Raw genomic sequence first — 118,741 nt, forward strand, 5'->3', positions numbered from 1 at the left:
GAATTCGTGCGTCTACATAAACACCCGTCGACTTTTCCGAACCTTGTGACATTCTGGAAATCTAACCAGACTCGATTTCCAACTTCGCTCCATTCCTCTTTCTCATCTCCTTAGCGTCCGCGATTGAAGCTTCAAAGGAAATGACACTTTTTTCAAGAATCACAATAAAGATTTCGATCGGTGCCTTCCATACATAGTTCCGTCTAAACCCATCACGGTACTCCCGAAGCTTTTTCTTGACACCATCAAGGTCTCGAATTACCACTGTCGTTACATTCCTGCTCTTTTCGATGCTGTTGTTGACGAAATCAAGGTACTCAAGATGCTCCTCGAAGTCTCGAATTTGTTCTTTGTATGTTCGTAAGAAACGATTCAAAGACCCCTGAGAGCCAGCAAGCTGTTGAGTTGCCTTCTTTGTAGCGTCTTTGCATGAGCTCTCTGCTCGGCGAAGATGCTTTTGTATACTATGAAGATATTGTTGGGTCTCATTTGCTTCTTTCAAAAGTATGGTAATTTCCTCTCCTAACCTCTCCATATACTGAAGGAAAACCGTAGCGACTCTTGCTTGAGTCTTAACAGATGGTATCGTAGATAGGTTAGTTGATAGTATTCCAGATGGCGTTTTTTGTACAGCTTTGAGCTCTTTTTTGGCCTGGGTGGTAATCGCAATTGTAAAAGCAATAAGCTGACCTGTACCCGAGCTGATACTGTGTAGCAAGGGGCCGGCCAAAGATGCATCTTCCGAGGCTTCTCCAAACTCCTTTAGTAACACGGGTCCGTTAACAGTTAGTCTGTAGTTCTTCTGTGAAGGAAACAAAGATAGCCTACATCTCTGGAGAATTAGTCAATGATATAAGCGTTGTGAAATCTCGTAGCTTAAGTTCGGATGATAGCATAAGCTTATGGAGTTCCGGATTTTCCTGCATTGACTAATTGCATAGCTTCGAGTTTGTTCTGATATATATCGCGTATGGCCTCACCCATCTCTTCAGGCCTACCTTCCCATGAAGTTGGTGGTGTCGCGGGACAAAATGGTAAAAGCGTCGAGAATGCGGAACCACCAAAAGTACATAGTTGAGTGAGATCTCTCAAGGAAGAAGATATCAACAGAAATACTACAAGCACAGAAACAGGCCATTTCAGAGCAAGCAAGGAAGAGCTGAGAACTTCGAGAATCCAGAACAGAGACCAAGATGTCGGGGATGCTGATAAGCCAGAATATTGTTATAACTTTTCCTTCCATGTCTCATCCCCTTTCCTCTTAGTCTGCTCTGCTTTTTCTTTCCCCCGTTTGCGGCTCTTCTTTCCTGCGGTGGAATTCCGGTCAAGATAAGGCATCTTCGCGTCGAGTGATTTGTGTTATGCAAGCTGGACCTGAGCTAGTTGGGTTAAGAGTTAGAAGTTCCACACGAGTATTTTAGTGCGCTGGTGAAAGGGGGTAGGAGATAAAGATGTATCCTACCTCATTATTTGCGATGAGTTCTTTTGTTATAAGAACTAAATCCAGCTCTGGCTCTCCTGTTCAATTTTCTTTGTGTTATATAGCAGCACTGCGAATTCTTTTAAGGTCAAAGGGCTCAGGGAGTGTGAGGTTAGCTAACAGCCAGTAGGCCTGGCACAAAACTCTCATCCCAAGAACACAACAATATGGAATATTTGAATGCCTATTAACATATCAAAATGGTGGCCCCTTACCAGTATAACAAGGATAGAATCATACATTATACTCCGAGTTTGAATTTAAACAAAAGAATTTAGAGATAAGTGATTGGCTATCGAGAAAGACACGAGAACCTTATTATTTTTGAAATAAAAGAAAAAGTAACTGATTAGCTTCACAATGTGTAGGGCACCGGGAATAGTGCGTTATATGTATTGTAAAAGCATACGTATTATTATGAATTGATTGACAAAAAGGATTAGTCGCCTTGAAATGAAGATATGAGAAATAAGAGGGATACGGCTTCGAGAAACTGGACAAGCAAGAAAATCGTGACACTACGAATTTAGCTCGGCATTGGGAGAGGTCACTAACGCGGCGCTAGCAATATCTGGGGTTACAGCACTTTGACTATGATGAATCATTTTGCCTTTAAGTCCTGTCATTTTGACGATCGGAAGTGAGAAAACATGGTAAATTCATATCGTTGAAGATTGATAAAGTGTTTCTAGTCACAGCCAAAGCAACTGTATCCGTTTTATCTTGAGACGAACCGGATCACAAGGGTCGTCTCCACGGTTGAGGCATCTTCTATCCACATAAATCTTGACTATGAATCGAGTACACACGGTCGCTTCTGCACTCGACTCATAATTCTGATACCGCCAGTAAGAATCTATCAATAGTGTCTGTTACAGGATAAACTTCATTGCGCCCCTCTTCTGGTAAATGAAAGTTGCAACAACACCTGGGAGCTGTGTCACTGATCTTCCAAGAAGAAAAGCTATTTTCAAAACTCAAGTCGTTGTCATTGTTTTGTGAACTTAAAAAACGAAGATATGCGGCTAGTCCACCTCTGAGACGAAGATTGTCAGGCGCTAGTTTTTAAGCTAATTTCTTATGTTAGCGGCCAAGAAATAATTCACTCGAAAGATACGGAACTTACAATGTTGAGTAATGATGTTGTTCTAAGCTCCTTCCTCTCTAGGTGGCGGTACTGAAGGAGGATGGCAAGTGCAGTCACAGTCGCATCCGCAATCCGAACAACAGTCGCACTCCTGGCCTCCATTCTTAGGCAAAGGGTATTTTCTCAACGTGTTATTAGTAGAGCCTTGATCTCTTGCTGGTGTTTCTGCTTGTAGTGGTGCTGATTCGATGTGAATGTTAAAGCCTTGTGTGTTTCTTGGGCCAGTTGCAGCATAAACAGGACCGCAATAATTGCACTTTTGATGACTGCAGTCGGGACAACATACTCCCCAGGCTGCTTCCTCGACTTCACGGCTACAATTACAGCAAGTGAACCAGCCGTCGTTGGGAGGGTAAGCACCCATGTTGTTGAGGATCAAATCTGAGAGATTGACAAAAATCAGTTTCTGCTACATAGGCTCAAGTTATTTTGTTTTCAAGTGCCTGGGAGACAGCCTAGCTCTTGGCGACACTGCATGAACTTGACAGGGCAGGAGTCCATGGACCGCAGTTGTCAGGCGTCGGGCATCGAATCATCATATGCAGCATCATGCACATTGCAGGCATTGCATCTCTCCACAGGCAGTTTGCTATGGGCGAAGCAGAACCTTGAATAAGTTGCTTTCCCGTCAATCCCGAGCCTATATCAGACAGGTGGGATACAACCTGGTCTAGCTCAAGATCATTATTCTCAAACAAGTACTTCAACATACAGTCATGGGAGACGTTGTGTTGGGTGTTGTTGCCAGTGGCTTTGCAGTCGCAGCACTCTCTTTGCAGCTCATTGAAGTTGCGCAATCATTACATACATTCTGGGACTCATGTGGGAAAACAAACTCGAAGGTGGAACGCATCAAGAGCCATCTCTCATTGCTTCAAGTGATTTCTTGCAGCATTATCGAGGTTTGTGATAGAGAGCCTGATCTACAGTACGGGAGTGCCGTCATCGAGAGTTTGGAAATATGCAAGAAAGAAACAGAGAAGCTGTGTGATCTTGTTTCTGTCAAAAACAAAAGCACTCACCGTGCTTCCAAAAAGTGGTCAAGTTTGAAAATCACTTTGAAAGATAAAACTATAGACAAAATAGAGTCTCAACTAAGCGGCGACCTTACGCTGCTTATTCTCGCTCTTCAGCCTTTCTACCAGTAAGTAACTGCCTATAGTTAATCTTGCGGCTACTGATGTATTTGCAGTGGTTTGAGTAAGAAATCGTCTCGCACCACGAACAGTTCGGACGAGCCATCCTACGTCAAGCACAAAATCGAAATCAACGCGAAGCTCTCCGCGGTTGAAACATCCGAATTTGAGAGATTGTTCGCTCATCACAACATATCCCGCTCCCGTACCGATGTAGGGAGTGGAATTTTACAATGCTACAGTGAAGGTTATCGGATATTCAAGATTGACACCAACGCCACCTTTCTATGGGTACTTGGCGTCTTTGGATGTCCAACACCTCAATGGCTTCGTCGACTTTCCTGGAACCATATTGTCAGGTTTGTATACACAAATGCGAGTGATGACTTAGGGTTACTGAATACTCCTATGCGGAAAGTCTTCAAAACACGTCTTGAGGTGCTGATGCCCCTATTATCCTTTCAAGTTCAACTTTTAAGATGTCCGTTATCAATAACCTCATACCATCTGGTACATTGTCAATCTGAAATATTTACATTGTGCTTAGAGGGTAATCTGAAAGGCGTCCAATTACTGATCAACAAGTCAAGAATGTCGCCTTTTGTCGTCAATCAACATGGCGAGAATCTACTCCATGTAAGTGTAGTAACTTTAGACTCTATCACATTGCTAAACAACTCAGGCCGTTGCACGAAACGCTCACGACGCTTTGTGCCTATATTTGATTGACATAGGGGTCGACGGAGCTGCATATGACGCTCGACTTCTCACTCCACTCGACCACCTTGTTCGAAAACTCCCACCAAGCCTAGGACAGCCTAATCGTGTCGTCAACACTATTAGAGCTCTGGTTGAAAAGAGTCAATGCCAGCCTCTCCTACCTGTCACGAATAATGCCATCGCATATTACAGCGGACCAGAGGAAGGCTTTGCTTGGCTGTTCAACGCTGAATACGGGCAGGCAGATCTTGAGGCTCTAGACTCAGAAGAGTGGACACTGCTCGGTGATGCCGCTTTTGTTTTTGGTTGGTGGTCCCAGATTGTCACCGAAGTGTCACTTGGGTGGCAGAGCCTCTATCTCCTCAAACGCGGAGCAGATCCTCACTCTGAGAACTCACGACGGCGTATAACCCCATTGGACGCCTTCCTTAGAGGTAGCTCCGCGCATGGAATAAGTCATGCCCGTAAATGGCTTCAGATCGTTGCTCAAAGTGGAATGAGCGTTCGGGAGTATGCCTTGAAAGAACAGAGTCTACACGGACTGGAGCATTGTTTGATTGGAACATGGGACCATGATCTTTATCGATGGCTGCCAGTCAAACACAAGGTTCTGTACGCGTATGGTGAAGAGCCCGATGAAGTTGTTATTTGGGTTGAACCTTATGATGCATTAGGTTGGTTTGGCTGTGGGAAATGGGATCTTGTATTGCTCGCTGCCCCTTTCTGTGGTTCTGAGGCGACAATGTCTCGATGGCGGATCGAGAATACAGCTATAGAAGAGCTGGAATCAGGAGAGGCAATTGAAGGTGATGGGATCTTTGATCAAAGACAAAAGGTGCGCAAGGAGACTGGGTTGAAAATTACGAAGGTGGGAATGGTAGGTCTGCTCATCTTTTATCTTCTCTCCATTTATCTGTTGTATCTCTATATGTCGCGAGCGGCTTGACTGTTGGATTTTTGGGTTGGATCTCTTGAGTCTTCACGGCGGGTAGAGCTTCGTCCTCGAATTAATTACGGATTTGTATGCTAAATTTCCAGACAGTGGCACCCTGTTGGTGCGAGTCATTTTATGTGCAATCTGATGATCCAAATCACTCTGAAATAAAAATAAAATTTGAGCATTATTTACAAACCTAACCACAACTCGAAGCTGAGCCACTTGGGCTTTCAATCCAGCTCAAGGAATGAGTTCTTGAACATTTATAACGGGACATTTGCAAACTCATTAGCTTTTCAATAGCTTCCTCGTAGTATTTTACTTGTAAGTTAACAAACTCTTATGCATTTCGTCCAACATGTTTAGTACATAAGACAGTTTCAAACTCTATGCAACCCCTGTTAAGACTCCAAAGTGTATAAATCCACTTAATTACATTAAAGTTGACAGTAGCCGAGATGTTAGGATAAATTATCTCGTCACTCTGAGACACCAAGTCTTTACACAATTTGTTATAGTCAACTTTATAAGTTTTATTACCTCTTAGAAGTGTTAGGGATTTTAATGTAAAACGAGTTATAATCTAAAGACTAGATGTAGTAGCGGAGTAACTTAGTAGGTATAGGTAGATTTTCTTATACTTTTAACTTTCACTAGTTCTTATTCACTATCAGCTGTAGTTTCTCCTACTAACCTAAAAGTAAGAAAATAAAATGCCACGCGCGGGTTAGCCAAAAGTAGATACAGTCGAGTGTGACATTTGTTTCGATTGGATTAAGGAAATATCTTATTTCCCGTCTGTAATTTTGAGGAAATAAGACGATTCTGGACTATTGAATAGTATGAGGGTATAAAGGAATAAGAAAGTAACTTTATGGCCTAAGCCCTGGCCATTCTGTCCAAACCCATTTCGACCAGAGCATGCGTACATATCAACAGAAAAAATCGAGCTCAAACAGCAAACATTAGTGCAAGACGTAGGATATATACGCGATGAAAGTTTTCACTATCAGCATCTCAGACAACCTCAATCTCTCAATAACATAACCCTACCAAACCTACAACCTACACCTATCAACACACTAATACCACATACATCCCACCGTCCCAGAAAGTTCAACGCCAGACCAACCTCAACGCAATATATTCCTATCCATCCATCCCCCAAAACGCCCATCAGATAATTCATCCTAACCATGTTACCACGTTACCTAGTCAAAAACACAAATGACCCCTTATTTCTTCCTGCCTCTAGCATTTACTTCGCCCTTCTCCCCGATCCCAAGCGTAACCCTACACTCAGGACAGTACCACTTCGTCGTTCGAGACGGACTAGCCGTCAGACCTACACATTCGAGGTGGAACCATTCTTTCTCGCACTGAGGGATGTTAGCTTCTGTCTGTAATACTTTACTCTCATTTCATAGAATCCGACGCCAGTGTCTCATCACCTTAAAAGATCCGATAGATTTGAATAGAGCACAAACACATAGGGATGAGGATTGAAAAGATATACTCACGTCAGAATTCTCGCAACCAATCATAATCCCGAAGCTCACGCGATTACAAAGGCAATAACGTGGCTCATCAGGATCAATAACGTTTCCCTCGTCATCGATCTCATCGAATTCCTGGGCAGCGCTACTTTCGCGACCGTCTTTCTTTTCTTTCTTCGGGCCGGCTTTCTTGCGGGTTGCTGCACTTCGTTTGCCTACGCTGACAGCGGTAGACTCTTCCGAGCCTTTGGTCACTGGTCCGGGCGCTGGTCGTTTCTGACGTCTACTTGGAAGGCGAGGCTCGGGCGCTGGCGTGTTACGTGCTGTACTGGCTCGGCGGGGTCGATCGATACTTGCTGATGCAAGCTGGAAATCGCGCTCGATACTGGCAGCTTTACTCCGCGATGAGGTCGGACGTTTGGCTGGAAGTACATCGGCTACAACTGGTACAATAGCCGAAGCTGTTGCTGTTGTAGAGGTGACGTTAGGCGCGGGGGTGATAGGAGTATGTTGCGCGGATCCGCGTCTCGGACGTTCCGACGTAGCTGTAGGAACTTCAATCTTCTTGAGTTCCTTTTTGACCGGCTTCTTAGTATCCTTGACAGGTGGTAAGATTGGCGTAGAAGATTTCTTCGGAGACGATAGAGCTGGCGGTAGCGGGGTAGCTGGTGTCTCTGAAGGGGCGACTTCAGCGGCAACAGGCGCTGGAGCAAGGACTGGAAGAGGAGCTGGGACTGCAGTGACGACGGATGGAACTGATGGGTTCTCGCTAGCCACTGAGGGTGCTTCCGATAATGCTGGTGTTGACTGTTTAGCAGCAATAGGTTGAGGTACGGGTACAGGCGTTTCTGTCTTGGTGCGTTTCAACAGAGGACGCTGTGGTTTTGCGGCAATGTCAGTCGCAACAGGCTTATCGCCCTCAGCGACTTCCGGTTCGACAGGATCCGGTTCTCTCTTTCGTTTATGACTCCTCGCAGGCGTTTTACTTAGAGTCTTTACAGGCACCTTCTTCTCTTCTCCGGCTGGTGTTTTCTGAACAGCCCCAAAAATATTCTGCATTACCAATTTGGCATTACCAACTTTCCGTTGAGCTTCCTCGAGGTTATTATCGGCAGCCTCGATTTCTTTTTTCTGATTTTCTCTCTTCAACTTTTTTGCCTCGTTCAATTTCATACCACGGTTCATTACCGGCGGTTCCTCTTCGAGGCCCTTCGTCGCCGCCGCGGTACTCAACGCACCCTGCTCGTTCACGACCTGGCCGGTCAGTTGTGGAGGAGGTTCAATAGTTTCACCCTTTTCGTTCGCAGCCCCGACTGCAGCTTTATATGCCTCCAGGCCCCTTCCGCGAGCTTTTAATTCCCGATTTATCATGGTGTCGCTTGGAGACCATACAGCATTCTTTTTCATCTTCTTTCGCAATACACCAAGTTCATAATCACTCAAAGCTAACCAGGGATAGTGTTCGCTACCTGGTTTTGCGTCAGGAGGAGGTGATTTCAGTAATCGCAAGGCATTACTTGTAGAGATACCCGCTAACTGACTATGCACGTTTGTCCCAAATCCTGCTGGTCGTTGTTCTCGAGGCGGTTTTGGGACTCTCTCCTTCGTCTTATCTCGCGACTTATCTCGACTTTTCTCTCTCTTTGGTACGGTCAACTTTAACCTGCTACCTCCACCAGCAGTGCTACTGCGCGCAGGGGTTGCTCTTGCTGTATCGAAAATTTCATCAGAAGAGCCCTCGCTACCAGATCCGTACGATTCATAGTCCAATTCATATGGCGCAAGCACTTCTCCTGGGACCGTAATCCTCGGCGCTCGATGTTTGCGTACTCTATGTCCATCCGAATGCCCACCAACTCGCAGAGTAATCTTCGGTGCCCGGTTCGCGACTGGCGACTTGGGCTTCGGATTCGGAGACGTTTCTCTCGATGTGGGATAGGTTTCAGCGATGAGCTGCAATTTCGCATAAATAGTTTTAATACGGTTATAATGTCTTTCGACATTGTCGACCATGCGACAAGCTTCCGCATATGATGCCGTCCTCGCGCTAACAGCCTCTGCCAAATTCTGCGAAATATCTGCTCTCAACCTCGTGGGTTCTGGTCTCGCCTCCGCAGGCAAACTAGGAAGTCGTCCATATAGTTTCGTGAGATCATCAACCTCCAATGAAGCCTTTGACCATGTATAATCCAGATTTCCAATCAATGTAAGAGACCTCACCATGTCCGATGGCAGATACTCGGTAAAGTCCAAAAAATCCGTCACAGTTGCTTGAGCATCAGGGTCGGTTGGTAGATCTAGCTCCAGTCCATCTCCAAACCTCGTCATGCTCTGTATAGCCTCGGCCAGCTTCCCCTTATTGCGTCGCGAGCTGGGCGACGTGCTTTCCAGCGGGACGTCCATTGATTTGATGTCTGCGGGCGCCATACTGACGTTGGAACGGGGATGCGCCGCTGAATCTGCAGGTGGACGGAAGGATTCGCCGAGGGAGTGGGTGGTCGAGGTAGGTACTTTGATGCGACAACTCCAGATTCCACTATCGTCGAGCCATCTAAAGTGCGCAGAATGTCAGTTGCTGCTCATAGGAGTGCGATGTTCAATTCTATCCAAGCTTCGAAAGACGCGCGACGTTCGGTAACCATGAACGCGACCCTGGCTCAGTGCAGGTGCCTGTCAGGCTACAGTAGCGCAATGGAGCAACCACGTGAAAAGAGGGTCGCGATGCAGTTAATGCGGAGCGCCGACGAGAGTTATCAAGAAAGTCGACTTACCGTCGCGAAGCATCCATAATGAGGGCCATGGCGTTTTGGATGCAAATCGATGTCGTATGTGTAGAAAACTAGGTGTAAGTCGGATCTGGGTAACGGTTGATGTCGATGTTTATTTTGGTCTCATTTAACTCCCGCTTGTTTTGGGTCACCCGATTAGCATCTCACCATCCGTTGTGTTTCATAGGTAGGAACGGCCAATTATCAAGGTTGCTATTCCTTGACATAATAGGGCTGTATATGCAAGGTCCTAACTCTCGAATGCATTTGTAATAAGCAACCACCACTTTTATATCATTTAGAATTCGCTGAATTCACTAGCTACCTACCTACATTTCTTAATGACTCTTACCTATGTCAAATGCCGCATTCACAATACCAAGAACACCTTCCGTTTAAAATCCCGCCGCGCCTCTTACCCTATCAGACCATAACATACAACATATGTCGATGAAACAGAACAACCACCAACATTGTACAACTTTCAAGTCCTAAAGCGTACAAATCTCCTATACCGCACCAACAGCACCTAGAGAAGCTCCTGTAACCACCGCAGCCACAGCCCAAACACCAGCGTATGCAAGGGCACCAACAGCTTCCACGCCTTCAATTGTTACATATGTCTGCACAAAGGTATTTACCCCGCTAACCAAGGCCAAGGTAGCCGTCCTCTGAATCACGGTTCTAGTGCGTGGACTAAAACTCCAGACGTTGTACCAAAAGGTCTCTGTTAACGTAGCAGTTGCGGGGTTGAATACTGTGTCTCTCGCTTCTAACAACGAAGGTGCCGCAGCAGCTGCGGGAGTAAAAATGAATGACTTTGCCGCAACGCCCAATAATAGCGTGATTGGGAAAAGTGATACCAGTGTAGCTGAATGAGCTGCCTCGATACTGTAGATTTTGTTGAAATATGTGACAAAGTAAACCGGTAGGTATGTTGCGTACGCAGAAAATAGTGTCAAACTATAGATTGACGATGCGAGAAGTGTTGTAAGAATCTGGATCGAGGAATCCGTAACGATGTCCTTATTTGGCACAATAGTCGAGTCTGGCGCAGTGGAGGCTGCATGCGCTCGAGAAAGGGGCCGTAGGAGACGGAATGGAATATAAGTTGCCAGAGCATCGATCAAGAGCGACGTAACAACAGTGGCTGCGCGAATGTTGTAAAAGGTTCCAAGGAGGTAGAGCTGTGAGATGTATCATTAGCCAGTGTTCCAACAACTGGGTACTCTTCTGAGCGCGACAGCTCACACCCTTCCTCTCAACTCCCCACCTAAAGAACAAAGAAAAAGCAATAACTCACACTCGGTCCCTTCCCCAAAAGACTCAACGCAGCAAGATCATACCCATCAAACCCACCCCACCACCCCAACCCGAGCTCCCCAGCCTTCCACCCCGCAAGACCCAGCACCTCTCCCCAACCCTCCAACCTACGACTCACGCTCGCCAAATCGCCTTCAATAACCGGCGCCGCGAGCGAATACAGAAAGCTGCTCAAGCTAAGACTCAGAACCACGAGGAGCGGGAAGCGAAGGGGGGTGGGCAGTTTGGATTGGAGAGGCGCGATGTCCGAACGGCGCGCGATTGTGCGAGACATGTTGAAAGTTGCTGCGAGATGCGAAAGAGATGGGATCGATGTTTGGGAGGATTAAAAGAAAAGAAGCGTTGCGCGCGTGAAGGTTGGAAAAGATGTGGTGCGCAATTTGGGTATGCAGTCTTGTTTACCTTTAGGACTCTACGTCACCGCCCCCCAAAGTCGCGACCCTTGCCAGGAAAAAATGAGTCCCCGACTTTTTGATCTGCCTTAGCTTAAATTTTTTTGATCCTTTATTATTCGGTCTGCAATTAACACCCTCACTTGTTCGTCTGTGATTGTCCCATCTCTTCTGTAAACTCTGTATTCGTAACGCTGTATTACTACTACTAGAGTTATCCTCAATAAGGTTAAGTAAGATGTTCTGATCAGTTGAACATCACCAAATTGTACACCGCCAAAAGATGCTACAAGTATACACTCCTACACTCCTACACACCATCAAACATCATTCATACAATGCCACAAAGGTAAGTACACTTCACCTCTTCATCCCAGACTCATTTATCGATCATACGTTTCATACATTTCAGATGTCGCGCTATATATGACATGTTCCATTCCCATCAAGATATCCTTCAAAATCCAATTCCAAGAAAAGATAAAAAAAAGTTAAAAGTCGATAATAGATAGACCCCGTTCCCAGAACAAACAATGCTAATTGTGGCGCTTGCGTGCCTTGCTCAACGCTCGAGAACGACCATCACTTTAACCTCGTGGATCACCATGTTGCCAACATGCCTAGGTTTTCCACTCTTCGGTGCTGAAAGTCGGCTGCGGAGACAAATGCTCGCACGCTCTGTACATAATTTTCTGCAACAAAAGAAAAATCATCCTCAATCGTGGCATGTTTGAGGTAATTATTCCTCCATACGACCAAACACGCCGTCATCGTCTTCGTCACTGCGACCTCGAGAACGTCGGTCATATTCATCATCGTCTGCGACGCTTTCTTCGCTCTCTTCCATCTTAACGTCCTGACTGGAATGAACTCTGTGACGAGTATAGCTCTCGGGCTGGCGGGGATGGGAGTGGCTAGGAGCTAGCGTGGTCCCCGAAAACCCCTGGTTGAGATATTGTGCTGGAATATTAGGGACTGGAGGGGCATCTTCTGGAAGAGTTACAGGAATGACAGTCCTTGGTGTGCCAGTGCTTCCAAAACTACAAGACAACAGCTCCACGGCAGCTGCCAATCCATCATCCTCGGCATTTCGATTGAACCCCGACGATAACGGACGAGGCTCATGACTTGGTTGGCGATAATGACCAAAGCCTGATTGCGAGGTCATGCTGCTCGCATTAAGAGCATTCGCTGACGGGGCGGATTGATACGACCGCGAGAATCCATACCCACTGCTATATCTTTTATGGCTTCTTCCAGTGTACGACCCACTGCTGTAAGTATTGCCAATATCTGCATGTGGAGGAGGTGTTGTGTCAGCAGAGCTAGCCCGGTCGTTTGGTTCCGACCCGGATGCCGCAGGAGATGCAGAGTCATGATCGCTCTGGAAATCCTTAGCTGAATCTGGTGGTGTGGTACCATCTTGATTCATCGTCAAAAGAACCGATGCAGCTTCCAAAAGCTGCACCTGCTGATGCTTTGAAATGAGAAGTTTGGAAGTAAACGACCATTCAGGAGTATGTTCCCATCTGTGATAAAATGTTAACAATATCCTTATCACTGCCCTGCGACGAGAATCTGGGACTCAGGTCACCAAACAAAGTCTGGGCACGTAGGAAAGGAAGGTGGGCACAAACAAATGCTTGGTCAAGCAGCTGCTGTGCTTGTATCCCTTTCCACACTTGTCACACTTCAAGTCGCCGCCGCTGCTGGCCTTCTTGCCATCTTTTATCAAGTGTTGACCTTCACTAGCACGTCGCATACGCGCCTGATTAAATTCGGAATCCTCATCCTCCTCCATGTCTTCCATTTGATCGTCTTCAATGGCGCTCTCGCCGCGATCCGACTTTCCGCTTACGGTCATTCGAATTCTGTGGCCAGGCAGACTGGCTGGTGGTGACGGAAGACTGCCTAACGCTGCTGGCCGAGCAGAAGCGTTCTTTGACATGGTATTTCGACGTTGGGTTATTGGCATTCCCAAAGAATCTCCAGCCTCCCGCACGGCGGCTACCATTGCAGCGACATTGCTCACATTAGACGACACACTCTTCCGACGTGTCACCCGATGGTTTGGAATGAGGGATCCGGACACCGAATGGGAATGATTCCGCGCGTGCGATTTGGGAAGGGAACCTGCATTTGAGGAAATGGATAGACGATGCTGGCCCACTGGCCTCGAAGAATGTTGAATTTCCTGTAGAGATTGGAGTGATCAGCGTTGGAATCTATTAATATCTTAGCCGGATTGCAGATCGTGCGTACCTTTGAAGACGCCATTGTGGTATAATTTGATATTGGGGAACAAGACGGCCCTCAATCCTCGAAGCTGTAATAAGCTACAATATGAGGGCCGAGAGACTCGATAATCTTTGTTGTGGGTGAGAATTTAGTTAAGCTCGAGCTACCTGCATCAAAGGCGCACAAGTTGTAGCTTATTGTTGGAGGATGGGATAATCCCAGATTACCCGTGTTGGTTCGGAGAGCGAGATTGAGACGACGTTGCTGGTTGGTTGTAGAGAATTTCCTGCTGCGAATTGAGGAAATAAAAATGTAGAAAATGGTGAGAGCAAGCAAGGAATCGGCGAAACAGGTGCGATTGTTGTCGGGTTGGAAGTTGGAATGAATGTCTGGAGCAGGGTGCTGAGACGCGAGGTTCTGAGGAGCAGCGATTGTGGGTGAGGGGGAGGCCTGGTCTCAGCTTGCAGGGCACGCCAGGGCTCAGGAGCGAGGAGCGAGGAGCGATGAGCGGAAACGGCAGCGGCAGCGGATGAAAGTGGAGTGGCAGACTGCGCGAACAATGGGACAATCCAAATAGTAGATACCGTAGCGAAGCCTCTCGATATTCAACCATGCACTCCGCTGAGTGGTCAATGGAGAGAAAGAGCGTAGTAGTACGATGCGGGTGAGTTAGATTTTTATTTTGCGAAAGAGAGTGTCAGAGCAGTTGAGGAAGTGGTGTTTGTGTCGAGGGATTTTCTGGCGGTTCTAACAGATTATTGGCACGACACAGCCCAGGCCAGAGCAGGGCAGGGCAATTGCGTGGATGGAAGGGCACGAGGCGTGAGGGTGTGGGCGGCGTGTGGGCGTCGGCGTCGTTCTAGGAGGACACCGATCCACCGACGGACAGAAATAACAATATTGTGGCCAAATAACCAGGTCGCCGGAGTGCCAGTAGTGATAATGGATAATGGATAATGATCAGATAATAATCGCTCTTGCGTCGTCGACTGTTCGCTCGTTCTCTCCCATCCAGGTTTCCCTGATTTTGAGCCAGATAGTCTTTTACGGAGAAATATTTAGTGCTGGACTGGCTCGACTGGTACCTAGACTAGAGCAGCGAGGAGGACGCTCCGTAGACTTATCGATGCAGTCAGGCAATGCCAATGTCAATTGATAGACAGTGATAGACAGTATGGTGGGGTTGAGGACGTCCGACGAGCAGCGCACCTAATCGAACAAAGCCGAAAGGGATTCTTCGATACGTATGCCGTAAGAACTGTTAATTAGAAGTGTTTTCGAATGTATACACTGCTGGAATGACCGAACAGTGTTTCGGCACTGGTTTGGGTCTGGTGCAGGAGCAATATGCTTGTCCTCGTGAAGCGCACAATTTGAAGATAAGCACTGTAAATGTTGTTACACGTAAGATGGAGCACTGGAAAAATAAAAATTTAAATGCGACCGTGGACAAAGCAGAGAGAAGTGCCGTCAAAGAACCTTCGTGGGTCCAGTAGATGATTTGCCTTACCCATCTCAAAGAACATGATGTGATATGGATGACATGGACCCGCCAAAAAGTCTAAAAGTTTGACGCTCATGACCACCTCCCGGTGGGCAAAATAAGTCTCAGCCCACTAATATTTGGACTGAAGACTTCGAATACAGCTTAAAAGGTCTCATTTACTCAAAGTAATTTACGGAATATGTCATATTGTTCCAAGTTAATCCACTAAATTACGGTAACTCGTCAACTTGATCGAAGAAATATCGTGTTTGGACTGCTTGTCCACCGCGAACCACCTAACCGCCAACTGAGCCACAGACATCACCAACACGATATTCCTTGGGGCTGAAGACATGAACACAGTCATCTATTAGGCAGGAGCATCATCGCCCTTTCGTTTCGATCGTACAGTATTATTTTCGACCATGACCACGCGCGACAAACGCCATCCCTCTCACGCAAAATAATTATTTCCCCTTCCTTCCCGAAGAATTATAAATGGGGATGCCACACCCAAAGGGCAACCCTCACTAAACCGCATCAGGACCCCCTCGTGATATTTCGAGCAGCGATCGTTTGGTCCAGCCTTTCGCAGTTCGACCAATAACCGCGGATCACAGGACACCTGCCCTACGCCGTCTTTAGGCAGTGTTGGTTGAATATCATTGGGAACCTCATCGAACCCAGCCAAAGTCGGCGTTTGGTGCGGTCCAGATATGGAGGGTGGCAAGCATATTCAAGGATTGCATTGCCGCATGACGGAGAATTGGGAATGAGGGAGTGAAAATCGAGAGCTGAGCTGACGAATAGGACCAGGAAGCTTCATGATATCGTGTTGAGGTTATTGCCGATCGCGAGTGCTGATGATGAGTTTTCTTGATGTCTCAGAAATCAACACCATCACAGTTATTTTTCAAAGCATCGCCCAGCATACGCGGCAATCGGATCGACCAGAATATTCGCAATTCCTCATCTGACGCCAGTAAAACATATTGCGGCATGGCCTAGAGAACCAGGATCAAACTTCAGGTGACACGGTGACACACATATCAAAAAGAAATCAAGGGAAGCTCAACGATTAACAACATTCTTGGGGGGACACATCTGGCAGTATTTCCCGATTTTCCAGCTTCAAAACGGCATGTGGCACATCTTTAATCTTGGTTGCAGCGATGTGGGCACCAATTGCTGGACGTCGCTCACCCTTTCGGATGGGGAGTACAGCTGACATACATTTGGGAAGTCAGGTACTCTTCCGCAGATTGGAGGCGTAGCCAACAATTCTTGTACCTGAAAACAATGATTACCGCATCAACAACAAGCTGGCCCGACATACACATACTTTGCGGCATCGACGTCCATCAATGTTCTAGACTCTTTCAAGGCTTACCCAATTCATGGGGTTTTGAGGATCATCACTACTTGGTTTAGGAATCAGCATTGGTATCTTTTGATATCAGTAGGATGACTATTTCCATTCGTTATCCCAATCACCCAGACCGCGCGAGTTTCATGGATAAAAGGCTTCCCATACTTCAAACCTCCATCCATATTCGAATACTGTCCGAGGCGCGAGTCGAGCATTTACCCCTCTCAGCGCCTTCCACGGCGGCTGCAGCAGAGAGAGCGGGGTGGATTGAATGCCTCTCATTGATCGGAACACTCCCCTCGGCGTCAGCCATCATGTTGAAGCAGCGAGCATTTCTATCATTGGTGTTCAGTAGAGTTGCCAGTGGTTCCACAGACACTGCTTAAAACAGCGTGAGAGGATATTATCATCCTCAAATAACACGATTATTGCTTTCACTATCTGATATGACATGCAGAATCATGAGAAGAGGGAAAGAGCTGCAGCCACTCTTTTGTGGAATTTCGGGGAATAATGGCCTGCGAACGCTGATCACAAGAATCCTGGAGTTCTTTTCTCAGTTCTGTTCGTTCAGCTGCCCGTGCTGGCCTCTACTATGGATCTCTCCCAGGTTCTTTTATTTGCTCACGGAAGCTTTATGCGACACATCATCGATGATCCAAAAGTCGAGATGTCATTCAACATTTCGGTATCAATCTACATGGGAAACCTGTTTGACATTTCTGTGTCAAGAAATGTAAAAGTCCTTATCTCAACTTTTTCATTCAGGTACGCCATACGCTATCACAGGGGCTAGGCTGTCAACCAAGCCAGCCAGTCCGAGGGATCGGATCGAATTTGATCGAATACTTGCGGTTGCTAATGCAGGTGATGCGATCTGGTCCACACGGGTAAGGGTCTTTCCCTTCGATGGCTGAAACTCTCCCTCGACATTTTTTTCTTGGTTTGATTTTCTTATATTACATTAACTATGATCTGCCGGCTTCAGGACGTGCACGTTGATACAAACATTGAAATGGTTTTAACATAACTTATTCTAACACATGAGAGGAATCACTCGGGATTTTCGGCACAATCAACACCTTTGACATTAACTTTTTATCGACCGAGTACGGGTAACGTAAAAACAAAGTTGCCAGATCTTCGGATTGCTAGCGGTGGTGCTACTGCCTCATCGATCACTAATATGGCCAAGATTTGATAGAGCCAGTCTAACAACTTGGATGACACGCGTGGCGTGGCGTGGCTTTGTGGTCAGAAGAGCAATTATTTCTCCACTTCTTGACGCTACCTATCGTGAGAACAAACGATCCCGAAAGGTTGGCAAGGCTAGTATTATTCCGGCCTCGGTTTCCGATCACTGAATAATACAACGTATTACGTTGCTCAATTGTACAATTGGAAAAAGAAAGGTTCTAAGGGAAGTGATGGTACACTAGTATTTTCCCCTCAATCTATCTCCAGTTTTCGGGAGCGGGGTACTAATAATTTGTCAACATCAGGTACGTTTTCATACGAATTATTGTGCCTGGACGGTCGAGTGCCTAACGAGATCATGTTATGCTTACTTGCCAATTTTTCTAAACAATTCTAGAAAGATGCTCGGTCTTTTCCAACCGGGTACATGCACCTGCAGTTCCCTTATCTGCAAGGGGCCTTGTAAATGACGTTCTTTTTGGAGAACAAATTTTGGGGGAGAGCTTCTAGAAGGAGTTAAGTATTATAATGACTCAGGTGAGAATTACACCTGGATACAGGTCTTTGTACTATGGATTCAAGAACATCCATTACTTACAAGTGAAGTCTGGAGTAGAACGATGTCCAAATACATTTCCCCTAAAGTAGTAGAATACATTATGTTACATATCCCATCTCTATGAACCAAATAACCTGAGATTAACACCGTAGGTTTGATGCAATGTGATACTCTGCAAATTATTGTGAATTTTCGCCAATTAAATTTAGCAATATACGAACTCAACACCTTCTTAGGCCGCTGAACAACCAGGAGGTTCTGTCCACCACAAAACATCCTAAACTCAACACAAAATAGTAGAACCACAGCTAGCTTAACCTTATGTCCAAGGTCTTTCGGAATTCCTATCCGCTGCATTTTCACTTACACATCTGAATGTGTATATGAGCTCTACTTGTAGAATAATTATCCACTTCTATCCACTTCTCACTACTATATATGCGAGAATCCGCAAAACACTCCCCATTTCTCAAGTTCCCAATCCAAAGAGACCCTAATGACTCAGACAGTTTTTAGGCGCTCCCACCATACACGATAATGTTCAAACGCTCCATATTTATTGGGATAGGAAAGGAAAGTTACGAGGTGGAGCAATAAATGTTACCCCGCCGAGATCGGCAAGAACCCCGCCAGAGCTCATTCAAGCTGGATTTCACACTGACGGTTTTGCGGGACTGATGTCGGCGATGTGAATGTACAGTATGACATTCGAATAAGAGGTGAAAGGCTTGGTGAGACAATTGTTTGGAAATTGTGTGGAAAAAGAAAATCTCGTACGAACGGGAGTAGGGAAAAAGAAATTGTAGATGCGCCTGGTGATGGAATGGAAGCGACGTCACGTTTCGGACGTCCCGAACCAGGATCTCAGGAAAAAATTGTGAAGATTGTGATAGCCAGATAATTTCTCAGACGTTCATCTTTCGTATTAAAGAACAATTACCATCATACATACGTACTACAAGCATATCAATCATGACAGAGCCATATGCTAAAGTCGGTCGTGGTGGCGCGGGGAATTTCTATAGTCGTGAGGATGTGAAGGTACCATCCCCTTTTCCCCCAGAAGACGAGTGCTAACGATGTATTAGCAAACTGAGGAAGCACCGCCGAAAACAAATCTCCAACCTCAAGTCCCGACCACAGAGTACGCGCATACCGGCCGAGGAGGAGCGGGGAATTGGGTGCAGCCTGCTACGCTGCCCTTACCTGTCACCGACCCAAATCATACTACGAAGGCGCCCGTAGTCCCAGAACGGGGATCGAGTGCGAATGCTGGGAATGGAGGCGCTGCGGTGTATAGAGGTGGGAGAGGCGGAGCGGGGAATTATAGTTGGGGTGTTGATGAGGAGGTTACGGAGAGGAAGCGGAGGGAGGAAGAGGAGGTGAGGAGACGGGAGGAGGGGATTATAGAGGGGGTTAGGGGGGAGGTGGAGGGGACGTTGAGGGCGCCGCCAAGGGTTAAGGATGGTGGACGAGGGAGAGTATGAGGTGTGATAAGAGCGTTTGTGGTATAGGATGCGAAGATTTTGGGTGTGATAATGGGGGACGGTGTATTATATGTGGTTGTTGTAGTGATTTAGGAGTACGTGGAGTGTAGGTTGTGGTTTGATGGGTGTTTTTGGTTTAACCTTCGGGCTTGGGTTGACGTGTTTAGATATTGGGTAAATAATTCCTGTGTGTAGACATAACTTTTGGTAAATAGAGGTTTCCTCATTGTAAGAAAGGAAACAATTTAATGGAGTATTATTCCTGCTAGGTAGGTGTCAGTCAAATAGGAACATAGACAAGTCGGTTAAACTTCAACGTCCTTCCTTGAATTAATCATGAAACCGAAAATCTCTACATCTCTTGATTCTCTTCTTTAAATAGCTTTGTTTCTTGCCTGTCTTCCTTCCTCATATCATATCACACAATTATTTAACAAAAATAGTTCGAACCGAGATTTTAAGCCTAACGAGTGCGACTGTGAATTTTAGCGATCGATCTCGTACCAAAGTCATCATCGCTAAGTAGTCAACAGTGCAAAGGAACAGGTGAAGCAGGCCATTAGGAGACATTCGTCGTAACTTTAATCTACTGGTAATTTATCTAGTATAATCCTTCGATCACTAAGTATATACCAAGATTAGACCCTCTTGGAGAGCAAACAATCGGTGGTAGAACATTCTAAAGATTTATGGTAATTACAAGTAACTAAGAACGTATAGTTACAGATTATTTTCAGCAGACTATTAAAATGTTTTCTTTAGATGAAAGAAGACGGTGTGTATGAAATTTGTCATTCTGACTGCAATAACATCGTGTTTCGACTGCCACTTACCTGCCCACTACGAGATGTCGTTGTAATCACTTTGAAAAATTGGTTGTACATTCCTTGTGACTCCAGTGACTTTCATGATCTATAACCCGTATTCTTTACACGGGTCTACTTTCAGTGTAAGTGCTATTAAATAGTTGTTTGATGTTCGGCCTATATAATGTTCATCCGCTTAGTCTCGAGTTGCAAATTCAAGAATTAGCAACCTCTTGACTATATTCTTAATTTCCATTGTATTAAGTGTACATATACAACTTTTGGCCTAGACCTAACTAGACATAACAAATTTTTTTCCCTAAAAGTATTAGACGAAATACGCTGCAATTTATTAACACAATAGAACCGAATAAATCCACAACATTTGTGGAGTCATACTCGCTTGTGTAATCATTTGGTTGTTATCCTGTCATCTATTTCCATCTCTTTATCTTTTCGCGAATCTATTAGAATTGTGGTCTCGATTCGAACGGATGTTTAGAGAAACTTCAGCTACTGTATGCTGCATTGACAGGGTTATTGACGCCTCCATCACAACCTTGCTTTTTGTTCAGCCTCACGACCTTAGTGTATGAAATGAAGCACCCCATATGGTTTTCCTCTCTGTATTTCCCCGGCGAGGTACTCTTTCTAGATACCTGAGAGTCGTACTCTTAACATACCTGTGATCGTAGTCATGTCGGGTGCCGAAGCCATACTCGTTCTTGGCGTTATTTCTTCAGTTGTCGCAATTGTTGACGGGACGAAGCAAGTCTACGACGCGGCTTCGAATGCACAAGGTCTGCCGGAAGCCTTTCGTGAGGTTGCGGGACGTCTTCCGATTGTCAAAAATATCCTCGGCTCTGCAGAAAGGAATATTCGAGATGGACATGTGGATGAAGCTGCGTGCAAGTCAATGAAACCTTTGATCGATAGATGCAAAGTGAGTGCTGAGACACTAGATGGCATATTTCAGAAAGTTCTTCCGGCAGACGATGCCACAAGATGGGTTCGGTACGTCAGTGCTGCAAAGACACTGGGTAAAGGTGGAGGAGTGGAAACATTGATGAAAGGATTGTTGGACGATGTGCTGCTCATCGCGAGTAAGCATGGGATGGAAACTGCCAGGGCGGACCAAGTCGAACAGCTCAAGAAGGCTATCGAAGAACTATCGGCAATCAGTCATTCGATCCCTGACTCTGAGTTGGACGAAACCTCCATCACAAACAACAATTTTGGCAACGGGCCAATGACAAACAATAATGTATCAGGAAACCAAAAGTTTCAGGCAAACTTCGGATCTGGAGAACAGTTCCAAGCTGAATCTCAAGTTTTCCACATGAGTAAGACGAAGTAGATAGTCCGACATATCGATACGGCCGTTGATGTCTGGTAGACAATGAGCAAATAAAAGAGCCAAGGTACTATGCGCAAGTGCAACATTTTTCTCCGGCCTCTGCTGCTCCGAGTAAGTTCCTGAAGATGTTCCAATATGTCTTATTCCATTTTCAGATAAATCAAGTGCTTTGCTAAAATATTTACACTATCAGGGGAATCGTACTTACAAAGAAAAAGTGAGGAAGGTAGGTTTGCGCCCTTTTACGCATTTTGTTGTGTCTAACTGGTGCAGAAATACTGGCTCATCTTGCATTCGACGGCATGCACGAAAGATACGACGACATTGCTGAGGCTCATAAACAAACATTCGGCTGGATCTACAGGAAACCGGAACTGAAGTTTGTCGACTGGCTGAAGGCCGGAAAGGGTATTTATTGGATATCCGGCAAAGCTGGTTGTGGTAAATCAACTTTGATGAAGTTTCTCTTCGCAGATCCCAGGACCATTGAAAGTCTTCCCGAGGACATCGAAAATACTTTAATTTCTGGATTTTTCTTTCATGACCGCAGGGAAAATCCGCTTCTTAAGTCTCAGGAAGGACTTTTCCGAGCCATTATTTTCAGCATTTTGTACAAATACCGCCAATTGATACCTATCACACTGCCTAAACGATGGGAGACAGCGAGAGATAATATCTCAGCGGGTATGGGTACATTAGAGATGCGAAGATGGTCAATTGTGGAGCTGAAAGAAACTTTTAAGTCGATTATCTCTCAAACTCGGTTGCGCCTACATTTGTTTTTCATAATCGACGGGCTTGACGAATTCTCGGGTCGGGATCAGGATATCATCGATGTATTAAAAAGTCTACTCCCGGCGTCGAACGATTCCTTAGTCCGTGTTCAATTATGCGTGTCGAGCCGCCCGCACTTAGCGTTCGAGCAGTCGTACTTGCAGTCTTTACATATCAAAGTCCAGGATTTGACGGCAGACGACATAAAGATATATGTAGAAACAAAATTCAGCGACGTTCGGCAACTCAGAGAGCTTTTGAACGACGACCCATTCACCACAAAACTCCTTATCAAAGAAATACTGTCAAAAGCGGAAGGTGTAAGCAAATTCCTTTTCTGGTCAAGTCGAACGTCAATTCTGCTTCTCGCTTCACATCTCACGATTCTATAAAGATCAGCCGTGGCAGGTAGCTGATATCTTAATCTTTAGGTCTTCCTATGGGTAACTTTAGTCGTAACATCTCTTGTCGACAGTTTGAATAGCGGTGATGATTTGAAAACCCTCCAAGCTCGTCTATCATTCCTGCCTGCTGGTCTTGCGCCATTGTATAAGCATATGCTAGAGCAGATCGACCCATTTTACCATAGGCATGCAGGCCAGATGTTTCGCATTGTTCAAACCGCCGTCAAACCACTTTCTCCACTTGCAATGTCCTTCGCTGAGGACGACCCAAGGGAGGCATTGTCAAAAGGAAGCATTCTCTCTGGGACGGATATTGCGGAGCGGCATATAAAAGTCGCAAAGAGGCTTAAAGCCCGTACGGCTGGTCTCATTGAGGTTCGTCTAATAGAGCGCGATCCAAGTGAAAATCAGTTTCGCTCTCAAGATGATGCTTCCTTGAAATTGAAATACGAACAATTGGTGGAAACACCTTGGAAAACGTCTAGAGTTCAGTACCTACATTTGACAGTCAAGGAATTCCTTTGCTCGGATCGTGTGCCAGTTTGGTTAGCAAACCAGATGTTACTAACAGCTGCCGCTCACATTGACATTATTGTATGCTGTTTGCGTCAATTTTGTACCACCAGATCACTTCACCTCTCGAACTATAACCATACCAACACTAGCTTATTCCATAAGCTTGGAACCTATTTCTCGTCAATGCGTGAAGGGATTATCTTTGTAATGATGTTCCACGCACGTGAAGCCGAACGGCTCACTGGAACGTCGCAGCTCGCATATCTTGAAGTACTTGACAGTTTGATTACAGAAATTTGTGCTACTGAAATTGGAGAATGGAAGCATTGGCATTGGCATTGGACACTCCCGCGATACGGCGATTGGTCCGAGCCAACCGGGTGGCAGAGTGACTATATCGCATACCTGACAGCTGTTGGTATGACTCGGTCTGTCATCGACAAGTTCGAACGTGGCTATAACCCTGTGAAGAAGCGAGGGCGACCTCTGCTTCTCTACGCGACCTGTAATCTGGCTCCAGATTTTTATTATGATGATTTCGAAAGAGACGCATTCGATCCAATTATAGTAGAACACCTTTTAAAGAGGGGATGCGATCCAAATCAACTATTCACTTCCGAACATGTGGACGATGTCCGTGATGAGGGAACAAGGACGGCTTGGGAATCTGTGCTCCTCCAAGTCTACCTGCGTTTCTGCGGTGACTGGCCACACAGTAGAGGTGTTGATCATTACGTCTCTGATTTTGATCAACATCGAGAATTTATGCGAGAGCTCAAGCTTCGGTGGTTGAAGATAATCGAACTCTTCCTACGTTACGGGGCGAATGCAGCGCAGTCGGTCTACCACGAAGTTCGTAGAAGACATTCACGAACTGCTACCAAAAGATCGGGACTTTTCATATTCAACAAAGTGTTTGCTGATTTCGACGATCCTCTGGTAATATTAATACGCAAACAAATGATTGCTAAAGGCGCCACCGAATTTGAAAAAGACATGTTAGAATCCAAGAGCAAGTTACGCCATATACCCGTGTTTGGAAAAGCGCTAGCTGCCCGGCGAGACGAGAAGAGGAAATGACAGGAGAAAATACAGAGGCCTGCATGAAAATCTGTTTTATTACTGGTTGAGTGCGGTAACGTGATGTCTTTGAGTTGGCTACCGTGTTAATCGCGCGCTGTATTACAAATAACGCAAAACAACCTTTGGTTACAACGGTCAGTAAAGGTTGGAATAAGACTAATGAGGGAATATATTATCTGAGATTGGGGTGGTGGTTATTGTCATTGATGTATATCGAATGGGCGGGTTGGAAAATCATAAGCTTTTTCAATAAACCTGAATAGGTTCTACCTATTTATTCGAGTAAATTTGTGATTTTATGGACACATGTTAAGTATAACAAATACACACATTCCGTGCCTTGATTCCTTCCTAGGACGCCAAGACCGGAAGACCTTCGTTAAGCGAGGTTAAAAGGGGGGGACCTGCTCGCAGAAGACAAAATCTGTGGCACACCCTCCTAATATTGTAATAAAGTGAAGGAAAATCTAGTTCTGGTTTAAAAAGATTCGACATGTAGTCTACATACCTTATATTTGTCGATAATATAAGTAAACAAAATGATATTTTACTAGCTTAATTGACGAAATATTATATATTTCATTAACTTACAAGTACAAAACGCCGTTCATCTAATTACCAATCCACCTTATCTTACTGATCATAAACAAGATACATCTTCTCTTTAATAGTTAGGACTAACATTAAATACAAACCTTCTATTCGTTGTCGCAATAGACTATATCATTGACAATATCCCATGGACATGTTGAAGATTCTTCTAACTTAGACTTGTCAACTTCTAAACGGTGTCTAAATCTCAACAATCTGATTTCCCGAAAATCATAGCAAACTATGCAATACTTCATCAACTTAATTCAGGAAATATATGATATTCTGTCCAGCTAATCGAATAAATATATCGAATAATACTTATATTGCCCACCGCAGGTCGTTCTGTTCATTGCACGTACAGGCCCACCCAGATTATACCAGAAGCGTTCTGAAGCATGTCGTCTAAGGCGAGCAATGATTACAAGATTTTTATCTCGGAGACAATGAGCAGGATTAATTTCAAACAGTCTCCCATCCTGCCTGTCCTGGAGGCTGATCATCCGTCTTCTTCTTATGTTTAAGAGGCCATGAAAAACCAGCTCGTCTCCTTGCTTCCGTGGGAGCACCACCACCTGCCTCGGCGCTTGTTCCTGAACTCGACGTCGTTCCCTGGTCGGGGGCTTTTTGAGCTGGAGATTCGGCTGCGGATGGCGTGGCTGCAGTTTTGAGTGCCTGATTGTGTCGGTGTCGCGCCCATGTGAAGAGGCCAATGAGGAACCATTTGATAGATATATAATAGGCGAGTATTAGGGAAAATATCAGTGTGCCGACCGTGAATGGAACTATTTTGGCACGTAAGACAGAGATGCTTCTCAGTAAGAAAGAAGCATTTACGCATAACCACTAATACACCTCTGACTGTTCGACCTGCGAAGTCATTGATTTCCTTAGCATTCATGCTGAATATGGCAGCAATGAATGAGAGGGGCAGCTAGTACAAAATTTAGAGTCTGTTATATACGATGTTTTAGAAGAAACACGTACAAAAATGATAGTAACGATTGTAAACACAAGTATTATGTTTCCTTGTCGGGCAGACTCTTTGGCCTCCTGACGCGCTGAGTAGGCTTCAGAAACGCTGGCCTGTTTTTGCTTGAGATCCAACAAATCGCAAATCTTGAAGCATTAGTGTTCACGTCTTTAGGATAAGAAGAGATACCTGAACTCACGGCTTTGTATACCCTTGTTCCTTCCGTCTTCAGATCTTCGATATCCTGTTCTCTGCCTTTCAGTTTCTGGTGTAGTTTTGTATACTTTACAGCAGAGTTCTTTGCATCGTCTTGAAGATTGTCTTGTTCTTTCGGGATCTGGCTCCCTTTGGCTGTTCCAGAAGGATCCAGCGGCTCGGAAGGAAGCTGTTCAAGATTTTTGCTATCTGCTTTGTTTTCTGCCATGGCTTTTACTATCCTCAATTGCTGTTTGAAAATGGAAGAGATCATATTCAATTCGTCTAGAATATCCTTAGTTTCTTTCATGAGCTCAGTTTCCTTTGTGATATCGACCAAGTAATTCATCTCGTGCTCGATCAGAAGCTCAATCTTAGGGATAGTTCCTTTGCTCAAAGGTTCTGCTATATCTGGAAACTCCTCTCCTCGCGCTACCACAGGATCAGCTAACTTGGGAAACTTTGACCATTCCTCGGCAAGGGACGGATTAAGAGAAACAACCTCGACTGGAATGTTTGCGCCTTGGGTTGCCGGTTCAAGTTGCCTTCCCCACCTTTCACGGAGCGATGCACTAGACAGTTGACGAAGACGTCCCTGGAGTTTCTGCAGTCTTTCTGAGTGGGTGCATAATGCATTGTGAAGCGTTGTCTGCCTATTCGCCTAGATTCAATATGTATTAGATGGCATTTCAATAACACGGTAGAATTCATACTGCTTTTCCAATGACGATGGCAAAGACCTCAAGATAGTCAAGCATGTGGTCAATCTCATCGTGACGTGGATGGAAGAGCCCAGAACACTTGTCAATAATCAAATTGACAACATCATCCGCCGAACTCTTCTCCACATCAGGTTGCAAAAGAGCAGAAAATATTCTGTCATAAAATTGAGACCTATCATCTGTCGTGAACAAATCTTCATTTCGAACTTCAGTTGCAGCACCGGGAGAAGGTGTTTTTAGATTGAGGTACGAGGAAGGAGCCCATCCTTTGCCCCTGCCGTTGTCTATCATACACCAGCCTATAAGCATATTAGCATTCCGAACTCGACATTAGGAAGCAAATCGAGGATTGTGCTGCAAACCATTGGTGCCGTTTTTGACAAGCGTGAGAGTGTCATCTTTCCTAAATGAGATCTCGTTGTCGCCTTCACCCGTGAAGTCGTATAGAGCACGATCCACGAGCTGCCGGGGCTCTGTTACAGGTAAATTGGTAGTAGCATGGGAGGCATGACTTGGTGGCGCTGGGGGAGGTGAGGATGGTTGGTTTGGGCTTGTTGCTATGGCAGGTGGTACAGTCCCCCAACTTTGAGGAAATGCAGTGATAACAGTTCCTATTGGACGACGTGAGCAGATGCTCCGATTTTTTTGTGAATGAGACAGTACTTGGCTGTTTAGACTTTTCAGATCCATCAATTATCCAAAGCCAAAGTTGATCTACCATTAGGATACGAGGAGCTGTCATATGAAGGTATTCGTTAGTGTAGCGATACAAAACCTGATCCAAATCTCGGGTACGAATCTCTTCGTCTGCAAGCGTATAGTAGAATGACTGATCCAAGGTGCGGCGGACGTGTAATGGTGAGTCTTCATGGACATATGCTAAGAGAAGCTTGGAATCGATATCTATTTTCTCACTTAAATCTAGCAATTCCTTGTTTGCTTGTTCCGGGGTCCAAGAATTAGTAGCAGTCTCATCAGCCATAGCGCGTTTAAGCTTAAGCTTAGGCTTCGGATTGTTGTGGTCAGAAATCTGTTGGGGTTCCTTTCTGCACATCCAATCGAGGCATTTGTTTCTGAGGACATACCTATCGATGTATTCCCAATGGATATATGGCATCTTCCTCATATAGTTAGCGCAGATATTCCCAGGAGATTGACCCTACCCACAAAAAGTACCGAGTTAGGTTTTGAATCTGACTCTGTGTAGATGTCCCTCGCACTCGGGATGCTGGACTCTACTAAAAGAAATTGAGTCAAACGAATTGAATGAATGGCATTGAAGCTCACGTGTTGATATCCTAGAGTATAGTGGTTGCAGGAACCTCTCTTGCTTTGATGGCTGAGTGAAACTGCCATTATGTTGTCGTTGTGTCCAAACTTCAGGAGAAAGTAAAAACAATTGGCCGACTGCATCTTTGCCAACTGCATCTTTGCCAACTGCATTTTTGCCTTTACCGACTGCATCTTTGCCTTTACCGACTGCATCTTTGCCTTTACCGACTACATCTTTGCCTTTACCGACTACATCTTTGCCTTTACCGACTGCATCTTTGTTTGCTTTATCAGAGTTGTCATCCACCGCGGAATCTTTGAGGAGTTCCCCATATCGCGTTGTGACTAGTTTCTGGGGCGCGTTTAGTTATCTTCGGGTGAAAAGGCTTGAAGCATTACCATACCTCTACCCAGGACATATTATTTGCTGGTAAATGGATCCATACAAGATCTGGATTTGGATCTCCGGGAAGAGCCTTATACTCTGGCAAATTTTTCATATATCCAGCTGGGCCGGGGTCCGACAATAACTGTGTGATAGAAGGTTTTCCACGCACTATGTAGTATTCCTTTGGCTGCGAAAGCTCGTGTAGGTATACAATTGATGCTTGAATTTTGGACTCAAACTTCGCCGTCACGTCGTCTGGTCGCGAATATCGCAGAGTCTCAGCTCCTACTTGCTCTATGGGGTCGAAACGACCTTCAACACCCGTATTTGGGCTTCCGGTAGCCTCAGATAGAACTCCGCCAGCCGATGTTACAGCTATGAGTGGTCAATTAGTTGAAACTCATAAAGAGGGTACTCACCTGCTGCAGATTTAATTCCAGCACTGCCTGATGCCTCCGCCGGGGCCGAATCACGAGACTTCATGGCGAGGTTTTCAGAGTTCCAGATTGTTATTAGAGTAATAATGTACTAAAGTAACAACATTCATATAATACAACCACCAAGAACACTCAAGTGACAAGGACGAGAGTGGATGTGCAGAAGAAAAGAAATGGCGTTCCAAAGTAAAAGGACTTTGACTCTGATGTTAAGGTAACATTCGCTTCACGGCCACTCTCGTATCCTTCCCTAATACACATCTTGCCTTGATCGCTAGGTTGCCTGCATACAATAATTTATGGCAGCAAACAAGCAACCTTGCATAATGTATGGTCGTGATGTGCCGTCCAATATAAGTTGCCGAGGTTTTCAGCTGCGGCTGAACACAGGTTCAAGCGCAGATCGAAGTACAAGATTGAAAATCAGGCTGCAGAAGCAATTCCATAACATGAAAGAAAAAAGTGGCGGAATCTCCTCATATTGCATTAGGGTGAAGTAGGATTTAATTTGAATTGAAGAGAACAAAAAACATATAGTCGAGAAACGTTATATTTACCGGAAACGGTAGAGAAAGAAGCGGTATTGTGCCAGTTTAATTGACGAAATACACGATATTTCGTCAATGGTTTAGAGCAAACATCGTGTTTCGACAGCATCGTGTTTTGACAGCCACGGAGCTCTTCTATCGCCAGGACGGCAAATTACTTGAGAGTAAACTTCCTTTTTAACATACTTCCTATAAAGTACTGTAAAAGAACATGTCTCAGGGAGGATAATGATTGGTGTTACCTTAGCTGCTTCAGGGCAATGACGACAGTTTTTTGACACCAACAGTTTTTTGACACTAACCTTTGTAAGGGACAAGCTTCACAATCCCTCTATAGGTCTTAGACTTTACCGAGCAGTTAAATTAAAAGAAGTACTTTCATTCCACTTTAGAGTAGAAAGCGATGCTGAACGACCTATAGAATCTTGATCCTTATTTCAAACTTTCGCCTTATCAACGACTTCCTTCTTTCCAGTTTTATCCTCGAGCGCGAACATACCAGTATGCCATCCTGTTACAAAAATCATTAGCACTCTGCTCCGAACTTGGAACACAGCCGAGAGAGATCTCTTATCCAGCTCCATCCGTCAAACAGCAAACTAAACGAAACAAGAAACTCACCATAAGCTCTACTCAACCTCCTTCCGATCCTTCTCGCCCCGGTAAACTTCAACTTACTTCCCGGGTGCGGTTCGTGAAATTGAATACTCCGCTCAACATCTAGATTCCGTGGAGTAAACTGCCAGATGCTACCATATAACTTCTGTGGCATGAAACCTGTATTTGCCATGGCGTATAGGAAATCTTTCCAAGCGATCTCGCCTGGTTGGTCTGAGGCGTTCGGGATATGGAAGACGGTGTTAAAGACTTTCATTGTTCGCTTGTCAACTTTCAGCAGAGGCTTTTTGTCGAGTTGTAAACCAGGCACCGTTGGCTGCGGTCTAGTAATTTCTTTTGTGGCGACGCCTTTGTTTTTAGGTTTCGTTTTCGGATTGAGGGAAGTCGGGTCATAGTATTCTTGTTCTGCAATCTCTGGCGTCGTGTATGTGCCCAAACTCTTCTTCTCCTTCGGCTTCGGCGTAGGCTCAACCCACGGAGCAGTACGTTCCAATGGCTGGCCACGATGGCTAAGAACATGTTCTTTCATTGATCTTTCCAGGCTCTTTCCAGCTAACTTCTTCCACTTTGCTTCGAGTAACCTCCAAAACTCATCTAGATTCTTCTCCGCTTCAATCATCTTTTCCGTATTTTCTTTGGTGCGCTTTTTGTCTGAGAGATAGTCAAATCGCCCTCCTTGATACATACCATATTCGGCAATTCCGACTAGGAGGTCATTAATATGGGCCTGGAAATCCAGTAGGGTCTGTACATCCTTTTTTTGTGCCAGCAACATTTCCTTCTGAAGCTCCTATATGTTATTAGATGACAAGACTTTGAGACACAACCACTTAGTGAATAACTCACCTCAGTATCTCTATCAAAATTCTCCGCCCAAGGATGATATATTTCCAGCTCATGCCAGCAATGAGTCATAACACCCAAATCTGAGAAATTATCCTGCATATACGCCGACAAGTTTTCTTTCTCCTTCGGATCAGAGATTGTATGCTCGAATTCGTCAACAAGACTTGAAAGTCCCCAGAGCAAGCGCTGAGCTGGCTGCCACATCAACTACAAAAGAAACCACAATCTCGCTGGAGGTTTTGCTCCTGGTCTAGGATGAATAATCATTTTAGTCGTGTAAGGATCTTGTGGCTCGCGCGTAAATATGTGTCGCATAGGAGGTGATGACTGGATATGTTGCAATCGATGAAGTGGGTTTTCGGTGTTAACCTTCAGTCTGTCTTCAAGTTAGTGTTCCTGGGCTCTTGGAGATTGAGACGCGAAATCTTACATCTCCCGGAAATTGAGAATGGCAATAAGATAGTCCTTTGGCAATTTCTTGTCTGGTGAAATAACGTCCTTGTAATTTTCCTGCAGGATAGCCAACCTTGAAGCCTTGTTGTACATGACGTTCCATTCCATAAAGTCGGCATACATGGCATTGACTGCATTGCGAATGACCCGCACCCAAAACTCTACAGTCTGCGGCCCGGTTGGATGAGGATTGCCATTCGTGTCCGGTAGAGTATCATTTCGGTGTTCGCCCCAATCTTTGATCGTTTCAGCAAAATATCCCGGGTCTTCCCCTATTGCCCAAATGTGATCCTCTGCAGCGCTTCATTTGGCTTTCAGAACTGCTTTGATCCGATTGAAGTCCAATTTAGCCGGAAGTCGAAACGGTGCCTCTGTTGCAATAGATGCGAGTGTCGGCCAATTCTCTCCGTCGACGGATGGAATCAACTCTGGTTCCGAACCAATAACTGGTGGTGAGATTGGGAAACGCTCGTCAAGCAGGGAGATGTTGTCTTTCGTTTCGTGTTCAAGCAGACTTTCGCAACACTTAACAAGAAGCCCATATATCTTCTCCTGACATTGAAGTGCCACTAAACCTTCCCCCGGAATATATGTTTGCATAGAAGCTCTGGCTGCCGTGGGATCATCTTTCCAAGATACCAGTCTTCCATACGTCTCATCGCTTTCGCCTTCGATAAACAAGGTATACTCTATTGGTTGGATGTCAGCAACTTCTATCGACTGGCTGATTCTACCAAGACGGGTAGCGTCAAAGTCTGCTCTTGCAAATTGCTCTGGAGAATTGCGTGCACGTGAAGTGATGAACAGCATCAACAATGATTTGCTGCAAAGGTTCTCGAGATTGATATATGGCCACATATAGGCATCTCCAAACTTTGTGCCTTTGCCGCGCTAAACCATTCGTTAGATAGATTGTTTCAGGCTCAGAGAGACAACCAAACGGCTTTTACCTGTTGCGGACTCTCCCTTCGATATGCATCATAGTCTGGCCTATGCTTCGAGCTCATTCCTGGCCACGCTTTCAAGAGGATTTGAGCTCGCGTGTTCTTGGTCTTCTTCGACCATCTCTTAACCAGTGTTGCTTCGTGTCGTTGCACAACGTCTCTCAAATATCTCCAACTCTCCTAATGTAAAATTAGCTTTATATTTGTCGTAAACACCAATTAAGAATATCCCATACCAACACTTTCACGGCATGTTCCCGAGCGCACTTTCCCAACTCAACCGGTTTGAGACACAATTCTGTAGGACGAATGCTGTACCTCGCAGCCATGTCTTCGATACTTGCAAAGCTTAGCCGGTCTAAGAACCATTAACAAGCGCACAGGAACTATGAATTAGGAAGATCATAAAGTCAGACTTACTACGCCCATTAATATCATCCATGGCATCCTGAAAACTAATCGGAGGACCAAATGTCCTTTTCCCTGCACCCATAACTCTGAAATGGTTCCAGGTGCCCAACTGAAGCGGCTCTGGACGCGGAAGTGTATACATTGCTTCGCGAGGGCCTATTTTCTATTAGAGCACTAGAAATGAAACAAAGCCCTGCTTTGCAAATTCTTCTCCAGGTGTGAGACAATACAAGATGGCAGATTCTCGAAGGTAGCTAAGCTCAGGAACGTTGCGTGCCCGTTTGTCAAAATGTAAAGGCGTGTCTCTGTCAGTACGCTACATTCTAGGTTAGTAGAGGTAGCCGCGATCGCGTTGTCACATGAAGGTCGTTGGCAGGAAGGATCAGGGGGACTTTAGAGGTTCGCAAAATACTATACGCTATTTGAAATGTAGAACCACGAAGAAACAATCCAGATAATGATCAACAACGCTGTTATTCTTCCGATCTACTAGTGAAAGGTATCAAGAACGCGGATCAATCCCAGTAACGAAAACAGTCAAAAATCACTTCATAAGTACAGCTCCCTTTTCATTCCAATCATCAAAAGAAAACCCCGTATCCGACACCCATTGAACGCCGCTGCATCTTGTACTCAGAGGATGAGCATTTGAATTTATGGTAACGCTTGAATCTAGTCATCATCCGCTCGGAGTACTGGGTACAAACTCTCTGAGGATTTCTCAGGCGACTTTGCGTCGGTCATTTCTTCATCTTCTTCCTCGTCTTTGATATAATCTTGATCCGTCAAACGTTGTCGAACAAACTCTCGAAGCGCCTCAATGACACGGATATTTTCGATCCATGCCTCCTCAGCACGGTCACGAGCGCTGTCGCCGCCCTCTGACTGTGCACTTGGAGAGAGAGCACCCGACAACGAAGGGTCAATGTTACTTGACAAAGTGGATCTGACAGTGTTCTCCAGACGAGGAGAATTTTCCTTTGATGTTGGTGTACGAGATCCATTGGATGAATCATCATCCATATCACGTGCGCTTCGCTGAAGCATACCACCAGAGTAACGGCGGCGAGGATCGCTATCAAAGTTGGTACCAAGAGTAGAAGCAGGTGCGGTGGTAGAATGTGGAGAGTACCCGAGTGTAACCGCTGGCAGAGATGGGTAAGCGGTTGACGCGGCAGTGCTGTGTCGTGAGATGGGTGACATTCCATGGGAAGAGCTTGGAGAATGTCCTGATGTATAAGACACGGCACTTGATGGAGGACTTAACGCCGGAGTCCCTGATGCATTGGATTGGGTAGAGTGGCTTGCCATCATCGGGGCTGTCACATGAGCCGAGGAGACACTGTGAGGTAGGTGGTGAAGGCTGTGCAGAGCGCTCTGCGGTGGGGAGTGGCTCTGTCTGAAGTTGACAGCTTGGTGGGTGTAATGAGCTCCTGGCTGTTGAACACCAGCAGCCGCAGCGGCATTTGAACTTTCATACACCGTAGATTGCATCTGCTCCAAGAACTGATCGATGTTCATCAAATCATTCTTGGTACGGAGGTTTGGCATTGGTGGAAGAGCATATTGGTGAGGAGGCATTGGTCCGCCGTGATGTCCACCGTGGTGACCGTCAACGGATACCATAGCTGGGCCAGTGGGCATGTAGTCAGCAAGACCGCCGCTGTGGATAGGGATCCCTTGGAGGGCCATCAAGCGTTGTCCGACTTGTTCATAGGAAGAGGGGTCGATATTTCTGCGTTTTGCGTCACCGAAGAATTCGTTCAGTGCGTCGAAGCCGCGCTTCCTGCTGTCATAAGCAGCGTGGTGTCCCATGTCGTGACCGTGGCCGACATTGTAGTAGACTGGTCCATAAGAAGATGGTTGTGGAGCGGCATAGTATCCGTTGTGGCCGCCCGGGTGCTGGGGATGTCCATATTGAGGCTGGCCAGGATGCATTGGAGGTCCATGGGCATAGTAACCTCCTGCGGTAGCTGCAAGGTTTTGCAGGTCAGCAATCACTATTTGGATTGTCAGAGAAGTTTGGGGTCCAACCAGTGCTGTTTTGCTACATACCTGTCCGCCCTCCCGCGCCGCTCTGTCTGTAGCCCGAGTTCTGTCCTCCACGCTGTTCTGGTGATCGAAGAAGGACCGAGTCGTCGGCGTGCGTCTTGACGTGCTTCTTCAAATCCTGGGGGCGCTTGAACGCCTTTCCACAGAAGTCACATTTGTGCGGCTTCAGCGGGACGTGGACTCGAATGTGCGAGGTGATGTGGTCGCGCTTGACGGTCGTGGTCCTGCACGAATTCCATCCACAGGTGAGGTTGAGGTTGTTGGTGCTCTTCCGGCCGACATGCTTCTCGCAGATGTGCTCCTGGTGCAGCTGTTAGCATTCTGTCTTGTGGCATAGGCACGCTTGTTGCTGTAGATCGATGGAACTTACAAAGAGAGCCTCTGCGGAAGTGCATTTCTCAGAGCATTTGTCCCATTGACATGAGAGGGAGTCGGTTTCCGCTGCTGCGACGGGCTTTGGTGCCTCGGCAGCTGGAGCAGCAGCGGGCGTGTCGACGACTGGTGGCTGAGCTTCGGCCATTTTGGGTTGCGTGTGTGAGAGGAGAGTGGGGTTGTAGGATAAATTAGTGCTGAGGTCTGTGTCTAGTCTCGACTGTGTATGTAAAGACGTCCAAATAGTCGCCAAATGATATGAAGATCTGACAGCAATTCGACGGTGCAAAAGGAAGTGAATAAGAAGGAGTCGGTCGTCCTTTCCTTCCAAGAAATCCCCAGATCTAAAGGAGCGGAGGGAATCGCGACACTTTGTACTCACCGGGCGGGCTACCAGCTTGCCAAGACGCTGCTAATTAAGCTGGTGACCGGTTAGAGAATTTCGTGGACGTTTACTACCTCTACACGCTGCTTCCTGAGGCAGCTAATCACCAGGTACTTGCTACAACACCACACTTAGTCCAAACAATTGACGAAATCTACGTTATTTCGTCAATCGTTCTTAGTAAATAAGATACTCTAGTTGCTATCCAATGAAATGACAACAAACATAGTATACTGTATCTTATTCGAGAGAAATCATTGAGCTTTTTGCTACCTAGAGAAGTACCTAGAATTCAGTCCAAAATGCAAGCGAGGCAAAATAAGCGAGATTTCCGAAAATCTCGGATTGTAGCACAACTCAACCAGAACCTCATCTAAAAAATCGGAAAAGAATCTCCAATGCACAGAGAAGCTGTTCTAGTACCTCAGAACTTGGTTTCATCATTCTAGGAATTTTTCTTGTCGAGCTGTCGGTGCCTCCACGTAGTGGTGAATCCCGCTTAATTTGTCCGTTGCGCGCGAGGTTAATTGCATCAAAACACGAAGGGTGTATTTATTAGTAGCTAGCTTATTGCCAAGCTCTTGGCAATGGCTGAGCAAGATTGGCAAAAAAACCGGAAAAGAGGACAAGACATTCCGCGCGGGATCACCTATCGAATTTCAACAACTCTTCGTCTTTTTCGGCAGTTTTACTGCGATTAGATCCTGTTAAATTATATCGACGGCAATGGTTTAGATATGTGCTTCGTAGGCTATATCAGTTTAGCTGATTAGCAAGACTCTGCAATCTATACATTGTGAACTTTCCCCCAGCCTTCAGGTGTCCAGGCGAGACTCCAGTCCCCTGGGTAGTTACACTGACCTATGTCAGGTGGTAGGACACCTCTCAGAGCAGCTTTGTACGCGCACATCACGATATAACAACGAATATGAGCGAGTAAGTCGGTAGGTAGTTAAGTGTTCATTTGAGAATGTCTTGAGCTTCCTATGACTATCAACTTACAGTACAGGTACCACATCTCTGGCAGCTCTTGAAATGGAAACGTTTTCTGTCCCAAAGCTGTTTACGGAGCTCCCACACTAACAAAACGGCCAAGATACAATGACGAAGCGCCCAGTGTGTTCCACTGTGTGGGCAAATTGGATAGAAATCTCCAAGAGCTCCGCTCCTCCCGCTCAGCGTGGTCTTCTTGGCTTCTTGAATGGGAATAGATGGTTTTGATTGCGGTGTTGTGGTCAGTCCAACGATTTTGGTTGGATAGGGTTAATGGAAGCGAGTCAAATAGTGTGCCTCCTGACTGCGGCTTTGTAGCCGTGAATGTGTCAATCTGGCAGAAGTAGAGCTTTCTTTTGGAGTAGAATCTTGGTGTGTTCTGTAGAGCTAATTATTTTCCAGATTCCTGGTTGAATTTGACAACGAACCCCCTTTTTCTCGCCTCGCCACACCACACCACACCACACTACAGTTTGACGACTCGTTTTGACTAAAATTTTAGGTGATATTTGAGTGATTTCCAAACAAGATAGACATTATTCGTGTCGTGAAAGAACACATCAAATGGCATCCTACTGAGACTTATTTTCCATGATTGAAACGGGCGATCTGGCATTCGTCCCGCTTATTAAATGGACGATCACGCGCAGCTTCAAGTATCACAACAACAGATCGCAATATAACAAATATGCAAGATCTAACATATCAGCGAAGCAGAATGGTAATTGTACTCGACTAATTCATCGCCACCAGGGCTTAGACAGTCAAGAGAGGCTTTGTGAGGAGCCTGATGGGGAGCATTTCATATCACGTGAGACGATCCCTGTTTTTCAAACGGAAACAATTGAGAAAACGTAAGGTATTTCGTCAATTGCTCTGAGAAATTGTAAGGAATTTCATCAATTGGTTTCAGCAAATCTCGTTATCTAACTGTCACCTATACTGCCTATCATGAGCTTGCCTACAATGAGACGTATCAAGAACGAAAATGCTGCCTTTCTGTTTGAAAAACAGGGATCAAATATCATGTTTCGATGCCAGTCAATCCAACATTGTGAGACCTCCTTCACGACACGCAATCGTAACTGAACAACAACTCCAACAGAGCATCACATAATAACACAATGATCAGTACCGCCCGGTACGAAGCTTCTTGTGATGCCTGATCTGCTAGAAAGCTATGTGGTAAGTCGTTCCTGACCTCGCCACAGTTGAGTCACCAAACGAGCTGCAATTTGCTTCCAATTACTTCGAAGTATGTGCCTGTCGCTAGCTTCACCTAGCAAAGCCTCACTTATTAAACGCACTGACATCGGCGAGTGACTCAAGAGAATAGTAAGCTTGTTGAAAAACAATAGTTATTAGTTTGATCATCCGTCCATACATTCGCTTTAACTATTTTTGTCGCGCCAATTACATGGTTTATTGTTTGTACTACCTTTCGTCGGACGAGATCACGTTACGATATCGAATCAAATCGAATCAAGCACTTCGAGATATTATAACTAGTATGGCCGACCTACATCATGGGTCGTTTTCTTATTCGACAGGTCCTACGGCTAGCGATCTGAAAATCACGAGTTTGGAGGATTGTCAATCCCAATTAATCGCAGCCAATAAATTTGAGGATTTAGCGACTATCTTCACGAATGCGTTGAGCAACCATTCAGAGGAGGTCGATAAATTCGAGAAGTTTAGTGGTGATAGGGCGAGAGAATCGGCTCGTCCACGTCTTTCATTTGTCCCAATCCATGCTTTGGCTCTAGGCCTGGAGCCCTTTGAAGAGGAGGCATTAAAGGCCATTGTTTTTGGCAATGTCTCAACAGATAATTATATCGACATATTCTGGGATATTGTCACAGAACAGAGCGAGCAAAGAGCAGGAGAATTAGTTGTCTACGAAGCTGAGCGATCTTCAGAACCAAGATTTGTTGTTTGCTTTCGAGATCAGGTTTTTGACATTAGATACATTCGTTGTGACAATTTGGTTCGAGAGTAAGTTTTCTTAATCTAAAAATCTCAGAATTAACGAGAAAATTAGATATCCAGATGTGGCTCAAGCCTCTGATGGATTTCTTCAGGATCTGGAAAACCAGATTCCTGAAGCGGTACAGGATGTTGTTAAAATGATCCAGCGCGGCGCAGATATTCGCCGAATACTTGATCAGCATCCAGCCATCCGGAAAGCGTATTCGTTCCTAAAGAGATGGGTTGCCATTAAAGGACTTAGTGCGACTCTGCCGGATAACCAGATTTTCAAAGCTCTTCTTGAATGCCACAAGCAAATATCCGAGTCCAACGATGAAAATACATCTTTGGAGCTATCAAACCTAATCAGCGGATGCTTGACGCACATGGAGAACGAATTAGATACGAGTCATAGCTTATGTCTTCGTTCAAGTCTCGAGTCTTATCCGTACAAGGACTGGCTTAATCACATTGCAGAGACAGATGAAATACCAGTTGAGAAGAAGATGAGACGCACACATACTATCAGAGTTATGGTTACTTACTCCGGAGTATCGCCAATGAAGGGAGCGCAGTGGCTGCTGATGGTCCAACGAAAGCTAGCTAAGCTCAAAGATCGTAAGTCGTTAACCTCTTTCAAATTTGCATTTATTCTAACTATATGAGGTATCGAACGTGCTCTGCCCGAAACTAGCGATACTAACGTAATCATCTGGCCATATCGTCTGGTTCAGCCTGACGCAACAGCCACTGATTCCGTCTACGAAGGCAATTTTGTCCTTGGTCTCAACCTGAATCCTCAATCCGCCGATCAGGATATGGAAACCGTCAAAGAAATCGCAGAAAACTGGCGACATCAAACAGAGCAGGACAGAGCGACTTTGAAGTCTCACTGCTTCATCCGCTTCTCCTACACCACCCTTCCGCCACTCAAAATCTGCTCCCGTAAATGGCCCCGTTTGATCCTCACCAGCGACAACATCCAAGATACAGATTCAGACAACATGCCCTCCAAGACAGCCAAACCATCTAAGTTACTTCCATCTTCCATCTTCGAAACCAAAGCACCTCGTTTCCGCACAGCAGCAGAAGTACTGAACCGTCTAAAACACGATCCCTCTTATAACCTCGATGAATTTGTGATTGGATATCTTGATCGAGTCAAAGATCGAGTTTTGGAAAAGGCGGCTGCTGAGTGGGAGAGGGAAAGCACGGCTGAGGAATTTATCCCGGAACATAGGATTGTGTATTTTAAGAGGTATGCTGGGAATGGGAAGGAAGGTGAGGTGGTTTGGGGAAGGAGGGAGAAGGTTGATTTGGTTTTTAATAGCTCTTGATTTAGTGGTTCTTATAGAAAATGGTAATGCTAGGAAGACTCGAATAATTTACACTGGGAGATACTATTCAAACGATGGTATACGCAGCATTCCTGTTGACATAAATTGTAGAAGGCTGAATAGCCCACGACAAAACGGCTCGCTATGAACAATATATGTAGCAGAACTCCTGACCACTCTCTCGTCTAAATTATTATCAAGTCTACCTAGGCAGTTTCATTCATTAACGTATGGCTCAAGGAGCCGTATTTTGACTGCCGCCTCCATTTTCTATTGCGAGACGTTAAAATCAACCCATCTCCGCGGTATCATTACCAATGTATGCTGTTACATACACATGTCTTTCGTGAAAAGGAAAAACAACCTAGTGCATAAAAATTTCCAATGAAACATGTCAACCTTCTCTCTTATCGAGCCCGAATTTCTCGCACATCCAATTCAAAATATCGATATGAACACCCCTCAAAGTCTAGTGGCATGGTATCTATGCAAATTAACGTAAGATGGAAAGATATCACAATGAATAGACGCTTTATTTCGATGTCTATACATGACTAGTTAGTCAAGTCGACTCCTAGCTTCCTCGTCTCTCGCCGACTCAACATTTGTTCCCTTCATTTGTCATTGGAGACAGAAACACACCAAGGAATCTGCTCTCGATAGGTGCAGGGTTTCCTTAAGCTGAAAATAGTGCTCAGGTAAAGAAAAGACGGAATTAGGTTGAGATGGAGAGATGAGCCAGATTAAATTGGTTAGATAACACAACTTGTTTCGTGCTGCTCAGAGAAAAATACTGACAGAGGTTTCACATTATTCCCATCTCTCTTATGGTTCTTGCCAGACTTCTCGCGAGCTTATCAAGTGTTCGCGTCCCAAATCCCACCTCGCTCGCCTACCCACCACAACCTCACCCTCACCCTCAGACCCATTCACCTCCAACCCGCATTCACCGACCCCCTCACCTTCAATTCCAATTTAGCAATATATAATTACAAAAACGCATATTTGCTGCGACCAATGACGAGACGCGCATCTCTAGGTCCATCCAGCAGTCTGCAGCTGCAACGGGTCTTGGGCTTCGCCTCTGGGCGGGTCTTAAATTCATCTGAAAGTTTGCTTGACGATGGGAGGAGATAACTTGTGACATGGTTTTCTGGAGAGTTTATCCACAGTTGCCGGATTGTCTACTTCTGGAGTCAATAAATTTTTTGAGGTTTTTTTTTGGTGTTTTGGTTAGAGTTTAGAGGTGGGATAGGATTGAAGTAAGGAATGTTTTTTTGGGATAAGGATGAGAATTTAACAGCCTCTTGTAACCAGTAGCTGTGGGGAGACAAGATTCTATTGTCCTAGGATGTTTTAGTTTTAATTCTTGATTATTCTCCTCGAAGATGCAGAAGAATTGAAGTTCCATTCCGATCTGTCAAGCGCAAGGTCCGAAGGTTTAGCTACCCAACACTTCGTCATTTTTAAGTGTTTGAAATACATTTGTTACAGCAAGCAAGCAATAATGATTAGCGGACTACTATGTGTCATCGTCTTCAACAACTTCCTTATCGAAAACAGTTTGGGAGCTCGTAATACATTCGATAAGATCAAAAGGAATATCCCACGGCTGAACTATCCTAGGCAATATAATACAACGTTCCTACAATTGCTCCGGCCTGAAGATATTTCAAGTAAAGATAAGACTGACAAAATTGACAAAAAATAACGTGGATAGTGTGGTGCAGAACCCTAACAAGTCTATGAAAGAATCTGTCCATGTTAAGATCAACATCAACGGAGCCTTTATGAAACTTCGAATAACAACACACTATGATAACACACCGAGATATGGAAGTGCCAAAGCTTCATTTCAAGTAAATTAAACTGTTAGAATGCTGTATACCGCTATCATATGTTTCGAAACTTAGATGTATTTAACCTCAAGAATCATGGAACATAGCTAATGGAGTCCGATTACATTTAGGGATCCCTGAATTGCCCCGTACCGTCATGCTCTTGTTTTGAATATTTCCTAATCCTCCAATTAAATGGTACCTGGAGACTCACACGCTAAAAAAGACATGGTGTTCAGGTTCCCGAATGCTCATCGCCGTAACCAACCCGCAAATTTCAATGCAAGCTCGCCATTTACCTCGTGACAGCACCTTTTTTTGGTGCTGGTGTGTTTTGTACACTCGGTGGCTTCTCTGTCTTAGGTCTAGCCTTTTGATCGCTGAAGTCTCCTGGAAGATCAGTCGACAATTTTGGCAGGAACTTGCCGACTCGTTGCTGATACTCCTTGTATTCCGGATATTTCTTTGCCGTAATCAATTCTGTAAACCAGGTCGATGCTTGGAACAAGAACAGGTATGAAATGGCGCCAATGAATGTCCAGTTATACAAGACATGTGTACTCCAGCAGCCCCATTGGTAAAGGACTACCCAGATGGCTTGTTCCGCAGCAAAATTGGGGTGACGGGACCACGACCATAGACCTGTCACAACAAATCCGCGGTCGAGATCTTCTTGCTCGAACTTGTGGGGTACTTTGGCGTTTTTCTGGTAGGACTTTTTCGCATTTTGGAAATCTATTTCATACGTTAGTTAAGTTAGTTTAACAATCCCTGTGGCAATGATAGAGTTGGTAGAAGATAGCCTGGTAATAACTCCAGGTCCCCACAACACTGGGGGCACTCACTCCACTGTTGCTGATCCGCAAAAAACTCTAATAGTACAAGTCCCATCAAAGCTCTTGAGAACATGATATCCGCAGTGTCCATTTTTGATCCAGTACGTGCAGCTAAGACCAAAACGTATGTAGGCGTTGTGATGAGGAAAAGCAGAATGCTTTGGGCGAGGGATATGAAGAGAACGTTGAAGACGAAGAATAGCGGAGCAGGGATGTGCTCGCGAAGAATTTCCCTGCAGTTTGAATTTAGAGATTGAAAGATGAGCAGAGTTTAAGGCTTACCATCTATAATCTTCAGACCCGATGCTATATCCTCCTTTGCGCCAGTAATTGAACGTTAAACGTAGCTAGTCGAATTAGTGATCTGCCTTCGTGTGTTCTGTTGAAACTTACAGTCCAGACAGTGCTGAATGCAATCAGATTATCAAGCCTGTCCGTAGGGAGACCAGACAAATGTGCGTAAATAACATAATGAGCATTGTACATCGTAGGTAGCAAGCTCCACATTCGATCGACCTGAGAATAGTTCTTATTGATCTCTGAAATGAGCAGAAATATAGGCGCTAAGGCCAGCGATACTGCCAACCCGGACATGAGAGGGTTCGTCGCAAGGTAGATATTTCGAAGCTCGGTGGGATTGTTCCATGATTGAATGAGTTGCTGTGGAAGGTCGTACAGTTGCGGTAGGTATGGAAGAACTGTTGCTTTGAAATCGTTGCACTCAACGAGGCTTTTGACTACGGGTAAGGCCATGTTGAAGATGTTCGAGGTCAGTAGGTGCTGACAGGGCGATGAGTCTGCAAAATGTCCAAGGGAAGACAAAGAGAACAGCAGTCGTGCTGATGGTACCTCCGTACGAAAGGTACGAAAAGTGTCAATGACGATGGATGATGCACCCGCCACCCCTGCACACTCGACCCTGAAGTGGGGCTCGGGAGTATACGATTGGCTACCATCGGCGTTAGCATCAGGCTAGGATTCTGTGATTCTTTCACTACTTCCTACAAATTACCTTCACGCGTTCAATAACCATTAAACGCAAAATACGATCCGCGCTTCTCGTTTGACGCGTCCAATATGTTACCAGTTAGCCTGCCAAAATTGCACAATACCTAGCATACTGGAAAGTGTACAACTAGAAGTAGCTACGTGGATAACCATCACTCATGCTTGTGAATCTGACTAGTTGAACAATTTCACGATGATATTACAAGCAGTACAATGCCAGGAAGAATACTTTGTGTGGCTGAGAAACCCTCGATTTCCAAGGCTGTAGCAGGGCATCTATCAGGTGGGCAGTTTACGACCGTAAGGATGTTTTCTTTTATATTGACTTCTTAGATATTCGTCTAGGCTATCATTTTTTATATAACCTCAAAGCTGATATGTTTTAGACCGAGACCCGCAATAAATACATCAAAAACTACACGTTTACATTCAACTTTGGACCTCCATGGGGGGATTGCGAAGTTGTTATGACAAGTGTCTCCGGTCACCTGACAGAAGCAGTCTTCCCTTCTGGGTATGAATCATGGGAGCATCCACCACCCGTGACATTGTTTCGTGCGCCTGTGGAAGTGAGAGTCGACCCAGAGAAGGACGATATTTCATCCAACATCCAGAGTCAAGCCAGGGGTGCGAGAGCACTCTTCATCTGGACTGATTGCGATAGAGAAGGCGAACATATCGGACATGAAGTTCGCACCGAGGCACTCAAAGGGAATCCAAGAATGCAGGTGAAGAGGGCAAGGTTCAGTAATATCGAAAGAGCGTCAGTAATATCGCCTGTCAAAATCAACATTATACTTACTCCACTAGGCATGTGCTTAATGCAGCGAAAAACCCAATTGATCTTGACGATCGACAGGTTCATGCGGTTGCAGCGCGTATTGAACTTGACCTACGTATTGGATATGCATTCTCTCGTTGGTTGACAATTAGTCTTAGGCGTCTTGGTGGTTCTCTTGCCACTCAAGATAATGGAAAGAGCCGAGTACTCAGCTACGGTTTGTCCTCAGTCTCTGCAACTGACGCCCTCGCTAACGACTATATCTAGGGTCGTGTCAGTTCCCAACACTTGGTTTTATAGTCGATCGATATTTTCGTGTTCAAAATTTCCGGCCTGAGCCCTTTTGGTCAATAAGAGTGATGCATACCCGGGACAACATCAACGTAAATTTCTCGTGGAAACGAACTCGACTCTTCGATCGTGCGGTTGTGACGATTCTGTTCGAACGCTGCATCATCGCTAAATTAGCAACAGTCAGTAAGATCCAGGACAAGCCAACCAAGAAATGGAAGCCTCTCCCGCTTACAACCGTCGAACTACAAAAGAATGCTGCGAGATTCTTGCGAATGACCAGTCAGATGGCTATGACCGTAGCCGAGACGCTTTACAACAAAGGCTTTATCTCTTATCCCCGAACAGAGACCGATCGTTTTGACAAAGGTATGAATCTTCAAGCGTTGGTAGAAAAACAGACACAGGACAACCGCTGGGGACAATTCGCACAAGGTCTCATGAATGGAGGTTTCAACTGGCCAAGAGAAGGACGCAATGATGATAAGGCTCATCCACCCATCCACCCTGTAATCCACGTGAATAGGACAGCCCTCAACGACGACGAAGGCCGAGTCTATGAATTCATAACCCGTCGCTTTCTGGCCTGCTGTTCCGAAGACGCAAGAGGACAGTCTTCTGACGTTGAAATCCTTTACGGGGATGAGTATTTCAATGCACACGGCCTCGTTGTTACGGAGAGGAATTACCTAGATGTGTATCCATATGAGAATTGGCATAGCAGCCAACCATTACCCCAATTTACTATGGGTGAGAGATTTGAACCTACTGAGGCGATGATGAACGAAGGAAAGACTACCGCCCCAGGGTATCTAACGGAACCAGATTTGATTGCTCTGATGGATGCTAACGGCATTGGCACTGATGCCACTATGGCAGAGCATATCGCTAAGGTTCAAAACAGAGATTACTGTATTACAAGGCCAAAAGTCGGCGGCGCAGTCAACAATGACGATGAACCAGCTAGCAGAGGTGCTAGAGGCGGCCGCGGTGGCAGAGGTCGTGGACGGGGTGGAAGAGGAGGAGGAGCCGAACCCGCCAGCGGAGGAAATAACGGAATCCTCGAGTTCATACCTACAACACTCGGTGTAGCACTCATTCAAGGTTTCGAGAATATGGACTTAGAAACGAGTCTAGGAAAGCCGTTTTTGCGAAAGGAAATGGAGTCACGCATGAAAGATATCTGTGAAGGACGCATTACGAAGAACGAGATGATAAGACAGAGTATTAGTCAGTATCGACAGGTGTTTGAGGATTCGACAGAAAGATTGCCTGTGTTGCAAGCGGTATGTTGGATTCCGTGATTGTATGAGTGGCTGGAAATCTGTTGACTGATTGTTGTTTAGGCTTGTCGACGATATGTTTTGAATGCTGGACAGTGAACCGTCTCCACTCGTCTTGTCGCTAACTATGAATCAATCACATGGCATCTACGTATAGCTCATGAATTGCAGAGCGGCCGACAGAACAGGGATTGAAGTACGGATAGTGTGATATCATGTCTTTGTATCACCAAACTCAGAATGTCAGTGATATTCTACTCGATTCACCGGCGCTTCTCTGTATGCATACCTTTCTGGGGAGCGAGAAAGTCGTCTCTAGACCGTCCAAACCTTCCGGAGGGGCAGTCCAGTGATGAGACGTTGCATCACTACAATCAACATCTGATCTTAATGAGCTCTTTCGACAGAGCTCTCCGTTTGGTTTCCACGGGTACATAGGCAGGCAGTCCCCCTGCATAGGGTATTGGCAGTGGATATTCTGTTAATTATGTGGTATATCTTGGTTATTATTCATTAGAAAGGCTACAGTATATCAAAATAGAAATCCTGTCTAGTTCCTCTGACGTAGAAATCAAGAATGCCTGCGAATTATATTTGACAAGTTGAAATTATCCTTACACTGTGACGAGACCAATCTTTTCCCTGGCCATTTTGCATGCCTGACCAGGTTGCACCAGATCTTTCTTTCTGGAATGTCATCATCTACATGTCCTCTGATTGTTAATGAGGTGTATACCTACCTTAGGCTTCGTGCCCTAATAAGTAAGCGAGAGAGAGGCGTAATCATTCTCTCTTACCTGTATTTCTCGCTGTTGCTTCCACTACCCGAGCTGGTTTGACGCCTCTGCTCTTGGACTATCCAGGTAATTGATTGCTTGTACACTTAGAAAATGACTCTTGCCTTGCTGTGACTTGAACACAGGTACAAATCAAACTCACTTATAGAGAGACTATCATGTGATCATCAGCAGTAGATCGAAATAAACCTCCGAGGTCGCTTTTGCCACGATCGGCTAGATTCGCGCACGACATTTGAATATCCCAACCTGCCCTGACCGTAGATACCTCCGTTTGATGATCGTGCCTCTATTCGAACTGCGATTTGTGGTGATGGCATACCTTAGACTGTGCTGCGATGTGACGAAGTTATTTTCTCCACCGAATCCACTCCGATTACTGCAGCACCTTGGCTTCCGTGGTTGTCTTGATACGAATATCCATGTTCCCACTCACCTGGCAGCTCCCATCCACAATCTGGAGCACGGGAAGCGATCAAGTGGCTGATATCTACAACTACTCCTACCAGTCCGGGAAACCTCGGAAGTCGCAAAGTGTCTATCGGCAGGTTCCTGACTTTTAGTCTTTTCCCATCGTAACAATTACGCGGTACATGATTAGTTTGTTGGACTTTATCAAGTTGGTGCGGAGAAGTGTCCAACGGTGGATTGTTTGGCGTGTTCAAAACCCTGTGGCTTGACATTCCCTATCGTGGCCGTATTGAAGAACGTGGGGTAAGGAATCGATTTCCAGGGCCCGGGACAGAAGGGAGTGGTGGATCCCAATTCAAACCAGTGTAAATAGCCACGGACTGGACCGGATGGGCAAACACGATCGACCTTTTTCGCGGATTCGTGGAATCGACGCGACCTTCGGAGAGGGGGGTCTGGTGATGGTCGCGTACAGATGCGGGTGTTAATCCAATAGAGAAGAGGTTACCCATAACGTGGGACAGGCTTCGGGCTCTGGTTTTGTTCCAAACGATCATCGAAGATGCGCGGTTTTTGAGCGGACCGGTTGCATATGGTGGGATTCCGGGTTATCATGTGGACTATATCCCGTAGAGTAGAGTAGAGCACTGTAGTTTCCGCATTATTGGCGCTCCAGCAGACAAGGAGAGACCATCGACGTGCGAGTGCTGTCCAGCGCGTTTTAGTGATGTTGACGATGCGAGGTCGAGGAGATGTGGGAGTGCCATGATGGGGACAAAGCTGGAATAAATCAAGGAAGAAGCTTCCAAGATGCGACAATAATAGCTGGCCTAAGACTCCAGCTGACAGCGTTGGCCATGTCTCGGTGCACTGGTCCGGAGAGTTCTTCAGGACTTCTGGAAAAGGGGGTGGGATGCAAATTCCATCTAATGTATCAGCTGGTAATAAGAAATCATTATACGTACTGTATTGGTAATATGCGGATGTGAAGAGTGGTGATGAGGTATTTCCAGACCGCGAATAACGATGGCTTTCGCGTTGATGAGCCCAATATTGGTTGATGGGGTGGACCGGTGCAGACGGGTGCGGGAGAGAGAGGGAAGTTTGGAAAGAGACAAAGCCCAGGACCCTTGCCGGCTAGCTGCACGCGAACCTTGGAATCCACTCACGGACTCCGCAGCCAACTCTCCCATGGTCCCCATATGCAAGTCCCATCTGCCTGCCTGTCCAGAGTCCCATCACCACAATCAAAGAACAACACCAACTCACTTCATCTGCGAGCAACACAAATCAGTCCTCTTGCATATTCCAGTCCAGCACTCAGTCTCAGTTGCTGAAGTGTTACATAACCTGACGCCTTCCCTTCGCTTTCTTGCTTTCGTTCTTGCTTCTTCAGAGATTCTGTCTCTAGCAGCTAGTCCGCAGCTTCACATCCGCTTCACTCAAATCGTCAACACCCATCGCTCTTCCCTTCCTCTATCGCAGCAGCTTCATTGCTTTGCCCGATAAGACATCGCACCACCTCTTTCGATCCTACTACGACACGAACATCTGTTGCTTCACGCTTCATCTTCGCGTCCTTTAGTTACCTCGCCACGTTTCTATCGCAAGTCGAGTGAGTCAGCCTTACTATTTACGAACCCGTCATCGGATCTCTCCCTCCAACATCACGCCTTTTCACTACCGCAATAACTAACCTGGTGTCGCATAACTATAGAGAAACGTACGATACCTTTCGAAAGCAAAATGGCTGCCATGGCTACCTCTGCTCGCGATATCCCGAAGACCACTGGTCGAGACAGCTTTGCTGCTGTAGCGGCCAGGAGCGTTCCTGTGACGAAAGTCCAAAACCTCCCGACTCCTCCCAACTCGATCTCTCCCAACTTGCCTCCCCACGGGAAACCCTACGGTACTCGTTCGGCTGTGGCCCAGGCGTTGGAGCAGGTAGACTCCGACCTTGACCTTCACGAAGGTCAGACGGCAAGCGACAAGGATACGTTCCCCGAGAAGAGTCCTGATGTTGGATCGCCCGGATTCGATACGGCAGGCTCGATTACGCCGACATTGTTGGCAAGACATCACCTCCCCGAGATTCTCTTGGCTCACGGTCCACTGGCTATTCGTCACATTATGGGATATCTTACTACCTCAGTCCCGGGCTTTTCGGGTATCCCTCCTGCAAAAGCCCGGAGACTCGTGGTGGGTGCACTGGAAGGTCGAGGTAGCGGAGGTGAGGGGGGTGGGTTGAAAGGCGACGTCAAATTTGAGAAGGTTGGATGGGGACGCTGGGATGCAAGATTGAAGGGCCATGCTCGGAATAGCAGGTCTAATCAACAATCACCCCCACCCAGCGGGCCTTCCTCCTATTCGACTGCTATGCCTATCAACAAAACGAAACACTGGAAAGGAGACCGAAGTCGCTTGACCGTGCCGGGATCCAGCTGGGCTGGCGACTCAGCGGTTTTCTCACATGACGACGAAATGGATTTGACGATGTTGGAAAACGAAGCTGATAAGATGTCTCTCGATGGAGATGAATCCTGTTCTTCTTCTGAGGCACCTCCAGAGGACGAGGTCATGGACGACGATGATCCGGACGATATCACTGATGACGAAGACTGGGCAGCTGTTGGCGCTGCAGCCCTTCGCGCTGCTTCCTACTCGGCCTCTGGTCCTCGAGCAAGCTTTCTCAGACCAACTACATTATATTCTGGGGGATCCTACGGCGGTGGTGGGCCATCCCTCAATATTATGGCGAAATCGGTCCCTTTGCATTCTCCGCAACCTAATATTGATTTTGCTGCTTGGGGCATGACCTCTGATTCTCAAGAGAGAGAAGCCATTGAAGCACTTTTACGACTCGGTTCTGTATAATAATTTTGGCGGCGTTACCGGACTGGATTGGGTGCATAGATTTGGGAACTGGGCTTTGATCTGCCGGCGTGCATCGATCGCATCAGGCTTTACAGCACGTATCAAACGTGACAATCGATCTATAGGACGGTTCTGGGCTGTGGCATTTTATTCCGCTTAACGCAACAGCATGGGTGGAACGCGTATGGCGTACTCTGATTATTCTTTATTCTTGGTCTTTTGAGGGAAGGACAGGAAGACCCTTGAGCCTGTGCAAAGTCTCGTGCGCTCGGTGACCTATTGCATCTATTCTCTGGATTGGAGGAACTTATTTTACTTCTGCACATACACTACTCTATTTTCGATATTCGGCACAACCCCGCTCCGTACATCGAGGCATTTTGGGACGGTTGGGCGCGACATTAATCCTTAACGATCACGATGAACATATCGACTGAGCGCTTTTGGTGGAGATTTTCCACTCAACATTGGGATAATCATTATGGTTTTGAGCGACGTTATTATTCTTTCTATTTTTATTGCACATACCTATTTTAATACTGTGGGGAGGTGTTATGGTTCTAGAGTCCTAATAGGCCAGTTGGCTCTTTGTGGGAGGACTGCTGGTGGGAGGTAAGATGATGTATTGGACTAGCACAGCTGTCTGCGAGACGGTACTAGCATAGTTGCACGTTGGGGAGCTTGGTAGATGGGGATATGGATATGATGGTTCAGCTAGCCTGCCACGAACTTGGCCCTATGGGGATCATCAGTTGATGGTTCCTTGGGATCAGGATAATGCAATGGTCCTGTTGATCCTCTGACACAAATGCTCTTTTCGATTGCCGAACGTGACAATACTATTCATGTGTATAAGCGATATAGGGATTGCATTCGCCGCCTGCCGGCGGATAAATGAGTACAACAAAACGTTAAGAAAGCTTGCTAGCTAGCACTCCTGTTACCTGACGTGGTAAGTTGTATGAACTGGTAAGTGTCGAAGACTGTTTCTTTCATCTTACATAAAGCAGCCTTTTTCTTGTTGTATTCATTCTCTGTAGAACAGGCTCGTGGTGGACAAATTGGGTAGAAGTGGAACGTCATATTTGATGATCAAGTTGACAAAATATCCTGTGTTTCTTAAAAGAATTTCTGACTATAACGGTCTGGGAGTCTGTTCTGAAATCCAATGAGAGAAGAGCTATTACTACTACTTTTTTGTCCACTGCGACAGTGGTAGAGTCTGTGGGTGTGAGGTGTCCCTTCCCGATGACATTCATTGTCGATCACAAACATGTTTGTGTATTAGTATAAGGGTCTTGTAACACAGGACTTCTCAAGTAGTAATGGCAAGTTATTTTTCTGTGTAAGTTACTGAGTTATGTTTACTTAATTAGCCAAGTACACCTGCAATATACGGGGGATGTAAATATATACTTGGTGAACTTCAACATAGTCTGAACGTCTTAACTTCTGAAAATTGGAGAAAAAATCCGCTGTTTGCTTTCGATATAACTGACAAAAACACGGTATTTCATCAGCTGTTTAAAGCAAACATTGTATTCCACTGCTACTTATTATTTCGTTCACCGCGAGCGCAGTTTCCACTACCAAAACCACCACCCCTGTCAAATAGCCGAGTCTGCACCTCGAAGCGAAAGTCAGTCACAACCTTGCCTCCCGATCTGTTCGACACTTCCAATTTCTTCTACACAATTTACATCTTTCTTTAAAAGCACTACATATAATTGCATCGTTAGGTTGTCACGAATCAAATCCCATTTCATTCTTTGACTTATCGCGCAAACAAACACGAAATGTCCGAAACAAATGATAAATATCCAGCACCTATTCATGCATATGAAGGCAGCGACTCAGATAGCGATGAATATGTGACCAGCGGCCGCGCTTTTCGTGATGTGAAGGAAAAGGAACTCAAATCCCAAAGTCAAGGCTCGCAGTATGAGGCGAGACGGCGGGCGCTAATTCGATCTCATCATCAACCTCAATTTCAAAGTGAAGAGAGCTCAGGTTGGTTGTATAATTCCACGTTCTGTGAATGGTTTATTGACTTGAACTGTGTCCAGCTTCACGAAACCCAGTCGCTCAGTATCCAAGCCCGCGACAAAGAAAGGCAACCCAAACTTCCAACGTCAAGATGGATGGAAAATTTCCTGATTTTGGGTCTTTGGCACAGGGAGAATTGGCTCCTAAAGGCGAGGCTTTTGTGTCCTTTGCACTTGTCAAAAAATACGTGGATATGTACATCGGCAAAGCAAATTCTCCAAAGGTGCGGATGCCCAACTTTCAGTATTCACTGTGTCTAACCCAGCTTCAGGTCTCCGAAGCCTACTTCAACAATAGTAAAATCTGCCAACGCAAATGGGATCTGTAAGTAGCTTTCTATGTTGGTGTAATACCAGCTGGCTCTTCATCAATCGTGTCTCGACTGCCTTCCAATCCTGACTACATCGTACCAATCTGTTGCAAGTCTCACGGGAACAGCTCTTGATGGCGGAATAACGACACTCTATCCAGAACACTATATTCACTTAATTTGTTTGAGTACATATAAAATATCGTCTCAATGTAATAGGCTAGATATATCTGTCGAGGAATTAGTATCAGATCCGGTTCCTGACATCATTGTACTGAGCACGTGCTAATTATGAGAACATAGCTTCTACATATACCGTCTCAAGCATGACCAGAATTTCAGACCTATCGTGATTGTTCCAACGAAACATTTCATTCACTTCCTCGACGTAATAAACGAAGATCTGGGAACCAAGCTCACCATCCCTGTTGGAAATAAAGCTTTCTCCATCAGCTTCACCAACGACCGAACTCCACGTCCACGCTATCTAGGAAGGTCGACTACACCAGCGACAGCCAGCAGGCTTGTAGAGGAAGTTCCGCCAACATATTACAGACGACCAAACGAACCGGAAACCATGGAACCTACAAACGCTGATATCGATGCTTTCCATGCCAAGATCCTCCTAATCACGCAGGCCCAAGCAGCCAAAAACAAGGCGAAGGGAGAACAGAAGGCCAAAAGTCAGCAAAGAACTCGGAAGGATTGGGGTGATTCCATCAAACGCGTACAACGTTATATCGGACTCCGTCAAAACTGTAAATCTGACAACATTGAACAAAATTGGGAAGAAGTCGATTCAGATATCATCCTCAGCTCGACTCTCAAGTTTAACCCAGAAGCGCCAGCACCGTTTCCACTAGAGAAAGGCACCATCTTTATTTGCGTCGATATCGAAGCTTGGGAGGATTCTCATAATATCATCACTGAAATCGGTATTGCGACACTTGACACCCGCGATCTCGCTGGTCTGGCTCCGGGGAAAGCAGTAGCTAGTGAGGATGGTAGTGAAGGTAAAGGCTGCGATGGTCCGGCTTGGAGAGCAGCAATTCGTGCTCGTCACTTTCGGATTCGAGAGCATCAACATTACAGAAACACGAAACATGTTCGAGACTGTCCTGATAAATTTGAATATGGGTTCGTTTTGAAATTACACTGATTCCTAGGAAATAATGCTAATTTGCAACAGCACCTCCGAATGGATATCCCTCAAAGACGCCCCTACAACCATCGCATCCTGCTTCAAATATCCGTTCTCCAACTCGAAAGCTCCTGCACTCGCTGAAGGAGAATCATCCGAAAAACGAAACATCGTCCTTGTAGGCCACGACCTTGGCGGAGATATAGACTACATGCGCAAAGTCGGCTATAACGTCCATAATCTTGGTGGTCTCATCGATCATATTGATACGAAATATATGTGGCAATACCTTACACGTGATATCCAAGGCCGTCGACTTACTGCTATTCTTGCTGATCTGGGGCTTGTTGGATGGAATCCTCATAATGCTGGCAATGATGCTGTGTACACGCTCTATTGCATGCTTGGAATTGCATTTAGACATCTGACCGAACGAAATGAGAGGGGAGCCTGGAAAGAGAAAATGCTGGAGTTGGCTGAGCAGAGAGTTGCCGAGTATGTGATTTTTTTAATTTTCATCAATGTTATTTGTGTTGACGGAATTTTAGGGCGGTTGAGAAAGCTCGTGAAGCTGCTAGGCAACGCGAAGAAGGCTGGTCATCGGATGGCGGGGGTAGTGATGGGGGAGAGGGTATCAAACCTATTCCTACCATGCCAAAAGGAAATTTCAAAGCCGCGCCGGTCACTATGTCTTCAGATACGACAGCAGCTACCAATAGACGTAATACCGTCAACTGGGGATCTAGCAATTTTAACAACACGAATGCCGAGACGGGCTGGGGCTCCAGCAAAAGAACTGGCGGTGGATGGGGCAAACCCTGGGAGAATGAGGCTAAACATGTTGGAGATCTGGGGAAGGGTCTGGGAGATTTAACTTTGAACCAGAAAAGGGAGGGGAAGCCATCCAACTCTCCGAAATGGCCCATCAATGGATCGAATACTAAGCCTGCGCCAAACAAGTCATCAAAGTCTTCCAGAGGCGATGATTGGGGTCTGAATAATGGAGAGAAAACTTATGGTTGGTAGATGGTTGAAGCATGCATTTGTGGAGTTATAAGATGATATCCTTGCCAAATGGGCATAGGTGTAGCATAACAGCGTTAGCGATGACTTGGAGTATGAAATCAAGCGTTCTCTTTTCCATCGTAACTTCGGCTGGACATGATTTGAGCGAAGTGGATTTCATACACTATAATACACCCACCATATACACACCACCCTCTTTCCTATATTACACACACATTAATAAATCCCTCTCTAGAACGCCAATCGCTATGCCTTAAAACATCCGTCTGTTATACATCCATATCCTCAATCTTCTTGGAGCCGCAAATCCAATAGCTGAGAATAGTCCTCCGGATTTAAACGTGGCGCGAAATTACGTGGAAAAGTATGTCCCGACTACCTGTGCGAAGAACCTCTCAACTACCCATTCTTCTCCAAGAACTCCTTCGCCTCGTTTACTTTCGTCGCAAGATACGGACTCCCTCCTCGATCCGGGTGATTCAACATCATTAATGTGCGGTGGTTTTTGCGGATTCGTTCTTTGGTGAGCTGGCGTTCGCTGAGGGTTCTGTTAGTCCTTGCCTCCGGATTTCTCAAATATGAGGGAATGTAATAGAGTGTGGAACGTACGATAATTGGAGAATCAGTGATGCTTCTCGTTTGTTCATTTTAGGTTCGAATCCGCCTTTGTAGAATGCCTTTCCTAATGCGCCTACGGTTTCGCCGCGGGAACGGCGGAGTGCTACGAGTCCTGCGCGGCCCTGAAAATCGTGTTAGTTTGTATACAGTATGGCAGTATAGTGGATTTCTGCGTATTGGAATGGGCTGGCGTTTTGCGGTTTGGGTTGATCCAGGATGGAAAGATGGAAGTACATACGAGAAAAGCGGCTGCGGCGATTCCAACTCCGATTGTAAGTACTGACGCCATGGTTCTAAGGTGTATATAGTTCTGCGTAGACTGGACTGTTGAGTTGGTGCCAGAGAATTTTGTCTGTTTGCTGGATGAAGTCGCAACATCAATGTCGCCGTTAGAAAAACAGACATCGGACATCGGCCCCCGAGTCCTCCCAATCTCTCTCATTGGTTGCCCTCCGGATCAACGTTTCCACGGATACTAGCGCTCCCCACTAAATATTTTCCATGTGGGACAGCCGATAAAGATTTGAAGCTTTGCGATAAAAAATAATCAGTCGCAAAGAGCAAGGAAGAAGAGGATCTTCAAGATGAGGTATGTTCCACCACGTTCCAGATTGCGGAACTGTGAAATATTGGGATTGGAGTAAGTATGCTAATCTTGAATGTGCAGGATTGAAACTTGTTATTTCTGCTCGCGGCCTTGCTATCCTAGCAAAGGCATCACATTTGTTCGCAATGATGCGAGGTTATTTCGATTTTGCAGGAGTAAATGCCATAAAAATGTACGTTTCCTTATTCTTTCTATTTCGTTACTTTCGGATCTTAAGCTAACCTATTATTTCAGTTCAAAATGAAGCGTAATCCAAGAAAACTCGCCTGGACGAAAGCCTTCCGAAAAGCCGCGGGCAAAGAAATGGTTGTCGACGGTACCCTCGCCTTCGCCGCTAAACGCAATATTCCTATCCGCTACGACCGTGACCAGATCGCTATCACTGAGAAAGCTATGGCTCGGTTTGAGGAGGTCAAGCAGAAGAGACAGAGAGTCTTTTACAAGAAGAGAATGGCGAACAATAAGGAGAGACAGAGGCAACTGGATAGGAAGTTGGTCGCTGAGCAGAGTCATCTACTGCCTAAAATTAGGGGTAGCGAGAGGAAGAGACTTGAAGAGGAGGGTCTGGTGGCGGATGGTGAGGAGGTTGAGGGTGTTAGAGAGACAAGCAAGGTGTTTGGCAAGATGAAGATTAGGAGGAAGGCGCTTGTTGGTGGGGGTGAGGAGGAGGAGGATGCGATGGAGATGGATTGATTGGGCCTATGAGCGGGACGAGGTTTCAGTGTGGCTATGCCTTGCGAACGAGGTCTGGCGTTATGGGATTTAAAAGAGGCGTTGGGGAAAATGTGAAATATTTTGTCGATAGCCTTGCGGCCGCTTGTGTGGTTCATTTAACAGTAAGAGGATCTATGAAAAAATTGTTCAGCCAACTCGTCCACCTTCATAATGGTTTCAATTCCTATTTGGCATTTGCCATAGCAGCAGTATCTATGGCCGTTAGCCGCTTGAACCCAAAAGAATCTACTAATATACTCACCCAAATACACCTGATAGAACTTCATCTTCCATTTCCCTTCCTCCTTGGCCATATCCGCTTTAGCTGCCCAATCAACCTATTCAAGTCAGCTCCAACATTACATCCCCTATCACAAACGAAACTTTATACTTTAGCTTTCTTCCCATCTTTCAACTCATAATCTACTGTTCCATGCAACATCAACTCCTCGCTTCCACTCCCAAACGGGAATATCTTAAGCGGATTATGATGTCTAGCAGCAACCTTCTCCCACATCCCCTTTCTCAATGTTAAGATTTCTATTTTCTCTTAGCACTTATTTTAGACTAGTCTTAAGCACTTACCATCTGATCCCTCACACCTCTTACTAGCCATCACCAAAACCGCATCTTTCGTAAACTGTTGAGCATATAAGTCATGTGCATTAGGCGTATCCGAGATCTTGTAGAACTCTTCAAAAAATGTTTTGATTCCGGGATCGACTTTTGTGTCGGTTGGATAGGTGGATGTGTAGTTTGACATGATTTAATGATAATGAGGGAGGAATTGGGGGTCGAATAGGAGATGTCAGAGTATATGGATGTTGTTGGAGCTTACAAATGGAGAGGGGTTTATGTGGGGATGCGAGAGCGGGGTGGGGAATACATACCGCGGTGATGGAAATAATGAACTCTAACACTTCCTCTGAAGTTCTGTTATCAGAAACTTTCGGGATCATCTCCTGTTTATCGACACTTGGGTATATAATGGCATGACGACAACTGTCCCATAACTGGTAAAATTGTAAGTTCTGCTGAGCCAGGGACAGACAATGAATATTCCCATTTCCTGAATCCATTATGTCCTTCAAATATGGGTTTATCCTAGATCAAACATGAAATTATCGAAATCGTACGAAAACTGGTAAACGCTTATAAGATACTACAGACAAAGTTCTCGCGGTCAAAACACAAAGTTTTACTCAAAACACCTCCAAACACCTTTCGCTTATCCAAACACAAATCCGAACTACAGTCAAATCCCAAAGTGACAATGTTCATTAATCATATCTCACACTCCTCCAGAACCTTCAATCTTCAAACGAGAGTTTTGTTACTTTCTTATACTCTTCTCGCTTGACCAATCGTCTCGGAGTCTGGCCAATTCGAGTTTTCCTTCTAGAGCTCCCCGGAGCTACGATGTCCTCTTCATCTGAGCCCTCGTCGTCGCTTGCAATTATGGAGACCATAGCCGTCACATCGCTACGACCTTTCATCTCATATGCAGGCTCTTTGGTATGAGAATTCTGCAGTACTTTGGAGATCGGTGGGAGATTGTCATCTTCGTCATCACTGTCAAAGATTGGTGGCGGCGTTCGTAAGACCTTATGCTTTTTTGTACGAGATTTCCTAGGCCGAGGGCTGGCGGGCTTCCGGGAGAACGACATCGAAGCCTTTTCATCTCTACTCATGTCGCTGTTTTCTTCGGTTTCGGTTGCGGTATCGCTCTCAGATGAAGCTATAAACTCAGATGCTCGCTTCCTCGTTCTTGAGGGAGACTCTTGTAGCTGTGGGTTCACCGTTCTGAACGAGGCAGAGGTTCTTTTGCTTTTCTTGTTAATAGGCTCATCGTCTGTCTCATCTTCGTGGTCTTCTTCCTTCATATCCTCCTCTTCATCTTCGCTCTCCTCGTCATCAAAGTCATCATCGACGATGAAACCGTCATCAGACTGATACTTATCATCCGGGTCCGGTGAAAGAGTCCCATCTCTAGGTCCAAGCTTCTCTCCAACAGAATTACAGATCATCACCGGATACCGTTTTTCCCTTAGAGCACGCGGATGTTTCTCAAGCCACGCTTCTTGTCTTGCAAAAAGCTCCAGGAGTGCATTCTTGTTCTCGGGTTTACATCCACCTGTGATGAGAAATCTCCACTTTTTAGGCTGGCCGTAAAGTACACGGATTTCATGTCCCTTATCCTCTCCGAACCAGACTATCTGAGAAAATGGACTCTTTCTCTCATCATACCACTCGTTGTATACGTGGTGCAGAGCCTTGAACTTTTCACCCTAGTAACAGTGAGTATGGCTGGGCCGCAGAAAGTACGCAGCGAGTCAAAACTCACATTTGCTGAATCAGATTCGGTAAATTGGGACAACATATAATAGCGATATCCCAAGTCTAGTTCACTGAAAGCTTGACCTTTGTGCTTGCCGAACCACAGTGGGAAATCTCCCGGATTGTCACCAAAATCCCAGCTTCCGTCATTGCACTTTTCTCTTGTCGGTGCTTGAGACATCTCGATAACTGTTTTACTTAACCAAGTACTCAATGAAAATTTGTCGGACTGGAGGTTTTCACAAATGGCTGTTGTTGCGTCTGACTCAATTGTTGCTGGCGAGGGTACACAGATCTGCACCAGGATTCGATTGGGGATGCACCATCGATGAGAGCGTTGGCCCAACACATCCGGATAGAAAGAGCACCGACTGTTAGTATTTCATTTTCAGTAGCGATGCGTTTAAAAGATTTATTAGCTAGGCACCAAACCTAGTGCCCCACGGAAATTATTTAATAATTAAAAAGGCATAGGACTTACTCGGCTTCAGGGATTCTTGAAAACAAAGATCATCACAGATGCTTTAGGCCTGATTCAATGATAAATCATAGAGTTTATATTAACTTTTGTACAGAGATATATCAACTACCATGCTCATAGCGATTCTGCAAAAGCGATGCAGATCAGGGGTTAACCGAATTATGGGGAAGCGAAAGTGGGCGGGCCTAGAAGCGCTTCTTCAGCTAGTTCTACGGAATTGTAGTGAGGATATGGACGACAATGACTTCACAAATACACAACACTTTGCTAGAATCTTCTGACTACAGCTTCAGTTGTACCTGACGCAGCACTGGCACTCTAATGTGCTACATCGTGCCTGCGAACGAAATGCATATCTTCTCAAGACATCATTTATGATTTCAATGATCTCATAATCTGATAATCTCAATTTTAACAGCATAATCATAACATGCGTATCTACGTAATTGCTTCTTTTCGTCATGAGTACCGTGCTAATTTTTCTCTAGTCGCGACGGTTTGGATAACTGTCCATTTCGAAAACTACTTGCACGGGAACTATCCGACTTGGGTATCGCCAACGTGCATTTCGTCACTTCAAAGTCTCTCAACAACGAGTATTAAAATTCGCTGTTTCGAACATTCTCCAACGTTACATTTCTTCTCTTCTTCCATCTTGGACAATCACAAAACTTTCAAAACTTTCATATCATTGCAATCAAACTACCTCCTACACAGTCACAACCATCAAGCATCTAACATAATCGGAAGCAATCAAACTCCTACAATGTTTTCTCGACTAAATCTCGGAAACCCAGCGCCCCCTCAGCAACCCATCAACGTCGACACGGCAGGCATAAGAGCCTATCACCAGGACATGCTACTCTACATATCGACACGCATGTCCGACACGCTCCCATCCAATGCCCCTGAAACCATCGCCAAACTCTACCGCGACTCCGGACTCATCACTGCCGACGAACGAACCTGGGGACAATTCCTCCGGGAATCTCATGACCAAGAAGCGTGCTCAGAGTTAAGAGATCAGGAGCTTCCCGAGGAGGATGATACAGGCGCCTTGACATTCGAGGAGATTCAAGACGCGAGACTCAATTTACACCCAGCAAACGGTGCCGCATCTGGCCTCGAAGGATACGATGCCGATGATGAGGCTTCAATATTCGACTACTTCTCTCGGCTTCCCTCGCCAATCTCCCCGCTTGCACGCCCTGCACACGTCGAAGTACCAGCACAAAGCCCACCACCAGCATACGACGATATCATCATCACCGAAGACGACGAGGTAGAAATGCTACCACCATACAGCAGAGCCGACGGGCCTCCTGCATACCCCGAGGTCGAACCCGTCGCCCCTCCTGCTCCCATCGTGACATGGGAGGAAATAGCACCACCAGAACCGCAAGAGAACCCCTGGCGCGAAGCTGAGCAAGCGGCATGGCCCATTGTCCCGCTTACCGCCAACGAACGAGCATTGGTTGAGGGAGGAGCGTTTTTTTTTGGGCTTGGTGGTAACGCCGATGCGATTTTGGATCCAATGAATCTACAGATGTTTCAGCAAAGTGGAATTTGAAAGGAGAGTTGGAGGAGCTGGATTTTTGGAGCGGGAGATAATGGAGTTGGGTGGGTCGAGGAGTTGAAAGGCTTTTGCATGTTTGGAGTCTATTAGGGTTTTTGGATTGGGAATTAAGGGTTCAGGATATGGACTTACTGTTATAACGGTAGCCAACGTAATTTCTAATCATAATGTAATGATTCTGACCAAAAACCAACACGTGAACATCGTGATTACTTCTCACTTGATTCTCATCGATAGATCTATCTTCTTCAACACATCGTCCGTTAAGTTGCCTTCTAAAACACCTAAGATACCCTGACCAGAAAGGTTACCATTAAGCGAGACGCCCACTTGCCCCTTTTCACTCGGTTCTAGAATTCTCAAGCGTGGGTTGAATAGATCTCATGTATATAGAAGGGGATTGAAATCTTGTTTATACAGTATCAAAGTACATCTACTTCGTCACAACGCTCGCCACATGCAAGATTATATACTATACATCCCCTTTACCTACAACAATCCATAAGCATCAGCTCCCCTGATCGGCTTATCCTTCGAATCGATAATTCTACTACTAACAGTCTCTTTCGCGCCCGCGTAAAATCCAATCGCTCTCGACCCGCTAAAGGCCCGCGTTTTCGGCTTCATCTCTTCCAACTTATCCGTCTTCCCCTCCTTCACCGCCACAGCTTCCACATCTGCTTTTTGGACCGTCAACTGCACTTTACCATTTGTATCAACATGTGCATGTAGTGGTTCCACCCAGACCTTACTACCGCCAGGTCTCCCAGGCTCGATCTTGAGAACTCCGGGAACAAGTTGTGCAGTTGTGGAGCCTATAGTGTTTGTTCTACGGCTGCTGGCGTTGACATCGAAGGAATTATCTTGGAGTGGCACATTGGTTACGAAACCACCAACACCCAGTAATGGGGTGGTGTTTCCCATGACTGACGACTTTTGAGGTTGGATAATTCTCGCGTCCACGATTGTAGGTGCTCGTTGAGGACCAAAGAGAGGGTGATTATGCAGTTTGGAAGCTGTGCGCGTGTATGACAATCCTGCAGATGGATGCGTTTTTGGTGGGCCGATAATGGCATATGGTGAGTCTGAGGAATAGGTGTCGGCTATCTCGGTTTGCTTGTTCTTTGTTGCATCTAACCAATCCAAGTTTTTTCCCGCGAAAGATGCAGATGATACAGGAGCGATGTCGAAGAATCGACGGATCTGGCTGTTGAGCCCGGCAACGTCCCGACGCAGTTCTTTGATATATTTGTCCAATTCTGCCTCGGTGACGGGTGGAAGTGGGGTTTCTTTAGCATCGACTCCTTCCTGAAGGGCTTGTTGCCTCCTCATATCCTGCGCGAGACTTGTTCGTAGAAACTCTCGGAACTCTCCTTTTCTGCTTCTCACTTCTTTAGAGACATATTGATTGAACTCGCCATCTGTTTGACCTGCCAGCCATGGCCCTTTGAATTTCCATCTCTTTGCGTTTATCTGCAAGCCCAGATTCTTTTCATTGTGAATTGTATCGAGGTCATCCTCAAAAACACTTCTTCCTGCTGATGCTTGTGTACTAAAATTAGAACCTCTGGCCTTTGTAACAGGCGCTGTAATCGGAACCCCCATTTCCTGCCATTTCTGCAAAGTCAATGTGTGGTCCCCAGCGGATGCGAACTCTGTTATATGTTCCCAAGTATCCATTGCCTTGACCTTTATTACCGGAGTCGAAGACTTCGTAGTTGAACGAAGAGGCAATGAACGTTTAAGGCCCCAATCTCCTTTCTGCAGTGACGAAGCCGGTGTAGTGATTGACATATGAGTCGGATATGGTAGAGTCGCTGAATCAGAGCTAAAGTTTCCCGCAGTGTTAATTTGATCTGCAGGTGGTGCCAAAGGCGGCGGGACAGAGAACACCCTCGAGGCGCGAAGGAGAGCAGCACCGGGTCCGAGACTGCGTGAGGCCATCGTGCCTGGTATGGGAGGGCGTCAGGTTACGCCCGAGTTCGATGCGTTGATGTCGTTGGAATCGAGTACACGGCGATTGGTGCCCTGAATTGAGGGTCGGAACCAAGTTGACGGGTGAGGCACAACGCCCCAAATACCAAGTTCCTTCTGCCGTATGCGCCCTGGAGTGATCGCCCGGGGGAAGGCGTGGTGTGCGTCAAAGATGGTGTTGTCAATCCAGATCTGAAGCTTCTCGGGACGAAATTTGGTCTCTCAAGTCAACCGACGTTCAGCCGAAGCCGCAGGCTTCACGTTGTCTTGCGTAGGACAAAATAAGTGGCAGTCGAAACATGATACTTCTTCAAAACAATCGACGAAATCGTATATTCCGTCAAGTAACCTGGCACACTATCACAATTTTGTCCATAATTTTGAGTAAATAAGCCCTTTATTCGAAGTCGTCTTATTCAGTACAAGATTACATTAGTGGCCAGCTGACTAACACTTATTTTGTCCTCCACGAGGTTGTGTGAACTCAGGACTCTCTCAGACTCTCTCTTCATTTCCGACTTACCAGCGTGTGTTCTTTAAGTAGTTTAATGATTTTTAGTTTCTAAATCAATGCCAGTATTTTGGAGTTAATCTACATCTGTTGCTCCATTTACAACCCCTACCTTGCAAGAGATACTGGTGGTATTACACTAGTCTTAAAAGTATCTTGCAATACTGAGAACATCACAACGCGAAGTGAAGAAAAAGCATTTCCTATGTGTCATTATATTCATGAGATTGACAAACCCAATAACTCCTCAAACGGTGTGACGTTCCGTTCATAACCAGTGCCTGATATACCCAACCCCTTCCATGCATGTATGCTAACTATCAAACAACTAAATACCCTGCTTCCTAAGCAGGTCCTGTATTGTTGGGTTTGCTGTAATTTTAATGCCGCAAGTATCATCTAAATCTTACAACATATTTCTGTCGGTGCGCCGTTCAGCTTCAATGAGCGTAAACGGGATTTCCAAATTTTAGGGGTGACCCTCTCTGATCTCTTTCTTTTGACGAACTATTCGAGTTTGTGCGTTTGAACATTTGCTCAACCATTGCTTTTGGCGAGACAAATTCCATGTCATACTTCATGTTGGTGAGTGGTACGGCGACGGAATGGGTATGCTTTGGCTTCACATTGAAGTGCTGTTTGATGCAGTCATCGACCAGTGCAATGAGACCGGTAGAAATGATGACGCTGAATCGATAGTTAGTAAAACTCAAGAACAAGCAGTTCGATGAACTCACTCGGCAACATCAGTGAGTGCCTCCACTACACTTGGATCTGAAATCCACATTGAGCAAGGAGGCACCCATCCACCGGCAGCGCGTTCTGCATGCATCTGCGCAGGTGACCTCAATTCAGGGACAATATGAGCAATAGCTGGACCCTCGCCCTTATGCAAATGATATGATACGGATTTGCCTCCCGAGTATTTCTCTTCTACCCTCTTCCACTTATATGTGTATCCCCAATACTCGAACTCATATCTTTTTGACGACTTCTTACCTCGACGCTTGACGTCCACTTGCGCATAGTTTGAGAACTCAAGCTTGGTGGTATTTGTTGGGAGAGAAGGGGACTTTGCTTTGAGTTCAGCCATGAAGTCGGTCACCTCAGTGGTGTTCTCATGTATCGACCCATAACCGCTATCAGATCTTTTGATACTCTTCGTGCTCTTCTGACTGTGCTGTGACAACATCGAGCCAGTTCGCTTGAATTCTGGTTTGCGAAAACCTGCGATCGCGTGGCTTACGGATCTCGTCAGGGCGGGTCGCTGCTCTGATAGTTTCTCATATTTCCGGGCTGAATGACATACTTCTCGGCCAGATGCTCGCTCATAACGCCGCAGAGAGAACTCTCGTTTCTTCAAGTCCTGCATCCGAAGGTGAAATAGCTGAACGTTGCCCGTTTTCTTACTTGATCCTTCAGTATCCACCCTTAAGTTCATATTCCCGTCATAGGTTGTGTCGTCATGTCTAATGAACAATCGCTTCGTGGAAGGGAAGTAGTCGGCGAAATTGCTGGGGTTTGTAGGTCTCAAGTCCGTCTCGACGACTTCTAGATATTCAGGAACTTCATACTCGGCATCGTACTCCTCCTCATATGACTCTGGTTCTAAGAAAAGATCCTCTTCTGATGCACCTGACGCATACGTTTCAACTGACGATCGAGCGACATAGGTAGCGGTAGGGGAGAACTCATAGTCTCGCTTCGAGTAGACGGGTTGTTCAGTATATGCGTGGTGTGTCGACGGTCGCGGACTGTAACCAACCGACGTCGGCGCCGTACTCCTTGATTCTTGCGAGTCGTCACTTCGACGCGAAGTCGAACTGCGAGTACTTTGACTGAGGTGAGTATTCTGCCTCCGTAATGTTTGCGACATCTTGGACTAATGTTCCAAACTGAGGTGAGGAAATGGTGTAATTGGGGGCGCAATCAATTTGATAACAGGCACTTCAAATGCGCCAAATGCGGATCGAGGTGAATGATATAGCTGAACGGGATATTTGCGTATCGAATAGTCGCGAGACAAAATTGTCAAAGACTTCCAAAAAAGCAAAGCAATCGCGGAGGTGTCCGGCTTGCTCTACAAGTACGTACTGGACATGGTGTGTTTGGGGTAAGTGGCGGGTTTTTGGGACAGTTTTGATGCGTGTTGTACCTCGAAGGCGTGGAGAATGTTCGGTCTGATGTCGTCCTAGCATCAATACCGATGATAAAGTGCGGGATGAAAGGGGATCAACAGGAAGGACAAATTCTGTGCTGTCTTGGAGTCTGTATGAGGGGAGTTCAGATTAATGGAGAGGGGGCGTGGGATGATCGGAGCGATGGTCTGTACTTGAGGTCGCAGAGGGCAGAGATGGGGAGAATGGGGAGCCGAATGGGAGCAGGGTGGTCTGCGCCGACCAGGGTCTGGATCTCAGAGTCTCAGACATCCAGAGACATCCACCACAGTCTGGCACACCACTCTGTCAGCCGGTGGTGGGCAAAGAATTGGTGTGATTTTCGATGAGCTGACAGGTTCGCGTTGCTCCAGCTTCCGAAAAGATGCAAACGAACGACTGCCATACGTTGCATCTCGACAGCCACTGCACACTTTTTCATCCATCAGCTCCATCGACAGCCATACATATTCTTCACCCACGCGCCGAGAGGGCTCTCGCCTGCTACGTCCGCAAATGTCTTTCCCATCGAAAATCTTTCGCTTCTACAGAACTTGGGCATGCCCATGCTCCATCCCACGCACTTCTAACTAAGCTGTTCGCAGATTCCACGTCGCCGTGAGAGTGCCCCTCCAACCGCCGCAGCCCGAACGGAGTATATCCGCATCGAAGATTCTATGCATACGAGTCGTCCACTCCCTCGTCATTCCTAGGCAGTCAACTGTATTGTTCGTGTACGGAGGAGTACTAGATGCAATCGCCCTCCCAAGTTGGGCAAATTGCGCAACCATCCGGAGCACCAGGCATGAACACTCAAGGAGCCCGCGCCCGTACATTCTATTTTGGAGTTTGGATGGACACAGAGCAAATACGAATAGGCGGAACAATCTTCTACTCCGTGGCACCATACTTACTCATGCTCTCGGATTTTCCTGTCCGAGTCTTCCAAGGTTACCATGGAGCCTTACTCATACTTCGTCGTTCACCTGGGCATTCAGGAAGCTGGACCAGCTGGACGTCAGACATGTTGCACGTCAGGACTCAGGACCCATGCGTAGAGTCGAAGGAGTTTTCAGATTCAAATCCAAGTTACAGATCGCGGGCGTTTTGCCCAACCTTCGGCTCCGATCCAGATCAAGGAATCTATCGCACGAGTGCCATAGGGCGAACGCAACCTTAACTCGATGCCGTCGCTTCAGCCAGAGCACTCTGAACAGGAGGAAGTATTTTGAAAGGAACTTCCTACCGCCCACGCTTATTCTTACCATGCATCAACACCACAATTTGCAGCTGAGGCTCGTGGACTGCTGACGGTGAGCCGTAGAGGCATCTAGGTAATACATCATGACCCCTCACAATTGATGCTCAGTCGATGCAACCTTTCACATTCATCCGATATATTATCACTTTACAGGCTACTGTACCCCACTCGAAGGCTGCAGTCTCTCCTTCTATTCACATCTCGAATTGCTGCATTCTTCTTATTCTTCTCGTTTGCTCTGTCAAATTGGGACTTCCAAATGCTTTATTGCTGGTGGCGTCCGCGAGCATAAATCTCTTCGCCATCCGCAGCAGATGCCGAGGCTTTCCTTGCGGTGCCACTGACTCGATGGCGAATTTGAGATCTTTTTCACGTACTCGCGTACCGTGCGAATTCCATCGAGTCACAATCATGTCCAAATGTCTGCGGCCAAGTCATAGTTCATCGGGCGATGCAAATGGTCGGTGGATGTAATTGGCGATGCGGTTTGCTTCGCGTGCCCAGGCGAACTGTTGCTCTGCTCTGTGGCACGACGTAACTCGTCGGTCGGCACTACATTCATATACCGCGCACCTATTACAGCACGTGGAGTGTATTTCCCTGATGTATTTGCCCAACGCCCTTTTCGGTTTGTCTAAGAAGGTCTAGAACTCTTGGAATCAGAGAAAGCCAGTGCACTTGGCTGGAGGCTTGTGAAGAACGTCCAATTCCAAGCCATTGATCAAGCGTTTCCTGCAACAACCTCAAAAAGATCATTACTTCCTAACATTTCCGCATGTCTTACTTGGTAAGGCGACCAGATCCGTTCGCACCTCAAGTTTGCCTTGCCCTGGCGCTCGTTGCTTTCTGGGGATGCCGTGACGGGCCAAATCTGCGACCATGTGATGCCTTTCATCGGTTACCGAATCACTTTTAATGGTTCGCCAGTCCCCATCAGTTGGAGAGTGTGGGTGTACAGAAGTCTGCCGTTGGATTTCACGAGTCCGGTATCGCGGGGTGCAGTAAAACTGCAATCATATTTCCTTTTTCTGTCCCAGGATCTACTAAGCTGGAAAACTTTTCACAGAGTTTTCGTGCGATCATCTTTGTGATTTTCTTGTCTGGCGGAATGTTTGGAATCAGCTGATTTGCTGAAGCTCATCTACCAAAATTTCGGAGAAGGCTCTTGATCGATCATAATTGAACAAGTGTTCAAGATCTTCCGTCCATTGGTTTTCGAAGCCTTCTCGCTGCCCAACGTCTGAACAGGTACGGCCACAAACATGCTCCCACGTAGGCTCTATTTTATCATATACGATATTATCCCGCTTCGTTCGTCGGGCCAACTTCTCAACATGAATTGTCCGATCTCGCGCTCAAAAAGGCTGATCTACCATCAATGTCTTCGATCAAGCCATTGATCAGAGATCTCGTTACAAGGAATGACTTCCTAGCGGGATATCCTTACCATTGGGAGTAATGATGTACTTTGTACCTTTATTACGACAAGTTACTACACGGTATTTATACCGCAATGACGTCTCATGTTACATCGGTAAATAAGTCACTCAGGTGTTGATGTACAAGTGTTCAGTTCCTTCATTTGGTCAATACGTGGATGATGAATTCTACTCTGTACACATGCTTCCGAATGGCCGACGAAACACTATAGTTCTTCGATTAAGCTGGCAAATCATCGCATACTTGGTTGACCAACTTGGCACATCTTCAGGTATTTAGTCAATTGTTTCCAGTGAATAACTTCAGATCTACTTGAAATCAAGTTTGTTCTTTCTGAAGTTTAGTGAGTGGGTAGATGACTGACACTTACCTTGTCCTCTGCGAGACAGAACCGTCGATATGGATCGACACTGTGTAAACAAATTTTATCTCTTTATTTGATAAAGAAAGTTAAGGAGAATTCTACCTCTTGGTGCTCTAGTCAGGGAAGCGTCATGTCCGCGCTGGTGCTCTGTACCCCACGATGACCCCGTTTCATTGTAGTGCACATGCGACCCGCGACGTCAATCAGACTTCTGACAAAGAGTGGCTGGCCGTAAATAAGGACATGAGGGGGCTGCTTCTATGGGAAGTGCGACGATGGGTTACCTGTAGTTGCATGCTCGTGTCTTGTAAGATTTGACTTCGGATCAGCTTCCAATGATATGGCCAAATGAGAAGATCGGTGACCGAACAGAGGAAAGCAGTGTACTTTCGTTCTCTGTAGTGATTCCAATAAGTTAAGCTCCTTTCTATTGTATCCACAGCGGCTTGGTGAGCCTAAGTTCAGTGATGAACTATTACTTTTAGGTCTCTAATGTGTGGGACAAATCGAAGACTCATCGAGACTTCATAGCTTGTCTAACACCTTCAGAGTTACTTTTGCTAGGGCATTCTTTTGGTCTCCTCGAGTTCCTCGGAAATACAGGTGTCCGATTCTTCTCGCTTTCGTAAGCAGAGAAAAATCTCGATGCTATGAACTAGGTATTGGAAATATGATTGGGGGTGTTCATATAGAGTTCGTATATGGTAGATCTGGTAGTTTTTGATCCCTCGTATCTGTCTTGGAGTATAACTGTGACTAGAAATGGTTCGTAAGTGGACACTTTGACATCTCGGAATGTAAACTCGACCCGGAGGAGAGGATCTACAACCACCTGGACGTTATGAATTAGGATTTGCATTTCATGAGCGTATCTTACCAAAATACCACCTAATATATAGATATATGATTGGATATGCACAGAAATTTCCGCTTTCGTGCACCTTCTTATTTTCTCGCCGTGTGATAAAATGAGATTGTTCTTTTCTTTTGTCGATATGTCTGACGATCTCACAATTTCGGGGTTCTAACTAAGTTGGAAAGTATCTTTAAGACATAATTCCGCTAGGTACATTCTTTCTTGCCCACAATATTACATATAAGAGCTATCTCGATTAAAATTTAGGCGATTTTACGTTCGTCGATGTCTAAAGATACGAAGTTATCAACTTTCCTAACTAATGTGGTAAACCAATGATCCTTGTAGCTTCGCTCCCCGGTGGCTTTTATATATGATTTTAATCTCCCTCATATCTCAATTCTAATCGTGGACTTCTACTAGGACCATCCTCATTATACTTACTAACATCTCCCGACAATCTATCGCCATCATTTGAAATATCACAGGTGACTACAGATTCGCGTCTCCAATTCGTTTCTTCTATTTGGATTGGGGATAAAACATACGCAGATTACTTCCTATACTATGATTGGCTTGAGAGAAGTTCATGAAACCATCGGGTTGACATGATGCTAACCAGAAGATACATATCCAGACTTATTCTCCCACAACAACCTGAATGGAAAGCCACAAACCAAAACAAATCTCCAGGCTGCTAGAAAACCATTTCGCATTTCATACAAACATGGAAATCATATATATTGGAAATACAGTGCATTCCCTCCTCCTTCGCTCTTATATTTTCCAAAGAATCAAGTCGCAGAACGACGTGAAAACGGTATCTTTAATGTGCGAAAACATCTACTCTTACCCTAGAGGAACTTAGCAATATCTTGGCTTTAAAATTGACTTGAAAGATGATTTTTCGCAGGCTTGTGTTTTGTATTTTTGGTAGTAGATGAAAGCTAACTTCAATAGAATCTATCACCGATGGGTTGCAAGTCTACTGGGACACCCTCATAGGACAACAATGCCAGAAAATGACATTCTAACACTCCTTCCTACGCAGGCTATTTTACCCTCTGTGATAGAGACATCATTCTATCTTCCCTCGAACGATTTGAGTAATTGTAGTGTTTCGAATGGGGTATCGTTAAGGCGGATGTTCCGTGAGACTTGCACCACACTGGTGGATGTTCAAAGATTTGGGCAAAACAAAGAACATGTTTTGAACTCGATCAAATAAACTAGGACTTAATCACCCCTCGAACTCTCCACTTCAGGACAAAATATGGTGAGATGAACTAGATAGTGACGTAAATATAAATCACTTCTCGCTTCTCATTCGTCCTAGGAGCAGCATCCGGGGACTAGCTTACTACACCCCAACACCTACCCAATCCACCTTTGACCATGAAGATGCAAAACAGCACACATGCTCGCAACAAAAATCCCATCTCTAACCTCAACCCTCAAACTCTTCCTTAAATCTCATATCATCACTCCACTCCCTCATTTTTCCTCCTCGCTTCCCCGCACCCCAAAAATGGGTGACGCCATCCCTCCCTTAACCCCGAAAAAAGAAATCAACCTTCTTCGCGGCTGGCCGCATTTCTCTCTGTTGCCAGTCGAGAAGATTAAAAAGGCCAGTCAGAAAGCACTTGCTGATGAGAAGACGGTTATTCCGGGCCTGTGTTATGGTCCTGATCCGGGGTTTCAGCCGTTGAGAGAATCGATTCAGAGGTGGACGGGAAGATTCTTTGGGGATGAGGGAAAGATGAGGGATGGAGAGAAGATTGGGGATAGAATTTGTATAACAGGTGGTGCGAGTCAGAATCTGGCTTGTGTGTTGCAGGTGTTTAGTGATCCGATTTATACTAATGTGTGGATGGTTGCGCCGTGTTATTTTTTGGCGTGTAGGATTTTTGAGGATAGTGGTGGTGAGTTTGAGTTTTCACTTCTGCTATTTTTCAGTTTGCTTTGTAGGACGACTGTTGGGGGATAGCGGGATTGAAGAAGCTTCTCTGGACGATGAAGATGAGCCAAATTATGAACTTAGTCCTGGATACATAAAGTTTTGGATGGAATTAGAGTGGATGCTCGAAAACTGCACCATCTCATAAAAAAGAATTTCTGAAAACTATAGGCTCATTCTGATATTGTTTTAGTGGTAATCGGTGCTGTACCCGAGGGAGATGAGGGAGTTGATTTAGAATATCTGAGGAAGAAGTTGGAGACGGAAGATGCAAAGCCTGCTACTGTAAGTCCAATTGATGAATTGAACTTTTCGTTCGACAGAGAATTGTGTTTCTCAAATGCAGATGACGATCACAGGCTGCTTAAATCTGCACGAGTTCAAGCACCACTCCCGTTTCCAACATTCATAAGTAGGTGGACAGTTACTGACATAAAACCAGAGACTCAAATCCCAGAAACCCTGGTCAAAAATCTACCGCCACATCATCTACTGCGTTCCTACCTTCTCCAACCCATCCGGCAAAACCATGTCTCTCACCTGCCGTCAATCTCTCATCCAATTAGCACGAAAGCACGATGCTCTGATAATCACAGACGACGTCTACGATTCCCTTCTCTGGTCTACAACCCCATCAACCTCTAATCCAACCAAAGCTGTACTCCCCAGATTAATCGATGTCGATCGAACTCTCGAACCAACACCCGGTAAAGACAGTTTCGGGAATGCCATGTCTAACGGATCATTCTCAAAGATTGCTGGGCCCGGCGTGAGAACTGGATGGGCTGAAGCAAGTCCCAAATTCATCTATGGATTAAGTCAATGTGGTTCTTCACGGTCTGGGGGCGCACCGAGTCAATTGACTGCAACCATGATTAACGAATTGCTTGTTTCAGGGGATTTGGAGAATCACATCCAAAACACGCTTATTCCAGCATACAAACGTCGGTGCGAATTTATGGTCGACGCCATCACCAAGTATTTGTCGCCACTGGGAGTGTCGGTAGGAGAGACGTCGTTTTCCTCGACCTCTTCATCCTCGGATGGAGTATTTGGTGGTTACTTCATTTGGATAGATCTCCCTTCAGATATCAACGCTGAGGTTGTGTCTCTGAAGGCTAGACAGCAGGAGAATCTTATTGTTGCGCCAGGCAAGCTTTTTGAGGTGTACGGAGATGAAAGTGTCACGTTTCCAAATTCAATACGGCTGTGCTTTTCTTTCGAGGAGGAAAAGGATTTGGCGGAAGGTGTTGAGCGGTTAGGTAACGCTATCAAGGCCGTCAGAGAAAGTGGAGCTGGTAACAAGGGATTGGGAGGTGAAGTTGATTTAGCATTGTTCAGATGAGCCTTGTCACGAATGTGGCAATTATAAGCACAAACACTTTAAGTGAGCATTTTTGAAATGTTTTTATTCAGTAACAGCCTATGTTACGTGTGCGGCAATACACCCTCAACTTACAGCCAGAGAGCAAAGATTTGTGTTCTGAACTATCCGGACTAGCTGGACTTGAAAATTAAGTACTAAGCTTTCCGTCCATATTTCCCATGTGTCAACGTCCTATTGTCAGACACGAAAGCTTTCTGCGCCCTCAAACAAGAGCAAGCTCTCATCGCACAATATACACGCCGTATGCAAATCGCATTACAGCCACTGACGAGACAAACATTCCCCTCCTACTCGAGTTACAGTTGATAATGTGGAAGCGGGTTGTGCATAGAATAGAAAATAATGTGTTAGCAAAACCCCAGCCGAAACGATGTTCTTCTTTCAAAGCGAACAATTCCAAGACTATCTGAAAATTCCCAGAATGTCTGATTCCTCATTCAAAGTGAACAATTGCTATACTGTCTGATGCTTGGTCAAACGCCGAATCAAGTTTGCAACGGTGTGGAAACATGACGGGACCAATTCGATCCATAATTTCGACCACCTCTTTGACCTCCCCGACCAGTGTTAGATAGTGATGATCCTGAGGTGTTTTCGGATTTTGGCGAAGGGAAGCCAGCATCCTTCGAGCGTCCTCCTCGTGTTGTTGATAAAGATCCTTGTCGTGGTGTATTTGCTCCACGGGCTACTCCTCCCTGTGAGCCACCTCGTCTTGGATTGCTACGTTGCCTTTGCTCTGGTGCCACTGGGCCGTTGAGAATTCTCCCCTCTCTCTGGCCCGCAAGCTGAACTCTGAAGGTGTATCTGCCGTTCGCGATGGGTCCATTGAATGGAAGGAAATCCCGACTGACCACTTCTGCGGCGTGAAATTTTCTGGGAAGAGACCTTGGAGGCTGTGGGGCTGGTGACCATGCTGCAGCTGGCGCTGTGTGCGGCACCTTGATAACAGGCAAAGAACCCATTTCCTGCTCTTCAAAACATTCCTCAGCTGCTGGCTTAGAGCATGTTGAGCCCGTCTCTGCTGAAGCCGAGTCCAAATCCGACAAAGGAAGTGAAACGGTTGCTGCTGTTTGAGACTGAGGCAACTCGAGGGCATTCTTGCTGGAAGAATCTACAGCGAGCGCATGCGATTTAGGTGGGGAGTGCTTTCTGCCGATTAGGTTGTTAATTCGATCTTGCCAACCGCCTGCTGCTTGTTCCTGGCCACGTCTTGCATCGTGATGTGAAGCAACAGCCCTAGATGCATAATCTTGACGGCCTTGGTGAGAGACGTGATTTAATGGGATGACCGGAGCTATCACAGCTGCGGCGAATGTGGCGGGTTTTGGCGGCCCGATGGGAGCAAGTACAGCGGGTGGTAGTTTTACAACAGGGGCTGGCTTAGGAAGGCTGACATGTGGTCGCTGTGCATCTCCATCATAAGCCGGATGGTTTGTATCCGCCATCGTCGGCGGGGGAGGTGACGGGGATCCGGGCCTGTCGAATTGGGGCATTTGCTGCTCTTCCAAGCGAACATCCCGATTGTTTGGGAAGAACCTCGAGTCTCTCGGTCGAGAAGCAGCATTTCGAGTGCCAGAAGATTGCCAGACATCCTTGTACTGGTGTTGTTGCTCCAAAGCTCTTACTGGTTCTGCTAATTCTTCCTTCATGTTGACCCTCTCCCCGTCAGAACTCACAGTCGTAGGACGCCAGGTTTGATCAAGTTTCACGCCGAGTGCAGCGGAGTTTGGACCCTGTGCGACCTGATGCTTTGAGGGCGCTTCTTCCGCCTGTGCATTCTGTTTGAAGAGCATGTCGGATTGTTGGACTAGTTCAGTTGCATTTCCCCAGCCACTTTGCGCCAGCTTTTGACGGTGTTCTTCTTGTTGGGGATCACCTTTATTTGGTGGTCCGATTGGTGCAACACGAGGAGCAAATGGATTGCGGTCACGGCCCTGTATGTATTGACCATTGTTGTTCCGGTTCTGATTAGGCGGACCAATTGGCCCTGGGTGAGGAGCCCCGGAAACCCTACTAAGCTCGGGATTGAAAGTCCCATTGCCCAGAGTACGATCATTCGAGGGAGGAGGACCCCAGACACTTCTCGATGTCTGTTGTACAGGTTGAGCCCAGACACCTTGAGAGTTTTGGTACCGGTCTGAGTGATTGTTGGAGGTGCTGGGCTGCCATGCTTGCGACGATCTACCGTCTGGACCTCGTTGAAGGGCTTCGGTTGTCTTGATTTCGGTTCTATCGACGACGCCGTTTGCGCGAGGCAGAGGCTCAGCAGATGGCTTCTCAGCTTTCGCGGGTGCCGCTGGAGCGATTTCAGAGGGAGATTTATTGGTCGATGGTTTTGATTCTTCGGGCTTCGCAACTTCTTTTGCTGAAGATGGCTCTGTTGCTGATTCGCGAGCTTGGATGGAAAGAGGTGCTACTTTGTCTTGCTTTGGTGTGGCCGCCTTGCTCTTCTGCGTCTCTGGTGGAGGCCCCATAGCTTCCAGCTTAATTCTGATGCGCTCGCGCTTGGCAGCCTCTTCTCTCGCTTCTTCTTCCTGACGTCTCTTGATGGCCAATTCACGCGCAATCTGCATACGCTTTTTCTGATCCTCGAAAAGTTGATCCTCAGACAGGACAGCGCTTGCTGGTGGTGGCGCCTGGCCGCCGTCAACTGAGCCAGTTGCCGATGGTGCCAATTGTACGTTCATGGAGTGAGGAGATGGGTGGCTAACCACGGGAGATGCACGAGATTGCCATGGTTGATTTTGACTTTTGTTTTGTGGGGCTCGCTGGTTTGGATGTTGACTTGAAGGTGAAGCCTCTCTTGGAGAGGAAGGGGCGTCGCTAACAGCAGCCAATGAGCCGCGTCGCATGTTAAGCAGCTCATGGGGAGGCATCTCGTGACCACTTCGACTCAATCTCCGTCCAAAATTCCCACTGCCTCCGCTCACATTGGAAGAGGTGCGTCGGCGTCCGTATGAAGGGTCTTGCATGCCTGCACGGTGCGTTTGGAATGCAGCAGAAGGCTCTGCGGGCCCATCTTGATGAGGTCTTTGCAACACTGCGGGCTGTCTACCGTCGTTGCGAGTAGAGCCTCGTCGACCGTCATTTACTGGCTCATATCTACCAGATTGCGAGTTGTACAGTTCTCTGCTAGTATTCGAATTTCCATCTCTCCACGATCGACTAAAATCGTCTGCAGCAATCTCCTTCGCAGGAGGAGGCGGCATTGCCTGGAATCCATGAGGATCTTTATGAACAAAGCGGCTTTGTGAGGGTGCTTGAGTTTGTGGAAGCTCAATTGCAACCGGTGCAACTTTGTCCACTGGTGGTAAAGCTGCCCATGGTGATTTGACAGGTGTAGGAGGTCCTGGGGGCTTCGCGACCAACGTGGGCTTCTCTGCAGCTCCTTTAAGCACCAGACCAGTTCTTCCAGAACCAAATCCACTGGGCTTTACTGTAGGCGAAGCAGATTGCGTGGGAACAGGAGATTTTGACTTCGGTACGTCGAGGGGCTTGATGTCCTTTAAAACTGGCGGAGGCGCAACAGGCACTTCAGGCGGAGAAACAGGAACTTCATCGGCTTGCGGTAAGGTGATCTTGGTCCCGTCCGTCCATTCTATAGTTTCCGGAGCCCAATCGTCGTCATCATCATCGATATCTGCCCAATTCTTCTCCTTGCCTGGATCGTCTGATTGAAGTCTCGTCGCCAAATGAATACCGTAACGCTGCTTTAATTCTTCATCCGTGAAGCGTTTGGGTTCGGCAGGAGCGGCAGCTGACATCAGTTAGCAATGGCCAGAAAGAAGCTATCTAGATCGAACTACATACGTCTGTTTTTGTTCCAGACAGCGCTGGCATCAGGCGCCGCGCCTGTCTTGTTTCCATTTGTACTTGTTGCATTTCGCGGCGCAGAGTCGCGTAGACCACTCCCGGACTTTGCGACTAATCTTGGTCGTGGAGCAGAGCTTAGTGACGGGCCGCTTTGTGCTGATGCAGCTCCAGCAGCTCCTTTCTCACCAGTTTTAGAAGTCGGAGGAACCACAGTGCCTTTGGCAGCAAGAAATGTCTTGTTGACGGATACTGGCTTAAAAGACACGGGTTTCTTTACGGTAGATGTCGTACGAACATGACCTGGCTGGGTTTTCGCGGTTTCCGCTTTTGAATTCTCAGTATCCGATCCTCCACTAACACTGACCTCCGCCGAATTGATAATAGTATCAGCATCGCCTGTGGTTTGCTTGATTCCGTCATTGTCAGTATCGAGGTTTCCGTTTACGATAGTCTGTTCAATCGGGGAGACATCTTGGCTGGCAGTTTCAGTTGTGTTCTGGTCGCAAGTCAGCATTGAATCTCGAGTGTGAAAGACTATGTAAACACACTAGCTCATGGTCAGGAACAGTGGAGGACTTCGCAAGTGTGTCAGGAGTGGCTTCAGTTGCCATCATACGTCTTCAGAGTTGTTTGCGTATGTTCGAGGAGCTGCGCATGCGTTGGCCGCTTTGATTCGTCTGTATGCCGGAACTCTTGCGCAAGAGGCTTTCGGGTTGCGGAAGTAATAAATTCGATCGCGATATTAATAGAGCGGCGCAATCGATGAGGAGAATGACTCCGTGTTTCGTTGACGAAGAGAGTTATACGGTTGTGGTGGTCGTGAATTTGAGTTCATTGATTTCAGAACATGTACGACAGAACGCTCGATTAGGCTTAGCCGCACTAGGATAATTAAGGCTGAAGCAGCCCACCCGAACAAAGTGATTCATGCCGATCTAAGATTCTTTAATGGCTGTTAATACCACTACAATAATAAGATCACATATGTTATTGGAAATCACTCAAAGTTCAACTCATTATGGTTGGATTTCTCTTGCACTGATTAAAAAGCATGTGCACGTGAATGTTTTCTGCTTGAGTCAAACTAGTACCAAGCTTCAGAAATCAGAACCGAGGTTGACTCTATGCAGGTGGTCTTAAGTGGTAGATCGGGTGACGAACACGCTCCCAGAATATGGCCGTATGGGGTATGAATGAACAAGGCGTGTTACGTGAACTCGTAGATAATATGTGGCCCCGTTTATGGATACGGACGTGCTTGAGCAATTACCGTATCCCTAATCAGCTCACATAAATCCTCTATGCTGTATCAGGAGATCCAGTGGCAGTGCTTGGCTTTGAGAGTTTCTTTACCGCAATAGAGTGTTCTCATCATCCCACGGAAATAAAGGCCTAGATACTTTCCAATTCGAGAGACATTTCAGAGGCGATATTTAGTCTTGAAATCATGTAAAATGAATCAAGTTTGTCGGTGCACGTAGCCGTCCAACGTATGTGCTCCTGAGCCCAATGTAGCTTTGCCAACATGTTCGCGGGGAAGATCGGCTCGACTCTCTGGTGTTGAAAATTTTGAAATATGCTAATAAGTTAACCTGAGGAATAGATCACTGCAATACATTTTGGTAAAAAGTCGCGCGATGAGTTGTCTACGCAACGGCTGGTATTCTCCTATCCATATTTACAAACTAGTGAAACAATCCATCAGGGCATCTCAATGACTTCATGACGTCTAATGAGCGTTGTTCTTGTGGTGGCCTAAAACTGTTAGATTGTAATCTGTACATTGTAATTTGTTTTCTTACGGAGATGGAAGTAGTAATTTTGAGCGTAACCGATTGCCATCATGAATGCAATGATGTGAATGATAGCTGTTAATATAATCAGTGTCCGCGCATCTAGATAAAAGCTGGCCAAATCAACGTACGTGCTGGGGAAGCGTTCTTTCCGAAATATTTGGCCTGATATCTTCCCATCAATCCCTTTGGCTTGACCTCTGGAGCGGAACCTCTTGGTAGTTTCTCGTAGAAGCTCACAACGCGCGACATGCGTGCAGCATCTTGGGCAGCCCCAAGTCCCTAAATCCTATCAGTGTGTGTCTTGGTCGATGGGAAATGTGGTCCGCTCGTTTGGGTTCTGAGGATCTTTTCGGTGATGTGATATGTTCAAGGTCGCAGATTCAGACTTACAGATGGAGAGGCAACCTAATGGTGAGTTAGCAACATGTGCAAACGTTGGTTTACAGTGCATTGGTCTTTGTACGTACCTTTGGAGGAATGAGAGTAGAGAGCGCTCGGCGTGTAACGAAACTCATCTTGACGGCTGCTCGTTCCATGTTAGCGAATCGTGGGTTAAGATCCCTTCCCTAGAGGCTATCGAGCATAGAAATAATTTCATACCTCGATTGAGTATCCTGATCGTGTGTGGAAGTGTACTTTGCGTTTGACTGTGGTTGCGAAGAGCTTGAAGTCCGACACCCACCGAAGAAAACGGCGCTAATTGGGCTCGCCTCCCGCGCGGCTAACATCGACTCCAGAAAGGACTCAACATTGCAACCAAAACCACTATCCTCACATCACTCCCTTGAGGAACAATATGTCACTTTTAAGACCTTCAATTAGCGGTCGCATGCTCAAAGCAAGCGCCCCAGTATTTCGACGAGCCCTTCCCGCTACCGTACGCTTCGACAGCTCGACAGCTGTGGGAACGCCCCTCACGACTTCGAAATCAGAAAGTGAAGAGACCTCTGTCACTGAGCAGCAAAAGACTCGCAGTCGCAATGCGCCTAACTATGCTGCAGAGGTAGACCAAGCTGCTTCGTAGGACTCCCCTTTTGTGTGGGTGAAAGACTAGCTAATGAGCTTCAGGCTCTTTACCCCAATACCAAAGCGAGTTATGAACGGGAGTGAGGAAGGTGACGTTGTGCCGGCTGCTGTGTTATCCGGAGCGCCAATTGAATTAGAGGCTAGGACTGTTCGGTAGGACCAAGTCTATCTTTTGTATGCGTGTATCTTCTGATTATTGATAGCATTTACAAACCAGCAAAGACTGCTACCCAATCTGGAGACTGGCATGGGCACCATTGGCGAATGGACTGGGATATCTTGCCCAAGGGACATAGATGGGAGAACCCATTGATGGGATGGCAATCATCGGCAGATTTCATGCAAGGAACACACATGAACTTCAAATCGAAGGACGATGCAATCAGATTCGCGGAGAAGCAAGGTTACGAATACTTCGTCCAGGAGCCAAACAGCCGTAAAATTCTTCCGAAGGCATATGCAAATAACTTCTTGTGGTCCGATAAGAGATTGAAGCATATCCGGACGAAGTAGATTGAGTTGTTTGTTGTACATAATAAATCATTGAAACTTTAGTCAAGTACAATGAGATGTGTTCTACTAGTCACGGTCTCGCGGAAGTAAGATGATTCATAGCTCGGTTTCTGGACATTAATAGAATTTACGCCATTTCATAAGCACTCTTTTTTCAAAGAACCTTTTACTTTGTATAGCTGCAATAGCGATTAAAGTAGGAAGAGGACGACTTTTATTATATGAGAAAGTCTTTCTACAAAGCTCTGAACAATTCAGAATTAAGTGTAATTTCAAGTCGTCAAGGTGGGTGGGCAGCCACGTCGATCAGGTCATCTATTCCGTACCATCAGCGGGTGACGGATTTAGCCGCGATAGGCGACTTCATCGACCTGCTGCATTTTGAAGCGCGCTAATAAAAAAGTAGAGGAGAGTCAACTATTTCTGAACCATAGCGACGTCAACATGGATGACCTGGAATCTCTAGAACTTTTATCTTTGGTATCTAAAGTCACGTCTGAAATCGAGAATCACTTAGGAATCAACGAGAAGACTCTTGCCGAATATGTCATTGCGCAACGGACGCAATGCAAGTCCTTCGAGGATTTCCAGAAGGCGATGGGTTCTGACTTCCCAGCGAGTTTGATAGAGAGTGTAGATCGCCTGGTGACAACTATGCACCCTAAACTTAGAGGAGCAAACGGTCAACAAAGTCGACATGGAGCAGCAATAGCTGAAGAAAAGACCAAGGTGTTCAGAGGACTCGCACTTCCCGACAGAGATGTGCCATGGCAAGACGACGAGGACTTCGATGGAAACGGCAGCAAAACCAATGAACCGGATGCTATAGATGATACACTCGCGCTTCTGGAAGGCCTCGAACCCAAGGCGCGAACAGAGAAACCTCAAGCCCCAAGTCGCAAACGGAGTCGAAGCCCTGGGGATGACTACGATCGGGGTCGCATGGGGAAAGATCGATATAGGTCTCGCTCAAGATCATTAGAAGAGCCTCGAAGACGTAAGAAACGGGATAAAGAAGCAGCAGATGAATTCGGCCGCTCGAGGAGGGGCCATAAGTCAAGGAGAAAGAGAGATGAGGACGATGACTTCCGAAGACCCCCTACGCCAGAAATTGATGACGAACCGATATTAAACAAAGTTTATGATGGGCATGTCACTGGCGTGAAAGACTTTGGGGCATTCGTGAATATACATGGAGTAAAGGGTAAGGTTGATGGGCTTGTACATGTGTCCGCGTTAGTTGAAGGCCAGAGAGTAAACCATCCGTCGGATCTGGTCTCGAGGAACCAGCCTGTCAAGGTTAAGGTACTCAAACTTGAAGGAAATAGGATCGGTTTGTCGATGAAAGAGGTCGACCAAGAAACCGGGCGAGATTTGGTACCCCAATCAAGGATACAATCTGGTGCCAATAGCGAGAGGCTAGGAGGATCGAAAAACGAATATGGATTGTTAGACGAAGCAGTCACTGTGTTTGAGGGAGATATGTCGCGAAACTCACGACATCCAAAGAAACGCATGACGTCCCCAGAGCGGTGGGAAATCCGGCAATTAATAGCATCTGGAGTTGTGAAAGCCTCCGACTACCCCGACCTGGACGAGGATTACCATGCCACTCTCAACGGTGAAGGAGAAATGGAGCTTGAGGAGGATGTAGATATCGAACTTCGGGAAGAGGAACCTCCTTTTCTAGCGGGTCAGACAAAGCAATCTTTGGAACTCTCACCCATCAGAGTAGTCAAGGCTCCTGATGGCTCTATGAATAGAGCTGCGATGGCGGGAACAACTTTAGCTAAAGACCGCAGAGAATTGAGACAGCAAGAAGCGCAGGACAAAGCAGCCGAAGAAGGCTCAAAGGTGGACTTGGCTGCGAACTGGAATGACCCAATGGCGAATCCCGACGACAGGAAATTTGCTAGCGATTTGAGGGCAATTAAACCAGCCGCTCCTGGTGAAGTGGTCCCCGAATGGAAAAAAGCAACACAGAGCAAGGAGCAATCACTGGGACGACGAACAGATATGACTATGAAACAACAACGAGAGTCTTTGCCTGTGTTCAGATTTCGATCAGAGCTGATAAAAGCAGTTCATGCAAATCAGCTCTTAATTGTGGTTGGCGACACTGGTTCGGGGAAAACGACCCAACTGACCCAGTATCTGGCTGAAGCTGGTTTTGCAAATAACGGTATGATAGGATGTACACAACCGCGTCGGGTCGCTGCAATGTCAGTCGCGAAGCGTGTTTCTGAAGAAGTAGGCTGTCAATTAGGTCAAGAGGTTGGCTATACCATTCGATTTGAAGATAATACCAGTCCAGCGACCAAGATAAAATACATGACCGACGGCATGTTACAACGTGAGATCTTAATAGATCCTGATCTAAATAGATACTCTGTAATCATGTTAGACGAAGCCCACGAGCGCACAATCGCCACGGACGTCTTGTTTGCGCTTCTCAAGAAAACACTCAAGCGCCGACCGGACATGAAGGTCATCGTTACTTCTGCAACTTTGGATGCCGACAAGTTTTCTGCATACTTCAACGAGTGTCCCATCTTCTCCATCCCTGGACGTACATTCCCAGTTGAGATTATGTACTCACGAGAACCGGAATCAGATTATCTCGATGCGGCTTTGGTAACGGTGATGCAGATTCATTTAACAGAACCGCCTGGAGACATACTACTGTTCTTGACTGGACAGGAAGAAATCGACACGAGTTGTGAAATCCTCTTCGAACGTATGAAAGCCCTAGGACCAAGCGTGCCAGAGCTAATCATCCTTCCTGTCTACTCCGCACTTCCTAGTGAAATGCAGAGTAAGATCTTCGACCCTGCACCTCCAGGGAGCCGAAAGGTCGTTATTGCGACTAATATCGCAGAGACATCAATTACTATTGATCATATCTACTATGTTATCGATCCGGGATTTGTTAAACAAAATGCTTATGACCCGAAGCTTGGAATGGATTCATTAGTTGTGACGCCTATCTCGCAAGCTCAAGCAAAGCAGCGTGCTGGCCGTGCTGGAAGAACTGGACCAGGCAAATGCTTTAGACTTTACACGGAGGCTGCCTTTCAGTCCGAAATGCTGCCTACTTCGATACCTGACATTCAGAGACAAAACTTGTCAACGACGATTCTGATGTTGAAAGCAATGGGGATTAATGATCTCTTACATTTTGATTTTATGGATCCGCCTCCCACAAACACTATGCTAACTGCTTTGGAAGAATTATACGCACTTTCTGCGCTAGATGATGAGGGCTTGCTAACTCGCCTGGGTCGCAAAATGGCCGACTTCCCCATGGAACCTTCTTTGGCTAAGGTCCTTATTGCAGCCGTTGATTTACATTGCTCGGACGAAATTCTTAGCATTGTAGCCATGATTTCAATGGGAACAGTTTTCTACAGACCAAAAGAGAAGCAAACTCAGGCTGATCAGAAGAAGGCCAAATTTCACGATCCCCATGGTGATCATCTCACCCTTCTTAACGTCTATAACGGATGGAAACAGAATAAATTCGGTAACCCCTGGTGCTTCGAAAATTTCATCCAGGCCCGGTCTATGCGGCGCGCAAAGGATATTCGCGACCAACTTGTCAAGATCATGGAAAGATACAAACATCCCATTACATCCTGTGGTCGCGATACTGCCAAAGTACGGCAGGCTCTCTGCTCAGGGTTCTTCCGCAATTCCGCTCGGAAGGATCCGCAGGAAGGTTATAAGACCCTCATCGAAGGGACACCGGTATATCTCCATCCGTCTTCAGCTCTCTTTGGCAAGCAAGCTGAGTGGGTGATATACCACACACTTGTTCTTACGAGTAAAGAGTATATGCATCACACAACCAGTATAGAACCAAAATGGTTGGTAGAAGCTGCACCTAGTTTCTTCAAAGTTGCACCAACAGACAAGTTGAGCAAAAGGAAGAAGGCTGAGAGAATCCAGCCACTGTACAACAAGTTTGCCGCGGAAGACGACTGGAGACTGTCCGCGCAGAAGAGGCAGGGAAGAGGTGGTGGTGGTGGGACTTGGGGTTAGATCATACATTCTGGGGTATTTTCGAAGTGCTCGTGATATCCGGCGAGGTCTATCTCGTTATTGGACTTTTGTAAGACAGCAGCCTTTCTAGGACGAAGGGGATATCTCTTAACTATACCCAAATTAATTCGACAGAAGCTACAAGGCGCGACGATGCGATTTTAAATGACGGCGGCTCATCTTTCTGGCTCGCATAAAATGGAGGATATACAAAATGCACGCTCATTAGTGGTTGGGTGAAGAAAATTTTCTTATTACCTTTGCTTCCGTGGCGAACATACGGTTGTACTTGTACGGCGATCTGTTGTAAGTTGTCAATATTTGACGTCAAGAGGTCATGCTTAGGTATAATGCTCCCGCTGACTCTCTTCAACACTGACTCCATGTGGAACCAACCTAAGCCTCCCAAAGCTTCCAGAAAATACTTTCTGTATTGTTTCACGAGAATAGGGGTTTCGCTTCTCTGTTGTTCCTGCTGACCTGGTCATACAAGTATCTAAATACTCCGGTGCTTCATGGTTACTGGCTAATCTGGTTATACGCCTCTTTCGCAAGGCTCGGAGACACCTCAATTGCCTTCGTTATTTGTTTCAGATTATTTTGCCCCCAGTACGCCCACATCTTACGGAACCAGCAACTGTTTCATGTCTTCTTCATGTTAAACGTAAATTCTTATCTTGTTGTTCGCCTCTCCCCACGCACACGAAGTATCTTCCATCTCTACGATTCTCCTGATTTTCCATGTTGAGGGGCATGAATCACGAGATGTGCGGAAGGATTTAGACATGCCCGCTCGCTCATAAGGATGACATGTGCTCGCTTCCCCGTGCACCCCTCAGATCTTACATGATTGCTGTCTCCAACAAGAATTCAAACACCTTTTAAGTTGAGCCTGCCCAGGCAGCAGGAGTAATCCGACTTGAGATCTGGATCAGCACAGGCTTGCGATCCCTCTTACTTACTCAACTCTCCCACTCCTACGCATTTCTAACGATTAATATTTCAGCCTCACAGCGCATATAATTCTTTTCCGTACGTCCTCCTGGCCTAAATACATGTCTTTGGGAGTCCACCGTCTGTAGAGAGCGTCTTCCCAATGAATAGTTCAACCCCTCATATTCGTCACGGCTTGTTTCGTTTCACGCTTCAATGTTTTGTGGTCATACTTGAGAAGCTCTCATTCAAGTTCGATAAGCATTAAGGCATGAGTGGCCCATCGAGGGTGTCCTCGGAAACTCGACAGGTTCGTCCTCACTCACAATCAATCACCTCACCTACGCTCAGCCGGCCTTGGAGTCAACAAGAAGAGATTGATCGATTCGCAACAATTCCGCATATACGCAGCGACATCTCAGATAATGTCTCGCCTATTTCAACGACACATGTCGCGAAGGAACTACCACCCATTCCGCCATTGTCAGCAATTGCGTCGACTGAGGAGCCAGAGCGGGAGGTCAGCGAGCCAAAGTCCGAAAGCAAGCATGAAATCCCCGAGGCGTTGAGAATTGTACATCCTAGTTTTTCACGACCTCAACGACCAAGATTACATATAAATTCTGAGTCCGACTTCATAGATGAAGATGCTAGAGCTTCACAGATTCAGAAACGTGGGACTGTTATTGCACGGAAACCAGTGGCGGTACCTGGAGTCCATGTTGAATCCAGAAGGCCGTCATCGACGACGCCATCGCCTCATTCTCATCAGCTACCACGTAGAACAGTGTCCTCTGATGGTTTAGGCAATCATACTGCAATTGATACCTATGGGTCGAGAAGATCCTCTCGGGTCATGAGCAACAGCTTCATACACTGGTCCAAAGTTATCTGCGGTTACTTATCTCTGCTCATTCCTATCCCTTTCTTCGTACTTGCTATCGGACTTGCAACTTTGGATGGAAAAGCTACTGAACAAAGGAGCAACTGGGACGTATACCAGAACTTGACGAAAGTTGTACGTACTTGATGTCTCCCAGCTGAAGAGGAATTGCTAACACTAAGTAGGCTGGGACCTTGTTCCCAATAGCCTTCGCTCTTATGCTCGGAAGAGCGCTGCTGAAAACGGCATCATACTCTCTGGAACGTGGCAGCACACTTCAGAAATTGGAACAGCTGATGGGGAGTCGAACATTCAGTGGAGCCATAGGAACACAACTCCAACTCCGCAGCTTCAACACTCTCGGGCTTCTAATAATAGTGTTGTTCTTGCTATCCCCTGTTGGATCCCAAGGGTTTCTTCGTTTCATATACCCTAGCATAAGCTCAAAATCCTCCATAACGACCATACCCTACTTCACGACTGACTCCCAGTCGCAACTCGCCGATAGCGATATATCCACCTGGCCTGCAACAGCGTTTAGTATACTTAATTCAATCTATATTGCCGCGGTTCTTACCCCAATTTCGAAAAAAGCCTCTCCGCTGGATCTATGGTCTAATATCAAAATTCCATTCTTGTCCTCTCTACCTTCCATCAACACTACCGAGTATGTTCCGATACCCTCTGATACAACGATAGTCTACGTATCTCTTGTTGGAATCCCAATATCCGGTCTCCAAACCGGCCGTACAACATTTGCCCTCGAGTCGAGCTATCTTGAGTTGAACTGTGGAGAGCCAGCGCGACAAACGGGAGTCTTCAGCCTGACGACATTACAGGCGAATACATCTACTATAAACGAAACATTTCACGGGACTTCGGCTGACGTAGATATTAATGGTACCGCAGGCTGGAGTCTGGGCCTCCAAAGATTCATTAGCCCGCTTTTCAATGCTACACAAAGCATTCCGTCGCCTGTCCCAAAGGTATGCCCACTTCCACAGATAGGCTCGCCGAATCCCCCTCAACCATTTATATCGGCGCCCTGTGCGCTCTCGGCGCTTGGAGCAGATCAAATCGGTTCTTCCACCCTCTTGTTCCAAGCAACAATTCCAAGTGCAGCGGACGGCTCGACTATCCAAGCGTTTTGCCAGATGAAAACCGTCTATGTCGAGTCAGAGGTGCTTTGTACCGGAGACTCGCTACCTTTAGCATGTCGAGTAACAGGACAGCGTAAATCTTTGCTACCACATGCCCCAGAGCTTCTCACGCCATTGGCATTTCCAGCAGTATTCGCACAACTCTCAAAACTACTTCCACGAGCATTTAAAACGACACTTGAATCACGAACCGCAGACCCGTCGTTACTGTACCTTATCAACCCAGATCCAGCATCACTAATAGAAACATCAGTGACTCTGAACATAGCCAATATCACAGGAGAGATTCTGAGCAGGAGACTAGCGCAGTTGATAAACACCTACTACATGCTCTCACAGGCACCAACAATTATCCCGCTAGGCGGCCCAGAAGCAGCAATGATGAAGGGCTATCCTTCTCTGACCGCAGACGTCACAGTAAGTGACGAGTTTTGGAAAATCAACTGGGGATGGTTCAGCGTGGCAATCGCTGGGACGTTAGTCATGTTCGTAGCTGGAGTTGTAGCTATAGTCTTGGATCTCAAGACTACCAATCCCGAGTTCTTGGGAACTGTCAGTAGTCTTCTGTTGGATTCGAAGTTTGTGGAGATGGAAAGGAAAGCAGGGGAGGATGCTTGGGAGACAAGCGTCAGAAATAAAGGGTTGAGGTTGAAGATGGGGGCGCTAGGGACGCATATGGGAGCTCCAGTTGTTGTTGCGCGGGAAGATGATGTGGTGAGCATGAGGAGTAGGGTAAGGAGTATGATGTCTTCTCGGTATAATTGATGAACAGCGTGTGGAACAATCTGATCTGGAAAATGGGGAAGGTAACGAATACTCGAATGTAATGATAATGTCTCTTCTAATTTTATGAAATACATATTTTCTAATAGAGTCGCAGAGGTTTTCTGCTGCGGGCTCAGTCGTCGAAATAAGCTCGCGGGGGACAAAATAAGTAGTAGTCGAAACACGGTTTTTCTTCGATGAAATTAACGGAATATCGTATAATTAGTAGATCAATTTAGAATAATATAAGATCTTCCGTCAAGAATTTAAGTATATAAGACTTCTTACGCTCTATTCGAAGTCGACTTATTCGGTCCAAGATTTATGGGCAGGTGATTGACACTTTTTTGTCCACCACGAAATAAGTATGAAATTCGCATAATCAACATTAACTCTGATCATGCTAGATTTCATAATTTACCTAAACTGAAATCGGGGCGACCAGGGTTTACGAACATATAGAAGTCCCAAAAATATGTGGCATAGACGGCTCCAAAATATGAAATCACATAGAGCATAAGCTTCCTATTCACAATCGAAAACCATTACGAATAAGTTCAAATTCCCTCAACTCCAAAATAGGCTCACCAAGAAGTGCGTTATCTTAAAAGAAATCCATCCATTGACGCTACTGCAATAAGATACAAGGATAGATAAGTGTCGTAAAGTAGAAGTGTCATGAGACCACAATTCTGTTTAACATCGGGCGACATCATAGAGCACCTCTCTATGCGTTGCGTCGTGACAAATCTGGAAGCAAGAAGATTAAAAGACCCGCGCGAACTATGCTTAAAGAGTTTCTGAAGTGTCATAGTCTTTCGCAGATTCCCGCCAACCAACAAAAGCACGATTTTCAGAAATCAAAAGATCTTGAACTTTACCCACCGAATTCGATTGGAGTTGCATACTCCTCCGCAATCTTCGTATACCCCAGAATTTTGTTCATCATGCGCCAGATTCGTGACTCTCATCATACATGCCGCCGCTTTTGATAGCCTAGAAGAAAATGTAGGCTAGTAGGAAGCTGAGCAAACACAAAGCTGCAACGATTTGTAGAGGAACTCCTTGGTTGGCTTGAACTCGCTGTGCCACATCGTTCACCGTCGCATTCGATGTTTCTCCGGCGGCAATCTTTCGCATTCTTAATCCGCCCTCATTTGCATAACTGGCAATTGTGGCCTTTGCGTCCGCCAACTGTGCTTTCAACTCGTCCACTGACTGTGGAACAGCTGCTGCAACTGTAGAAGCAATCGATCCTGATGTGGCAGGATTGCTTGCGGAAGACTTGGCGTCACCAATGGATCGTGCGTTACTTGGTTCGTCTTCGATGCGCGAGATTGGCCCTTGAGCATTTATAGATTTTCGTGAAGCGTCATCAGGTGTAAAGGCTTCTTCAGGAGAGTGAGAACGAGCGCTGGTGCTGTATGCTGGAGGTCCGCTTTGTGGTGTTTCAAACTGTACATATCAGCAACTACGTATAGTTCAGGGTAGTCAAGACTATACTCACGGTTCCATGTGATGCTCCATTAGCCCCGTTCTTCATTGGGGTGTGGGCGACTCCAGACCCATCCGCGGCAAGATAGACAACACGGATCTTCTTCTCCTGGACGGATGATTTCTCGGCATCGTCAACATGCTGCCACTACAGAACATTAGAACCGCCCTCTAGACGACTTGCTGATGCGATGACTTACGATCGACCCAGGACTAGTAAACTCCTTGTCAGCAGTGATCGCGACAGATTGTACCAAGAACTTGTCGCGACATTTAGCGTCAAGAGGAGGTTCCTGCTTCATTGCTTGCAAAAGAACTGGACAAAAGCGGTCAGTACCGAATTCCACTACTTCAACCTAACCGCCTACATACCAGTAACTTCGACTTCCTTCCCTGGTTCAACTCTGCCAGAGTTTGGACGAACGCAGTATCTGTTTATGTATATCAGTACACCAAACTCTCGGAATGGGCGAGAAGAATTACTGTTTAGGAGCAGTTGTTTTGACCTGTAAAATTATGAGATTAGTACGGCAACGTCACTCACATCCTTGAGGCAGCTAATTACCTTGAAAGCAACTGGAGTATGATTCGGATTTCTAATCTTGAGGATCTGCGACACCTCAGTGGTGAAGGGCCCTAAAAACTGTCAGATACGCTCGCAGATTCTACCACCTAACATACGATGGAAGCCAAGCTCCTGTGGATCGATCTCGACGGACATGATGAAGCTAGATGCGGGTTGTTGTGTTTGTGGGCGGCGGTATTGTAGTGTTGGACGGGAACGTGGTGTTTTGGAAACGGCGGCGCTGTCAAAGACAACCGAAGATGGTTGATTGCAAAATTAGAAGATAGTGATGATTGAGGTGACGGGCGACAGAAGATCGGTTAAGCAGCAGCGTAGCAGAAGTTCGAATTGTGGGATCTTGTAGGATTCATGGAGGAGTTGTTGCGAAGGTATTCAGACGCTCGTGAACTTCCAAGGATGATTGGTTTGGCCTCGCTTCCGTCGTCATTCTTCCAGGTTGAACGCCGTCTCCAGCGCATGTTGGGGTCCGAGCTCCTTGACATTGTGTGGAAGGACAGCAAGGGCCTAGCCTATCATCATGATTGGTAAATCCTAATAGACATCGCCTCAAAATATTAATTCTTCCTGGGACATCACAGCATAGACGACATTTCACTCTAGTTTCTATTTGTACCCTCCCATACTTTCAACACCTTCCAAGGGAAAGCACTTTAACTGTGTTGATAGCACCATTCAAAATACCCCGCCATGTCTACCCCATCAGATTTGGAGCAGCTCCTAAGCATGGGATTTGATAAATGGCGAGCAGAGCTATCGATCAAAGCGACCGGGAACCGTAAGCACGCATCTATGGTATTTTGCGTGGGAGGCCTGACGCGGTGATAGTAAGCAACGCATTAGAATGGCTTGAGAAGAAACAAGACCTGTCGGACGAGCAGCTGAAGACCGAGATCGATGATCAAGCAGCAGCCGACGAAAACAACCCAACGCTAGAACCCAAACCTCTGGCAGCTGGTGAAGTAGCCAGGTCGCTAGTCTGCGATATATGTGGAAAGAAGTTCCGCAGTCAGGCTCAGGCTGAGTTCCACGGCGAAAAGACGTGAGTCGAAAGTCCACAACAAACGGCAGTTGCTGATGAGCAAACAGAACCCACGATCAATTCAGCGAATCTACCGAGGAAATTGCGCCACTTACAGAAGAGGAAAAGAAGGAAAGACTTGCGGAGTTGAAGGCCAATGTCGCCGCGAAGCGTGCGAAACAGGCGCTTGTCGACAAGGAAGAGCAGAAAAAGAACGAGGTAGGCTCCCCTTCTGAGAATACCAATGACTGGACTAATTACATGTTCCACAGAAAATCAGACAAAAGGCCACCCGAGAAACCCAAGACCTCAAAGAAGACCTAGCGAAACGTGAACAGATCAAGGCAGCACAGAAGAAGCGTGAGGAGAAAGCATCAGATCTTGCCGCAAAGAAGCGGATTCAGGAAAAGATTGCCGCCGACAAAGAGGAACGTCGTCTCAAGGCCGAAAAGGTAAAAGCAGAACGCGAGGGCCGAGCCGTCGAAGCCGCAGCAGAGCCAGCACCAGCGCCGGTTCCAGCCGGGGAGCGAAAGAATGTGGTACATACTGAGGTCAGATTGAGATTACAGCTAGCCAGCGGAACTGTACAGAAGACTTTTGGCGTCGATACGACTCTGTTCGAAGTTGCTCAGGCACTTCAGGCTGAAGGAGCTTCCGAGGTCCAGAGCTTTACCATGACTTTCCCGAGGAAAACATTCAGTGGGAGCGTAGACTTTGGAAAGACACTCAAGGAGGCTGGCTTAGTGCCCAGTGCTGTTCTCATCGTCAAGTAGAACATAACTAGAGACATGTATCTGAGGGAATACGGCGTTTGGGTTGCCTTTCGCAAAGGCATTGGGTGGCGTTTATATGAGAATGCATCTGTTTGGCGCAGCAGCAAATGGGCAGCATAATAAATGCCAACAATGCAAGCGACTATCGCATACTTATGTTTTATGCTGTAAAGTAATGATCTTTGAGCTGATAGTTCGCCGAAGTACGCTTTCTCAAATGTGACATCCCTTCCTTCAGCGTGAAAAAACTCATTCATTTTCTCAAGACAAATGCGATGTCGTCGTGCAAATGCGAATACAGCGAGGTCTGAAAGTACGTAGTTATTTTAGTTTCGAGCAAGCTCCATCTGTAGCTAACCTGAAAGTACCTAATGCCCCAAAACCTAGAGAAAGCAAATCTAAAAGCCCTCGCCCAAGCTTCCATGAACACCCCATTCCCACCAAACTCCACACAATCCAGCAATCGAGCGCCAAATACAATAGTAATACCTAGTTTCCCGCAGAACGCCATCACATACTTTCAATCCCTCTAAGTGGATTTTGTTTCAGAATTCAACCATTAAGTCTCTGCCTCTTCATATCCCCACCCTGATCAACCACTCCCATAGCTCCGTTCGCCGGCAAATCCACGAGCGGCGCTCTGGAATCCACAGGCCTCTTACTAGGCGGCTTGTAAGAGTTCCTATTTGCCATGGGGCTAGGACTCTGTGGCGCCCCTATCCTCCTCATTCCATCTAGCTGCGGGTTAACTACATTGCCTCTCGTTACAGGACCTGGAGTTACAGCAGTTGGTACCGTAGCTGTAGCAGCGGCACTTTGGGTCGAGGCAGGTACATGCTTTCCATCTCGAGCTAGAGGTTTAGAAGACTTATGGTCTACGCCTGGGGTTTTGCGGATTGAAGGTGATTCTGCGTGGGGGTTGAATGGGGTTATATGAGTCGGTAAGGAGACGGGGGGTCCTGAGCCAAGTGGCTCGTTGGGTTTTGCGTTACCGTCTAGTCCAATCGTTTCTTTAATACCACGTGCGGAAAAAAAACCTGCACCTTGAGGTGGCATGGATACTTCAACGTCGTCAGGAGTAAGTATAGGGCGAATAGGAGATGGGGGTGCTGAGTTCAGATCTCTGCTTGGCTGGTTGAGAACTCGCCGTGCGACAGGTTGAGCTTGTGCCTGTGGAGGGACTCCAGGTTGAGGCTGTGGGCGGAGACCCTGAGCCGAATTGCCGATTGATCTGTTGAATCCGGTGTTTGGTGTTTGAGGTTGTGCGTTTGGGTTTCCTACGTTACTAATAACAGGTGCCCCATTTTGCTGTCGGTTAGGCGGAGCAGCCATTTGCTGCGGTTTGTTTGTGACGGCTCTGGTTTGATTAGGAGGCTTCCCAGCTCCGACAGAATTCCTTCCTTGAAAATGATTCGAAGTTATTGGCGGGTCAGAAAGAACGACTTCGTCTGGATGGCCATCGGGATCGGCAACGCTGAAATCCGCATCATCGAAATCTATGAACGTTAGTTCAGAACTAAATGAGGAAATCTGCGTTAACTTACCCCCAAATTCGTCGTCAAACGTATCTTCGGAAACTACGAATCGTCGTTAATGAAGAGCTTCTTGATGTCCAAAGGATAAGAACGCACCTAGACTTATATTTACAGCATTCCCGGGCTTATCTTCAACAGTCCTCGCAGAGGTGTCCTCCTTCTTAGGCGCTGGCACAAAGCTCTGGTGACGATGTAAATTGTCCACATCCCACTTCGTAGGGGGCGCCTTAACCTTTGTAACCTTGCTCAGATACTCCTTGTCGTAGATGCAATTACCCAGCACGTTTCCGAAATTTCTCAGTGCTCGCTTCAACGCATCTGTCGTACCTTCTTTCTTTGCCTTTTCAAACGCAGCCGCCTTTCCTTTCGCATTCTCCATATGGCCATAACCGATATCCTCGTGAAATGTTCCGTCCCGCAATGTAACTCTCACAATCACAGATAAACCCAGACTCACTTTCTGGGACCTGGGATCTTCGTCCACAAAGTCAACTTGCACCTCTTTGATCTGTGATGACCAGCCATTGAAGCCGAAAACTTCATTTGCGAGTTGGATACACTTTTCAGCGGCTACGTAATGAACCTTTTGCCCCCCAGCTCCCGGACGAGCAGAAATATATTCGGGACCGAGTTGTTTTTCGAGCTTGGAGGCTAGTGTTGCGATTTCTTGGGCTGTGTATTCTGAGATTCGTGGTTTGGCTTCTTCGAAGGGGTTGTTGATCACTCGTCCGCCTGAGGCGAGGGTGTGTTGCTCCCCGGGTCTGGATTTGTTAGCTATTGAAGAACACATATTTTGACCGAGATATATACGCTGGCATCTTCACTAATAGCTCAAGAGCAAAAGGATGTACGAGGTCCTGGCATTGATGAATGGAAAGTTGGGATATAGATGACGTTTCTATTCGTGTCCTTGGTCGCGTCGCGTTAGGTTGCCATCTCAGTCTCGGCGTCTGACATTTCAGGCATTGATAACACGATATCACGTGAAATATCCGAAGCTCTCCAGAACGATACATATGGGCTGACAGAAATACTGACATGACATGTAATTCAAATTTTGTTTATCTGTACAGATGCCGATGTTTTCCATCACCCAGCTATGAATCAGGCCCCCAAATAACTTCAATACCTTACCGGACTTGGAACGTTATCTTCGTTTCTTTGGTTCAACAATTTGCGATTTTGAGCTCCAGCTGTCCCTACGTTTCGCTGTTTTCTTTCCTACGCTACTCTTCTTCGTCACTTTCTTCTTCTTCACTTTTCTGCCCATCAGGCAATGGCTTCGTCCACTTCCTAGCGGGCTCTGAGCCAGGACCTCGCGCAACGATTTTGTCAGCGTAAACGCGAATTCCCTCATCCTCGGAAGTTGCGTCAGCGCCCCAACAATGCGTGCCTGGACCGGTCATAAAGCACTCAAACTCTTCACTTCCGACAACTTCGCCTCCATATTCCTCGTACTCCAAACGCACTCTATTGTTTGCGTCCTCGACAGTTGCATAAATTTCAAGTGTCTCTGTGGTATCCTCATCTTGATAGAACGCGCCTTTGGCAGTCTGTATGGTATCTCTCTTGACAACGTAAACGGTGATTGGCTCAATCTTTTTGGGTTTTGGTTTCTGATCTCGAACCAGAGGTGCTGCGCTGGGTGACTCGTTCGATTGTCGCTTTGCTGGTGGTGGTGGCAACGTTACAGAGCCGTCTGCTTCACTTAGAGTTCGCTTATGAACTGGTGCTGTCGTAGGTACGGCTGCAGGTGTGTCGAGTGTCTCGCAAGCCGCCATGGTAAATGATTGATCAAGGTAAATTTTCACTGCAAACAATGTGCTGGTGGGGAAGACCAATATGGACGGAGCAGAAACAGTTCAAGACGCGTCGTCAGACCTCGCAGTAAACACTTGGGGTCCTAGTCATCCTTGACACACATCCACGACTGCAGACCATGTCCGTGTCAAGGCCAACTTGAACAAGAATCAACTATCCAAATTAAAACACTATGGCAGGTGTTACAGTACGGTGTCTTTCCAACTTATTCTCATGAACAGAGTGGATTTGGGATGTTGCGATATAGTGAATACGTTTCTTTTGCTTGGGTTGAAACAATTGTACCGTCAAATTGACCTTCAATGTTGTAGGCTGCTACAGTATGAGAAGATTCCTAAATCTGTACAATGGTACATGTCATTGAAGCTTTCACTGTCATTTCATCAGCGATATTATCAACGCTTCCAAGTTTGACTAGCGCTTACCTATCAATAGTAATTGTCGTGGTAGAGTCCACCATACTCAGTCATACATATATTAGATATTCGGTGGTCAATCTTCGTCCGAGTCTTCATCTGAGTCTTTCTCTGACCCTTCTTCTGAGCCTTCACCAGGCAACGCTCTCTTCCAAACCCTCACAGGCTCAGAGCCAGGACCTTTGACCGGTTCCTCCTTAACATACACCCGAACACCCTCAACCTCCAGAGTATCCAACATTTCCCAAAAATGCGTGCCTCCACCCGTAAAGTCGAAGTTGAATTCCTCATGATTGGAGACGTCGCCGTTCCAGTCTTCATATTCGGCTCGTACTCTTGTATTCGCATCTTTCAAAATAAAATACAACTCGATGGTTTCTGTGTAATCCTCATCTTGGTAGTAGTCGCCTTTTGAAGTCTGGATCGTGTCTCTCATGACGGCGTATACCATTACATTGTCCGTTTTGGGTGTCTGAGCAGATGGTTCTTTGGCTTAACGTTTAGCTGGGGGCGGTAGTATTGCTGCTTCTCTTTGGCTTCGCTTGCGGGATGACGTTGCCGAGCCCTTTGCGGGAGCTTCAGCTCGTTCTACATCTCCCAGCTTCCGCGCCGGTTGTTTGGTTCGTACCATGGTGATAGTCTTAGGTAGTGTTATTTTGTCAATCAGTTGGGTTTGATACATAATGTTCTACATTCTGAGGAAGGGCGCGTTAGGGTGTAAGATACGCTACTGAAACGTACTAATTTTGCAGATCATATCCCCGCCAATCCAATCGAGCAGGAACAACAATAACGCTGTTTGGTTTTTGGCTGATGATCATTAAACCAACATGATGTCTTTTAGAGGTACAATCAATAACTTCAGCAGAAAACTAATAACGTTAATAGTGAATCGAAATATAGTTGAAATAATGGCATTTGATATCGTAGCGTTTAACTCGTATGCACTCCTCAAGCACCGTACCAGTCTTTTAGAACCCAAACCTACCTCTCTCACAATGAACTCCATGTTTATACTTCAAAATAAACTTCAATACCTCGGCTTGCCCCTAGGCCCCCACAAAATTCATTCCCTTAACAATTTCAACTCCTCAGGAGAAAGTTTCGGTTCTTCTTCCTCAGACTCTTCCTCATGACTTTCCTCATCATCATCCTCATCCTCATAACTATCCGACTCCTCACCAGGCAACTTCCACTCCCACCTCCTTTCGTATTCAGACCCATGACGCTTAACAATTTCCTCTTTAACATGAACCCTCGTCCCCCTCCCCTCCTCTTCATTATCTCCCTCAAGCGGCGCCTCCCAAAAATGCGGCTTAGCACTAGTGAGATCATACTCCGTCACCAAACTAAATGGATCCTCGTGTCTGTGTTTCATGCTCCATTTCTCAAACTCGACTCGGACTCTGATGTTGGCGTCGTGGAGACTGCGGTACATCTTGATGAGTTTGCTGGTGAAGGGGTCTTCCGGCACATAATAGTCATAGCTGAATTTTTCCCTTTGTTTCCACACTGTGTAGATCATCTTGTCGTGTGTTTTGATAGGGAGATGGTTTTTGTGTCGTTTTGCCGTGGGTGCTGCCGTAGATACTGCTGCTTCGGGTTGACTTTGTTTGCGGGATGTGCCCAAACTGAGTGAGCTCATTAGAGCGGGGTTGACTGCCATTTTGAAGGCCGGTTGTTCTGTGGTTGCTGTAATGGCATGCTTTTGAGAGTTATACAGATGTCTGATGATTGAGCAAAGACATAATGAGTTCAATTTGGAAGCAATTACTTCCAGACGCTACTGAAACATTGTGCTTTTAGCTTGTACTAACAACGAAAGTGAAACTTCTTTGAGGGTTTAAGTGTTTCAGAACATGTTGCTTAATCCAGTCCCTGATCAACAAGTCTTTCACAAAGCTCTTTCAGCTTGGAACCAACCCAATCATAGTCACCGAGCTCTAGGTATATCTGAGCACTGAGGCGCACCCACATGGCTCCAGCATGCGAATCGGTCTGCAAGTATGTATCGAACTCCTTGAAGGCTGTGGTGTTGAGCCACGACTTGATTTTGGATACGTCTTTTGTGTGAAATTCTCCTTTGCTAACAGGATCTTTCCCATCCTTCAGCACCAAGGGTAACATGACAGTGCTGAAGCAACATCTAGCTAATGAGCCGCTCTTGTTTGCCATGACCTTGGTTCCCAAAATCTCAGCTACCCGCTGTCCGCCTTTCGCTGCAAGATCTAAGCAGTATCTGATGATCTCATCTTCTCCTCCACAAATGATTTCCCGAAATTCTATTGCCGCCGGTACGCAGCAGTACGAGGAGTGGTCCATGGTTGCGACGAATTCAAAGAGCATGACAAAACGTGACTTGCCATTAGAGTCAGGCGATTCATCTTCTCGATATCTATAAGAGGTAGGTAATGAGCTGCGGATAAGGTGTTGATTGCGAATTGGTACATAAAATACAGCACAACCACGAGGCACGTAAAGCCATCTAGGGATCGTTAGTGTCAAGTATCTCCAAGATTCGCATAGCTCGACGATGAGAGGATAACTCACTTGTGACAATTACTGACGAAAAAATCTGGACTGATGCTACCAAGTTGCTTCAAGTCAACATGGCCAATTCCGTGAGCTCCATCGACTAAACTGAGAACACCAAGCTCTTTACATGTTTCTGTTAATGCTTCCCATGGCATTGGTACTCCCGGGAACGTCAATACCGTGTCAAACATGGCAATCTTAACATTGAGACCTTCGTCCCCGACTTTTTGAACCATGTCGCGAAGCCTTTGTACGATCTCATCGTCCTCGATCGGATACTGTAGTGGAATAGATCTTGCGGTAAGAGGTGTCAATGCAGAAACAGAGTCGATTGCACGCTCGCACGCATCATATATGGTGCTGAAATGAACAATAACATCTTTCTCCTCAAACTTGAGGTTACGCAAAACGATGTTTACTCCCGTGCTAGCATTTGGAACCAGGACGACTTCGTCAACAGAGGCGCCCAGTAGAGGTGCCACAGCCTTGCGCGACTCGTCGATCAGGTTCGGGAGATCGTATATGATGAAGGGGTCTGGACGTTCCAACTCAAGTTTTTGTATTTCTTTCTGTCTTCGTAGGACTAAGAGTGGGGTGGCACCATATGAGCCATGATTAAAAGGTGTAAATGAAGGAGCGAATCCGAAGTGCGTCTCTCGCATTTGTCTGCCGAATGGCACTTTGGAATTCATAGCTGATGGATAGGTGTGGTCAGCGTAAAATCAAAATGTAAGCAGAGGGTATGCGTGGTCAAACGCGGTGTCTTTCACCCCGTACTGTGACTGAGTTCGGCTTGAGCAGCAAATTGCATGGATCTCGACGGACGCGATTCGTATAGCTTGAGGGTCCTGCCATCAAAGCGGCAATATTGGGTTATGATATGGGAAACACGTTGCATCTTCCCTGCGTATGAGCCCAACGCGATATGCAACAAATATTTATCTGAATTTTGTAAATATTCTTGGGAGCCAAACAAAACGACTTCATTGCTTTAAATGTGGGAAAATGAAACGAGGAGAATAATAAACACCGCACGGCAAAACAAGTAGACTGGATGAGAACGATGATTCGGAAGATAGAGGGTTTCTTTCGAAGGCAACGTGGAAGGGAATTGAGGTTGGTCTCGCAGCTTCGAGACCAACCGAGTGCCCGATACAGCCTTGCTGCGTAGAGCAACCAGGAATTGTCACCTACCACTAATCTTGAACTGAATAAAAAGTCGCCTTCGAACAGAGCTTACAGAGTCTTATTTACTAAACAAAATCGACGGAACAGAAATAATGTTCTCAGTTAATCCACCAAATATACGACTTCGTCAACTTAATCGAAGAAATATTGTGTTTCGACTACTACTTATTTTGTCCTCCGCGAGCTTATCCACAGCGTGCAGCTGCCTCGTGTACATGAAATAGTCGAATCCACCAGCCAAAGAGACTGCTTGGCTTCGTGGTAGGATTTTAAACCCAACGGCTTCCGCCTTCGAGGAGCATCGAGGAGCACCAGGGTGGAGCGGCAGCTTGCATGGGTGCGAACGGTCGAGATAACATCCAAAATGTTGAGGTCCTTAATGGGCGTCGATATGAACTTCATATATTTTCAGGTACCCGGGGGTCTGGCGGGCAAATGTTCTTCCTTCAACCTTGGGCCAGCAATTTATCTCGAATCTGGACGTTCGCGTCTGCGCCGTCTGAAGCTGTTGATGAAAAGACTACTGGAGTCTAGTGAGGATTGCGCCATCTGACTGTATTGAAACCTCAGGTCAACTTGATCGATATCGACATCGTCCCCGCTAAACCGCTTCGGGATCTAGCTCTAGCTGCCCCTCGCCTCGCAGGGACTTCTGCAAGCCAACCCCTCTTACTCTACACACAAAATCTTTCCATTATTGTCTTCTCACCGCTCCTCTTCTCCTTCATCTCACATCCTCTTTCCCCTTCAAACTCCATATAACTTTACTTTGATCCACAGATCATCGTATACTGTTCTCCATCCTCGTCTCTTCTCCTGCCTTGAGAATTCACCTTTGGTAGCTGAGACGGACTCTCGTGAAGTAATTTTCACTCCAGAACACCAAATTTGAACAGCCGCAATCATGGTTCAATCGTACGTCCAAGCCTACACAATTTTTCACAGGGCCATCGCTAACAGTCGTTTGATGTCAGATCTATCCTCGGCTTCCCTCGCATGGGAGTCAACCGTGACTTGAAGAAGGCCACCGAAGCTTACTGGGCTGGCAAGATCTCTCAGTCTGACCTCCTTGCAGAGGCCAAGAGACTTCGTCTTGAGCACTGGAATATCCAGAAGAAGGCTGGTGTCGATGTCATTCCTAGCAATGACTTTGCCCTCTACGATCAAGTTCTTACTCACATCCAAGATTTCGGCGTAAGTATCCATATGTCATCACATTCATAGTTTCAAATGCTAATTTTTGTTCTTTCTACAGGTCGCTCCTCCTCGCTACACAACACAAGGTCTCGATGCTATCGATGAGTACTTTGCTATGGGTCGTGGACACCAGAAGGATGGCATTGATGTCCCAAGTTTGGAGATGGTGAAATGGTTCGACTCGAATTACCACTATGTCAAGCCAACCTTCCAGGATGGCCAGACCTTCAAGCTCAACCCAAATCCAAAGGCCGTTAACGAATTCCTCGAGGCTAAGGAGGCTGGTATCACCACTCGTCCAGTTCTCGTCGGTCCGGTTTCTTTCCTCCACCTAGGAAAGCCGGATCGTGATCAGACCGTCAACCCTATCGACCTTCTTGAGAAGCTCCTCCCGGTATACGAGGAGCTCCTCACCAAGCTGAAGGAGGCTGGTGCCGAGACTGTGCAGATTGATGAGCCAACTCTTGTCTTCGATCTCCCAGCAAAGACCAAGGCTGCTTTCAAGCCAACATATGAGAAACTTGCCAGCTTAGGTGACAAGATTCCAAAGCTCGTCTTTGCCACATATTTTGGTGATATCGTCCACAACATTGATGCTCTTCCATCAGACATCTACGCTGTGCACGTCGACTTGGTCCGCAACCCAGAGCAACTTGACACTGTCATCTCTGCTCTCGGCTCAAAGACTATTCTCTCCGCTGGTGTCGTCGATGGACGTAACATCTGGAAGACCAACCTCAAGCGTGCTATCGAGACCGTCGAGACCGCTGTTCAGAAGCTCGGCAAAGACCGCGTCATTGTCGCTACCTCCAGCTCCCTTCTCCATACCCCACACACTCTCGCAAGCGAGAAGAAGCTTGATCCCGAGGTTGCTGATTGGTTCTCCTTCGCTGTCGAGAAGGCATCCGAGGTTGCAGTGATCGCTAAGGCTGTCACTGATGGCCCAGCTGCTGTTCGCGCTGAGTTGGAGGCTAACGCCAAATCAATTCAAGCCCGCGCTACCTCCAAGCGAACAAACGACCCTAAAGTCAAGGATCGTCAATCAAAGATCACTCCAGACTACTACAACCGAAAGAGCGAGTTCCCAGTCCGCATTGCACAGCAACAAAAGAGCTTGGGACTTCCTCTTTTCCCAACCACTACCATCGGATCTTTCCCTCAGACCAAGGAAATCCGTATCCAGCGTAACAAGTTCACCAAGGGTGAGATCACCGCTGAGGAATACGAGAAGTTCATCGAGAAGGAAATCCAAGATGTCGTCAAGATCCAAGAGGAACTTGACCTTGATGTCTATGTTCATGGTGAGCCAGAGCGAAACGACATGGTTCAATACTTCGGTGAGCGTCTCGATGGATATGCTTTCACCACTCACGCCTGGGTCCAATCTTACGGTTCTCGATGTGTCCGTCCTCCAATTGTTGTTGGTGACATCTCTCGCCCAGCACCAATGACCGTCAAGGAGTCCAAATATGCCGTGTCCATCTCCAAGAAGCCAATGAAGGGCATGTTGACTGGTCCAATCACCTGTCTGCGATGGTCTTTCCCTCGTGACGATATTCATCAATCCGTCCAAGCTGAGCAACTTGCTCTCGCTCTCCGTGATGAGGTTGTTGATCTTGAGGCTGCCGGTGTATTTGTCATCCAGGTCGATGAGCCTGCTCTTCGTGAGGGTCTTCCTCTTCGTTCCGGTAAGGAGCGCGAGGCTTACCTCGACTGGGCTGTCAAATCTTTCCGTCTCTCCGTCTCCGGTGTTCAAGACTCCACTCAAATCCACTCTCACTTCTGTTACTCTGAGTTCCAGGACTTCTTCCACGCCATCGCCGCTCTTGATGCTGATGTCCTCTCCATCGAGAACAGCAAATCCGATGCTAAGCTTCTCAAGGTCTTCGTCGATGAGGCATACCCACGACACATTGGACCAGGTGTCTATGACATCCACTCTCCTCGTGTTCCAAGCGAGCAAGAGATCAAGGACAGAATCGAGGAAATGCTGCAATACCTCAAGCCTGAGCAACTTTGGATCGACCCTGATTGTGGTCTTAAGACTCGACAATGGGCTGAGACCAAGGCCGCTTTGGTCAACATGGTCAACGCTGCTAAATTCTTCCGTGAGAAATATGCTAAGAAATAAGCATGTTGCTTACTGCACAAATTTTGCTTTTAAAGGAGTTTTAGGTCACGAATAATGAGCACTGTGGTCTTTGGGACTTGACGGTGGAGACGATCTCAACATCGGCGTTTCTGGTCAAGGCTCTTGAAGAGCTAAAAAGTCAATTTCGTTTTATTTTTTGGTCATGGGGAGCGGGATATACACCATCTGTGAATTTCAACAGCATAAAGGGCGGGGCGGGGATGATCCATCAACCGGACATCTATCGAGAACATGGCAATGGCGTAAGTTTGTAATAAGCGACGAAAACGTTTGTTTTCCTGTGATATAGACAGCGGTTTGTGAAAAGGGAAGTGACACATGTCACGATGATTATTAGATGGACGAGACTATAAAAAGTAGAAAATATAACCCTCTTCAACCGGGAAACAAACTCCTTGCTCATTCAAATCCTGCCGTTGTGATGAATGACCTTGATCTGTCGCTCCGCTCGCATTGAAATATTTGTGCTCCGGGAACGGTTTTGCTCACTATGTGTAGAGGAATGAGTAGCTTAGCTTCCTTGAAAGATTTGACGATGTACCTCATGTCTTGCGCCTGTTCACCGGAGTAATGTCGAAGAGTACATCGACCGGCAGTGCTAGACCGTATGAGGAATGCATCAGTGAATACGGACGGACACAAACTTTAAGAACAGATATGTATCATCACTAGATCGTGTCAAGACGGACAAGTTGATGGGTTATGCGATGGTGAATGAAAATACCAAGTAACGGCTGTATTTCCTCACAGCAACAAGATCACGAAAGCAGGACAGACAAACGACATTGATTGTTTAACTTATTTTTATTTCATTTGTAATGTATCCGAGTAATTCAATCGTACTCAAGAATTTCCACTAGAAGCCTCCTGTGATGCTAATAGCGTGATGATGATGATGATGGAAAAAGCCGCAGCTTCTCATTATCAGCCCTTTGCCATGCCCTTGCTTATCAAATATGTTTTGCTCTCATCCTTCTCCTGCTCAGGTCCGTACAAGTGCCTCGATTGATGTACAAAAGGGAGGGCAATCAAGGCCCGAAACCAAATCACCTAACACAACAGACGACATTTTTTGGAAAGGCGTGAGCCCCATGATCTCAACTTGATCCGCTCACAAAGAAGCAGGACAACAATTCCTAAATGCTTTTCCTCGGACCCTTTTCCCAATTTCCATTCCATATTCATCCACGCCACCTCCAAACATACATGCCACAAAGCCAAAGGCAAAAAGAGTAAAACAGAAGCATATTAGAGCAACTAAAGCAGATACAAAAAAGGGTTGAATAAGAGAAAACAGAAATGGTGTATACAATTATCAATAAGGCCCAGGGAAATTCCAAATCTCCAGATCTCATCCTGCCCCTGAGCTCTCTATTCCAGTCAGAGCGAAAACAAGGGGTGCTGGGGTACAATGACGGGTAATACAATGGTGGCAGCCAGCCGCGATTGCAAGATGGTATTCAACCAGTAATCATTGGTATTCGGAACAAAAGATAATGAAGAAAAAATGCGCCGGCCGTCATCTGACATGAGGCCATAACCGTTAGAACGCCATATGGTTACCGGATCCTTGAAGGATGCCAAAGATCATTCGCTAAAACGCTATTCAAAGTGGGTATCAAATCGAACGGTCGAACTTCGTGAAGAGGGTATGATGTGTGTTGTGGGGGTAGTCGTAAAGGGAATCGTCTATATAATATAGACTTCAAATGCTCGAGGTTGGGGCTGATTGCGCCTTCTCCCTCGAGTGGGTCCAGCCAAAGATGTCGAACTTCTCTTTTTGATTCAACGAGAATGGACTTTGTCCTTCGATTGGACTTGTTCTTGCGTGTGAAGTCTCTCGTGGTTCTAGCAGAAGACTCTTGCGATAATACTGCTGTACGTTTTCGTGTTCCGAGGAAGACTTGACGCGTACAATTTGAGCCTGAAGCCATTCTTGAAGGTCGGGGACTTCATGAAGCCGGTAGGGAATCTGGAATCTTTGCAGTTCACCAATGATTTTGGCAGTCCGAGTGTGCTTGTCAAAGTTAATAACTGACATACCCTCGCCATCACCAACACCGGGGAGCTGCTTTGTGGCAGGATTACCAGCATCGACAAAAGTCAAATCAGTCAAGTAGGTTCCGACGAAGGGTAGACAGGGCGGAACGTGATCATGAAGCCTACGTCTGAGGACAGCATAATTCTTGTCAGGCTCGACGATGGATTGAAGGGTCTTGAGCATGTCTTTTCGCTTCTGTGATACCATATCCCAAGTTCTCTTCAGGCGCACGATAGTCGAAGAGTTCAGTGAGCAGATGATGGCCATCAGGGAATCGTAGTTGTTGAGCTCGAGACACTTGTGGGCAATCTTAATCCAATGCTTGATAATCGTTGCACGCTTCTTAGCATCGTCATATTGCAAGATGGTATCAGCTACCAAGTTAGAAAGGTCCGTGGACAGTGTTGACATTGCTCTGACGTTGACTGCATTCGAGCCGGAGCGTTTGGTCCACTCTGATCCTAGAAGTTCTTCTGGCATGATTGAACAAAAAATGTTCATCTCCTTTATTGTAAGCTGCCTAGCAAGTTCTAATGGATCGAAGTCTAGAATCGTTGGGTTGCTGCCACCCATCTTCCAGTTTTTCAGCACACTGATCTGACTCTTGCTCATGTATGAGGGTGGTAGAGGCGTATCAGCAGGAACGTACTGAGCGAGAGACGTTGATGTCTTGCCCATAGACGAGACCAGGCGGGGCACCAACGGTCCATCAGTAGATGTCACCTTCTGAGCCAGTTCCAATACACGCTTCCCAGCTCCTGGAAGAACCTTGCTGAGTTTCTCTGTCGCAAATGGTTCGATAACGGAGAGTGCTTCATTGTCAGACAGGTCGCGCCAGTGTGACTCTAGCCAGCCTTTGAATACATTATACACTCTTAAACGCACCGGCCCAGCTATGTGCGGGCTTTCTGCAACGTAATCAAATCTGTCTACCAATGCTTTGGCGAGATCTACTGGCGTGACGAAAAGGCGGAAAGTAAGATAAAATGTCGAAACGAACATGGAATCCGGAGTTGAATCATGTGTAGTGAGTCGCTCAACCAACGCTGGAAGCGTTCCGCCTGTAATCTGGCCATCCTTATGGAGTAACTCGTGCGCAAATGTCTTTTCCAGCATTTTCGATTCGCCTTCATCAATCTCGTCCGCGAGCGTTGACTGACTACCAGATAGGCTGAGTTCTGAAATTGAAGGTTGCGTTCGTGGAACATACTGTGAGAGGTCCGGGGTGGTGGCACGAGTTGAGGCTTGTGACAGGATACTCGACTCCGAGTCCCGTAGCCCACTGAGGTATGTGCTACTTGTACCTGTACTTGAAATTGCAATGCTACCTGATCTAAATGAGGACTGGAAATCACTGTCGTGTGCGGACGATATCTCTGAGGGACTATAGTCCCCACTCGTCATGAGGGGACCTGTCATGTTTGGTAGTGGCGGGAGAAGTGATCTCCTAGATGACCCCATTGAGGAGTCTGTCGTTGCACTCTCCACCATCTCATTTTCTTGCATCGCTTTCGTGTTTACTGGCAGTAAATGTGATTGACTTTCTTCCTCATCTGGGGATGTCGAGCTCGTAGGTACTTCCGGAAGCGGTTTTTCGTACGTTGGAATAATTAGGGGAGGTGGCGGAGGGCGACTGGCAGGTTCCGGTGGGATGTCCGGTGGACTAGGTGATACTGGCTTTACTTCATCAGTACTTTCTAACGCCTTAGTCTCACCGGACTGGTCCTCGACAATAGCGTCAATAGCCGGTGCATGGGTACCAAGATTGTCGCTCTGCGGCTCGAACTCAAAATCACCTATCCGTTCGATAACAAACTTAGTTTTGGCTACGCACTCTCCTGCAGCTTTAACGCAACTTGTAGCAGCCGTTAGCAGGCCGCTATTCTGTTGGGGCATAACCACATCGTCCCCCTCAATGGCGGATGAATTAATTACTTCCCGTGCTGAAACCGCCAGTTTGTTGATACGGTCGTACATTGCAGCTCGCGAAGCCTCCAAAGCCTCGCCGCTCTGTCTGTCGTGTGCGCATATCGCTTCGACTACTACAAGCATTTGTCGTCCTGCTGTGACAGACTGTTTGACAGAGAACAGTAGCTCGGCTGCTGACTGTGATTGGAGGTGTAACCGACCAATGAAGGAGCCCAAAAATGACAGAAATGTATCGTGACTGGAATTTAACTTCTCCGAGACGAGGTTTTCTCGCTGTGCAGCTGGGATTGAGGCTGTAAGTGACAAACGGTGAGAAACAGACTGCCGTTTCATATGAATCGAAGCTGGTCTTGTCATGGAAAGCGGACGAGAAGTTGTCGCGTTGGACGAATAAGCGCTTGACATGCGTTTGTATGACTGTCGCTTCGTCTGCTCATCGGATGGTTGCGAACCAGACAAACCGGTTGCCGAACTACGACTCGACCTGCGAGATACCGCATCGTATGCAGGGTCTCCATGTTGTGAACCATCGAATGACGTCGAATCCGCGGGAGGCGTTGGGGGGTTATAAACTTCTTCTGCAACAGTTGCCATTACCCGGTTATATGGTTGTCGCGACCGACAATCATCCTCCCACACATCAAGAAATCTGACTCCTCGGATGACGATTTTGAACGCTTTTAGAATCATCTCATCCACGGTGTTGTTGACATCGTCGGGCTCAGTCTCTGTCTGGGGTGGTCGGGCGGTGTATTCCTGTAATCGCTTCGCTGTTTTTACCAGCGATGAGAGATCTGATAGAAGAGCTTTCCGATTCCTTCGAAGGCCATCGTTGCCCTGAACAATCGGCGACTCGCGCGTTAAACTATTAGATTTCTCCTATAAGTTGTTAGCAATCGTACACGGTCGTACAAGCCGGTGTCGAACTGACAAGTAGGTATCGAACACCCGCGATAATTCCTCTCATGAACTCTTGGTTGCCAAACACTTCGTTATCGGTAGCTAACCCACTTTTCAACAAATCCCAAAAATTCAGCAGCGCCTTTAGCAAATTCCGCATCGACTCAGGGTCGTAAGCTTCGCAGTAGTTCGTTGGTAACCAGCCCCTGGCGCCAGAGGCAAGCAGAGTTCCATCAGCCCACCCGTTGGTGTGGATTGAGTGAACCAAAATAACGTCTCCCTCATTCAGTGGTAGAGTAACAGTAGAGTCCGCGACGGCATATGTGGGATGAAATGGATAAAACGCTCGCAGAAAATTGTGAAATACCGGCTGCAACGGCTCCATCTGTTGATTGAGATCCTCCTGAGAGCCGTTAGGTGTCGCTGGTGGTGTGATTTGTGATTGACTGTTCGCTGATGCTCCGGTTCGATTGCTGCCTTTCGATGACATATTCCTCGAATGTTTAGAGTCTTTGCTCGACGTACGAGAATGGTCTTTGAGGATATTCAACGGAAGAACATGGATGCTCGAACGTGCAGAGTGCTCGTCGGCCATCACCATGTTGAACCGTCTCGAGAAGATACCATGGAATGCTTGTGTAAAACCGTCGAGTTCCACTGGTATATAGTTGTTCGTGTGGTCGCCCAAGATTCGTAGTTTCTCCCTCTAGATCCCAGTTCCAGAATCTATGCAACGTAGAAAAAGTACGGTCCACGTCCGTGATCAAAGTCCTGCTTCCGCAACCAGTGTTTCTCCTGGCGATACTTTGCCTCCAAATGGTGTGTACTATCGGTGTTAAGACGCAGGTCAGTTGGGTGTTGTGGAGGGGAAGGAGGAATGTGGTGAAGGGGGCAAAGGAATGTCACGATGTTGACATACCAATTCACGAATCAACTGGGATATTGGGTTTCGGGCCGCTTTCGACGACTATCAATTATGCAGGGCTTAACAATGCCGATCGTCGTCCAGCGTAGAGTAATCGCAGATTATTGTATCGTTGATGTTGTAATTACGAGGTTCGAGGTTCTGGCCAGGACGTTTGTTGACAGGGGAGCTAGCTATTGAGTCGATAATTGGGATACCTGGTCTCGGACTCGAAAGGGTTGTAAAGCTGCCGCAAGAAGATCTCTCTTTCTTATTATGCTTCGAGCTCGAGTCAGACAGCGGCGGTCGAATCAATTGCTGGTCGAGCGAAAGCCGATTGATGTGTCAGGTATCTAAACCGAGCGGAAGAAAATTCGCCAATGCGTAGGGTCTCGGATGTAGTTTGTGTTCTGGTGATGATGCAGCGCAGCATCAATGCGTGAAACTCGCAACGGCAGCTTCTTCCTTTTCCTCGCGATGCTCACTCAATCGCAGTCGGCGATGTCTTCTCTCCACGTTCTCACTCGTTGACAACGACTGGCGGTTTGCTTGGAGGGGTGGATGTACGTCGACTGGCGTTGGAGATGATTGAAAAAAGGAACTTCTGGCAAACCGTGGCGACCGTTGGTATCTATTAGGGTTCCCAACTCAGATGAAGAGCCCCCCCGTCTACTTCTCGTGGGTATGGGATGGGTCTTGCTGGTTGACAGGGCTCGAGAGATTGCTTGGACCTTCGGGGATGATGGTGGTAAGGGAGGCTGGTGCTCTGAATGCAAGGGCATCTGCCGAATAGAGGAGGCACCAATTTATCGTCGAGGGGGATTGGACTGCAATTTGTTTTTGTTTTTGGATTGGGTTTTTAGAGAACTGGAGTGCAAAGCAAAGAGCAAATGGAGGGGAAGAAAATAGGAGAAGTGTCAATCAATCAATCAGTAAAAGAGGAGTGAGTGGTGTATGGTTCTGATAACTTGAAAGAGTCTGGTAGTCACATACGGAGTACTTCAGTCGTTCTTTCCTTGCATTTTGCTAGACCTTTATTGGCGGTGCAGCTTGTGCTCCCTCGATGCTGCGTGTGCCTCTGACTTTACTGGCGTTCAAGGGAATAATGACGCTCGAGGAAGGGGTAGAGAAGAGGCGTAACGGGATGGTCGGTGGGTGTGAAGCGTGGCATAGAAAGCCGTCAGACACGGGCTACCAAGAGACTGTACGACGAGGCCATTGTAGATGCATGATCAAAGAGAAGCGAGAAAATGGAGATGGGAGAGGAATACGGATTCCTGTTTGAATCGTACTCACTTAATGCCATTACCCAGAAAATATGATTGCTCAACAACCGCAGACAATTACCCTACATAGCAAAGATTGGGCAACTAGGACAGAGCTGAGTCCATTCTCAAACTATCATCTCCAGCTACGATAGACCTATCTGATATCTGAAGAAGAGCAATTCGCCTGCTTACCTCACGAGGTACCGTATAATGGAACGGTTGGACCCAACACCACTCTCCTCATGCAACAACAACACCCAACAAACAAACATCGGAGATGGACACCACGTATCACAAACCGGATCTGAGATCTGAATATGGTTCCTGGATTTTCTACAGCACCCGGCTCCGATCGGCTGCAAATAGGATATCACCGTCGTCTCTCGCATTTTGCAGCAACATCTTACCAGGACTTCCTATTCCATCTTCAGTCAATCTGACAGGAGTAATCACCTCCAATGTATCATGAGCTTATGGCAACGCTACCAAAGTACGAAAAGGCCACTAATATACACCTGACACCTTCTACCGATTATAATATGGGGGACGATATTGGATTCTCCTTCCACAGCAGCCAGCTTCATCAACCTCTTTCTCCGCACTTCCTCAAACGCTGGCCTCACTCTACTTGGTTCGCCATGACGAACTCACCCATTGTCTCCTGCATCACTTACTCGTGATTCGCATCCTCATTGCATCCTCATGTCGTTGAAGAATCGTTCTGAACACACGCGCCCTTCCCCTGCGACGCTTCGTTGTCGTTGCTCGGCTGAGTGTGGCAGCATAAGGTTACCCCCCGGGTGCCTCCCGATTTCTCGACGTCGCAATTCTTTTAGGCTTCATTTCGACCCCGTCCGCACAATATCTGGCACGCTCCATGATAGGCAGGGAAATAAAGTTGTGGTTGAACAAGCGTTTCCCCAGCCAACGAAAGCTGCTAGAATGTCGATCTATCTGATTTGGAAGAAATTGTATCTCGCAAATGCGACTCTGTACTCTTTTCCACCTCGATGCCGCAGTCTGCAAGTTCGAGGTTTTGGAATAGCAGATACGGCCTCTCTCTAGCTTTGGTTCGGCCGCTTTTGGGATTCTGCATCGTCCGCTTTCGCTGTCATCCCAAGCTCTCCCCAGCTTGGGTATCAACACGGAATCACAACAGGATAAACCACCAACAAGAGAGACGCGATTTTCACATTTTCAAGTCGTGGACAGTCCTGTCGACCACTACAGAATCGACCGTGTTATCGCGTCAACATTCTGTATAGGAACCCCCACGATTGACTGTCCAGCCTCAACACGGGGCATTCAATATTACTCTTCAGTACCGCAAACCCAAAGCCACCCGGACGCGGCGACGATGCCCAGCACCAACCAGCGTGGGGCCAACCAACCCCGGTTGACTAGGTTGTGCTCAAGGCTCAAGCCTTCAGGGACCGAACGAACCATTCCATTCTCGACATGATCCCCTGCTCGTGGCGTTTCCGTCACTTCACAGGCAGGGCCCGTCGAACTGCGCACGTTGCCGGAATATTTCCCTACTGTCTGGGCTACCGTTGGCGGTCTTTAGTCTGCCTGAAAGCGGACAAGTGTCAACCTAACAACGGCGACTTCGATATCTTTCGCGGGGACCTCTTCGAAAGCTGATTGAAGCATAGTGATATACTCCGTACAAGTACTTCGAAGTAAGTACGTACGAAGTATCCAGTGGGCGGAAATACCTGCGGCAAGGGGACAAACCCCGCCAACTTACCCAACGTGCAGCCGTCGACGCACCTGCAAAGTGATAAAGAATCCCCAGTGTCTGCATCGACCCAGCAGCTCCTATGGGCCGGGCAGCTTCACTGTGCTTTGGAGCGGACGGATAGTAGCAACACGTGTCGGCCTCCCAGAAGTTCTATTTCTCTAAAACCTTCGCTTTCATATCAACAAACGCATCGATGTGCCACAACCGAAAGCAAAACAAATGTTGCTGCGACGCTACTCATCGCAGCGCACACTCCGAGTCCATTTCGAGTTTCGACACTTGCATGTTGCGTGAGAAAGAAGTGTACATATGCAATACTTGAGAGCCGTGCAATATCATAGGTTCTCAGAGCGGCTGGCGGTTAAAATGTGTGAATTGGGAAACGTCCAAATGCGTGCTTTTTGTCCTCGCTTACACCAAGTCCAACGCCTTCATCGGTTTCAAGCAGCATGCAGATGTTCTCGCATTATTCATACAGTAGCATTTATATAAACACGGACGCGCATCTGCACTTGTCCTCCTTATTAGCCATCAGTCCACACATCCACGCAATACATGGTGCTAACTCTGGCAAGTTGTCTGATGTAAGCTAATTCTTGGGTGCTAAATACCCTCTTTACAAACAAGTGAGCACGTCTTGCAAGTCAGCAACATGTTTCTCAGGTAGCATTGACGAAGAAGGACAGAGCCGACTTGCCAATCAGTCTAAGCGGTTCTTGAGCTTTTCTGCTTTATTTAGAGTTGCACAATAAGACGGGAATAGTTGAATACAGTCTTCCACCAGTACGCGATAATCACACCAACTAACGTCACGGAGGAAGCCGAGTATCAACTATTCAACGAGTTCTGACAGCCTATCTCGGCCTCCTCTCTATCTTATCGACGAATCTTTACGCCGCTCTTCGCCGCTCTTGAGATTCCAGTTCCGAAGCCTGGGAAACTCATGCTGATCGACGAATAGTGACGTCTTTTAATTCTGTCTGGTTTTATTACAGTAACAATAATCTACCGGCTGTTGCAGTGTTGGGCTGGAGGTGCAATAATTGCGGGTCCTATATGAGCACCAACCATCGTCCGCATGTTGTTCAATAATTTCGATTCTTTCTTCCGACCCATCTGCACCTCATCACACCGATTATGAAGATGCTGTGAACTTCGGAAAACATGGGACTCGGCCTGCTTGAAGAACTCATTATTCAACTGGAGCATCAGAGCACAGTACCTTATCGTGTTCTCGGACCGCATCAGTGCTATTCAGACAAGGGCGATGGACCGATTTGCGGCCCGCATACAACATTGAATCGTTGATCACCCTTTCCGCTCGTCCTGTATCCAGGCTCTATATAAGCAGGTCCACCTTTGTGCTCAATATTTGGCACGAAGCGTTTCTTTCAATTTTGTCTTGCCGTTCCCATAGGACATACCGATCTGCATCCAAGTTCCTCGCAAATACATGAACTCGTCAAAAGCCTGAAGCTAAGAATGGTTGTTTGCAAATATGGATTGACAGGACTCGGGAGAATGATAGAATTAGCAGTTTGGAAATTTACCCCACCAGGACCCAGGGCCAGGCAGGCTGTCGAGACGGACAAGCCATCAGTTCGACATCATATCGACGCCACGCGGGTCGGGTGTGTCTCTTGGTCTTGCCGCAATAACCTTACCTCCTCGCCGCTGCGCTGGAGACTTACGCGGCACAATTAGGTCAGTGATATTTGAGGGTGTTCTGTCCGGGAGAAAGATGAATGTCGTGACGGGACAAGCTGCTGAATGCGAACGGATGTGTGCCTCGTCCCAAAGCTCGGTAACGAGGTTGAATGTGCATTAGTCTGGTTAAAAGCTCAACGCCGAACTGGAAGGATCAACCAATCAGTAAATTACGGGGAAACGGCCTAAAGAGAAGACCTGCATAGAACATTCCCAAACCGTCGGCAAGCACCTCTTTGGCTTGACTGGTTGAGGTAATTTTCCATGCCACAGTCAGGTACAGTACCAATAATGGAGCGGCATCTACTCTAACAGTCGTTCTGGGCAACAACGGATGATCGACTTGTTCTTGGTGTGCATCTAAGCTTTATTGCTAACTTTCTTTCAGTTCTAGACTCCCGAGTCAATAATGGTGTCTCAACGTCCTTCCAGTCTATCTGTCAATAATTATTATTCCAGCAGGATTTCCCTTGAAAATTTATTACGTTGAAATCGCGACTCCTCATCTAACTAATCGTTCTCAGCGCACAGAAACCTGACTTGTTCAAACATTAACATTGACGGCATGCGAACATTTTTTTCATCAACGCATTATTTGCCTTGGCTGGCAGCTTTGGATGATGTTTCAGTGTGACGAGCCGCAAGTCTGATGTACTGAAGAAGATCAGCACCATCTTGCACTACACCAAAAAGAAGCCATTATTCTGATACATCCCAAGTGATGTTTGACTGGGAAAGCAACAGACCAAGCGCTTCGGGCTGCAACGAACCCGTCTGCTTCGCATGGTTCTTTGAATCATTCGATACATTTGTTTTCCTATCCCATTTTATATGATGCTCAATTTCGAACTATTCAATTCTACTGACCATCTAAGGTAAGCATCATATTCAAACTCTACAGGTTTGGGGTTTGTAACGCAGCCTATCATCTATTATTGACATAAGATCACCCCTCCATTATTGCTTCCGCAGGAAGAGAAAATCTAGGGTGCGGAGGACAAGATAAGTGTCAGTCGCCTGCTCCAGAATCTTTGGACTTGATTAGTTGATTTTGAGTAGAGCTTCGCGTATCATTTACTAGAAATAGTTGACTAAATATACGATAATCTGTCAACTTAATCGAAGAAATATCGTATTTCGACTGTCACTTGTTATGTCCACTGGGAGCTGGAAGCTCTGATCTGTTGCTACAGTTTCTACTTGTCTCTCAGAAGGCTTATTTGCTCGTTTATTTCGTTACCAAAAACGACTTGCTCAACCATTCGGGTTTTCAGTTCTACTCTATATTGCGAGCCTTAAGAACTCTACTTTGTTTTTACTCCACGGATGATGTTCAGCTTGCTTTTTCTTGGGTAATTAGTTACAGTGGGTACTGGAGTAGCACCCATCGAGGCAAGATCTCTCCGATAACCCAAAATCTGAGACTAACAGAGAGTTGGGAAACTTTCTTTGTTATGATCGCTGAAACAAGATTATAACGAGCATTCGAAATAAGGTAGAATACTTCACTATCTTACTGTAGCTCGAGATCGTTGACTAGATTGACACAATTCCTTTTGTGCTATCAAATGGATTCTTCCACTTGATTCTTGGGCTTTTTGTGCTGTATCAGAAGCACCATATCACAGTTTCGACAAGTGTGCGGTCCCTTGCCTTCAATGTCAGAAACTCCCACTCACGTCCGTGCGATCTGTTAAGGGGCCAATTATATTCAGACGGCGCTGTGGCCCGCACCGAGTATCATGCAGTATCTTCGCTTGTATCAATAGTACCGGCAATACTTCAAGTAACATGTGGGCTAGACTTGATGTAAAAATTACCGTGCTTAAAGATCTTCATGCCGTCCTTCAAGATCACGCTATTCATCTTTGTTTGGGGATCAGCATCGTTATTGACGTGGAGATTGAATTGCTTACCAGGTCAGAGAGGCTTGGAAGACATGTATGTTCCAGTTCAACACTTCGCCATCAACGTCAGTAGTGTTTCTTAATGACGAGAAATCATCATCACCAGTCTCGTTTGATCTCCACGGATCTTGATCCGACGGCAATGCGGGGAATCTCGAAGTGAGTCCTTGGGCCCAAGAACCCCACGTTGAGTGGGGAGGGGGAGGGCATAGTTGAGCTTCATCGGGACATGAATCGGTGTGACTACTTGGTCACCTTTTTGATCAATGCATAATCCATCACTGCCCTACGCTTCGCCTCATCCTCTGGTCGGTCAGTCTGCTATCGCGAGATAAACAACAAATCATATTTATCACAAGTTGGTCTCGTTATCTTGGATTCAAGCAAACAAACAAATCGGTGGAAGAAAGCAAGTCACCTGCTTGCTTTGAGCCCGGGGTCCTGGTAGCGGCGTAGTGATTTTCATCGACGGCAGACCTTCCGGCCGCTAAGCTGTGGCACGGGATATGGTATCAGCTCTTGACATTCATGCCTTCGTGCTCAAGTGTCTTCGACATCTCTACTCGAGTGAGAATGCCTCTCGAGGCCGAGATGGCACCATGACGCTATAGTCGCGTCATATCAGCTTTTCTTACAAGCGACTTTTGTTTTTCATATCTTTCTTTCAAAAGAACTGATACCAATATCACCTCGCTTATTTACCTGCCTTACCGTCTTTCTCAGCCGCGTTCTGAAAACCGTCTCATCTTCCTACCCGTGCGCCTCTTTTGGTTTCGCGGCTAAGACTACTGACTTTACGAAGTAATAATCTCCCCTATCAGCAAGGCTGGCTTCTGGAGGCGCTGGGATTCACAGTGGCGGTCGCTGGTGGCACAGGACACAATCTGCCTTTTGTTCGAGGACGTGAGCGGCGGCGGCGGTCTTGCCGTTCCGCGTGGAAACTTTGTGTTGGCGACACCGGTGCTGTGGGTAACTGGGATGAAAATGACGGAAATGTGGAAGCATGTCTTAGGTTGGGCGTCCTGGCTTGATAGAGCTTGCCGCTTGCACTACTCCGTAAGTCAAAATAACGGGATCAAAAAAACTGTGAAAATGATCATCACTCTCAAATCCTTCAGTCAACTTCAAGTGAGACAGGAGCGCTGCTAAGAAGAACAGTGTGGGATTTAGAAAATATTCCTTAAATGAATATCTCTTAAGCTCAGATAGCTCATAAGCTTAAAGTCTAAGTATCAACCACGAACTCTAAATCTGGTGTTTGAGCACAATTATGGAGTTTTCTCGTCGGATGTAGATAGTTCACACAAAGTAGCCTGGCTAAACTATCGTGAGGCTACTTCGGAGGCTCACGTTACCGAGAACTTAAGGATGATGGGCTCAACGAAATGATATATCGGAGTTTTGCTGGCCAAATCACTTGAAGATCACAAGTGCGTAGAATGATGACACTAGATGGGGCATACTGTGGTAAAGTTCAACTTTTAGCCTTTCACGTTCGGGGGAGTTCGAAATGTAGACGACAAAATACAGATTCTCCTTTTTCCATTGGTATGTGCACAATCTATAAGGTTCCTATCAAGAACACCCAATACTAGCAAAGTCTCAATCCGCTCAGCAACATACATGTGCCTATGCTCCAACCGGAAAGGTTATGATCTGTATTGCTATGCTAGTTTGACTATACACTATATCATAAGATATTTCTGGGGCTCGTTACTATATAGAAGGCATATATTTCATACTCGGAGGTTGGATCACAACGCTTCTAATCTATTTGGAGTGTTTCCAAAAATTTGGTGCCAGAGACCAGAGATCTTGGCAACATTTTTTCATTTGATGATGTAGAATAATGCTCTTCACGTTCCTTGACGTGTTTGGTTCGCCAAAATTAATGTTCGAGAGCCATACTACTTCTTTACTCATCATGTCTGAGAGTTCTACTCGGTCAGCATCTTGGGTCAAGATTTACCATTGATAGGTGGACAAAGAGAAAGTTCTTGTCGAAACAACAATTGTGGTGGTCTTAAAATAACAGAACTCAAAATGTTTCGCATATTAGCGGTACCTGTTAACAGTTCTTTCCGCAGATTCAACATGATCTAGAAGTTGCTAAAATTTTCAAGATCACAACAGCAGTATCAATTCATTCTCTGCCTCAGCCAATCTCTTCGAAAGTGAGCTATACGATATCTCGTACAATGAATTGATATCCAAAAGATAGACTCAGAAGCCACCAAGCAAACCTATTATATAAACTTACGTATTTTTCGAGTATCTGTGATGACAGGAGATATTGCATTCTTCTTGTAAAATAATCAAACGAGAAATCCGCTAGCTAGCTTAAAGAACCTGTAAAAAGCCGGTTTATATGTTTTTCATCCCCAAAGAATGTCTGGTAAAAGCCGCCTATGTCACGAGTATGTGAAAGCTATCTTGTTGCCACCAAGCCCACTTGCTTGTCGTGTTTTCTCTTTATATATGTTCTTGATAAGTTGAAGAACTGTAACTTAATGGATACCGGTATTTGTTTCAAGGGAAACCCGTCTCAGAATACTTTGTCAACAAAAGTAAAAATAGATCGCTCCTTAAAAGTATGTAACTAATTCCCTTCCTCTTACTTTATTTAAGTCTACCTCGACTGTCTGCTTCTCATTCTGCTCCCCTCAGCTTTATGCTACAGCACTTGGGACGCAATTTCAGTGTTAATCACGGTTCGTATGTTATGGAACTAGGAAAGTTGTTACAGAATAACAAATTCTCACTGTCTTTCAGCGAGATTACTGGAACCTCTCCCACACAGGTTTTAGGCGTGAGCGGAGCTAAAAGTCGGGAGCTATGATAGACCAGTAAATGCTACGTGACGACGGGAATACTCAAATCCCTGTGAATTATGTGCTCTGTTTGTAATTTTCATTTACGAGTTGAATACTGCCTTATTCAGCAGCTAGATAAGCAATCCCTGCCAACCAGTCCCCCGAGCGATCCACTACTATGTAACTCAAGATTCTCATCTAACGGGTCATGAACAGTGCTACGACCTGATCAGTTTTGCTTTTACATTAAGCGGGGTGTTTGCTTAGTTGTAGATGCTAGTCTGAAATTCAAGATAGGACAGCAGTCCAGTCCTCAAATTCGAGCTCTACACATCTCACCAATGTTTTTGTTCTTCAAAAAATCCCCGCCATTAAGACGTAATATTCAACCAGACCTCTGAGTTGCTGATATTTAACTCACCCCTGTCCTGCTCTCAGTCAACAAAACACTTTGCTATTCTTCTCTCCGTGTTACATCATTCGTCAAAAGACTTTACTGTAAAATATAGAGGACCAGGTTTCAACTGTCATCCAATTGTGATCATAAGTCTGGGATATGTCGGACTTGGCAACCTCTGGTTTGGTTGAAATCCTTCACAATCAAGTAGATCAATTCTTCTCAGAAACCATTCTCGAAATTTCCCGAGGGCTGTTGGGAAGAGCATATAACAAGCTAATTGTCAGCGAAAGAAGTTCTCTGAATTACGATTAATTGCTTGTCTTGAGTAATCATGATAAGTCTTTCTACCCGGGTGTCTTTCAACCACGTCGAGGGAGCTGAGGGAGCCAATACATTGACGAGATGGACGTTTTATAAGTGAG

The 118,741-nt window shown here is 46.3% G+C and overlaps 35 protein-coding genes across 35 annotated transcripts; 15 read left to right on the top strand and 20 right to left on the bottom strand.

The window, feature by feature from the left end:
* Positions 1–61: 61 nt before the first annotated feature.
* Positions 62–1,072, bottom strand: GLAREA_08922 (uncharacterized protein; the record flags this gene model as incomplete). Its single annotated transcript, XM_008077883.1, has 2 exons — positions 62–824; positions 999–1,072. 2 exons carry the CDS (start codon positions 1,070–1,072, stop codon positions 62–64), a joined length of 837 nt encoding a protein of 278 aa, XP_008076074.1.
* Positions 1,073–3,343: 2,271 nt separating this feature from the next.
* On the top strand, positions 3,344–5,588 carry GLAREA_08923 (Ankyrin repeat-containing protein; the record flags this gene model as incomplete). The annotated part of the gene is made up of 4 exons (XM_008077884.1): positions 3,344–3,771; positions 3,820–4,399; positions 4,446–5,360; positions 5,526–5,588. The coding sequence occupies 4 exons, from the start codon at positions 3,344–3,346 to the stop codon at positions 5,586–5,588; spliced, it is 1,986 nt and encodes a 661-aa protein (XP_008076075.1).
* Positions 5,589–6,655: 1,067 nt separating this feature from the next.
* GLAREA_08924 (FYVE/PHD zinc finger) lies at positions 6,656–9,716 on the bottom strand (the record flags this gene model as incomplete). Its single annotated transcript, XM_008077885.1, has 3 exons — positions 6,656–6,799; positions 6,941–9,467; positions 9,688–9,716. The coding sequence occupies 3 exons, from the start codon at positions 9,714–9,716 to the stop codon at positions 6,656–6,658; spliced, it is 2,700 nt and encodes an 899-aa protein (XP_008076076.1).
* A 477-nt stretch (positions 9,717–10,193) lies between these two features.
* Positions 10,194–11,281, bottom strand: GLAREA_08925 (uncharacterized protein; the record flags this gene model as incomplete). The annotated part of the gene is made up of 2 exons (XM_008077886.1): positions 10,194–10,871; positions 10,988–11,281. 2 exons carry the CDS (start codon positions 11,279–11,281, stop codon positions 10,194–10,196), a joined length of 972 nt encoding a protein of 323 aa, XP_008076077.1.
* An 857-nt stretch (positions 11,282–12,138) lies between these two features.
* Positions 12,139–13,676, bottom strand: GLAREA_08926 (uncharacterized protein; the record flags this gene model as incomplete). Its single annotated transcript, XM_008077887.1, has 3 exons — positions 12,139–12,928; positions 13,037–13,593; positions 13,662–13,676. The coding sequence occupies 3 exons, from the start codon at positions 13,674–13,676 to the stop codon at positions 12,139–12,141; spliced, it is 1,362 nt and encodes a 453-aa protein (XP_008076078.1).
* Positions 13,677–19,220: 5,544 nt separating this feature from the next.
* On the top strand, positions 19,221–19,735 carry GLAREA_08927 (uncharacterized protein; the record flags this gene model as incomplete). Its single annotated transcript, XM_008077888.1, has 2 exons — positions 19,221–19,289; positions 19,337–19,735. 2 exons carry the CDS (start codon positions 19,221–19,223, stop codon positions 19,733–19,735), a joined length of 468 nt encoding a protein of 155 aa, XP_008076079.1.
* Positions 19,736–21,238: 1,503 nt separating this feature from the next.
* GLAREA_08928 (P-loop containing nucleoside triphosphate hydrolase) lies at positions 21,239–24,672 on the top strand (the record flags this gene model as incomplete). Its single annotated transcript, XM_008077889.1, has 5 exons — positions 21,239–21,884; positions 21,938–22,009; positions 22,092–22,124; positions 22,172–22,992; positions 23,104–24,672. The coding sequence occupies 5 exons, from the start codon at positions 21,239–21,241 to the stop codon at positions 24,670–24,672; spliced, it is 3,141 nt and encodes a 1,046-aa protein (XP_008076080.1).
* Positions 24,673–25,728: 1,056 nt separating this feature from the next.
* On the bottom strand, positions 25,729–29,299 carry GLAREA_08929 (SH3-domain-containing protein; the record flags this gene model as incomplete). The annotated part of the gene is made up of 11 exons (XM_008077890.1): positions 25,729–26,051; positions 26,104–26,200; positions 26,254–26,385; positions 26,439–27,095; positions 27,148–27,455; positions 27,519–27,767; positions 27,820–28,273; positions 28,324–28,394; positions 28,444–28,780; positions 28,833–29,191; positions 29,236–29,299. The coding sequence occupies 11 exons, from the start codon at positions 29,297–29,299 to the stop codon at positions 25,729–25,731; spliced, it is 3,051 nt and encodes a 1,016-aa protein (XP_008076081.1).
* Positions 29,300–30,238: 939 nt separating this feature from the next.
* On the bottom strand, positions 30,239–35,645 carry GLAREA_08930 (C2H2 and C2HC zinc finger; the record flags this gene model as incomplete). Its single annotated transcript, XM_008077891.1, has 12 exons — positions 30,239–30,312; positions 30,423–31,209; positions 31,266–31,428; positions 31,477–31,641; positions 31,696–32,019; positions 32,083–32,609; positions 32,669–32,842; positions 32,899–33,020; positions 33,083–33,229; positions 33,781–35,073; positions 35,129–35,426; positions 35,496–35,645. The coding sequence occupies 12 exons, from the start codon at positions 35,643–35,645 to the stop codon at positions 30,239–30,241; spliced, it is 4,224 nt and encodes a 1,407-aa protein (XP_008076082.1).
* Positions 35,646–38,385: 2,740 nt separating this feature from the next.
* GLAREA_08931 (uncharacterized protein) lies at positions 38,386–40,180 on the top strand (the record flags this gene model as incomplete). Its single annotated transcript, XM_008077892.1, has 3 exons — positions 38,386–38,870; positions 38,917–39,461; positions 39,510–40,180. 3 exons carry the CDS (start codon positions 38,386–38,388, stop codon positions 40,178–40,180), a joined length of 1,701 nt encoding a protein of 566 aa, XP_008076083.1.
* Positions 40,181–42,313: 2,133 nt separating this feature from the next.
* Positions 42,314–43,607, bottom strand: GLAREA_08932 (uncharacterized protein; the record flags this gene model as incomplete). The annotated part of the gene is made up of 4 exons (XM_008077893.1): positions 42,314–42,753; positions 42,864–43,087; positions 43,137–43,201; positions 43,248–43,607. The coding sequence occupies 4 exons, from the start codon at positions 43,605–43,607 to the stop codon at positions 42,314–42,316; spliced, it is 1,089 nt and encodes a 362-aa protein (XP_008076084.1).
* A 468-nt stretch (positions 43,608–44,075) lies between these two features.
* On the top strand, positions 44,076–46,316 carry GLAREA_08933 (Prokaryotic type I DNA topoisomerase; the record flags this gene model as incomplete). The annotated part of the gene is made up of 5 exons (XM_008077894.1): positions 44,076–44,162; positions 44,249–44,625; positions 44,673–44,860; positions 44,911–46,220; positions 46,281–46,316. 5 exons carry the CDS (start codon positions 44,076–44,078, stop codon positions 46,314–46,316), a joined length of 1,998 nt encoding a protein of 665 aa, XP_008076085.1.
* Positions 46,317–49,171: 2,855 nt separating this feature from the next.
* Positions 49,172–50,299, top strand: GLAREA_08934 (uncharacterized protein; the record flags this gene model as incomplete). Its single annotated transcript, XM_008077895.1, has 1 exon — positions 49,172–50,299. One exon carries the CDS (start codon positions 49,172–49,174, stop codon positions 50,297–50,299), a length of 1,128 nt encoding a protein of 375 aa, XP_008076086.1.
* Positions 50,300–52,095: 1,796 nt separating this feature from the next.
* Positions 52,096–54,822, top strand: GLAREA_08935 (Ribonuclease H-like protein; the record flags this gene model as incomplete). The annotated part of the gene is made up of 6 exons (XM_008077896.1): positions 52,096–52,309; positions 52,366–52,568; positions 52,617–52,669; positions 52,959–53,792; positions 53,845–54,291; positions 54,345–54,822. The coding sequence occupies 6 exons, from the start codon at positions 52,096–52,098 to the stop codon at positions 54,820–54,822; spliced, it is 2,229 nt and encodes a 742-aa protein (XP_008076087.1).
* A 399-nt stretch (positions 54,823–55,221) lies between these two features.
* Positions 55,222–55,729, bottom strand: GLAREA_08936 (Chaperone J-domain-containing protein; the record flags this gene model as incomplete). Its single annotated transcript, XM_008077897.1, has 3 exons — positions 55,222–55,360; positions 55,432–55,562; positions 55,679–55,729. The coding sequence occupies 3 exons, from the start codon at positions 55,727–55,729 to the stop codon at positions 55,222–55,224; spliced, it is 321 nt and encodes a 106-aa protein (XP_008076088.1).
* A 558-nt stretch (positions 55,730–56,287) lies between these two features.
* GLAREA_08937 (60S ribosomal protein L24) lies at positions 56,288–56,740 on the top strand (the record flags this gene model as incomplete). The annotated part of the gene is made up of 1 exon (XM_008077898.1): positions 56,288–56,740. The coding sequence occupies one exon, from the start codon at positions 56,288–56,290 to the stop codon at positions 56,738–56,740; it is 453 nt and encodes a 150-aa protein (XP_008076089.1).
* A 205-nt stretch (positions 56,741–56,945) lies between these two features.
* Positions 56,946–57,524, bottom strand: GLAREA_08938 (NTF2-like protein; the record flags this gene model as incomplete). The annotated part of the gene is made up of 4 exons (XM_008077899.1): positions 56,946–56,974; positions 57,024–57,099; positions 57,153–57,301; positions 57,347–57,524. 4 exons carry the CDS (start codon positions 57,522–57,524, stop codon positions 56,946–56,948), a joined length of 432 nt encoding a protein of 143 aa, XP_008076090.1.
* Positions 57,525–58,071: 547 nt separating this feature from the next.
* On the bottom strand, positions 58,072–59,279 carry GLAREA_08939 (uncharacterized protein; the record flags this gene model as incomplete). The annotated part of the gene is made up of 2 exons (XM_008077900.1): positions 58,072–59,049; positions 59,106–59,279. 2 exons carry the CDS (start codon positions 59,277–59,279, stop codon positions 58,072–58,074), a joined length of 1,152 nt encoding a protein of 383 aa, XP_008076091.1.
* Positions 59,280–60,345: 1,066 nt separating this feature from the next.
* Positions 60,346–61,149, top strand: GLAREA_08940 (uncharacterized protein; the record flags this gene model as incomplete). The annotated part of the gene is made up of 1 exon (XM_008077901.1): positions 60,346–61,149. The coding sequence occupies one exon, from the start codon at positions 60,346–60,348 to the stop codon at positions 61,147–61,149; it is 804 nt and encodes a 267-aa protein (XP_008076092.1).
* A 495-nt stretch (positions 61,150–61,644) lies between these two features.
* On the bottom strand, positions 61,645–63,099 carry GLAREA_08941 (uncharacterized protein; the record flags this gene model as incomplete). The annotated part of the gene is made up of 1 exon (XM_008077902.1): positions 61,645–63,099. The coding sequence occupies one exon, from the start codon at positions 63,097–63,099 to the stop codon at positions 61,645–61,647; it is 1,455 nt and encodes a 484-aa protein (XP_008076093.1).
* A 981-nt stretch (positions 63,100–64,080) lies between these two features.
* GLAREA_08942 (uncharacterized protein) lies at positions 64,081–65,516 on the bottom strand (the record flags this gene model as incomplete). Its single annotated transcript, XM_008077903.1, has 2 exons — positions 64,081–64,327; positions 64,378–65,516. 2 exons carry the CDS (start codon positions 65,514–65,516, stop codon positions 64,081–64,083), a joined length of 1,386 nt encoding a protein of 461 aa, XP_008076094.1.
* Positions 65,517–71,245: 5,729 nt separating this feature from the next.
* GLAREA_08943 (PLP-dependent transferase) lies at positions 71,246–73,019 on the top strand (the record flags this gene model as incomplete). Its single annotated transcript, XM_008077904.1, has 3 exons — positions 71,246–71,639; positions 71,868–71,959; positions 72,117–73,019. The coding sequence occupies 3 exons, from the start codon at positions 71,246–71,248 to the stop codon at positions 73,017–73,019; spliced, it is 1,389 nt and encodes a 462-aa protein (XP_008076095.1).
* A 527-nt stretch (positions 73,020–73,546) lies between these two features.
* GLAREA_08944 (uncharacterized protein) lies at positions 73,547–77,485 on the bottom strand (the record flags this gene model as incomplete). The annotated part of the gene is made up of 3 exons (XM_008077905.1): positions 73,547–76,818; positions 76,872–77,370; positions 77,423–77,485. The coding sequence occupies 3 exons, from the start codon at positions 77,483–77,485 to the stop codon at positions 73,547–73,549; spliced, it is 3,834 nt and encodes a 1,277-aa protein (XP_008076096.1).
* Positions 77,486–78,603: 1,118 nt separating this feature from the next.
* GLAREA_08945 (uncharacterized protein) lies at positions 78,604–79,206 on the bottom strand (the record flags this gene model as incomplete). Its single annotated transcript, XM_008077906.1, has 5 exons — positions 78,604–78,629; positions 78,677–78,742; positions 78,799–78,949; positions 79,061–79,075; positions 79,138–79,206. The coding sequence occupies 5 exons, from the start codon at positions 79,204–79,206 to the stop codon at positions 78,604–78,606; spliced, it is 327 nt and encodes a 108-aa protein (XP_008076097.1).
* A 260-nt stretch (positions 79,207–79,466) lies between these two features.
* On the top strand, positions 79,467–80,209 carry GLAREA_08946 (uncharacterized protein; the record flags this gene model as incomplete). Its single annotated transcript, XM_008077907.1, has 3 exons — positions 79,467–79,690; positions 79,739–79,849; positions 79,900–80,209. The coding sequence occupies 3 exons, from the start codon at positions 79,467–79,469 to the stop codon at positions 80,207–80,209; spliced, it is 645 nt and encodes a 214-aa protein (XP_008076098.1).
* A 444-nt stretch (positions 80,210–80,653) lies between these two features.
* GLAREA_08947 (P-loop containing nucleoside triphosphate hydrolase) lies at positions 80,654–84,250 on the top strand (the record flags this gene model as incomplete). Its single annotated transcript, XM_008077908.1, has 1 exon — positions 80,654–84,250. One exon carries the CDS (start codon positions 80,654–80,656, stop codon positions 84,248–84,250), a length of 3,597 nt encoding a protein of 1,198 aa, XP_008076099.1.
* Positions 84,251–85,454: 1,204 nt separating this feature from the next.
* GLAREA_08948 (uncharacterized protein) lies at positions 85,455–87,991 on the top strand (the record flags this gene model as incomplete). Its single annotated transcript, XM_008077909.1, has 2 exons — positions 85,455–86,201; positions 86,252–87,991. The coding sequence occupies 2 exons, from the start codon at positions 85,455–85,457 to the stop codon at positions 87,989–87,991; spliced, it is 2,487 nt and encodes an 828-aa protein (XP_008076100.1).
* Positions 87,992–88,987: 996 nt separating this feature from the next.
* Positions 88,988–90,206, bottom strand: GLAREA_08949 (PapD-like protein; the record flags this gene model as incomplete). Its single annotated transcript, XM_008077910.1, has 7 exons — positions 88,988–89,446; positions 89,499–89,633; positions 89,686–89,801; positions 89,858–89,916; positions 89,969–89,991; positions 90,051–90,121; positions 90,167–90,206. The coding sequence occupies 7 exons, from the start codon at positions 90,204–90,206 to the stop codon at positions 88,988–88,990; spliced, it is 903 nt and encodes a 300-aa protein (XP_008076101.1).
* Positions 90,207–90,758: 552 nt separating this feature from the next.
* Positions 90,759–91,862, top strand: GLAREA_08950 (Ubiquitin-like protein; the record flags this gene model as incomplete). The annotated part of the gene is made up of 4 exons (XM_008077911.1): positions 90,759–90,846; positions 90,897–91,110; positions 91,158–91,308; positions 91,362–91,862. The coding sequence occupies 4 exons, from the start codon at positions 90,759–90,761 to the stop codon at positions 91,860–91,862; spliced, it is 954 nt and encodes a 317-aa protein (XP_008076102.1).
* A 552-nt stretch (positions 91,863–92,414) lies between these two features.
* Positions 92,415–95,178, bottom strand: GLAREA_08951 (dsRNA-binding protein; the record flags this gene model as incomplete). Its single annotated transcript, XM_008077912.1, has 4 exons — positions 92,415–93,358; positions 93,407–93,439; positions 93,494–94,158; positions 94,628–95,178. The coding sequence occupies 4 exons, from the start codon at positions 95,176–95,178 to the stop codon at positions 92,415–92,417; spliced, it is 2,193 nt and encodes a 730-aa protein (XP_008076103.1).
* A 532-nt stretch (positions 95,179–95,710) lies between these two features.
* Positions 95,711–96,085, bottom strand: GLAREA_08952 (uncharacterized protein; the record flags this gene model as incomplete). The annotated part of the gene is made up of 1 exon (XM_008077913.1): positions 95,711–96,085. The coding sequence occupies one exon, from the start codon at positions 96,083–96,085 to the stop codon at positions 95,711–95,713; it is 375 nt and encodes a 124-aa protein (XP_008076104.1).
* A 615-nt stretch (positions 96,086–96,700) lies between these two features.
* On the bottom strand, positions 96,701–97,300 carry GLAREA_08953 (uncharacterized protein; the record flags this gene model as incomplete). The annotated part of the gene is made up of 1 exon (XM_008077914.1): positions 96,701–97,300. One exon carries the CDS (start codon positions 97,298–97,300, stop codon positions 96,701–96,703), a length of 600 nt encoding a protein of 199 aa, XP_008076105.1.
* Positions 97,301–97,500: 200 nt separating this feature from the next.
* GLAREA_08954 (PLP-dependent transferase) lies at positions 97,501–98,861 on the bottom strand (the record flags this gene model as incomplete). The annotated part of the gene is made up of 2 exons (XM_008077915.1): positions 97,501–98,119; positions 98,185–98,861. The coding sequence occupies 2 exons, from the start codon at positions 98,859–98,861 to the stop codon at positions 97,501–97,503; spliced, it is 1,296 nt and encodes a 431-aa protein (XP_008076106.1).
* A 1,400-nt stretch (positions 98,862–100,261) lies between these two features.
* GLAREA_08955 (UROD/MetE-like protein) lies at positions 100,262–102,685 on the top strand (the record flags this gene model as incomplete). Its single annotated transcript, XM_008077916.1, has 3 exons — positions 100,262–100,272; positions 100,332–100,551; positions 100,613–102,685. The coding sequence occupies 3 exons, from the start codon at positions 100,262–100,264 to the stop codon at positions 102,683–102,685; spliced, it is 2,304 nt and encodes a 767-aa protein (XP_008076107.1).
* Positions 102,686–104,411: 1,726 nt separating this feature from the next.
* GLAREA_08956 (Ras GEF) lies at positions 104,412–108,177 on the bottom strand (the record flags this gene model as incomplete). The annotated part of the gene is made up of 2 exons (XM_008077917.1): positions 104,412–107,555; positions 107,608–108,177. The coding sequence occupies 2 exons, from the start codon at positions 108,175–108,177 to the stop codon at positions 104,412–104,414; spliced, it is 3,714 nt and encodes a 1,237-aa protein (XP_008076108.1).
* Between the last annotated feature and the right edge of the window lie 10,564 nt (positions 108,178–118,741).

The sequence above is a fragment of the Glarea lozoyensis genome (genome assembly GCF_000409485.1).
Source record: "Glarea lozoyensis ATCC 20868 chromosome Unknown GLAREA1, whole genome shotgun sequence".
Lineage (NCBI taxonomy): Eukaryota > Fungi > Ascomycota > Leotiomycetes > Helotiales > Helotiaceae > Glarea > Glarea lozoyensis.